Raw genomic sequence first — 144,179 nt, 5'->3', positions numbered from 1 at the left:
AAAATTCTTGCAAATCTTGCTATGCCCTTAGTGGAGGAATTACCACATAGAACTATGTGTGGTTTCAGTGCTAAAGGAACCACAGATATAATAATTCCAGCTTTTTGGCTTCAGGAAAAATGCAGGGAACAAAACAGACTTCTTTACATTGCCTTTTTTGACCTCAAAGAGGCATTTGATTCCATAACCTGTGAAGCTTTATGGAAAATTTTAGTTTTGTATGGTTTTCCACAGAAATTGATTGCATTGTTGAAACTGCTCTACACAGATATGACAGCAGCTGTCATTGGTAAAAACTCTGCTAGTGAGTCATTCTATATCAAACAAAGATGTGTGATTGTCCTCGTGTTATTTTCCTTGTTTGTTGCCACTATAATGCAGTTTGTCATAGATGATCTTCTTCCAGGAATACAGTTAACATACATCTGAACCATTTCTAACATTTTGTGGAGCATTAGTTGACTTACACGTACGTTATGCTGGTGGCAGTGCAGTTGTAGCTCAGTCTGAAGAATAACTATTGTTAATCCATAATGCCTTCTACACAGCACACAAAAAGATTGGCCTCAAACTGAACATCAGTAAAAAATAGGTGTTTCACCAACTAGCACCACAGGAAGGACAAAAAAATAGCATCACCATTGGCAGAATGACTCTTCAAGTAGTCAACATCCTTCCTTACGTTGGCAGCATCCTCTCATCAAGTGCAAATACAGATTCAGAAATTCAGTGTAGAATTAACAGTAGTGGAGCATCCTTTTCCAGGCTAAGATCTCAAGTATTTGACAGCCACTTTGTCAATGCTACATTGAAGATCCTTGTATACAGTTCAGCTGTAATTCTCACCCTACTTTATGGATATAAATCATGGATATGTTACAGATAGTATCTAAAAAAGCTGGAACAATATCATCAACAATATCTGAAGAAGATTCTGTATGTAACATGGAAGGATAGATGCATTCAAATGAAAGCATCATTGAAGAGGCAATAGAGAAACATTAGCTTTAAGACACCATTTACCATGGGCAGGGTATGTAGTCCATATGTCCAAAGGATTGTTTGAGGTAACAGTGGGCAACAATGTGTGGGGTGCCAGTGGAAATGGTTTAAGATGTAATTCAGGCTAACAATGTTAGCAGCTGGAAGTCCTCAGCTTTCGACCATGCCTTTGGGAGATCACAAGTCCACTGCGTGGTACTTCTTTTTGTAGAAAACAGCTGGCAAACAGTGACTTGTAAGAGGCAACATAGAAAAGAATACAAAACACTGAGATGAAATGGAAGAAAAGAAGCTGTTTAACCTGGGACCGTCTGTCATCACTACGGTACATCAAATTGTGTACCTCTCACACTGGACTCGCACATAATTGGAAGACACGCCTACTTGACTGCAAGTGTTTGCTATGACTCCACCAGCAACCATAAATTTTCGAAAGCAGGAGATCATAACATAAATCATTGAGACACTGAAAAGCAATAACTCTTCTCAGTATATTGGTGTTTCAACCAAAGTACTAAAATCTTGTGTGAACTTGATGCCTCCCTCCCACGCAACTATCTTTGCTGTCAGTCAATGAGTCAAAATATATTTCCTGGCTGAAATATGCAGTAACATCCTGTTCCAGAAGTAGAGATAACCAAGCGAACTACAGTTACAGATCCATCTTCCATCTCCTCATGTTATCAAAAAAATTGAGAAAGTACCTTTGTAACTGAATATTGAGCAATAGCTTTGAACAACATTTTAGTTTGACTTCCACAAAGGTTTCTCTATAGGAAAAGCAGTGTGATTCCAGAAACTCAATTCTGGGGGAACATGTTAAAAAAATCAACCTGTTGGCATTTTTTATGATCTTGCCAAGACCTTCATTTGTGTAGATCATCAAATTCTACTAGAGAATCTACAATGGTATAATATGGGGTGTTCAAAAAGTCTCACCGCAGTGCCGTATGATTGTTAGCCGTGTGCGCTGTATGCCACAGTGAATATACTGAAATGAAACTCAGTGAAATAAAAGCTATTAATTTATTGAATATTCATTTTTACTTACAAATTTTCACATTAAATGTTGACAGTGTCCCCTCTGTTGTTAAATACACAATTCAATTCATCTAATCATGTTTCCAAACACAAGCTGCAACATTTCTTCTGTAACAGAAGCAGTGAATGTGGATATTGCAGTTTTCAATTCATCAATGGATTTTGGATGGTTTTTATAGACAGTTGCTTTTGCTGCACCCCAGGAGAAAAAGTCAGGTGTTGTTAGGTCATGCGATCTTGGAGGCCAAAGTCTGTGTGAAATTATGCAATCATCAAAAACCTCAGCAAGCAGTGACATTGAAATGCGAGCTGTATGCACGGTTGCCCCATCTTGTTGAAAATAACCATTCAGTATTTCACTTAACACAAGTTCTCCTGTGAATGGGTACAGAATATCACTGCAGTATTGTTGTGCATTTATTGCTTTGTTGAGAAACCCAAGCAGGTGAACAGTAATATGGCACGCACGGCTAACAATCATACGGCAGTGCAGAGAGACTTTTTGAACCTTTGTATAAAGGAATTGCCCTAGCCTAAATTGAGCCATATCTGAACAAAAGAAAACAGAGGTTCACATTAACAAATGATGCTGCAGAAATAAAACTAAATTCAGAGTGGATATATACATCTAGATGGATACAAGTTAATATCATACTACTATAGAAGCACAAGAGGAAATGGGCACCTGCATTATATGAGAAGAAAAAGGAGGAGGAGTTAATTGGCAGGTTTATCAGGTTAATGAACATTGTGCTGAACAGCTTTTGCATGCTGTGCCACAATAGTGGATCAGAAAACACACAAGCTAGTAGTGCAAATTGTTTACCAGAATGTGCCACTGTCAGTAAGTATATTAAGTTTCATAAAATAGCTAGTGTTTAGTATGATTATAAAGGGTCAGTTGAAGAATCATTGTTTGTGAAGATTTATGCAGACTTAACTGAAGAATCATGATTAGTGGAGACTTTAATATTGGTCTCCCTTTGGACAGTACTGACAAGACACACCTATAATCATTGATGTCCAACTTTAAATTATTTGCACAGTTAAAATCCAGATGACTATTGAAGGTTATAATGCAAAAGACATTGAAAGTTTATTTTTAGAGGCAACAACATTTAGATGTAAAACCAATAGTCAATGGTTTACATAATGATGATGGTCAAATGTTAACAATAAAATATACCAAACAGTTATATCTAAAAACAAAGATGCTGTAACTTACCAAACAAAAGCATTGGTATGTTGATAGAGACAATAAAAAACATGCACACACACACACACACACACACACACACACACACACACACACACACGCACGCGCGCACACACACACACACACACACACACACACACACACACACACACACACACACACACACACACATTTCAAGGTTTTGCAACCCAAAGTTGCTTCATCAGGAAAGAGGGAAGGAGAGGTAAAGACAAAACGATTTGGGTTTTAAGGGAGAGGGTAAAGAGTCATTCCAATCCCGGGAGCGGAAAGATTTACCTCAGGGGGAAAAAAGGACAGGTATACACTCGTGTGCGCATGCACACACACATATATATATACAGACACAGGCAGTCATCAGATGTTGTTGTAAAATACTTCCTTACTTAAAAATAAGTAAATGATATTATATAATATAAAGTGCACCATATTCAAAAAATAAAACACTCCCAGAGTAAAACAGGAAGAATTTGGATTATTATTAAACAAGAAAGAAACAAAAATAACTATTTAAATTGAGTCTCCAGAAAATAACTGTGGCAATAATGATGATACATTCAAATCTATATGTGTTTTGAAAGCAATATATGAAGACTTTCCTACTGGCTTGATAGGCCTAACGCAAGAAAGGATTTTCTGTTGGGGTTGTCTCCCTTAGCCTTTGGAGTTTCTCCTCCACCACCAGGCAGTGGTTCCCTTCTCATTTAATCCCCAGAAAGGAGGGCTGCCTCATCTGCCAGCTATGCCCTTCTGAAGTCTTCCTTCTCCGCCGTCACTGCCATTAAGGTCTTCACCCGTAACCCTGGGCATGGGTTCCGTGTTATTCCCCAGGTGGCTAATAAATCCAGTGGTTAGTTAACAACAGTGGTTACTTCATCACAGTGGCAGCAACTACTGTATCCAGCAACAAACAACCAAGAATGAAAGTTAATTTAGCAGGGATGTACTGTGCCCCAGACTTGAATGAAAATATGTTTTTCGATAATTTAGACACGGTACTCTGCTATATAACAAAGTGAGAAGGTTACATAACAGTATTTGGGGGAGACAAAAATTCAAGCTTTGCTGTAACTTGTAACAAACCAGCTGTATAAAGTTACTTAATATCCTAAGGCAGCACAGTCTCCATTACAGTAATTCAAAATCCACTTGACTACAAGCATGATTAGGTAATGACTTTCTGTCCTCATGATATGTATTCCACCTATGTGAAAGAATTTATTTTCTCAGTTCACTGCATGCCAACAGTAGAGATAAAACATTTTATGAAAGTGGATGGGAACATGTCCCAACAAAAGTTAACTAAGTATAAAAATTCCTGAATAGTGACAAAGTACATTCTGAAAAAAAAAAAAAACTAGTGTATCCGGTATAAGCATAACAGACAGGGACAAATTACTTCTAAGATGTAGTTCGTATCCCCAATTCGCTTAAGAAACCTTCAACAATTATTTGATTAGTATCTTAAACGCTCATCTTGTTCTAAAGAAGAAGAAGAAGAAGAAGAAATTAATTAGGAAGAACTGGAGAATCTAAAGAATTAACTACTGCTGTTAAAAGGCCTGGATTAATAACTGTGATGGAAGAAAAAGAAACTGTACAAAGAAAGATTGGCAAAAAAAGAAAAAAAAAAAAAAAACAAGGCAAACCAGCCTGGTCAGTAATTAATAACATTAAAGTGTAGACAGAAACTCAGATTGCAGTTCCAGTACCAGCAGATATATTCAACTAATACTTTATAAACTATTCAGAAGAAATCAAAAAGTTAATAAGAAAAAAGGGGAAGGGACTACTGATGTCAGCTGCACTGGAACTTTATGCAGAATCAGCAACACCAAATGAAAATGTTTTCCAGATCGTGATTCGAACCAGCATCTCCTGCTTCATAGGCAGTTGCTTTAACCACTGCTCCACATGTTGTTCTTGTTGTGATCTTCAGTCCTGAGACTGGTTTGATGCAGCTCTCCATGCTACGCTATCTTGTGCAAGCTTCTTCATCTCCCAGTACCTCCTGCAACCTACATCCTTCTGAATCTGCTTAGTATAGTCATCTCTTGGTCTCCCTCTACAATTTTTACCCTCCACACTGCCCTCCAATACTAAATTGGTGATCACTTGATGCCTCAGAACATGTCCTACCAACCGATCCCATCTTCTGGTCAAGTTGTGCCACAAACTTCTCTTCTCCCCAATGCTATTCAATACTTCCTCACTAGTTATGTGAACTACACATCTAATCTTCAGCATTCTTCTGTAGCACCACATTTTGAAAGCTTCTATTCTCTTCTTGTCCAAACTATTTATCATCCATGTTTCACTTCCATACATGGCTACACTCCAGACAAATACTTGCAGAAATGACGTCCTGACACTTAAATCTATACTCGATGTTAACAAATTTCTCTTCTTCAGAAACGCTTTCCTTGCCATTGCCAGTCTACATTTGATATCCTCTCTACTTCAACCATCATCAGTTATTTTGCTTCCCAGATAGCAAAACTCCTTTACTGCTTTAAGTGTCTCATTTCCTAATCTAATTCCCTCAGCATGACACAACTTAATTCGACTACATTCCATTATCCTTGTTTTGCTTTTGTTGATGTTCATATTATATCCTCCTTTCAAGACACTATCCATTCCGTTCAACTGCTCTTCCAAGTCCTTTGCTGTCTCTGACAGAATTACAATGTCATCGGCGAAACTCAAAGTTTTTATTTCTTCTCCCTGGATTTTAATATCTAATCCAAATTTTTCTTTTGTTTCCTTTACTGCTTGCTCAATATAAAGATTGAATAACATCGGGCAGAGGCTACAACCCTGTCTCACTCCCTTCCCCACCACAGTTTCCCTTTCATGCCCCACGACTCTTATAACTGCCATCTGGTTTCTGTACAAATTGTAAATAGCCTTTCGTTCCCTGTATTTTACCCCTGCTACCTTCAGAACTTGAAAGAGAGTATTCCAATCAACATTGTCAAAAAGCTTTCTCTAAGTCTACAAATGCTACAAATGTAGGTTTGCCCTTCCTTAATCTAGCTTCTAAGGTAAGTCGTAGTGATAGTATTGCCTCACGTGTTCCAACATTTCTACGGAATCCAAACTGATCTACCCCGAGGTTGGCTTCTACCAGTTTTTCCATTCGTCTGTAAAGAATTCGCGTTAGTATTTTGCAGCTGTGACTTATTAAACTGATAGTTCGGTAATTTTCACATCTGTCAACACCTGCTTTCTTTGGGATTGGAATTATTATATTCTTCTTGAAGTCTGAGGGTATTTCACCTGTCTCATACATCTTGCTCACCAGATGGTTTTGTCAGGACTGGCTCTCCCAAGGCCATCAGTAGTTCCAATGGAATTTTGTCTACTCCGGGGGCCTTGTTTCGATTCAGGCCTCACAGTGCTCTGTCAAACTCTTCACGCAGTATTGTATCTCCCATTTCATCTTCATCTACATCCTCTTCCATTTCCATATATTGTCCCCAAGTACATCGCCCTTGTATAGACCCTCTCTATACTCCTTCCACCTTTCTGCTTTCCATTCTTTGCTTAGAACTGGGTTTCCATCTGAGCTCTTGATGTTCATACAAGTGGTTCTCTTATCTCCAAACGTCTCTTTAATTTTCCTGTACGCAGTATCTACCTTACCCCTAGTGAGATAAGCCTCTACATCCTTACATTTGTCCTCTAGCCATCCCTGCTTAGCCATTTTGCCCTTCCTGTCGATCTCATTTTTGAGACATCTGTATTCCTTTTTGCCTGCTTCATTTACTGCATTTTTATATTTTCTCCTTTCATCAATTATATTCAATATTTCTTCTGTTACCCAAGGATTTCTACTAGCCCTCGTCTTTTACCTACTTGATCCTCTGCTGCCTTCACTACTTCATCCCTCAAAGCTACCCATTCTTCTTCCACCGTATTTCTTTCCCCCATTCCTGTCAATTGCTCACTTATGCTCTCCCTGAAACTCTGTACAACCTCTGGTTCTTTTAGTTTATCCAGGTCCCATCTCCTTAAATTCCCACCTTTTTGCAGTTTCTTCAGTTTTAATCTACAGGTCATAACCAATAGATAGTGGTCAGAGTCCTTTCTTTTATGATTCTTGAATCAAGTTTTAGCTATGATTAAGTTGTGCTCTGTGCAAAATTCTACCAGGCGGCTTCCTCTTTCATTTCTTTGCCCCAATCCATATTCACCTACTACATTTCCTTCCCTCCCTTTTCCTACTACCGAATTCCAGTCACCCATGACTATTAAATTTTCACCTCCCTTCACTATCTGAATAATTTCTTTTATTTGGTCATACATTTCTTCAATTTCTTCGTCATCTGCAGAGCTAGTTGGCATATAAACTTGTTCTACTGTAGTAGGTGTGGGCTTCGTATCTATCTTGGCCACAATAATGCGTTCACTATGCTGTTTGTAGTAGCTTACCCGCATTCCTATTTTCCTATTCATTATTAAACCTACTCCTGCATTACCCCTATTTGATTTTGTGTTTATAACCCTGTAGTCACCTGACCAAAAGTCCTGTTCCTCCTGCCACCGAACTTCACTAATTCCCACTATATCTAATGTTAACCTATCCATTTCCCTTTTTAAATTTTTTAACCTACCTGCCCAATTAAGGGATCTGACATTCCACGCTCCGATTCGTAGAACGCCAGTTTTCTTTCTCCTGATAACGACATCCTCTTGAGTAGTTTCCACCCGGAGATCTGAATGGGGGACTATTTTACCTCCGGAATATTTTACCCAAGAGGACGCCATCATCAGTTAATCATACAATAAAGCTGCATGCCCTCGGGAAAAATTACGGCTGTAGTTTCCCCTTGCTTTCAGCCGTTCGCAGTACCAGCACAGCAAGACCGTTTTGGTTATTGTTACAAGGCCAGATAAGTCAATCATCCAGACTGTTGCCCCTGCAACTACTGAAAAGGCTGCTGCCCCTCTTCAGGAACCACATGTTTGTCTGGCCTCTCAACAGATACCCCTCCGTTGTGGTTGCACCTACGGTACAGCTATCAGTATCGCTGAGGTACGCAAGCCTCCCCACCAACGGCAAGCTTCATGGTTCATGCTCCACATGAATACAGTATTTATCCCAAAGTAGCATGCATGGTGGACATGGACAGGGTCTGTGGACAGATAGCTTGAGGTGGGAAAGTTGGTCAGCTGAGAGGCATGCCACAATAAACACTTTGTCCGAGTGTCACAATGGTTAATGCAACTGCTTAGTAAGCAGGAGATCCCAGGTTTGAATCCCACTTTGGCACACATTTTCATTCATTACCACCAATTCTGCATAAAGTCCTGATGCAGCTGATATCAATAGTCCCTTCCTTTCCCTCCATTTGCCTTTCTCCCTCTCCACCTTCAATTTGCATTGTGTTTCACAGCTACAGAATCCATATTGTATCCACTCTTTCAGAAATGTCTGAAAGAACAGACACCACACATTCAAATATATATAGATTACCTTAAAAACACGGACCTAAATCATGACCATGCTGGTCCTTCATTAAGCAACTTTAGGGAGATGAACCAAGGAGAAGTCCTTGAAACTATCAAAGACTTGAAAAATTCATATACTAGAGATATTTCTAATGTCAGATAACCTGTGGAAAGAAATAACACATTACATTGTAGTTCCATTAACATACACAATAAAATAGTGTAATGAAGATGGTTATTTCCTGATCCCCTCAAATTATCCAAGGTGACTCCAGTCTTTAGAGTGCCACAGGGATCAAAATTAGAACCTCTTCTATTCCTGGTCCAAGCAAATGACTTACTGGATAATAATAATAATAATGTAAGGATATATACATACATACACAGATGATAAGCTATTCTGTCTGTGAATTATGTGTTTGGCAACCTTGTCAAAAGAATGAATTTGATGAAAGAAAGTGCAGCATCCTGGTTAAATGCAAATGGTTTACTATTAAATATAAATAAGATACAGAATATGTGGGTCAGGCTATCAAAGACTGCAAAAATAAAAAAAAAACACAATATAAAACTTTTAGGTATTACACTTGAGAGCACACTAACAAGCAACACCCATGTAGAATAAGTAATACTTACGTTATCAAGAGTAATATATTTGCTGCAGAGACTAGTCGTGTGTTACCTTTGAATATGTAAGGACAGCACTTTTTTGTCTTTTTAAAATCTATTTTAAAATACAGATTAGTACTTTGGGGAAATAGCAAAAAAGAAAACAAAGTTCTTGTAATTCAGAGAAAAGCACCTAAAGTAATGGCAAGATGAGATAGCAGAACTCATTGCAAGCTTTTGTTCACAAAGTATAAGATTTTCACTGTAATTAATTTATATATTATAGAAAGTGTTAATTATGTACTCACTGAAATATCAGAGTTAAGCATAACAATCAGAGATGTGATTATAAAACAAGAACCAGTGCTATTCAGCTCTTACCACAAAACGGACTAGCAAAAACAAACAATAGGTCATACTTACAGGACAATCAAAAAATGTAACAAACTGTGTAAACACGCCACAAGCATGCCAATCAAATCATTTAAGCAAAAACTGCAAGGATTCTTGCCAGCAAACTAATTTTATTCTTTAGTTGATTTTTTATAAATGAAAAATACAACAATGTAAATAATTTACATATATATTTTGTAACATTAACAAGTGAATCTACTGATGAAGTCTATTGCATGTACAAATGCTGAATTACTAATAAAGAATCTGAATGAAGTACATCTGCATTGTTTGGCAGACACGTAATGCACTAACAGACATTAGTCTCAAAACTGCAACTACTAAGGACATTACAAAGTCCGATAGGTCATTAAAAAGAAATGTCGGCCATGATAGTGTTTCTAGCAGAGTATTAAAATTTTCTGCTGAAATATCTTAAGCTGTGTTTGTAATTAGTCAGTGATGAAGGGCATATATTGCGGTGGTTCCATCTGCTTTTAATTCTCTTCGTTTGTTGTCCTCGGTGTCGACATACTGGCTGAAAAATGGGTTGTGTGGATTCTGACACTGACTACTTTATATGATGTAGCCAACAGGTGCACAGTTGTATGCCACAGTACTTTAATTTCACTGTTCACAACTCCCCAATAATTCAGTTACATGGCCAGTGCACTGTTGTTTAACTTGTGATATGCTTCATTTATAGCTTGCAGGTGGAACTCCACATACTGCTACAATAGTTTCTTGTTGAACCTCTACGAGCAGTAAAAGCTAACCACAAAGTTTACAGTTCTTGAAGAATAATCAGGTACGTATGCAGCAGACACTGTCACTGTTTTTACACATGGCCTAATTGTTTAACACTTATTTCACAGTTAAATTGAAACATTGTTGTTGTTGTTGTTGTTGTTCTAACCAGCACAGGTTACTCGTCTGAAACTTGGCTGTGGGCTAACTCTCTCATGACCAAAATCGGGCCCTTATATATCATCACTATAATCGGTACTGAAACTACACATTGTTCAAAGTTTAATTTACAGAAATTACAATTAAAACTTGACTCTTTACATTAAGTTAAACATTGAAAAATTGCATCTTTTTAACAGTTTCTTCTACTATGAGGGTTAGGCCGAATTATTTGTTTGAATCATGAAATTATCAAATATAGTTACACGGACAATACTTTTGACAAAACTATTAATTACTTTGAAATTAATGAAGGCCTGATTTTGCTAACATGCTAAATAGATACTTTAATATTACTAGTACTTTGTCTTCCAAATGTTTACAATTATTACAGAATCTATACTTGTTTGTATGTCAACAGTAGAATTTAAGTTACAAAACAATCACTGATTTCACCCTATAACAAACGATACTAACTATGAATAGTCAAAATAAATTAGAAAATCAATTAAATACATAAAACTAAGCATAAAATTAGGCCTAGTACTATATTCTTTAAAACTGAGGTCTAACCTTTCTCTTATATGAAAATGCAGATTATGCTCACATATGTTTATAGTAATTTGTCAAAAGTAACAAAACAAAATTTAAGGAGGCAAATGGCAAAACAAGAGGGGAATTAAAATTATCCCAGCTTGCTTCATCACAATATCCTCAAAGATTTAAATATGCTGTACTATCACCAGTTTGTAAACAATGGAGATAAGAAAACTTTTACCAACTCAGTCAACTCCTTCCAATGTTTTCAGGAGCTTTGAGAAAATGGCCTATGGTAGAATATTGTCTCAAATTCCTTAAAGATTGCCTTTTGTAACGAATTTTCCACAGAGAAAACAACAAAAGACCTCACAAATTAAGTCCCAGAAATGTTAAATGAGGAGAACTTAAACTGTTGGCATGTTTTGTGACCATGTTAATCTTTGATTATGCAGAACACAAAAGTATATATGTCAAACTAAAATGATAGGCATTAATGGAGCCTTACTTTGTGAACAGAAACCAGTGTCACATTATAAATACAGAAGACTGAAATGAGTCTTTTTTTTAGATATTAGTTTATTCTATTAACTAATTTTTGAACATTTTCAGTTTCATCTTCAGATGTTGCACACGGAGGTTACATGTATTTTTCCATAGTGTGGTACTGAGTACCACCTTACAACATAACATATGGCTGTGCAACTGATATCCACGTGGCAGCTTCCATTGCAATTGCCAGTGTGCAACACCAGTTACACAGCACAAGATAGATGCTGCCTTATTTATCATGACTGTGGGTGTACAGTTATATTCACAGTGAATAGGGAATGGTCTGTGGCCAATCAGCAATCACAATGGAAGCTGCCAGGTAGATAGTAATTAGAAAAGCCACCCACATCTTCACAAGACAATACACATCATTGTGCAATGGAAATAAAAATGTAACTTCCATTTGCTCCATCTGAAGATGAACCTGAATAGGTTTAAAAACTAATTAATGGAATAAACAAATATTTTGAAAAAGTGGCTAATTGCAGTTTCCTGTATTTATTTGGATTACATGGTCTTGTGTTATCAAACATTCCTAATGGATAAGCCTTCAGTGTCACATTCATGCAACTAGCCTCAGAATGTGGAAATATAACATGTAGTGTCAAAAAATAATCATTACTCTTGTTCTTAACCTAACCATATGATTCTCTAATGACTTTAAAGGTTAGTTAAAAAATTGTAATGTTTGCTGGTGACACAAGCACACTAATCAAGAGTCCAACTTTACCAGACACTTCTCAATAGATATCAGAGAAAGTGTAAAACTGCTTCAAAGCAAGCAGTTTAAGTTTTTATCTGATAAAGACTCATTGTGCTGTGCACATGTGATGTCTTTGCTAGTTCTGATTTTATTTACACTAAATTTGCCTCTGGCCTATTGCTGGGAGGCTAGAGGACACAAGGCCATGAGAGTGTGTGTGCAACCTGCCATGGGTGGGATCTATGCCTATGCTCACCTTGCTGTAGAGTAGTGACTGACTTGCAGCAGTGGCATTTGGAGGTCCATGTTGACTGAGGATGTGTGAGTGCTCTGCATTGTCTAAACATTGCTGGAAGGTGGAGGCCTCACCTGTGGAGAGTTATTGGTGCTATCACACTGGTTGGGAACATGGCTAACTTCTACCTGACCATTAAAGAAAATAAGCCTGTTTGGGGAGCAGTTAGCTGCCCATATTGTGGCCTATGATGAGATCCTTTGATAACAGACTTTAATTTTGTGCATCCTGGTTCCTCTCATACCCCCTTGATTTTTGTCATTGCTCCAGTCTGGTATTGCAGGCTAATGGCACTCATCTGTATTTTATACCTGGCATATATATGCAGATTGTGGTGAATGTACATTAAAATATTTTTTGGTAAAATTGTTATCTATTCACCATGTTATTGAGTAGCATGGCTACTTTGTGGTGTGTGTGAGCGAGACACTTTCTGTTATATCCTGTTGCAGATTACTTACCCTGTTCGTTCATCTCACATTTATTAGTGTTTTAAGGTGTGTGCTAATTTGTTAAAACAGTGTTTTAGGCACTTGCTGTTAAAGTTATCTATAATTTGCCTGCCTCATATGTTATCCAGTGTCCTACATTTTATGACTTTATGTTTATTCAGTTTGTTTTGCTGGTGCTTTCAGTGCTTGTTAAACTTACAAATTGGCTGTAAATTTATACTACTTTTAGTCCTATGTGTGTGTTGCAGGACACATTAACTATTGCTTAAAGCTTTGTTATTGAGAGAGTAACCAGACAGATTTGACAATACATTTATTAAATAAGACTTTTTTTTGGTAAGATAGCTGCCCAGCCAAGTACATTAAATTTGTATTACATGCCATTTGTTATTTTTTGAACTAGTCCTCTGTCTGTTAATTATTTATCAACTGCTTATTTTGTCATGCTGCACACTGGGCATAGCTCCCTCTGTCTGTGTATTTGAGAAGCCACTGTCATCGTTTGCTGCCAGTAAGGTTAAAAATTGGTCTCACTTGGTGTCCCTTAGTATAAGTTTAGCCTACTGCTGGTTTGGCCACTGGCCACTAGGAACTTGTATAATTGCTTATGGACTTCTTGTATTTTCATTAAATTGCTGGGCAAATCCTAACACTGTTGCACCTCTACCAGTTGTAAAGCTTGCTTTAGTGGCAACCCACCATTCATTCACTACATATCTCTTTCTTAAAATATTGTTAATTCCTTACTAATGAAGCACACCATTATTGGGTTTTAATGCAATTTTGCAGTTCCTATCTTTCATTAGCCATTTGTACTGTGACTACTTGTAGCCTTACATTACATTGACTACTGATGAAACATACCTTTCATTGGGCCTTAAGCCAGTTTTGCAGTTGCTAAGTTGTGTCAAACTAGTTACTTGTCACTACTGATTAAGTGTGGTTTAACTGGCCTTAAATAATAATGCATTTGAACTACAAATGTTTAAAACCTATAGTCATTTTGGTGTCATTGTTTGACACACGTCTTTTGGCCTCAAGCCACTCTTTTAATCAGGTTGTCCTTAATCTGTTATTATTTGTTCTCTACATGTGCTACAGGTTATCTAAGTAAAAATTAAAAAAAATGCTTACTCTCATTTTCTCATTTGTGTATATTTCTCAATGTAAATATTTTATTGTTTGTAATAAACTGATTTCAAGTATGCTGTGTTTGTGGTCCCTGTACTTTTTCACTCCCCAGCCATATCCCTACTACTTCACGCATATTTTGAAATTTCAAACAAGCAGAAATCATGATTGCCCCACACTAAATGAGACACTGCTTGTGTAAAATTCCTTAGGATCCAAATGAGTACCAAGCTAAATCTGAGTAAATGTACAATAAACGAATCAAAAATCTCAGTTCAGCATTTTGGCTCATAGAAGTACTTCTACCTCCAGTATTTTGACCTAAGGGGAAGAGAATTGGCTTGTTTGGAATATTTTCATTCACTGCTGTCTTAGAGAGTTATCTTCTGGAACAGTGCATCTAAAGTAACTACATTATTTATTCAGCAAAAGCAAATAGTCTGAAAAATAGATAAGCATTCTTTTTTCATGAGGTCTCTTTAAGTATCTTGGAATTCTAAGAATCACTCATTAGTACATTTACATCTTAATGGTTTTTGTTGTTGACAATAATAACTAGTTTAAACTGAATCATGATCAACACAACACAACACATTCAGAGTGGAGTTACATACTATGATTAAAAGGTACAATTACTGTTTGACATGAAGTAAGAAACTCTCTCTCTCACGGGACACTGCTTCATCATAGCACTGTTCATGTGGGTGGGAGAGTGCATGCTCCAGTGAAGCTGTGAGCTGTATCAGTGGTAGCATAACTACTGACAGCGCCAGCCTACCCAGAAAAGTCTCAGGGAGCAGTCAGACAAAGTGTTCCTCACAGTGACCTGTCTTGCCTATTTTCCCATTTCTTACATACCCTGTATGTATCTGTTTTATAGGACATTGGGAGCTCTTGAGGTGTGGTGAAACCTGTACTCCTATGGGAGAAAACCACAAGGACAAACCTTGCTAGTCCAAGAGCAGAAAAATGGCAGCCCCATTACTAGCCTAACCATGCACAGCGTCCATAATGTGGCCAGCGGACATATATCATTACCAAAAACCTTACAAGCACGCATTGGGAAAAGGATAGAACCCTAAAAGTCAAAAACGACTAGATAGATTGGTTTATGAGTCAGCACATGGAATGTTGCAATGTTGCTGCATTACAAGAAATTGGATGGTGGGGAGATGGGATTTTACATGAAATTAAATCCGTTACCTTTTATGGGGGATGCAAAGATAATGGAAGGCATGAATATGGAAAAGGATGGTGAGTGACCATTTGGTAAGATGTGTGAAGAGCTTCAGTGCAAACAGCAAGAGGATATCATGTTTCACTATAAGGCATAAATACTGAAATGTAGCACCTGTTAATGCATATTCACCTACATAATTAAATGACAAGAAGGAGAAAAGTTAGTTTTATGAAGATCTAGAAAGAACAGTGGAAAGCACTGGTACCAGAAATATTACAATTATTTTGGAAGATTTCAGTGCCAAAGTGGGACAGGAAGACATATAGGTCACCAACTGAGAAGGAGAGCATACAGCAAAAACAAATAATAGTGGGCTACATCTCATCAGTACTCCACTAAGCCAGAACCTTGTGATGAGCTCAATGATCTTCCCCCACAAACAAATACATAAAGGAAACTGGACTTCTCATGATGGTAATACAATCCATCAATTTGATAATATGAACAATACACTGTAAAGATGATCAACTCATGTATTTTCACAGTAATTACGTAAAGTTTGTTTTGTTTACATATCGTGGCCAGGCCGAACTTTTGAGCTTTCAGATTAAATTTCATACCACAATTTTAAGTGCATTTACTGATAGTTTAGTGTGCTAAATACGTTTGTGCCCCTTTATATCTGTAGAGTTTCGTCATCTCTTAAGCAATTTCCAGTAATAAACTTCTGAACCATTGTTTACATTGTCGCGAGTAGGCCTAATTTTTCGTATACATATTTTCATTGTTTTCCGGTAACTTAATTGTCTTTCTGTCACTAAAGTCGATTTGTACCATGAGTGTAAAGTGCAAGACATGCTGTAGAATTGTTAGCTTTGGGGTCTGGTGTGATGGATGTAGTAACTTTTTTCATTGGGGCGATTGTAGTGGCGTGGGAATTGGGAAAATGTGCGAGACTCATCAGTGGTTCAGTGGTTCTGTAGGCTAGGGAATTGCTGCCCTTCAGGATGAGTTAGATGAGGCTAGGCGAGAACTGGGCAGGTTAAGGGGGGAGAAGGGTAAATAGGGGTGGGAAGTGGCAACAGGCATAGGGAACAGGCCAAGAAATTCTTCTGACAGCTTTGTTATTAATGTACAGAATAGTTTTGACCTGTTGCCTGTCAGAAACTGATGAGCCTCTCACAGAAGTAGATGCAGACAGGGCTCAACAAGCTTTCAGCAGCAAATTGAATAAGAAGGTAGGGAAGTCTGCAAAGAGAAAGAAAGTCTTGTTGCTAGGTAGTTCGCATGCTAGGGGTGTGGGCCAACTTCTGCAGGATGAATTAGGGTCAGAATACCAAGTCACAAGTTTTTTCAAACCTAGTGCTGGACTGGGGCAGGTTACAAAGGATTTAGGTTCACTATGTAGAGGCTTTACTAAGGAAGATACCGTGGTTATTGTGGGTGGGCCAGGCAACAGAATTGACAGAGATCCAGGGTACAGCATAGAGTGTGACCTGGCAAAGATTGCATCAACATCGAGTCATACCAGTGTTGGGTTTGTGTTGGTTCTGGAGTGCCACGACCAACCTCATTTGAGCTCTTCTGTCAGGAGAGTTAATTTGGAGTTGGAACGGCTACTTGGATCTGATGCAGGGTCACACATTGGTGTGGTTCCTGTTGATTCACTCTGTAGCTGAGACTATACTAGACATGGCCTACACCTCAACAAGAAAGGGAAAGGTAAACTGGCTGAGCTGATAGCAGGAAATTTAAAGGGAGGAGGAACTACATCTCATGGTGGAAACTCTTTTTTAGTGTAAGATCAGTGTCCAGTGGGTAACTCAGCCAGGCAAGTACGAAAGATGTTAAAAAAGTTCAAGATACTCACAAAAGTAAAGTGAAAAATAATGTTAGTATATTTCATCAAAATATTGGGGGATTGAAGAATAAAATTGATGAGCTTCTGCTTTGTTTAGAAGATACAGAAACTGAGAATGTAATAGATGTACTAGGCTTGTCTGAGCATCACATTGTCACTGATATGCAAAAGGTTAGCATCAATGGGTACAAATTAGCTGCACATGTAAGTAGAGATAATATGATGAGAGGAGGAGTTGCCATATATGTCAAAAGCTTCCCAGTGTAAAAAATTTAGAAACTAAAAAATTTTTTGTAGAGCAACATATGGAAGCATGTGCCACTGAACTAAAACTAAATGATGGCACTTTCATAATTGTAACACTGTATAGGTCCCCCTCAGGGAATTTCCAGCTATTTCTAGAAAACTTGGATGCTTTGTTGTGCTATCTGTCAGACAGGGGGAAGCAAATTACCATTTGTGGGGATTTCAATGTTGATTCCCTGAAAGAGTGTAATAGGAAGAATGACCTTGTAGTATTACTCAGTTTTTTCAATTTGAGCTCCATCATTGATTTTCTTACTTGGATAACAAAGGACACTGATAGATAACTTTTTTATAGACCAAGATAAGTTTAAGGACATAAATGCTTATCCTGTTGAGAATGGTTTTTCAGATCATGGTGCACAGCTAGTTACAGTACATGACATAGCTTCATGCAGTATATCAAATCAGAATATCAAAGCAGTGTGTTCAATTAACAATATAAATATTGCAAACTTTAGGGAAAGCCTAAAGCAGCTAGACTGGGATGAAGTGTATAAGGAACCCGATGCAAACTTGAAATATAAATACATTTTTAAGGGTATTTGAAAATTGTTTTCTCAAGTTAAACATAATTCCAAGAAAACATATAAAAACCTTGGCTAACTAAAGAAATAAGAATATCTTGCAACCGTAAAAGAGAACTGTATCTAACAGCAAGAGGGAGTACTGACCCCAAAATTGTTCAATATTATAAAAACTATTGTGTGATACTAAGAAAAGTTATTAAAAGTCCAGAAGCATGTGTATCATGTCTGAGATCAGTAACTCTGATAATAAAATTAAAGCAATTTGGAATATTATTGAAACGGAAACAGGGCAACCAAGACCACAGGAAGACCTTAGTGCCATAAAACTGAATGACAAGTGTACTAACAAACAATCAGAAATTGAAAATATTTTCAATAATGATTTTTTAAATGTTGTGGAGAAAATAGGATCTAGATCTTCACTAGAAGAGGCAAGGGTTCTAATTTTCAATAACCATTTTTTAAATGTTGTGGAGAAATTAGGATCTAGATCTTCACTAGAAGAGGCAAGGCTTCTAATAGAGGAGTCCATACCTGTGCAGTCTGAAATAACTATTTCCACCAACCTCTCCCTCTGAAATCAGTAAAATAATAAGCTCACTGAAAAGTAAAAGGTCTTACAGAATTGATGGAATTTCCAGCAAGATGCTTAAAGCTTGTTACCCATACATAAGTAGGATTCTCCGTCACATATGTATTAGCTCTTTGGAGCAGGGTGTTTTCCCCGATAAACTGAAATATGCCGTTGTAAAACCATTGCATAAAAAGGGGTATACATTGGATGTCAACAACTATCGCCCAATCTCTCTTCTGACAGCTCTAGCAAAAGTTTTTGAGAAAGTACTGTATTCAAGAGTAGTCTCCCATATATGTAAAAATAAAGTACAAACAAAATGTCAGTTTCGTTTTCAGAAAGACTTTTCAACAGAAAATTCTATATACGCTTTCACTGATCAGATATTAAATGCTCTGAATAACTGGACATCACCCATTGGTATTTTTTGTGATCTATCTAAGGCCTTTGATTTACACAATCATGGAATTCTTTTAGATAAGCTAAATCATTATGGTATGAGGGGGGCAGTGCACAAATGGTTTAATTCATACTTAACTGGAAGAATGCAGAAATTTGAAATAAGTGGTTCATGTAATGTTAAAACAACAGCTGATTCCTCAAACTGGGGGGCTATCAAGTACAGGGTCCCACAGGGTTCGGTCTTAGGGCATTTACTGTTCTTGATATACATTAATGACTTACCATTCCACATTGATGAAGATGCAAAGTTAGTTCTTTTTGCTGATGATACAAGTATAGTAATAACATCCAAAAACCAAGAACTAAGTGATGTAATTGTAAATGATGTTTTTCACAAAATTATTAAGTGGTTCTCAGCAAATGGATTCTCTTTAAATTTTGATAAAACACAGTATATACAGTTCCGTACAGTAATTGGCACAACTCCAATAATAAATGTAGACTTTGAACAGAAGTCTGTAGCTAAGGCAGGATTTCCAAAATTTTTAGGTGTGTCCATTGATGAGAGGTTAAACTGGAAGCAACACATTGATGGTCTGCTGAAACGTCTGAGTTCAGCTATGTAAGCTATTAGGGTTATTGCAAATTTTGGTGATAAGAATCTCAGTAAATTAGCATACTATGCCTACTTTCATTCACTGCTTTCGTATGGCATCATATTCTGGGGTAATGCATCGTTGAGTAGAAAAGTATTCATTGCTCAAAAACATGTAATCAGAATAATTGCTGGAGCCCACCCACGGTCATCCTGCAGACCTGCAGACATCTATTTAAGGATCTAGAGATGCTCACAGTAACCTCACAGTATATATATTCATTTATGAAATTTGTTGTTAATAATCCAACCCAGTTCAAAAGTAATAGCACTGTGCATAGCTACAACACCAGGAGAAAGGATGATCTTCACTATGCAGGGTAAATCTGACTTTGGCACAGAAAGGGGTAAATTATGCTGCCACAAAAGTCTTTGGTCACCTACCAAGCAGCATCCAAAGCCTCACAGATAGTCAACCAACATTTAAAAATAAATTAAAAGAATTTCTAGATGACAACTCCTTCTACTTATTGGTTGAATTTTTAGACATAAATTAAGGGAGGGGAAAAAACCTTTAACATTAGTGTCATGCAATATTTTGTGTAATGTAATATCTTGTACAAACATCTTTTATTAACCTGACACGTTCCACATCATTACGAAGTGTTGTATTCATGATCTATGGAACAAGTATTAATCTAATCTGAGTTACAGACAGCACATTCAAAGGACACTTGCACTTTAGCTTTTGGCCCAAATGTATGTGTGTGTGTGTGTGTGTGTGTGTGTGTGTGTGTGTGTGTTTTTTTTTTTTTCTGAAGAAGGTTTTGGCCAAAAGCTGATGTGTAGGTGTCATTTCATTGTGCCCATCTGCAACTCAACATGTCATCTTTATGGTGAGTAGCAATCTAACGTTTCCTTATATTGTTGATATTCCAACCAGGAGTTTCAATTGTTTGTTAGAATGATCACATGCTTATAGATGAGAGTTCAAGAAGTGTGTGACAGCTATCAGATCTTACAAATGGGCTGATGGGGACACCGAAAATTACTTAGCAATTGGCAAACTACAGTTATGATTGTGTTATAAAAGAAAAAGGAACAACATGGTCATGAGGCAGTTTGATGTTGAGAAGCTTAAGGATCCAGAACAGTGTGACCAGTATGATATTAAAATGCATAACAAATTTGAAGACCTGGAATAAAGCCACGGTAATGGAAGAAGTGTTAACAATCAATGGTCAAATACAAAGAAGACTGTAGCTGAAGCAGCAAAGGAAATTCTAGGAGAAATGAAACCAACAACCAAGAAGAAATGATTTAGTGATAAATGTGAACAAGCTATGAACACCAGGAAGAGAGGCAGGGAAACATTCGTGGTGGATAGAAATTGTGCAGAAAGTCAGGAAGAAGTCAAGAACTCACAAAGAGAAACAAACAGGATTCTGAGGACAGAGAAAAAAGTCATGACTGACATGATTAATGAAAGGGAGAGGGAAAATACGATATTTGACAGCAGCAAAATATTTCAGATGATAACTCAAAAAAAAATTAATCAACATATTGTCAATAGGTGTCAGTTAAGACAAAATTTAAAACCTGTAATACAGTTATAGTACTGGTGTTGTTAAATGTGACAGAAACCTTAAGCATTACAGAAAAAGATTAAAAGAACCTGCAAATCTTTGAATAAAAAATCATGAGAAAGATCTTTGGTCCATTCCACAAAGAGAACACCTGAAGGTGTAGAATGAACCAGGAACCATATGACCTTATGAAACAACCGATCATGATGCAGAAAATGTGATCACAGCCTGGCAATGCACAATCCTAGGAGGCAAGACACGTGCCAGGCTAAAGCTTTGCTTATGGGAAAACCAAATGGAACTCATCTGGTTGGAAGAGCTATGAAGTAATAGGAGGATGAACTGCAGGTGCACCTTCAGCTGCTGGGTATCAATGAGAACTGGATCCAAAGTGCACAAGATCACACCTTCAGTGGAACATGGTAAGGTTGGTGCACGATCTTCAGGGCCAGTGATCACGAATATGCAAGTAAGATATTGTGAGTTCCTCAGAATTCAAAATAAAAATACCTCCTAAAAATTACCTTATTATTTGGATTTAAGAACTAAGATTCCCATTAGATGCTTGAAGAGTAGAGAAGATCAGTGTAAACAAGCTTCTCTTCTTATGGTACACAGGAAACTAATGTTTTCTGATAAATATCAGGGTGGTCATGCGGTTGTGAAGCTGGCAAAAATAAGATAAAACAGTAGCTCTTTAAGAGAACTCAGGAAGTAGCTGCTTTTGTCATAGAAATGACTTTTTTCACATGTTGCATCCAGCTTCAGTAAGCATTTTAATGACATTTAATTGTCTATGCCATCAATAGCTGCTTCTAGTGCAACTCACACTTTTCTTGTACCACAACCTGAAAGCCTTGGATCAAGTTAGTCAGGTAAATGGCATAATTCATATGACTATGTAGACTTTCCTGGTGTATTAGTATATCAAATTCTTGTCGGGTTTCCAGCCGGATCAAACTGTCATCTGAGCGCAATATTTCAGCAGTCACCTGGCTGCCATCATCAAGTGAGAAAAGCTATGCTGCTCTCACCGATAACTGATTTAACTTGCAAATGACTGCACCTTTAGAAGCATCAAAAGTACAACAGCGCATATAAAGGTGCAGTCATTTGCGAGTGGAATCAGTTATCAGTGAGAGCAGCTTAGCTTTTCTCACCTGATGATGGTGGCCTGGTGGACCACTGAAATATTGTGCTCAGATGACAGTTTGATCTGGCTGGAAACCCAACTCAGTACTACAGCTATGCCTGTTATCAAAAGTATGACCATAATTACTACAATTTCTTTTGCTGTTCTTTTTGTGCAGTAGGATAATGGTAGCTGACTTCACTTTTTTTGGTTTGCTCCTTTCTCCATACTTCACTTATGAGAATGTACATTTCTTTATGAAGTGTTCAACCTCCCGCTTTATATTAAGCAAAATTGGTGACTGGAGTGATGAGTTCTTGGGGGAGGATGCACCATGTTATCTTGGATAAAGACTCATCAACAGATATAGAAGCAAATTCAAGTGGTGTTGGGTAACTTGGTTGTGTATTAATATATTATATATTAATGGCGTAGCATACAGTATTAGTAGTAACCTCTGAATTTTCACAGATGATGCAGTTATCTACAATGAATTATTATCTGGAAAAAAGCTGCACAAATATTCATTTACACCTCATAAATTTTTAAAAGTGGAGCAAAGATTGGTAACTTTCTTTAAGTGTTCAGAAATATAAAATGTCCAATTAACTAAATGGAAAAAAAGTGGTATCTTATGACTACAGTATCAGTACACCACAGTTTAAATGGGTCAACTCATACAATTGCTTGGGTGTAACACTTTTGAGGGATATGAAATGGAATGCTCACATAGGCTCAATTGTAGGTTATGTAGGTGGCAGACTGTGGTTCATCTGTGGAGTACTAGTGAAATACTGTCTATGCAGGAGACTGCTTACAAATCACACATGTTCCCCTTACTAAAGTATTGCTCAAGTGTGTGGGACCTGTTGTAAATGGGACTGATAGGTGATATTGAATGTACACAGGGAATGGCAGCACAAATAGTTATAGGTTTGTTTGGCCCAGGGGAGCAAGTCACAGAGATACTGAAGGAGCTGAAATGGCACTTTTCTGAAGATAGATGCACACTGTACAGAGAAAGCCTACATACAATATTTCGAGGAACAGCATTAGAAGATTAATCAAGGAATATACAACAACTCCCTATGTATTGCACCAGCAGGGATTGTGAGGACAAGATTACATTAATTACAGAGTACACAGAGGCATTTAAACATTTTTCAAGTGGAATGGGGAGAGGTCCTGTAACTGGTACAATTTGAAGTAACTTCTGCGATGCACTCAGATTTTTCAGTTAGTACCGGGACTCATTTCACATACCCAATGATACCCATTACGATGGTGATCACAGAACACAAATTAATTATCTAAGATTGCTGATATCGTCAGCTGTGATGATACCTTCACTGGAAGAAGTTGATAGAGTATGATTTATATTTATGTCATGGTCCTGTAAATCTTGGGCCAGAGATGTTGGAGTTGACAGCTGTGTGTGCATGAGGTGTACCTGCTTGTGTGTGACAATGTTGTGTCTCTCTATCTTTTACTGTATTTCCTATAAACAATAATGTACCCATTTTATGCTACAAAATTTTAATTAATATGTAGGATTATTATTATTATTATTATTATTATTATTAATGTTTATCAGCATTTTTCATAGATAGCCTAATTGCAATAAATATTTTTTATTGTTGTGGAGTTTGTAATGAAACTGAAACTAGGATCAGAACATAAAGAACAGATTCTAAATGTAATACACACAATTATGACCTATCCCAACACTTCATGGACCAAATTATCATTGTTTTCTCTGGTTTGAAGTTCAGGTAAAACTTCAGGCATGAAAGCTAGTAATTTTGTTAAGTCCATCTGTTTCAAGGTTGATATTTGCCTTCCACCTATGCATTTTGGGACTACATTTTGCAAGGCATCTACAGATTGTGGAGATATAACAAATTGTGATCTCCCTCAATGTAATCTGAAGAAAATGGTGGACTCCCATGACTCCAATTAAGAATATGTTACTTTAAGCAACAGTTTATAGCAACCTATTGAAATCCTCATCACTGTAAAATTTCTGAAATGTACACTGTTACCACAAACATCAACTTTTGGTTTGCTGCTTGGGTTGGTAACATTCTTAAGTTATTCTGAAATCCTCAGCATCCACTTTACAGAGTGGATTTCTGAAGCCATGGAATGTGTGATTATGGTGGGGCATCCTTTCAAGAGCTTCCAGTTTTTATAGAGGAATGGGCCTCAGTATAGCATGTGAGTACTCTTATGGCAATGAAAGATTGTGCTTTGGGCCCATATGAAAATAGATATTGAAGAAATTGGAGAGACAGCTTTTCACAAATTTTCATATATGCAGTGTAGGAGTACAGCACTGATAAACTAGTTCACCATAAGATCCAAAGATGTCAGGAGCATGTATGCACACTACAATCTAAAAATGCACAAAGGTATGCTTTGGGCTCTTATGGTTCTCAATGTCTTGATTCTTTTATCTGAAGTGCTTATGAGGATTACAACTTTGTTGCCAGATTGTCAGTAATTGATTGATTTATTCAAAATCATAATCATATCCAATTTTGGTTTAGATATTAATACCTGTTTCTATTTCAAGTAGAATGCAGCTGATTTTTCCATCTCTTCTTAGGGCATCCAACATATCTTTTTCCTTGAGGTGTATATTTGTATTTTAATTCAGATACTCATGCATGCAATATCCTTTGAATGCACTTAAGCCATTTCTTTCTGTACTGTTCCATTTTCTGAAGAATGCCTTTGAACTCCAGTTCAGTCCAATTTCACTATTCTTTACCCAATCTATGAATTTATAACCACCTAGTGATCTTAGGAGTCTCATCTGTGCTCTTCTGTTGACTGGCAGAGTCCAAGCTTCAAGCACATACATTAGACCTGTTGCTGCCATCACACTGTAAAATTTTAATACTGACTCTCTCCCATTTTTTTGAGGAAAGGGTGATTCATAATACCTCCTACCTGCTGAAATTTTTGCAGTTTGTGTTCTTCATCACTGGATGTAATATATAAGACCTTACAGGTAACAAATTATTTATTTATTGTAGCAGTTTGTCCTTGATCACTATTTTTGCTCTTAAATTCTCTTTGCAGTGGACTGCCATTATCTTATTTTACCTTTAGATATTGTCATATTATAGTCATTCACCACTCTGTGCAAGGACCAAATTGCTCTCTAATGTCAGAGTCTGCCAAGATAATTTGATCACCTACAAACAGGAGTGCATTTATAACTTTATTATGAAGCATATAATGATGTACTAATTTATTCTGATATGCATCTATGATATTGTTTATGTACATAATAAATAATGTAGGTGATACAGGACATCCTTGTATCACTCCTTAAAGAGGTGGTCCTTGCAAACAGACTTCTTTTTGCACTTTGATTTTATTGTGATGTACATACTTTGAATTAAATTTATTGGCTGCTGAGGCATACCATTTTTTTCTAAATTTTCCCACACTTTAACTCTGTTAACTGTATCACAAGCTTTTGCATGGTCAATAAAAGCTATATATGTGGGACGATTGTATCCTCTGTGGTTTTCAATTATTTAGCGGACTAAAAAAACACTGTCTAAGCAAGATCTGCCATTTGAATCCTATTTTGTTCTCCCATAAGAAACATTTCAGAGGGTGTCTTTAGTCTATTTGTTATTAGTTTCACATATATCTTGTATCAAAAACTCAAAAGATTAGTATCTCAATAATTGTGACACATTTTGTGGTTCCCCTTTTTAAATAATGGGATAACAACTGCAATTTGGGAATCTTCTGGTATGTTACTGTATTTCCAAAGACTGTACAAAGTTTAATAACTTTGAGTAATGATGTCAAAGCATATTTAAATGATTCCATATTTAGACTGTCTTCCCCTGAGGATTTTCTATTTTTAGATGACTTTAGCACAGTTTTCAGTTCTTCCATTGAGATAAGAGTGGCATATTCATCACTAACTGCAGTTTTCACATTTCCCTCCTCACCTGTCAATATACTCTGGAAATAATCCAGACATTCATTTTCTGAAATGGGGTTAGTTTGAATCATATATATATATATATATTTTACTAAGTTGGTGTAACATCTTATAGGCTTTTGCTTGTGGTCCATTTCACTCAGAACCTCTTCCAGATTTGTTGTTTTATTTTTATTGTGTCTTTTCTAACCACTGCTGTATGCTGTTTATGTCTGATATAGACCTCTTATCTCTTTGGTTGCAGATATTTCAATAGGCTTGTTTCTTACATTTTATGATATTGAATATTTCTGTGTTCCAAATTGGAAGTATCTTAAGCTTCATCAGCATCTATTTGTATTAGTCGTACAATTTTTCTTCACTCTTAATTAACATTCTGTTTTTCTTGCACATCTTTTAGTATTTCATCTAACCATTTTCTGTATAACAATCTTATGCTTAGACCTTGTAGAAAATGTATCCTGCAAAATTCTTCTAGTGGTTTTTTTATTGCTCAACAGTAGGTTACTTAGTTTTGATATTACCAGAAAATGACCAGTACTAACATCAATCCTCTGTAGAGACTAGTATCTTCTACTGATGGAGTGACGTTCTCATTTGTAAGAATATAGTCTGTTATAGATCTAGTGCCCCTAGCACTCCATGTAAATTTATTAACATCTTTATGGGACAAGAAACTATTTGTTGTTCTTCAGTTGTTGAAGGAAGAAAAATCTTTTAACTAACCCCCCCTCCCTTTAAGATAGATTTCTCTATACTTTCATTGAAATCCTCAGCAGTTATTAAATATTCTGCTTTAGATACACCATTAATTGTTGTCTGCATGCACTAGAAGGCTTGCATACATTTCCTCTCTTTTCCCCTCCCATGGAGAAGAGACAGCAATTACATTCACTAGATTTCTTAATATTGCCAGTCCTTCATTTATGAATGTGTATGATTGCAACCATTTTCTATGGCTTACATGAAATGTATTCATAGTTGCAAATATGAACAACCATCATCTGTATAAGGAAATGATGACAATGAAAAACTGTGCTGGGCTGCAACTCGAACCCAGAGTTCCCACTTTACACAAGCGGTTGCCTTAACTACTTTGGCTATCTGTGCATGAGCTATGGCCAGACCCAAACTTCACATTTTCTATGGGCACTTTTTATCATAAGAGTAACTCCAGCTCTTGTCCATTCAGTTGTACTTACTCCACTGTATATAATAGTGCAAGGTATTCCAGAAGGTACATTACAGCTTAATTGTCATAAAACTCAACTTGGAGAAATAAAAGGTAATGTCTGTTGATACACCAATTCAAGAAGTTTTTTATGTACAGCAATGAGTAAATGTTTGCCTTTCCAAGTGACAAGAGCAACATAATAGGAAACAGTTTTTTTCTTTCTTGTTTTTGGGTGGTAGGAGCACCATAAATGAATTGAAGACTGGAATCTGCAGAGAAAAAGGCACAGCATGTGGCTTGGTTTATTGAAATGAAGTGAGTTCACATAAATTCCAGAAAGTCATACAGTAAACCACCAACCTCACAGCCATCATCAGAAAATGGCATAGGAACAGGGAGTGTGGATTTTGAACACCACACAGGAGGGCCAAGGAGAAATGATGAAGATACAGAGAGAGTTTGACAGGTTCACACCTGTTGTAAGGCATCAAAAGAATTGTGAACGCCTTGCGTGATAGTGCTTGGAGTACTCCAAAAGCATCTTCAACTCTTTCCGTACCACTTACAACTGTTATAGGAAATCAAACTGGGTACCAGCATGTACCAGGACATTACTGCATGTGTAGATAGGGATGAATAAATTCTGAGGCAAAATTTGTTTTCAGATGATGACTCAACCAAGCTGGTATATCGTTTAGACAGTGTACTTACCACAAGGGGAATGCATAGAGAACATGACTAAAAAACCTGAAAAAAATCCTTTTTTCTCTAAGTTAATTACAAGTTGAGTTCTATAACACTTAAATTGTAAAATGCTCTTTGGAATGCCCTGTCATAACCATTAATTTCTTTAGAGCCTAGTAGATTCTTCTTTGTTTCTGATGTTACAGCTATATCAATTTCTGTAGTGTTTAATTCCTTCATAGTAGTTGTTCTTCAGTGCTCATTCCTCTAACATTCAATGTGACTATTTTCAAAATTTTCTCAGTCCTTTTATTCTTGACCACTTTTCTACTTGCTTTCTGTAATGTTATAATTACCCTGTTAGAAGATACTGACGTGTGGCTGGTGTAGCTGTAGTAGAGTCGGTGAAAGAAGATCCCAGGCTGTTGGCAATGGTGTTACCAGATTTCAGCAGCAAAGTGCACACAGGTACAGGGAAAAATAACAGTCAGCTATAGTGTCATGACAACATTGAGCCATTGCCATAGAAATGTATACTATGTTGCATTATGTGACTGGATGAGGTAGACCTGTGAAAGTCAGGCTGCCAGGAATCACCTTTTGTTGACCGTACTATAGGTGATGGCGTACTACAGGTGATGGGTTGCCACCTAAGATTCTGTTAGTAAGTAACCTGAAAGTATTTTATAAAATAGTTTGAAAGTCTGATAATACAGAAACTTGTAATTCACATGGTTTCCTTGTTTATTAAGTACTTTCACATTGGATTTTTTTTTAGCGAGATTGGAATGATTCCAGTATAGAAGGACAAAGTTATATGATATATAACTGATTCAAGATTATATCTGCACATCTGTGTAAACTGATCTCGCCCAGGGTTGGCTTCTATCAGCTTTTCCTTTCTTCTATAAAGAATTCGTGTAAATATTTTGCAACCATGTCTTATTAAACTGATAGTTCAGTAGTTTTCACAGATGTCAACAACTGCTTTTTTTGGAATTGGAATTATTACAGTATTCTTAAAGTCTCAGGGTATTTTGCCTGTCTCATACATGGTAGTTCTGATGGAATATCATTTACTCTCAGGGCCTTGTTTTCACTTTGATCTTTCAGAGCTCTGTTAAAATTCTTATCGCAGTATATTAAATCCCATCCCATCTTCGTCTATGTCCATTTCCCTTTCTATAATATTGCCTTCAAGTTTATCTCCCTTGTATAGACACGCTACATATTCCTTTTAACTTTCTCTTCTTTTGTTAGTAGCTACTTGTTTACCATTTGAGCTCTTCATATTCATACAGCGGCTTCTCTTTTCCTCCAAGGACTCTCTAATTTTCTTGTAGGTGGTATCTATCTTTCCCCTAGTGACATAAGCTTCTAAATCCTTACAATTGTCCTGTAGCTTCTCCTTTTTAGCCATTTCACACCTCCTGTCAATCTCACTTTTTAGCTGTTTGTATTCCATTTCACTGCTTCATTTGGTGCATGTTTTCATTTTCTCCTTTCATCAGTTAAATTCAATATCTCTTGTGTCATCCAAGGATATCCACATGCCTTGTCTTTTTACCTATTTATCCTCTGCTGCCTTCACTATTTCATCTCTTAAAGCTACCCATTCTCTTCGACTGTATTCCATCCCCCTGTCCAAGTCAAACATTGTCCAATGCTTCCTCTGAAACTCTTAGTAACCTAAGATTCTTTCAACTTATTCAGGTCTCATGTATTTAATTTCCTACCTCTTTCCAAATTCTTCAATTGGAATCTACAGTTTGTAACCAGTAAGTTGTGGTCAGAGTCCACATTTGTCCATGGAAATGTCTTACAATTTAAAATTTTGTTCAGAAACATATCTTACCATGATATAACCAGTCTGAAACCTTCCAGTGTTTACAGGTCTCTTCCATGCATACAACCTTATTTTATGATTCTTAAACCAAGTGTTAGCAATGATTAAATTATACTCTGAGCAAAATTCTACCAGACACCTCCCAATTTCATTCCTTTCCCTGAATCCATTTTTACCAACTTTTCCTTCTTTTCCTTTCCCTACTGTCAAATTTGAATTGCCCTCACAATTAAATATCCATCTCCTTTAACTATTTGAATAATTTCTTTTATCTCACCATACATGTCTTGAATCTCTTCATAATTTGTGGAGCTAGTAGGCACATAAGCTTGTGTTATTGTGGTAGACATGGGCTTGACACCCATCTTAGCTACAGTAATGTGTTCACTATGCTGTTTGTAGTAGCTTACCTGCACTACTATATTCTTAGTCATTATAAAGGCCTCATCTGTATTACCCCTATTTGATTTTGTATTTAAAAGTCCGTATTAACCTGACCAGAAGTCCTGTTCATCCTTCCACCAAACTTCATTAGTTCCCACTATATCTAACTCCAACTTATCCATTTCCCTTCTAACAGTTTCTAACCTACCTGCCCAATTAAGTGATCTAACATTCCACACTCTGATCTGTAGAACACCAGTTTTGTTTCTCCTGATGAGACCTTCCTCCTGAGGAGTCCCTGCCTGGAGATCTGAATGGGGAACTATTTTACCACTTGAATTTTTACCCAATAGCACACCTTCATCATTTAACCACACAGTAAAGCTGCACACCCTCGGGAAAAAATACAGTTGTTTCGACTTGCTTTCAGCTGTTTGCAGTACCAGCGCAGCAAGGCCGTTTTGGGTGATGTTACATGGCTAGTTCAGTCAGTCATCCAGATTGCTGCACCTGCAACAACTGAAAAGGCTGCTGTCCCCCTTCAGGAAAGACAGGAACAAATGGAAAGCAATGAATATAGTATTGCGAGGGAGAGTGACCTGTAAATATATGAGTATGTTTTTGAGAGTGTATTAGCACTATATTGTAGTTTAAATGTAGTGCTTGTAATATGCTTGTATTTCAGAATAATGACAAATTATGAAAAGGTTAGACTGTTGCTCACTATAGACAGCAGATGATGTGTTGCAGACAGGCACAGAGGGACAGTGTGTGTGTGTGTGTGTGTGTGTGTGTGTGTGTGTGTGTGTGTGATAAAACACTTTTCCTTTCAGTTATGTCTATAACACTATTTTAAATTTATTTTCATGTATGTCCCTTGTACTATAAGGCATGCTGTTGCAAAACATTTTGGTAGCACATAAAATATTATTTTCATGTTACTTACTCAAGTCCAACGAATGTCAAGTAAGTTCCTATTTATGGTACAATGTAAGTGCACATCCAACTTACTTTAATACGCCTGGTCATTCTGTTTGGCAGGCACAAGTACTTTGAGTATGTAGATTTTGAAGACTATAAGTATCTTTATGTTCTACAGAGTATAGTTTACAAGAAGTTAATTTGTTTGAGCCAGATATACATCTGATGGCTATTTTCTGCCAGATAAGGACCTCTTTTGCCCTGGCAAACTTCTGTCAAAGAAGTATCCAATAATGTAAGTGCATGTTGTAAAAAGGTGTAGTAGGCCATAAGCAAAAGCTCTTGACTTATACGATCATTCAGTTTCCTTGAGATATATAAAACTCTTGTCAATTTACTGCAGAGATTTTCTGTGTAGGTGTCTCAAGGTAAATATCTAACAACTTTATTGAGTGATTCTGTCTGCTATTAATATTTCTGACAGAAAAGAGTATATTGTTCAGTTTCACTATTTTTTAATGTCAGCCCATTTTTCTGGAAGCACTGAGCAGCCTTTTCCATCTCGGAGTTGCTCACTTGTTTGACATCATTCACATAATTATGTAATGTGATTAAAGTTGTGTCATCAACATACGTCAAAAGGTTTACAGGGTAGTAAGTTGGGGAGATCATTCACATAGACAATGAATAAGAGAGATCCTCACAGAATCCCATTTTTTACTTTCAGAAGATCAGATTTATTATTTCAATTTATAACAGCCATCTGGTTTCCATTTGCCAGATCTGATTTCAGTAATGTTAGTTCTGTTTCAGTTATTCCATATGTTTCATGTTTCTTAATCAAAATGCTATGTGAGACAGTGTGAGATACAATAATGAGATCTACTAGAGTAGCATAGGTGTGCTGCCTATTTTCAAACCCATACAGTGCTGATAATTGAAATTTTTGTTCTGCCTTAATAGTTAATAGCCCAACTAGGAACCCTTGTTGTTGAGTAGATTGTTATACTCAAAAAAACATTTCATTGGTCTTTCATTGATGTTTCAACAATTTTCAAAATTACTGACACTACTACTATAGGTCTGTAATTTTGGGGTGAATTTTTTTGTCTTTTTTTTTTTTTTGTACATGGGCAAGTTAACAGAAGTCTACAAATGCCCCCTCTATAAACATCCTTTTTACGAGTAGAGACGGTTTAGTACAGATAGCATCTGTTATTCTTTTTGTGATAAAATAAGACATTTTGGGAAAAAGAGGCCTTTATCTGACAGAAGAAAGCCTTCAGATGTATATCTGGCACAACCAAATTAACTTCTTGTAAACAATACTTTTTGGAACATAAAGATACTTACAGTCTTCAAAATCTACATACTCAAGGTACTTGTGCCTGCTAAACAGAATGACCAGGAGTATGAAAGTAGGTAGGATGTGCACTTACATTGTACCATAAATAGGAACTTACTAGACATTCCTTAGACTCAAGTAAGTAACGTAAAAATAATATTTTATATACTACAAAAATATTTTTCAACAGTGTACCTTATAGCAAAAGAGAATTACATGAAAATAAATTTAAAATAGTGTTAGAGACATAACTGAACAGAAAAGTGTTTTATAATAGATCTGAATTTATATACACTGAAAAAGAATGATGAACTTTCAATAATCTGTTCGTGAATGAAACCTTATACAAGTGCATGCGTGCGCGAGCGCGCACGCGCGCCCACACACGCACACACACACACACACACACACACACACGAGTAACAATCTAACCTTTTCATAATATTGTCATTATTCTGAAATACAAGCATATTACAAACACAATTACACTACATTTAAACTACAATATAGTGCTAATACACCCTCAAAAACATACTCATATATTTACAGGTCACCCTCCCTCACAATACTATATTCATTGTTTTTCACTCATTCCTGTCTTTCCTGAAGGGGGACAGCAGCCTTTTCAGTAGTTGTAGGTGCAGTAATCTGGATGACTGACTGAACTGGCCATGTAACATCACCCAAAACGGCCTTGCTGTGCTGGTACTGCAAAACAGCTGAAAGCAAGTGGAAACTACAACTGTAATTTTTCCCGAGGGTGCGCAGCTTCACTGTGTGGTTAAATAATGAAGGTGTGCTCTTGGGTAAAAATTCAAGAAGTAAAATAGTTCCCCATTCAGATCTTCAGGTAGAGACTCCCCAGGAGGAAGGTCTCGTCAGGAGAAACAAAACTGGTGTTCTACAGATCAGAGTGTGGAATGTTAGATCACTTAATCGGGCAGGTAAGTTAGAAACTGTTAGAAGGGAAATGGATAAGTTGAAGTTAGATATAGTGGTAATTAATGAAGTTTGGTGGAAGGAGGTACAGGACTTCCGGTCAGGTGAATATGGGGTTATAAATGTTGTTGTTGTTGTTGTGGTCCTAAGTCCAAAGACTAGTTTGATGCAGCTCTCCGTGCTACTCTATCCCGAGCAACCTGCTTCATCTCCCAGTACCTACTGCAACCTACATCCTTAGTGTATTCATCTCTTGGTCTCCCTCTATGATTTTTACCTTCCATGGTGCCCTACATTACTAAATTGATGATCCCTTGATGCCTCAGAATATGTCCTACCAAGCAATCCCTCCTAGTCAAGTTGTGCCACAAATTTTCTTCTCCCCCATTCTATTCACTACCTCTCCATTAGTTCTGTGATCTACCCATCTAATGTTCAGCATTCTTCTATAGCACCACATTTTGAAAGCTTCTATTCTATTCTTGTCTAAACTATTTATTGTCCACATTTCATTTCCATACATGGCTACACTCCATACAAATACTTTCAGAAACGACTTCATGATACGTGAATATATACTCGATGTTAACAAATTTCTCTTCTTCAGAAATGCTCTTCTTGCCATTGCCAGTCTACATTTTATATCATCTCTTCTTCGACCATAATGAGTTATTTTGCTCCCCAAATATCAAAACTCATCTACTACTTTATGTGTCTAATTTCCTAATCTAATTCCCTCAGCATCACCCGATTTAATTCAATTACATTCCATTATCCTCATTTTGCTTTTATTGATGTTCATCTGATATCCTCCTTTCAAGACACTGTCCATTCCGTTCAGCTGCTCTTCAAGGTCCTTTGCTGTCTCTGACAGAATTACAATGTCATCGGTGAACCTCATAGTTTTTATTTCTTCTCCATGGATTTTAATCCCTACTCCGAATTTTTCTTTTGTCTCCTTTACTGCTTGCTCAATATACAGATTGAATAACATCAGGGATAGGCTACAACCCTGTCTTACTCCCTTCCAAACCACTGCTTCCCTTTCATGCCCCTCGACTCTTATAACTGCCTTCTGGTTTCTGTACAAATTATAAATAGCCTTTTGCTCCCTGTATTTTACCCCTGCTACCTTCAGAATTTGAAAGAGAGTATTCCAGTCAACATTGTCAACAGCTTTCTCTAGGTCTACAAATGCTAAAAACATAGGTTTGCCTTTCCTTAATCTATTTTCTAAATAAGTCATAAGGTCAGTATTGCCTCACGTGTTCCAACATTTCTACAGAATCCAAACGGACCTTCCCCAAGGTCGGCTTCTACCAGTTGTTCCATTCATCTGCAAAGAATTTGTATTAGTATTTTGCAGCCGTGACTTATTAAACTGATAGTTCGATGATTTTCACATCTGTCAACGCCTGCTTTCTTTGGGATTGGAATTATTATATTCTTCTTGAAGTCTGAGGTTATTTCACTTGTCTCATACATCTTGCTCACAAGATGGTAGAGTTTTGTCAGGGCTCCCTCTCCCAAGGCTATCAGTAGTTCTAATCGAATGCTCTCTACTCCCGGGGCCTTGTTTCGACTTCGGTCTTCCAGTGCTTAGTCAAACTCTTCATGCAGTATCATATCTCCTATTTCCATTTCCATAATATTGTCCTCAACAACATCGCCATTGTATAGACCCTCTGTATACTCCTTCCACGTTTCTGCTTTCCCTTCTTTGCTTAGAACTAGGTTTCCACCTGAACACTTGGTATTCATGCAAGTCATTCTCTTTTCTCCAAAGGTTTCTTTAATTTTCCTGTAGGCAGTATCTGTCTTACCCCTAGTGATATATGCCTCTGCATCTTTACATTTCTACTCTAGCCATTCCTGCTTAGCCATTTTGCACTTCCTGTCGATCTCATTTTGGAGATGTCTGTATATCTTTTTGTCTGCTTCATTTACTGCATTTATGTATTTTCTCCTTTCATCAATGAAATTCAATATTTCTTCTGTTACCCATGGGTTTCTATTAGCACTCGTCTTTTTACCTACTTGATCCTCTGCTGCCTTCACTATTTCTTGTTGACACAAGTCGATGGCAGTCCCATAGCTACCAAATATGCTGTCGCACTGTGCCGGCTCGGGAGCTGTTATGGACTCATGTGCCTAGGTGTTGTGGTGTGGTTACAGCCGTGTGCTTGATGGTAACGCTATGCTATTGGGCGCCTGATTTCCTTATTGCATTGGTCTGCCATCATTAGCCTCTCGCAACTCAGTCAGTGACATGTTACAAGTTTAAAGTCGCATACCTACCCTAAAATAATTCTAAAAACCCGCTAAAAAATCTCATTTCTTTAAAATTATCTTGTGCATTTAGAATATTGCTTTGTTTCTTTTCATGGATAGCTATCTCGAATTCCTCTAGTAAATAAAGTTTCCTCCCTTTCTTTTCTACATGCAATATTTCTACGTTGTCTTCTATGCTATTAAGGGGATGGCCTGTTTCATATATATGGTTCGCAACAGCTGATTTATCATAATTTCCTAACCTGAACGCATCTTTATGTTCTTTATACCAGATCGCGAATGATCTTCCTGTCTGTCCTATATATTTTGCATCACAAGTTCTGCACTGAATCTTATAAACTCTTGATCTTTCAAACTTATTTCTCTTCTCGCCAGTATCATGCTTAAGGCTATACCTCACTAGGTTACTAGTCTGAAAAGCTATTTTAACATTGTATGGCTTAAAAATATTTGCTATCTTTTGTGAGACTGTTCCGTAGTATGGCATCGTGATAATTTTCACTTTCTCTCCATCAGGTTTATTCTTTTTGCGCTTATTACTTTTCCGTAACAGTTTTTTAACCATCTATTCTGTAACCATTATTCATTGCTATTCTCTTAACGGTATTAATTTCAGCCTCCCTATCTTTTTCGCTCATAGGTATATTGACTGCCCTATGCATGAGACTACGGAAAGCAGCTTCTTTATAAGCCTGCGGATGGCATGAATCATTCGGGATCACGGCATCAGTCATAGTTTGTTTTCTATAAATGGAGAACGCATGTTTGTTGCTCTGATTTTTTATATTCAGGCCCAGGAACTGTAAACAATTGTCAGTTTCATACTCCACGGTAAATTATATTTTATTATAAGCATCGTTATACTTTTTTACTACTTCCTCAATATCCTCACGGGAACCATCGACAAGTAACAGTGTGTCGTCTACGTAACGTTTGTAATAAACAATTTTATCCATAATGTTATCGTCAGAATTTAGAACTTTATCTTCAAGGTCATTAATAAAAATGTCTGCCATAGTTCCTGAAATACTGGACCCCATGGCTAACCCATCGTCCTGAATATAAAATTTGTTATTAAACGTAAAATAATTAAAACTTGTAAAGAGCTGTAGGAGTTCAATAATTTCAATTGTCTCTTGCATTGAAATTTTACTGTATTTAAGGAAATTTCTCTTAATGATTTCTATAGTTTCGTTAACCGGAACACTGCAGTATAAGTTCTTAACATCCAACGAAACCAACCGGGAAGTGTCACTGACTGGCGTATCTTTAATTTCGCCTATCATGGTCATACTACCAGGCACCAAATACTTATTTTTATACACGTAAGTCTTTTGCAGAATTTGGTCCAACAATTTCGTTATTTTACACTCCTGGAAATGGAAAAAAGAACACATTGACACCGGTGTGTCAGACCCACCATACTTGCTCCGGACACTGCGAGAGGGCTGTACAAGCAATGATCACACGCACGGCACAGCGGACACACCAGGAACCGCGGTGTTGGTCGTCGAATGGCGCTAGCTGCCCAGCATTTGTGCACCGCTGCCGTCAGTGTCAGCCAGTTTGCCGTGGCATACGGAGCTCCATCGCAGTCTTTAACACTGGTAGCATGCCGCGACAGCGTGGACGTGAACCGTATGTGCAGTTGACGGACTTTGAGCGAGGGCGTATAGTGGGCATGCGGGAGGCCGGGTGGACGTACCGCCGAATTGCTCAACACGTGGGGCGTGAGGTCTCCACAGTACATCGATGTTGTCGCCAGTGGTCGGCAGAAGGTGCACGTGCCCGTCGACCTGGGACCAGACCGCAGCGACGCACGGATGCACGCCAAGACCGTAGGATCCTACGCAGTGCCGTAGGGGACCGCACCGCCACTTCCCAGCAAATTAGGGACACTGTTGCTCCTGGGGTATCGGCGAGGACCATTCGCAACCGTCTCCATGAAGCTGGGCTACGGTCCCGCACACCGTTAGGCCATCTTCCGCTCACGCCCCAACATCGTGCAGCCCGCCTCCAGTGGTGTCGCGACAGGCGTGAATGGAGAGGCGAATGGAGACGTGTCGTCTTCACCGACGAGAGTCGCTTCTGCGTTGGTGCCAATGCTGGTCGTATGCATGTTTGGCGCCGTGCAGGTGAGCGCCACAATCAGGACTGCATACGACCGAGGCACACAGGGCCAACACCCGGCATCATGGTGTGGGGAGCGATCTCCTACACTGGCCGTACACCTCTGGTGATCGTCGAGGGGACACTGAATAGTGCACGGTACATCCAAACCGTCATCGAACCCATCGTTCTACCATTCCTAGACCAGCAACGGAACTTGCTGTTCCAACAGGACATTGCACGTCCGCATGTATCCCGTGCCACCCAACGTACTCTAGAAGGTGTAAGTCAACTACCCTGGCCAGCAAGATCTCCGGATCTGTCCCCCATTGAGCATGTTTGGGACTGGATGAAGCGTCGTCTCACGCGGTCTGCACGTCCAGCACGAAAGCTGGTCCAACTGAGGTGCCAGGTGGAAATGGCATGGCAAGCCGTTCCACAGGACTACATCCAGCATCTCTACGATCGTCTCCATGGGATAATAGCAGCCTGCATTGCTGCGAAAGGTGGATATACACTGTACTAGTGCCGACATTGTGCAGGCTCTGTTGCCTGTGTCTATGTGCCTGTGGTTCTGTCAGTGTGATCATGTGATGTATCTGACCCCAGGAATGTGTCAATAAAGTTTCCCCTTCCTGGGACAATGAATTCACGGTGTTCTTATTTCAATTTCCAGGAATGTATATGCTGGACTATTTCGACAGTTAACAATCGGACGAACCGGATGCAGATCTTTATGTATCTTCACCTGTGATCTTAATTTGAGGGCCGCATTCCTATTTTTTATTCATTATTAAACCTACTCCTGCATTATCCCAAATTGAATTTATATTTGTAATCCTGTATTCATCTGACCAGAAGTCTCGATCCTCCTGCCAACGAACTTCACTAATTCCCACAATATCTAAATTTAACCCATCCATTTCTCTTTTCAAATTTTCTAACCTACCTGCCCAATTAAGGGATCTAACATTCCACGCTCTAATCCGAAGAAGGCCAGTTTTCTTTCTCCTGATAATGACGTCCTCCTGAGTAGTACCCGCCCGGAGATCCAAATGGGGGGACTATTTTACCTCTAGAATACTTTACCCAATAGGACACCATCATCATTTAACCAGGTTATAAATACAAAATCAAATACGGGTAATGCAGGTGAGGACTTTATAATGAATAACAAAATAGTAGTGGGGGTAAGCTACTACAAACAGCATCAAGAAAAATTTATTGTAGCCAAGATAGGCGTCAAGCCCATGTCTACCGCAATAATACAAGCTTATATGCCAACTAGCTCCACAAATTATGAAGAGATTGAAGAAATGTATGGTGAGATAAAAGAAATTGTTCAAATAGTTAAAGGAGATGGAAATTTAATTGTGAGGCCAATTCAAATTTGACCATAGGAAAAGGAAAAGAAGGAAAAATAGTTGATAAATATGGAGTCAGGGAAAGGAATGAAAGTGGGAGCTGTCTGGTAGAATTTTGCACAGAGTATAATTTAATCATTGCTAACATTTGGTTTAAGAATCATAAAATAAGTTTGTATACATGGAAGAGACCTGTAAACACTGAAAGGTTTCAGATTGATTATATCATGGTAAGATATGTTTCTGAACAAGATTTTAAATTGTAAGACATTTACAGGGACAAATGTGGACTATGACCACAACTTACTGGTTATGAACTGTAGATGCCAACTGAAGAATTTGGAAAGAGGTAGGAAATTAAAGACATGAGATCTGAATAAGTTGAAAGAATCTTAGGTTACTAAGAGTTTCAGAGGAAGCATTGGACAATGTTTGACTTGGTAGGGGGATGGAATACAGTCGAAGAGAATGGGTAGCTTTAAGAGATGAAATAGTGAAGGTAGCAGAGGATAAATAGGTAAAAAGACAAGGCATGTAGATGTCCTTGGATGACACAAGAGATATTGAATTTAATTGATGGAAGGAGAAAATTAAAACATGCACCAAATGAAGCAGTGAAATGGAATACAAACAGCTAAAAAGTGAGATTGACAGGAGGTGTGAAATGGCTAAAAAGTAGAAGCTACAGGACAATTGTAAGGATTTAGAAGCTTATGTCACTAGGGGAAAGATAGATACCACCTACAAGAAAATTAGAGAGTCCTTTGAGGAAAAGAGAAGCTGCTGTATGAATATGAAGAGCTCAAATGGTAAACAAGTAGCTACTAACAAAAGAAGAGAAAGTTAAAAGGAATATATAGTGTGTCTATACAAGGGAGATAAACTTGAAAGCAATATTATAGAAAGGGAAGTGGACATAGACGAAGATGGGATGGGAGGTAATATACTGCGATAAGAATTTTAACAGAGCTCTGAAAGATCTAAGGAAAACAAGGCCCTGAGAGTAAATGATATTCCATAAGAACTACTGACGGCCTTGGGAGAGCCAGCCGTAACAGACCTTTTCCATCCAGTGTGATTCATTAATGAGACAGGCAAAATACCCGAGACTTTAAGAAAAATGTAATAATTCCAATTCCAAAAAAAGCAGTTGCTGACATGTGTGCTAACTATCGAACAATCATTTTACTAAGTTATGGTTGCAAAATATTAACACGAATTCTTTACAGAGGAAAGGAAAAACTAATAGAAGCTAACCTCGGGCGAGATCAGTATGGATTCCGGGGAAATGTAGATACACAAGGCAATACTGACCCTACAAATTAATTTAGAAGATAGGTTAGGGAAAAGCAAACCTACATTTATAGCATCTGTACACTTATAGAAGGGTTTTGGGAATGTTGACTGGAATATTCTCTTTGAACTTCTGAAAGTATCAGGGGTAAAATACAGGGAGTGAAAGGCTATTTACAACTTGTACAGAAACCAGATGGCAGTTAGAAGTATTGAGGTGCCTGAAAGGAAAGCAGTGGTTGAGAAGGGAGTGAGACGGGGTTGTAGCATATTCCTAATGTTATTCAATGCAGTGAACAAGCAGTAAGGGAACCAAGGAAAAATTTGGAGTAGAGATTAAATTTGAGGGAAAAGAAATTAAAGCTTTGAGGTTTGCTGGTGACACTGTAATTCTGTCAGAGACAGCAAATTACTTGGAAGAGCATTGGAAAGAATGAACATTGTCCTGAAAGGAGGATTTAGATGACCATCAACAAAGCCAAACAAGAATAATGGAATGTAGTCAAATTAAATCAGATGATGCTAAGAGAAACAGATTAGGAAATGAAACACTTAAAACAGTAGATAAGTTTTGCTATTTGGGCTGCCAAATAACTGATGATGGCCAAAGCAGAGAGGGGTACAAAATGTAGCTGGAAAAGGCATGAAAAGAATTACTGAAAAATAGATAAATTTGCCAACATCATTATAGATTTAAGTGTTAGAAAGTCTTTTCTGAAAGAATTTGTCTGGTGTGTAGCCATGAATGGAAGTGAAACGTAGACAGTAAACAGTTTAGTCAGAAAGAGAACAGAAGTTTTCGACATGTCGTGCTACAGAAGTGTGTTGAAGATGAGATGCGTAGATCATCTAACTAATGAGGAGGTACTGAACAGGGCTGGGGTGACAAGAAATCTGTGGCACAAATTTATCAAAAGAAGGGGTCGGTTGATAGGACACATTCGGAGACATCAAGGAATAACCAATTAGTGCCGGAGGGAAGTGTGAGGCTTAAAAATTGTGGAAGGAGACCAAGAATGAATACAATAAGCAGATTCAGAAGCATGTAGTCTGCAATGTTATTAGGAGGTGAAAAGGCTTGCACAGGATAGAGTAGAATGGAGAGCTGCATCAAACCAGTCTTTGGACTGAAGGCGGCAGCAACATCAACACAGTACACATTTTGCCTCCAGGTGTATTTTAAGTACCAGGAACAGTCTCTCTCGTAATAACTAGATTTCAAAAATTGTTGTGCACAAATAGGCCTAGTGTCCGAGATTTAGTAGCTGTAATTTATTTTTGTATCTGCCTGCATTTTCTGTGCCTTTTATTGTACATGGTACTTTGTTGTGCAATGTCCATAAAGATGCAGAGCCCAAAAATTGTGACATCTTTTGGTGTATAAAGCTGTTCTTTCTGTCCTGGTAAATGTTTATTTGATAATATGATGTAGGATCAGAATTTGTTTCTGCAGATACTAAAATGTACTAAAATTCTCACTAGTACAAAAAATTTATTTTTATTTATGGTACTGTGTGTTTATTCACGTAGTGATAATATTAATTATATGGATTTTCCTCAGCATTTTTTTTTCCTTAGACAGTTGATACACTTTCTCAAAACAAATTACTATTTACTTGGTTAACGTAATGGGGATACCTTTTCGAGTTGTACAACATTCATATTTACTTCTCCTAATCTGTAGAACCACTAATTATTTCAAACAAACATCAATATTGAATTCGTTTATCAGGAACCTTAAATTACAATACCTAAATCAGACGAAATGACTGTTGTTGAGCACAAGCGACGCCGAATTGTAATACCGTTTCTTTCCGTAAGAGAAGTTGCCCCAAATACCTTTTCATACATAATCGAACGATGTTCTCGAGTATCGGTATTTCTATCCGTGTTGTCAAGTAACTGCTGTCGGTACGATGTGTTACGGGTTACTTCCCTAGGTAATGAATGTGGTTTGCCACCAAACAACGTGCATGAAGGTACCGGAATGTGAAAACAAGCGTTTCCGCCAAAAATATTTCTTCCTTTTAGCCAACCTAAGTTATTTACTCGACACCACTTCGCTACTAAACTCACATACTTCGTGTTGTGTAGCTATTACGTAGAACGAGTACTAGCATTTTCGTGCAATCTATTTAGCGCAATGTGACCTATGCGCAGCGTTAACACACGTGTGACGTCACCGTGCCAGGTGACTGATGCGTTTCTCCCATGTTAACAGATGCCAGACGAAGTTTGCCGGAGACGCACGATCTACAACGTAGCCCTGAAGGTAAGATTTTCGCATGAAACCCATGTGCGTTTCTTACACAAGAAAGAGGCACGGCCGCACAGTGCTATGTGTAAATAGCGTGCCAAACCAGTGCGTGGAATACTGTCTTAAGGAGAGAAAATAAGTTCCACATCGATTGACGACATGTATTTGGCGTTGAAATACAAATGATCTTAACCTGTAACGCGATAACGCACTCTGTTTTCGCAAATTGTGTGTTCTACTAGAAACAACCAGATTTTGCATTCTGTTAACTAACCTTATGGTTAAAACCTTGGGTTGGTTTGCAAAAATACCGTCGTTATTGGAATTAAATTTTGGCCAGATACTGTGGATTATCGTTTACGGTAACTGTACTTCTCCATTTTGTTCATTTCCATTCTGGCGTGCAAATTGTAACTATAGAAACGATATTTTTGGAATGATAATTTCAACAAGATCGAAAATGTGGCACAAAGACCATTGGGATGGTTGTGTGTTCTACAGCACCTGTATAACAAAAATGATACTGAGCTACACAGGAGAAAGTAAACATCAGGGGATATAATATACACTCGAGAAAGTTGGTGTGAACTTGTTTATCCTATAAGTTTATAAAAGTTCCAGTTGTTAATGAATGAAAGCAATATAATTTACAGTATACCGGTAAGATATCGGTGTCATGCTACGGCAAGTACTTCAACGATGCCAGTATTTGCAGTAAAAAGCTATTTCGTTGTTTTTAGTTAAAAATGTACTTACTTTTCGTTGTAGTCCCCGTTCTAGCTAAACTCAACCAGATTTCTTCCAGTGGAAGAAAATATCCGTCAGCGGCTATCATAACTTCACCGCATTACGGACCTACCCTGAAATAACATCTCGAGATACGGGAACAAGTGGGAGGCAGAAGGTGCCCAAACTGGTGAATTGCACAGATCTAAAAAATTGTTCTTCCTTGTACCAAACAGCTTATTTACAGGCTATTTGATTGTACTCAGCCATGCGCCACTGTGGGCGGGGCACTTTATTCCATTGAATGACCCTTTTTTCAGTTCAGGCTTTTTGTCGCGCATTCATTCCTCAATTAATCCAGAAAACTTAGTGCAGTATTTGCCAGCCATTCTTCTTGTGTTTAAAAACCACACGTCACAAGCTTTTTCGATAGATGAAAGTCTTCCCCTTTTTCTGCAGAGCCACTGGCTACCATCCGCCGCTTTGATTTCCTTAATGTGGTTAAGTGTTGGAACCATGTGCCATCCGCAAAAAGGAAAGAAGGAAGGAATATAGTCAGTGATTTAACGCCCTGTCAAGTGTCGACGACGTATTTAGAGTCGGCAGTGTCTTTTCTTAAGGAACCTTCCTCATATTTTAGCGAAAAGGATAAACCAAATCAGAATGGCGTTAGAGGTAAAAAAATCGCTCTCGTCTTGAAAGCGAGTTCATTGTTTTCTGCACCGTATTACCTTGAGTCGGAGTCTCATCCGCAATAAGAAATCTGTACAGAAAATCTACTTTTCTCCTTTCTAGCGCTCTAAATATTTGATAGCTTTGTTTTGTAGTGTGACTTTGGTCTGCATTCAACAAATACAAAATAGAATTCTCACCGTAAATCCATTACCGGTATGTAAAATTGACTGGAATCTTTCGTCTGATTTTCCTATGGTGTCAGCTATCTGCTACAAATTTAATTATCTATCGCTTAACACCATCTTGTGCGCTTTGACGTTAATCTCATTTGGGTTTACAGTTCAGGGACATACTACATGTAGATCACGTTCAAGAGACGTACAGCCATGTTTGGATTCACCTGCCCATTTACTGAGCTGCTGATTCGGGAAAGTTTTTAAGTAAAAAAAAGCTAGATGTTAGAGGTGAGCAAAAAAACTCTGAGCTAGTTAAAAAGACGTTTTATCGAAAAGTTGAATGACAAGAGTTTTAAGAACAACTGTTAGGTTTACTTAAACTAGTTATGCCGAAGGGGAATACAATATCCGCCTAGCAAACAAATTTTATTTTTTCAGACTGGGATGACTAACAATGTTCGGCGCTCGAGAGGCTGAAGAAATCAAATGTCAATAGTGGTGTCCAAAGAATTTGCCCACTTCACAATCATGATTTTCTTCCATGTTTCAAGCCATTGAATTTGAGTATCCTTATGAAAAAAAAATTATGTTCCGTTCCAAGAGAGATTACTTATTTCAAAAATGTTTGTGTCCAGGTGCTTGTCGCATCATGAAAATCCTTAGGCGTCATGGCGACAACACAGAATGATTATAATTATGTAGTTTGCGTCTCTTATCAAATCCGCAACTTCTTGAAGCGCCATTGTTTTACACATCATTTTCCTTTTATTGATAGCGCCAGAATCTGTCACAAGACATACAGTAAACGTGCGCAGACACTGGAAGTTTCAGATCAGTTGTTTCGAAATAGTTACTAGCTACAACGTAGACAGGTACCATACGGGCAGTGTGATACCTCTTTTGTATTGGGTAGTTATCACATGGAATCTGCGGGACTTATTTTGTGAGTAAATGAAGGTGATTTAACAATGGTTTTGACCATGATGACAGCTCTGCATGCGATTTCGTTCCTAGATGTAAAAAAGTGATCACGTAAAATACATGCAAGATGAATGCAAGATGATTTTTAAATTGTAGAGCTTCTGTGAGATGCAAATTTCACAAATTTATTACATAAAACTTTTCAATAGGAACAACATAAACATAAGGCAGGCAATAAAAGAATCTTATTGCTCTAAAAGAGGAATATAAAAAACTGCAAATAATTAAAGGCCACAGAACGCATATTTTGTTGCTACGGGACAACCATGATATACAAATCTCACAAACTAAGTATGTAAGAATCTTGGATAAAAACATGTAAACATGAAAGTAATTTATGCTGTTAAACAGGTACATAAAAAAATAAAAGTTAACATCAGAAGTATAAAAAGACAAAAGCTACTGAGATACTCGTCCCTAGCGTTTCTTTGCAACTTGGATCTATGTGTGGACAAACTCTTGATGGGCACGCTCTAGCCCCCATCAAGGAGGTACGTGCAGTCTCGTCTTACAGTGTATTCTACAACACACAGAATCCAGACTCGCTGAAGTAGGACGTTGATATGTGCAGTACAACATATCTTGCTTTTTTTCACGATATGCGGATATTCATTTTTGATTGTGATCCAAAAATCGGGAGCATTTTCTTTAAATTTGGACAAGTTGGCCTTTTTGGGAGCTGTTTAGTTCTATTCTGGATACGTTTCCCTCGTCAGGTGCAGTCAATCACTCCTAGCCAGTAGACAGTGTCGAGTGAAAGTATTTGGATATCTCATCCTGCAACTCAGATAGCTGCCCTTTAGTGTGTCCGTATATCTGATATTTCTTCAGTATTCAGCTCACTTGATGTGGTAGTCCTTAACTGGAAAAGCATTTAGATCGTTCTCTGCTATGACCGAGATCCAAAGGGCGAGGTTTTTCTTACGAAAATGCACTGAGTGTATCAGTTTGTGATGTGATTGTTTCGTGCTGTCCCCACACACTTCATTTCAAGGCATTAAGTTTGTTGAAAATATCGGAGAGGTACGCCAGTTCAGCACACCAAACGGGGTTTTTAAGATATTCACAGTAATCAAACTTGTTATCATTCATTTACACAAAAATGCAAGTTGTTCATCTTTAAATTCTAGGACTCTATTCAGGGGCGCCCGTGAGCGCTGGCCAGTGGGGAGGGTGTTGGCTGGATCTCAGGAAAAGGAAACATAATATTGCTGAGTCAGGTGTTTTTCTTTCAAGAAAATGATTGAATAGTCGGTGTTACGAAGGTTTTTAACAGAATCGGAACTGAAATTCTTTTCATGGCTTCTTTTAAAGTCGCCATTCGTCTTTAAAAAGATTAAAAATACTCCATCCATCATGTCTTGCCACTAACTCTCATTATTGGCGCCGTTGACTCTAGTAAGTATTTTTGCTTTGGAAAGCCAACGCCTTATGCTGCGGAATAACGATAAGTTATGATCTGCACTCATTTCACTCACGACTTTACATCACGAGGTACTACATGCCTAATAACTGAAACAACCGTCTGGATGGCGTCACCGAAACGACTTCACTATTGAAGTCGCTCTATGTAAAAAGAAATCAGTTTTTATCACTCTTGGACTTTTATTCCTCACAAAACTTAGAAACCCCTTTATTTTTCTTGTCACTGCAGCAATGCCATAAGTGCATATGGCAATGCAATCCTTCCACTTGAGACCGTTATCTACAAACTCTCAACAGCAGCAAATACATCGGCTCCAGTGGTGGTTGTTTCCAGTTCTCGACAAAACAGGCACTGCTCAAAAATGTGTGATCCGTAATCAAATTTCACAAAAAATAATAATTTAGCTGTACCAGGAACGTCAGTGCTTTCATCTAAGTGAAGAACAAATTGCATTTTTGTTAAGTTTTCCACAACGTTACTCTGAATATCAACTGAAATAATGCGCCTATGAACTGTATCATTTCACAGAGGTTCTTTTGAAATCTGTTCAACTGATTCAGGTCTCAACATAGTAACAAAATGCCAGTAAAATACCCTCTTCGTCGATGTTAACGGCTTCTATTTCTTGCCAATCATTTCAGGAATTTTGCATGATACCATAAGGGCTATATCTGAGAGCCTTACTCGTTTTCCATCATGACAGAAGATCGTGAATGGATGCTTGACGGGTACAAAGCTGAAAATACTCTCGCGGTTTCGTTCCAAATGCCTTTTCGGCTTGCTATGTACCACAGACTCACTTGACAACACTATGCCGCACACGGAACATTTCGGTGTAGGCTTGCCCTCCTCGCATTTGCACATAAACCCGAAATCCATATATTATTCTTCATAGTTTCGGTGATGTTGGACCTTGACTGACCCTGACTTTGTTTTCCTGGTTAACAGATGACGGATGTGTGGCGTCCCCGCACTCCAACCGCGTGCTGATATTGTCGACGCCGTAGAGCTGCTACTGCCACAGCTCTCGCAGTGGAGTTGAGGCACGATGCGTGATGACGTAGGTTCCCGTTGGTGTCCGGGAGACAGAAATGCGAACTCGTTCGATGGATGCTTCTTCTGATTTAAGACTGAATGATTCATTGCCTGGATACGCAGTAGTTGTTAAATCTTATCTCATCCGCATCGTACACACCACCAATTGCGAGGAAACATTGTAGTTATGTCTTCTCGTACGTTCTTGGTTCGTTGCTATGGAGTTGTTGAACCTGTATGAAGAGAGATCCACACATACTCTTTGATCACGTCTGAATGAACCTACGCCATAATGTAAAAAAAATAATAAAAAATAAAAGAAATGTTCAAAAGTTCAGGTTAAATTGTCCCTGCTGAACAGTCGTTGGTTAACTATCATTGATTAAATCACTTAATAATAGAGTCCACGCTTGATATTTCACTTGGAACGAACAGTTTATTGTTCATTGGCCACTAAATACTTTGACTTTCGCACTGCACGTACACGCAGTTGGTTGGTAAAGTCAGTTCTATTAAAATTAAGTTTCTTGACAATTACCACAACTTGACTCTTCAGCGTAATTGTATTATCTTCGTGAAGTCGTGTAATTGTGTCCTACTCGAGACTAATTGAGTGTAGTTCTTTGATATACTATCCACTCTTCTTTTACTTCCCACTATTTGAAAGTCAAGTCCAATATTCACTAGTTTCGTCAATAAAGTTCAATTAACCCGTTATGCACGGTTTAACGCGTCTATCAGTTCCTGCCTCTGCTTAGAAAATCAGTTTCCGAAGTTCGTGAATCAGGTCACGCAAGAAACACTTCTGACGCAAAACAATCTCGTCGCGTTACGTACTCTCAATAACTAAGACAAGAATTGTTCTCGCACGTCTTTACAGAACGAGAGCCAGCAAGCGACTTCTGTGAAAGAGTACTGTAGGCGCGTTGAATTTCTTCGTTGCGCTTACAACTCTCTTCCACATAAAAGTTATCTGTGACTAACATCATTTTGGACTTAGCTTTCAAGATATTAATTGCAATTATCATTTGGACATTGGTCCATTAATTAAATCTGAGGTTTCTTCCTTCTCTTTTCATAACAAAAACTCTCACTGATGTATAATGTTGTTGTTATCAAAACTTCTTGGTGTTAGCTTATCGGCAAAGATGTCGTATTTGCCAAGATAACTCTTCCCTACTTCATATTATGATATTCTGGCTTAATTGACTTTAAGGGGGTCGTTGAGGTTTTATACGGAGACGGCACATTTCCGCTCTCTTTCGAATGTTACTATGTCCATCTCCACTCTCCTCATATGTAAAAGAGGTGTTGACGCCTAAAGCATTCTTTTTCCTTATCACAATTCCGTCCATGATTACAAGAGTGCGCTAGCAACTAGCAAACGCATGTAACTACTGAAAATAGTATAAAACTGTACCGCGCAGCAAAACAAGACACGCGACGACTGATTACGAAAATATGATACGACTGAGAAGTTGATGTCGGTCCTCTTACACATACAGATAAGTGGAAGAGAAATAATCTAGAATTTCTAGAAATCTACTTTGAGCGTCCATCGACATGTTTTACTGACACAGCCGACAATGCCGACAGAGAGTCAAAGATAATGGCAAACGCGCCGACAAAGGATCAAAGGATGTCACGAGCCACAAAACATGGCACTTATTCAAGGAATGAGGGATCGTTCGTTTTAGAGTTGAATGGAGGGCAAATCACTTAGAACTTGCACCACAAACATTGCGGAAATGGAAAGTGCCGTTCATGAGCGGTTTTTACAGGATGGATTGGTAGTCAGTGGTTCATATTGTTAGCGAATCAAAAGATTGTAATAATATATTGAAAATGTATTTTTTTCCAAATATTCAGTTTTTAAATCGAACAATGCCAATTGACATTAACAGACTAAAAGTAAGTTAACTTAGAATGTCAGTGATGTTTGTTGCAGGATTCTAGTGCTAGTCGTTTACGAGGTATCGTATTTTGAAAAGTTTCCACATCGAAACTGGCTTGTGCCATTCCACCTTTGTAGTTGCTAGGTAAGGTGTTGTCATGTTTGATTACAGTGTGTTTGTGTGTTCCTCGAGTGCACTGCGACTTGATAGTGAGTGTGTGACTGTTCAAGCAGTAGGTCGTGAGTGGACGATGGGATTTACCAATGCAGAAAAAGCCGACATTCTCAGGATGTATGGAGAGTGTAGGAAGAATGCAGTTCGTTCTTGTACGGTGAATGCGGCAAGATATCCCGGTAGATGTCAACCGTCGCGGCCATTATTTATCAACCTCTTCAACCAGTTACGTGAAAGTAGTAGTGTAAATCTAGACAACGTAACAGAGGTGACGACAGAAGAGGGGGAAATTAATGTCCTCGGTGCTGTTGCAGTTGATCCGTACGTTAGGTTCCGCGCAATTGCACAAGTGTCCTACGCATTTTTCATCGACATAGGTTCCATCACTATCACCTCTCTCTCCATCAGCAGCTGCATGGAAACGATTATGAGAATCGTGTTAACTTGTATACATGCGCGTTAAGGCAGGATATTCCATACATGATATGTACCTTGTTCAATGATGAAGCCACATTTACCAATCAGGACAGGTCAACCGCCGAAACATGCACTATTGGCCTGTTAACAATCTCTGCTGGCTTCATCAGGTGGAACATCAGCGTCTATGGAGTGTAAACGTGTAGCGTGGGACAGTGAACCATCATGTTATAGGCGTACAAGTATCACAGCCTCCTACCGGACTATTTTCCACAGATACTAGATGACACTCCTCTGCAGACAGGGAAGAATCTGTGGTAACAAATTGATGGCTGTCCTACCCATAGTGCACGATGTACTTGCAGCATGTCTTCACGAATTGTTTCCATATCGTCGGATTTGACGCAGAGGACCTGTATCTTGGCCTACACATTCCCCAAATTTGACGCTTGTATACTTTTTTTCTGTGGGGGAAGCTAAAAGAGGATGTCTGCAAGGACATACCATATATTTTAATGACCAACAACTCTACAAAACTTCTCTTCCTATCAACATTAATGATACGATCATGTCAACCGATGGTACGCAACGACGTGTTACTGCATCTCCGTTGAAATGCTACAGTGCGGTTTGCGCATGTCGAGGCACGGACGGGGATTGCGTTGGCACAGTCATGGACTGTGCAGCTGGTCTCGGCGGAGGTTCGAGTCCTCCCTCGGGCATGGGTGTGTTTATTTGTCCTTAGGATAATAGTAGTGTGTAAGCTTAGGGACTGATGACCTTAGCAGTTAAGTCCAATAAGATTTCACAGACAGTTGAACATTTTTTGGACTGCATTGTTGACTATTCCAAGTGACAGTTGTGGTAAGCGCATGCGCATTCTTTCGACATGAATAAAGTGTATATTCTGCAAATTATGTGTCTCGCTTGCTTATACAGAATTTATCGTTTACCACCACAATCAGCGATGACATTTCGCAACAAATGGAATCGAAATTCACTGAACAACTCTCTACGATAACGTTTAATGCTCGCATTAGGTACGGAATTCAAAGCAGAGCCCTCAGAACGTACTGAAGGCTCATTGGCTGTCGGAGAATACATGACGTAGGTGCGCAGAACAAGCCTAAACTCGACCGCCATCGTTCTTGTCTGCAACTATAGCATGTGTGCAGCAGTCGTTCCATACCAGACTGGAAGCGTGTATTGCCACTGCCGATGGTCATTTTGAACACAATTTGTGATGGCCAGTTGTCTTGTTACTGGCCATAATCCACATAACTAGTGTATGCACTTCAGTTGTTCTTCAGTGTGTGCTAACACATGTATTGTGGAAGCGTGAGTGTGGGAATTTTTCATAATACGGAATCTCGTAAACGACCCGCACTAAAATCTTGTAGCAAACACTACTGACGTTAAAATTTACCCTACTTTAATTTGTTAATGTCAATAGGCATTGCTCCATTTAAAAAAGGATATTTTTGCACAAAAACACACTTCTTAAGTATTATTACAATCCGTTGACCATCAACCCATTCTGTGAAAACCGCACATGAATAGCACTTTCCATTTCTGCAGAATTTGCGGTGCAAGTTTTGGGTGATTCACCCTGTGTGATTATTACAATATGATACAAGTTTAAATGCGTGTAGTCACATACAATGATGGGCATTTTCTTGGTAATTGGGCTACAGCAAGAAACGTTTTGGCGATAAATTTTTGTGTGTTCTAGATAATTATCTGCGTAAGATTAGAAGACATTAAACATATCGTTACACCTCTGACACGTATTCTCGACATACCAATGTGTCGAAAGACGACGGTTGAGAAACACTGTACTAGACAATTAGGCATGGTCCTACGGGTGCTATTTTAGCGCCTTCCTCCGACCATGTACCAGCTAATGTTAGGGAGGCGTACAATTTGGTGTAAAATTCGAACCACGGTGCAACAGGACATTTTTTACAGTAACAGAAATTGCAAGGAGTGAAACAACTGAAAAGCGTCAGGTAAATCTTAGAACTGTCCATGGAGCAGACCCTACATCATTGGATTCTTTGTCTGGAACTTCACCACGTACGACAAAAAATGATATGCTGTAAATAAGCTTAGTATTTAAAATGTAAAAAAAAGCATTTTCTTTGAAAAATGCCATTGTAATCAAGTATATGATAAACTGGCATTCACGTTTACACAGCAGCTATGTGCTGTAGTAAAACTGAGGAGGCGGCATTTTTTTCCCGAAGGAGTAGCTTCCATACTAATATAATTGATGAAATTTGGGTTATCTTACCATGAACAGCATGCAGCAGCACAGTGATAGTTAATTTTTAATACAGAATACGGATTAAATTTCCGTAATGTCTTTGTCTTACGTTAATGTATACATTGACTCGTTCCACTTCCGTAAAGTTCCCCTTCGTGATGGAATTTTGGGAACACGATCAACGAATGAACGAATAAGCCAACTGGAAAGACACGACTTCGTTCCCACCACGTCCTCGTGCCACAACTACATGGATCTTTGCCACTATCACCTATGTCCAGGCAAAGATTGTAATCTGGCAACTGTCTGCTGTTAAACACGTTAGAGGGTATCAACATTGGGATGAGTATCTTGTTGTGTGTCCATACAAAATATGCAGGAGGTATTTAAAGGCATTTGAGAATTTCTGCTGTCAAATCTGAATTATTTCGTGCCTTTCTCTGTTTCTCAGAGCCGCACGTGAGAGCTTTGTGGTCACACACCTGCCTTCTCTTTGATCGCTAGTAGATCAGAACTCGCGGAAGTATCTGAAAGGGGGCGGTGAATAAAAGGTTCAAGTGTTTTCTGATAGCTCGTCAATAGACCTGCTGGTCAATATTCGTTGTGGGATGAGCTTTATGAAATGTACGGTGCATCGCGCATAAGTTTGAATCAGACCATAACAATAGCTTTGTTGACTTTCGTTGTGAGTTATGAGTTCGTTCTCTCGTGTATGAGGTAATGTGAGTTTAAATAACTCCGTGTGTTTCAAATTGTGGGGCTGAGTCCAAGGGCCCATTCCTCGGTTTGATAAATGATGTTTTCACATCACTATTGCCAAAGATACCCAAAATATTTTTAAATACCGGCTGCATACCGGAACGTTATCATGAGATGTTGCCGCCTGTCTTACAGATGCGGAGTCCTCACCACTTGAGGGAGTCCTTTTCACCACCACAGTGTGCACCAGACCAAGCAGAGAATGTTTGTTTCCTAAACTCACTGCGTATTCTCCCACCCTGTCAAGTTCTTTAGTCGTAACACCTGCAAGTGATCTAACAAAAGATTCTAAATTACTCGATTTACCCATTAAATCTTCTTCTCCACCACATTTCAAAAGCTTAGTGTTCACGTGTCACTTCTATAGACGGATGAATTCCACGCGAAAACTTCCAGAAGAGAAGTCGTACCACTTACATTTACACTTGACCTTAGCGTATGTTCCCTTTTCCGATAAGTCTTTCTTGCTGCTGCCGGTCTGCATTTTATCTGAATTTTATACCTTTAGTTCGGCTATCATCAGGTATTTTGCTTTCAAAACTGCAAAACTCTTCTACTTCTAACATCTCATTTGCTGGCATATTTCTCTGAGCATCACGTGATTAAATTTGATTACACTCTGCAATTTTTGTTTTGCCCTGTGACAAAAGTGCGCTGTTGCGCGTTAAAATTTCAACACCAGAAAGGATAGCAAAGAACTAATCTTTTACTGTAAGATACCGGTACATTGTAGTCAGGGCCGGCTGAAGGGGGATGGGGGCCGCACCGTGCCACCGCCCAGGGCGGCGGGTTTCTGGGGCGGCAAACAGTTAAATTTTAATATGGTGCCAAAAGAACGAATTAAACAAGACAATGAAAGATTTGTGTAAATGAAGGGAAATGAGAATAAACTGCAAATACAAACCATTCATAAAATCTAGTGTCTTGCTGGTAATTGTCAGCGTTATTGTGAAAGGATGACAAAGGAAGCTCTATAGTTGGTCACCTTGGTTGCGTTTTTCAAAACAGCAAACTGGCAGTGTAGGGAACTCTGTTTATAGCATTCATCTAAAACTACATTTGAAATGTACCTACGTCAAATTACAAGCTCCTAACATCAGTACCATTTACACATTTCCTCTCCTCCTCCTCCTCCTCCTCCTCCTCCTCATGGCCCTCTAAATGAATTTTGTTTCTTGTCTGTAACTTCTTTCAAATTTTCCCTTATTTTCTTTTTTCCCTCGGTTTTGAAGCCATAATCAGTAGACATTCATATTTAAGTTAACATGAAAAAAAGTGTCAAATCTTAATTTGGAGCTGAAGCAACTCAAATATTCGAACTTTTTTGTCCGATTTCGTCGTATTTCACACTGCCTTCAAACAACGTTACGCAGCGAATAACTGTTACTTGTCACAACAATAAATAGAAGTACTTTCAAAGTCTCTTGTTTTGCGCTATAAATCATGGCGTGGCATGTCGGAAAGCACACCTCCTCGGTATTCGATCTTAGACGTTTTAAAACTTCATGTACTATAGACACCCTAAATAGGTACTGGCGATTTATTCACTTTTTTCAACAAGTACAGCATTTATATGTAAGTTATTCATTGGCTGCGACCTACTACTTTGTACAGCAGAAGCGACGACGATACCGTCGTAATGCTGTAGTCAGCTGTCCTAGTTGCCGCAGGTCTCGCACTGCACGCTCCCCTCTGCTTTGGGAACGAGAAAAATATATACTCCACTAATCACGTAAATCCACCAGAATAGCAATAGCCGAGAGCACTAATGCGCTGCTTCCTGGACTCGGGTAGGCACGCCAGCCCCGGATCGAATCCGCCCAGCGGATTAACGACGTGGGCCGGTATGCTGGCCAGCCTGGATGTGGTTTTCATGGCGGTTTTCCACATCCCACTAGGTGAATATCGGGCTGGTCCCCATGTTCCGCCTCAGTTACACGATCCGCAGGCATTTGAAAAACGTTCACACTACCCCACTAGATGCAGACTGCTGGGGTAAACTAATTCCGTCTCGGGTGGGGGGGTTTCGGGATGGCGGCAGGATGGGCATCCAGCCACTCTCTGCAACTAACATTGCCAAATCAATAGTAACAAGGACGACCCCGCACTGCAGCGGGAATAAGGCCTCAAGAAAATGATGACTCTTTGAATGACTTTGGTTGCATAATTAATTATAGAGTTATAACTCAAAGTCTATTACACTCTAAAGGTTTCTCATCTGTTTCACTGATAGGTGCCACATACGTGGCTCTGATCTTATTGACGTAATCACGTCAAAAAGACGCACGAATAAGGGTATTATGAGAAAATAAGACGTCATGGGTGAATGACATTGACGGTTAACTACGTCTGAAAATGCAAGGAGGGGGCAGGCCCGGTGCAAAGGAAGCAGCCCTTGAAAGTTCCGCATAGGGCGGTAAAATCATTAGAACCAGCCCTCATTGTAGTAGGGAGAATACATGTCTAAGGAGAGTACAAGACTAAATTTTTACGTGTTTTATGGGTGCATAGGGTGCGATATTCAGTACAGGAGCTGTCACCTCTGGCAGGATATATTCGAACTGAGATTGGATGACAGATTCAAGTAGCCTATGTCATTCCATGCGGGTTGAACTCTACGCAAGGACTCGTCAATCGTAGTGGCTGGCGAGTGGTGGCGCGTCGCTCTGTCAGCAGCCCATGACCAGATGTTTCCGGTGGGTGAGAGATTTGGAGAACATTCTGGCCACGGTAACAGTCAGGCAATCAGTGTATCAATGTAAGTCAGGACGGCACGTAGTACACGCAGTCTGGCATTACGTTGCTGGAAGATTACGCCACGGAGACTTCGAAGAGAGGGCACAGTCAGTGACCCTGATGCGTCTGATACACTCCTGGAAATGGAAAAAAGAACACATTGACACCGGTGTGTCAGACCCACCATACTTGCTCCGGACACTGCGAGAGGGCTGTACAAGCAATGATCACACGCACGGCACAGCGGACACGTCAGGAACCGCGGTGATGGCCGTCGAATGGCGCTAGCTGCGCAGCATTTGTGCACCGCCGCCGTCAGTGTCAGCCAGTTTGCCGTGGCATACGGAGCTCCATCGCAGTCTTTAACACAGGTAGCATGCCGCGACACCGTGGACGTGAACCGTATGTGCAGTTGACGGACTTTGAGCGAGGGCGTATAGTGGGCATCCGGGAGGCCGGGTGGACGTACCGCCGAATTGCTCAACACGTGGGGCGTGAGGTCTCCACAGTACATCGATGTTGTCGCCAGTGGTCGGCGGAAGGTGCACGTGCCCGTCGACCTGGGACCGGACCGCATCAACGCACGGATGCACGCCAAGACCGTAGGATCCTACACAGTGCCGTAGGGGACCGCACCGCCACTTCCCAGCAAATTAGGGACACTGTTGCTTCTGGGGTATCGGCGAGGACCATTCCCAACCGTCTCCATGAAGCTGGGCTACGGTCCCGCGCACCGTTAGGCCGTCTTCCGCTCACGCCCCAACATCGTGCAGCCCGCCTCCAGTGGTGTCGCGACAGGCGTGAATGGAGGGACGAATGGAGACGTGTCGTCTTCAGCGATGAGAGTCGCTTCTGCCTTGGTGCCAATGACGGTCGTATGCGTGTTTGGCGCTGTGCAGGTGAGCGCCACAATCAGGACTGCATACGACCGAGGCACACAGGGCCAACACCCGGCATCATGGTGTGGGGAGCGATCTCCTACACTGGCCGTACACCTCTGGTGATCGTCGAGGGGACACTGAATAGTGCACGGTACATCCAAACCGTCATCGAACCCATCGTTCTACCATTCCTAGAGCGGCAAGGGAACTTGCTGTTCCAACAGGACAATGCACGTCCGCATGTATCCCGTGCCACCCAACGTGCTCTAGAAGGTGTAAGTCAACTACCCTGGTCAGCAAGATCTCCGGATCTGTCCCCCATTGAGCATGTTTGGGACTGGATGAATCGTCGTCTCACACGGTATGCACGTCCAGCACGAACGCTGGTCCACCTGAGGCGCCAGGTGGAAATGGCATGGCAAGCCGTTCCACAGGACTACATCCAGCATCTCTACGATCGTCTCCATGGGAGAATAGCAGCCTGCATTGCTGCGAAAGGTGGATATACACTGTACTAGTGCCGACATTGTGTATGCTCTGTTGCCTGTGTCTATGTGCCTGTGGTTCTGTCAGTGTGATCATGTGATGTATCTGACCCCAGGAATGTGTCAATAATGTTTCCCCTTCCTGGGACAATGAATTCACGGTGTTCTTATTTCAATTTCCAGGAGTGTACGTAACGGCTGCTGTCCAAATTACCGACTAGAGATGACACTGTTGTCTGTACCCAGTGGCACCCCCTACACGCCAGGTGTGCTGCGCCTGCATGACGATGGCGAATGCAATCTGGTAATTTAGTTCTCCTCAGAGACTCCATACGCCGGTTAAGTCCATTGAGAGACTGTATGTAGAACTTATGGTCGCCATATCGACAATCTGTGGTGCGCCAGACATCTTTGGATTGTTCGTGTGGATATTTGTCCTGGCCGGCCGCGTGGCCGAGCGGTTCTAGGCGCTTCAGTCCGGAACTGCGCGTCTGCTACGGTCGCAGGTTCGAATCCTGCCTCGGGCATGGATGTTAGTGATATCCTTAGGTTAGTTAGGTTTAAGTAGTTCTAAGTTCTAGGGAACTGATGACCTCAGAAGTTAAGTTCCATAGTGCTTAGAGCCTTTTGAACTATTTTTGATATTTGATCTGCTACAGACAAGCTTGTTTCCTGACTCAAAATATACGGTCCTACATGGTCGAGCAAACAATATATCTCCTCTCTCAAGCGCTATTCGCATAGAGCCATTGAGTTCCTTCGTAGAGCTGATTGTTTGCCTCCTAAATCCATCGTTTTCATATTCACACGAAGTCGTGCGATGCTCACAAACGGAAGTAACAATATCGTGGAACGATAACTGCATGCTCGATGGGCCAATTCCGAAAGTTCTGGTAGACACTTTACCGTACACGAGGCATAACACAATCTTATCATAAACAAACCACATTCAGATGCAGTTTCTTAATGAGATGGACTTCGCCTTACTTTTCCTTATATACTGATCGTAGATTGCATTACTTTTGTCTACTTTGTGCGGTTGCACTGAAATGCTAATAATTTGCATATTCAGTGTTTTAATCAACTTCGTGAAGATTAAACTTTCGTACAAGCCGTCTCCATGGTCTTGTAATTAAAAAATAACCTTTAACTTTTATGTAGTCTCCCTGAGCTTCAATTCCTGTTCCAGATTTCTTCCTAGTTTCATTTGTTTTCTCAATGCATGGATTTTGCAAAAGATAAAAAAAAACTTTCATGATGAGCGTAGCCGCAGAGTCATGTTTACCCTAAATGACAATAAGTGTCTACTTAAAAGTTTTGCAAGGAATTCTTATCTACTCCCTGCTTTCAACAGCAACACCGGAATATGAAATTGCTATTGAGAGCGTGACAACAACGAGAAAGTGAACGTTGCTATTGGCCAGACTGTTGTCCTGTGAGATGCACTTATTGCTTTCACTGTGCGAAAGCCCTCCTACTAAGAGCTTTGGAGAGCTGCAGAAGCAAACTATTTCATCCAGCGATTTATTAGCTTTTGAATGCCACTGACATGGGGCCTTACTATCTTATGAGCAAAAACCAGGTTATCCATTTTTTTGTGACTTCCATGCTTTTCCGTGTTAGCACGCCAGTTCCTGAAATTGAAGTAGATATGTTATAAATCTGGATCGGTTGATAAACTGTTCAAAAATATGCAGGCGTATTATCTCAGTTTATCTGTTCGAGAGAAATATTCACAAGCGTACTTTTAGATGCAGTTTAAGCTAAGCCACTTTCAGATCGTCTGCCCTTCGTGTACGTTATTGCGCAACCTGTAGCGTACAGCCTGATATATATAAAAAACAAGTTGTGATTGATATAAACGCCACGTCTGTGCAAGACCGACCGATTTTTACCTTATCTTCTTAGATGGCCTCAAGCGATAAGCCATAAATTTGTAACAAACGTGCCCACAAAAAATAATTAAAGAGTATTATTGACAATGATTCCAATACTTACCTAGCGACCACAGCCAAATCATGATAGTGTTATACGAATTACCATCATTTGGCACAATAGTTGTGAAGTTTTAAACATCACAAGACAACATAGGGCGATTGTTCAAATTTACTGTGCAGATTTGCTAAACGACCAAGGAAATGAATACAAATTTCTTATCAACAGATTTTAATAATTTATGAGTAGCCTCTTAAGTGAAGAGTGATAAAACGTCGCTGCTACAATTCAATAATTTTGACCAGGTGTGATGTACAAATGAAGCAAATTTGTTTTGAAAGTGACAATACTTGCAGGTTTTAAAAACTAGCTCCTAGTCAGGAAGGATGCAAAAGGAAAGTTTTCTGCCCCAATTAGAAATTTTGTCACTACAAAATCTATTGACGAGTTTGAGTGCCACTTGGAGTAAAAACACTCAATAAAATGACCTGAGAGTTATAGAAGTTTGAACAATTTTAACTGCTCAACCACGTTGACAGATTTTGCAGCTTTGGCAAAATTATTCGTTGAAATACAACACTTCACAACAAACAGAAACTTTCGAAAAGTCGTCACGACAATTTTTTACCCTTCACTTACGTAGCTCCTACTTACAAGTCTTCCGGTCCAGACTAAATACCAATTAGGTTCCTTTCAGAGTATGTTGATGCAATGGTTCCATATTTAACAATCATATGCAACCGTTCCCTTGAAAGATCCGTACTCAGAGACTGGAAAATTGCACGGGTCACACCATTATTCAAGGGAGGTAGAAGGAGTAATCCACGAAATTACAGACCCACATCATTAACGTCGATATACAGCACGATTTTGGAACATATATTGTGTTCGAACGTTATGAATTACTTCGAAGAGGACGGTCTGTTGACACACAATCAACAAGGATTTAGAGAACATCGTTCTTGCAAAACACAACTAGCTCTTTACTCACACGAAGAGTTCAAAGCTGTTGACAAGGGATTTCAAATTGATTCCATATTTATAGATTTTCAGAAGGCTTTTGACACTGTACCACACAAGCGGCTTGTAGTGAAACTGCGTGCTTATGGAATATCGTCTCAGTTATGGACTGGATTCGTGATTTCCTGTCAAAGAGGTCACAGTTCTTAATAACTGACGGAAAGTCATCGAGTAAATCAGAAGTGATTTCTGGCGTTCCCCAATGTAGTGATATAGGCCCTCTGCTGTTCCTTAGCTATATAAACGATTTAGGAGACAATCTGAACAGCTGTATCAGGATGTTTGCAGATGCTGCTGTTTTTTACTGTCTAGTAAAGTCATCAGAAGATTAAAATAAATTGCAAAACGATTTAGAAAAGATATCTGTGTGGTGCCTCAATTGAGAATTGACCCTAAATAATGAAAAGCGTCAGGTCATCCACATGAGTGCTAAAAGCAATCCGTTAAACTTAGGTTACTCGATAAATCAGTCAAATCTAAAGGCCGAAAATTCAACTGAATGCCTAGAAGTTACAATTACGAAGAACTTAAATTGGGAAGAACACATGGAAAATGTTGTGAGGAAGGCAAACCAAAAATTCCATTTTGCTGGCAGAACAGTTACATATACTGAAAGGACTGGCTTACACTGCTCTTGTGCGTCCTCTTTTGGAGTATTGCTGCATCGTCTGGGATCCTTACCAGGTAGGATTAACTGAGTACATTGAGAAAGTTCAAAGAAGAGCAGCACGTTTTGTATTATCGGGAAACAGAGAAGAAGTTGTTGCTGACATGATACAGGATTTGGGGTTGACATAATTAAAACAAAGGTGTTTCACGTTGCGGCAGAATCTTCTCACGAAATTTCAATCACCAGCTTTAGCCTCCAAGTACGAAAATATTTTGTTGACGCCGACCTACATTGGAAGAAACGATCATAACAATAAAATAAGGGAAATCAGAGCTCACACAGAAAGATATGTGTTCGTTCTTTTCAGCGTGCTCTTCAACACTGGAATAATAGAGATTTATTGCGGAGGTGGTACGTTCAACCGTCTGGCAGGCACTCAAGCGTGATTTGCGGAGTATCCATGTAAATGTAGATTTTTTTGTTTGGCCGTTTACCAAAAGTCACACAAATTACCGACCAACCATATTAGAGGCGGGTTTGTTAGACGACAAACTAGGGAACCAATGGTACTCGCCGTTCTTCAGAAAAGGCAAGCTCATTCCTCGTTACATTTGTCCAGGCTCTATCACGGTAAAATACAGCTGATGGAGTTACATGAAGTGGAAAAGGCTCTCGGGCCTCAGTGACGTTGCGCCTGATGTTCAGACTGGCTACATCACAAAAGAATTGGAATCTCACATTGCGTCTAATAGCACACAGAAATATCACAGGTGACATTTATGCCCTGAGGGTACCTCAAACTACACCGAAACAATTTTAGAGCTTGTTCAGTGATATTTTCAGAATGTCTGGGATAAGGGACCCATAGTCTCCAGTGTCTCGTTAAAGGTTAACCATGGGCTTTGGTTTTTCTATGAAAATACCTTCGTAACAGTGGAAATGTGTGGAATATGCAATTACCAACACTTACAACAAAAAATACTCAGCAGTGCAACAACCACCAGATGATACAAGTGTACCGCGATGTGTTTGCAATTTCTGCGGATACTGCTGAGTATAAAGTAGTGCCGCTCTTTCATTGCATGCAGTAAACGCAGTATAAGGTGCATATCAGCCAACAATAAAATAAGTAAACCTATTAGTATTGCTGTGTATCACTGTTAATGTACAGTTTACACTGCCGGAAAAACAAACTTGTGACAGAACGTAGCAGTATTGAATACAAACATGAAGGTGTCTGTAGATCAAAGAGATCATTGCTGTTGTCATCAGCAAGCACCATGAGTGAGAAGAGTTTGTTTCCAAAAAGAGATGCAGTGTATATAGTAGATATTTACTCTGTTGTGCAGATATAAGAGACGATCAAAAAGTTTCCGTTTGAGGGTGTTGCTGCAGCGTTTTGTAACATACCGAGACTAATTGTCAGATTTGGGAATAGAAATACTTACATGTAGGGAGGGGTTTCGTATGGTATTCGTGTCTATCTGACATATGTGTGGTAAATGCGGAAATGTGAATCGTGACGACGTTACTACCGAATGCCTCCAAACAGGACCCAAAATGCTGTTATTCTTTCCTTGCCAGCCGAGGAACATACGCCAATAGACGTCCATCGGATAACGAAGAATGTGTATGGGGCAGCATGTCTGTCGAAAACTACTGTTGTGGTATGGTGTGCCAAGTTTCGTGCCGATCACAGTTAGACACAAGACAATGGTCGATCTAGGAGGGCAACCTCATCCATTATGGGAAGTGGCAGGACACTAGAGTACCCACCCAACAGTCCGATCTCTCCCCACGCAACTATCACACCTTCGATCACTTAAAAAGTTGTTGAAGGGTCTACGGTCATGTCGGACGAGGATGTGCACTAGGCAGTTAGACTTCTTCATGGTGTTTTACCAAATGGATATCTTCAGCCTGGTGTATCGGTGGCTGACTCAATGCTCACGGCGATTTTGCCTGATTGGCATACCAAACATGGACAGTACAGCCCTCAAACGGAAACTTTTTGATCGCCCCTCATATTAGGTTGCTGCGTAGTTTCGTAGCGGCTTTGTTTTGCATGTTGGTACTCTGGGTGCTTGAATTTATATGTTGTGAATTTGTTATTTGGAGATAATGGGTGGCGTTGTAGACGCTAGAAAATGGAGTGCCAAGCGGAGAAATCGGAACATTTTCAACATACTCTTCTGTTTGAGTTCAGTGGAGGGGTGACAGCAGCAGAGGCAGCCAGACACATTTTCGCTCTGTATGGGGATAATGCCGTTGGACAGAGCACGTCAGTAAAATGGTTTTCTCGTTTTAAGGTGGATCTTTTTGACATCAGAGACTCCACTTTCAGGACGAACTTAAGGTTTTCATGAAGATCGTTTAAAACGCATTAGACCACAATGATACACGTCAGTGATGTCAAGAACTGGTAAATGTCATGAACTGTGATATTCCACCACCTTGCGACGTTTACATTCAATGGGGAAGGTTCAAAAATCGTGTGTATGGTACCGCACGCTCTACGTCGAAATCAGAAAACTTTGCGCATTTCTGCTTGCCCTTCATCGTTTGGCTCACGAACATCACCCATTTCCCATTTCTGTCTTGTGTCGTTGCTGATAACAAGGAATGGTGCCATTATGCCAACATATATTGAGATGACAAAAGTCATGGAATATATCCTAATGTCGTGTCGGACCTCCTTTCGCCGTTCATAATGCAGGAACTCGATGTGGCATGGACCCAAGTGGTTGCGTAGAATACTGAGCTACGCTCTTTCTATAGCTGTCCATAATAGCAAAAGTGTTGCTGGTGCAGGATTTTGTGTACGAACTGACCTCTCGGTTATGTCCCTTAGATGGCTGATGGAATTCATGTCAGGCGATCTGGGTGGCCAAATTATTCGCTCAAACTGTCCAGAATGTTCTCAGACGAGCAGCTAACAGTTATGGCCCGGTCACATAGGGCATTGTCATCCATAGAAATTCCATTGTTGTTTGAGAACATGACGTCCATGAATGGCTGCAAATGGTCTCCAAGTAGCCGAACATAACCATTTACAGTCAGTGATCGGTTCATCTGAACCGGAGGATCCAGTCCATTCCATGTAAACACGGCCCAAGCCGTTATGTAGCCACTACCAGCTTGCGCAGTGGCTTGTTGACAATTTGGGTCCCTGGCTTCGTGGGATTTGCCCCTCACTAATCCTAGCACCAGCTCTTACCACTAAGATCGGGACTCATCTGATCAGGCCACGGTATTCCAGTCGTCTACTGCCCAACTGATACGGTCACGAGCCAAGGAGAGGCTTTGCGGGTGATACCGTGCTGGCAACAAAGGCACTAACGTCGGTTGTCTGCTATTATAGCCCATCAACGTCAAATTTCGCCGCACTGTCCTAACGGACACGTTCGTCGCGCGTCCCACATTTCTGCGTTTATTTGAACCAGTGCTGCTTGTGTGTTAGCACTGACAACTGCAGGCAAACGGCGCTGCTCGAAAATGCTTCAAAATGGCTCTGAGCACTATACGACTTAACTTCTGAGGTTATCAGTCGCCTAGAACTTAGAAATAATTCAACCTAACTAACCTAAGTACATCACACACATCCATGCCCGAGGCAGGATTCGAACCTGCTACCGTAGCGGTCGCTCGGCTCCAGATTGTAGCGCCTGGAACCGCACGGCCACTCCGGCCGGCACACGGCGCTGCTTTCGGTTGTCAAAGGCCATCGACCACAGCGTTGCCCGTGATGAAAGGTACGGCGTGAAGTTTGGTATCCTCGGCACACTACCGACACTGTGGCTCTCGGAATATTGAATTCCGTAACGATTTCCGAATTGGAATGTCCCATGCGTCTAGCTCCAACTACCATTGTACGTTAAAAGTCTGTTAATTCCCATCGAGTGGCCATAATCACGTTGGAAACCTTTTGACATGAATTACCTGAGTACAAATGAAAGCTCCGCCTGTTCACTACCTTTTATATCTCCTTTACGCTATACTACCGCTATCTTTATAGGTGTATATCATCATTTGATGACTTTGTCGCCTCAATGTAATCAAAAGAAAGGAATGGTTGAGCCCAGATAAAGCAGCAACTTCCTGTACAAATACCTCCGCGCATCCACACAAGATACTGTTATGCATCTAGTGGAAGGGCGACGGTGTAATGTACTACGAATTGCTTATCCGATGTGTAACCATCATTGCTGACATCCGTTGTCAGCAGTTGAGACATCTTGCAAACGCATTTTGAAAACAGCGACGAGTAAGAGTGCGTTAAGTGATGCTACATCGTAATTACAACCTGTCCGCATTCTGACAGAGTGATAAAATACACTATACAGAAGTTAGATTGGAAAGTCATTTCGCATCCACTTTGTTCACCTGATCTTGTGCCCTCTAATAATCACCCTTTCCCCTCTCTCTCGAACAAACTTCAAGGAACTTCTTTCCAGATGAAAATGCGCTCCGACCATGGCATGAAGAGTTTTTCGCCTCAAAACCACGTGATTCCTATAGTTGCGGAATCGAAAAGTTACCCCAGCGTTGACAGACTTGTAATTAGAGAAGGAGAATATTACTGAGTACTACAGTATCTGTTGGGTGTATCTGTTATGTATATTAAACGCATGGAAGAATGCTACGAACTTATGCATAGATCTTGCATCAAACATTTAGAAAATATTCCAGAATAACCTACGAAATTTTTTCTGTATAGTTAGAGTTGACCCTACATTTCCTTGCTTGTAGCAGCATCCTTACTCGCAAACCTCCGCTTGCTCACTTGATTAAGAATATTACACTGTCCATTGACACACAGTATCCTCCTCCGGCCAGATGATCAACCAGTATGTAAAGTGTGTATGACACATATTTTAATTACATATGTTTCATGCGCTGAAATAAAGCAGTCCTCAGCTTGGCTGGTTACCTGTGCACTATCCCACCATGCCAGCCGACAACCACAGTAATGTAACACAAATTCAAAATGTGATGTGTCGGGCCTGTTAGCTAAATTGTTGGGGCTGAGACGGCTCTCCTATGATTTTGTCAAGTGATCAGCCATCCACATTATTCATCTGATTGTCGTTCCATTAAGTAGCATCTCAAGTAAGGAACCGTACAGTTTTATCCATTTACAAAGAGTAGACACACTTTTTGCGCTATCCTCCATTTTTATAGAAAGATAAGCAACCTTGTAAGAACTTTGGCTCAATTTTCAAGAACAATTATATGGACGCAAATAATATGGCTGTTATATACACTAAACGCACCACTATTTGATCATCCACTGTGGAAGCATGAGCTGAATATTTTTAGTGTCATAGTATAATGCGTTGTAAGGACTTTTTTCCCAAAACGATTTATGGAATTTAATAGAGGGCAAGGTAACTGATAAACTGAGTTTATCAGTGACGAACCACATACTTGTGCCGACATAGCCACACATTTTGAAGAAAACTGCTGATGTGTGTTCCTGGGAAATCTTCGTATCAAATTTGCTTACCATAATAGGCATCTTTCAAAACACGTGATGTCTATATTAATATCCAGTTTGGTCATTGATGAACATGCTATGGAACATCCTAAATCCATTATCAATAGTGGCAGCAAGTTATTCCAAATATATCACCGTGAACAGTTAAGAAGGAACGACAGGGTGACGTCGGAAAAAATCGAATTGTTTTATTGCGGAATTCGAGAGTGTATACATTTGCAGAATTATTCCCCAAAATATCCAAACAGTAATTATTCTACGTAGACTTTTCTCATTTGGAGATGCACTCCAAAAATAACACCCAGCCGAAGCGAAACTGTCAACATTGCTTCAAATTTGGCCGTATGTCTATTCAATGTAGGCCATACTGCATTAATGCCCGTGGCAAATGCACTTCAAATCAAAATCGGTGATGAAATGCGCCGATTCTTTGAAGATACAGACTGCAGCGGCGATGCGCTCAGCGACGAAAAGAGCTTTGAGAGCGAAAATGAGACTTGTCAGGTGAAAGTAACAGAAATCGGCGATCCATTAGCCGGGGCGACAGTTATTATGGACCAGGCATAGATGATATTCCGTAAGTTTCAAGCTTTGTCCGTTTTTTATGTGATAAATACTTGTCAATCTTTAAAAGCGTTTTTCTCAAAGCCATGGTTGTCGTCCCCTTCGCTACAATTCTCATCCGATTTTAATGACTTTGACCTTCCTTGAATCAAACTGATTTGTCTTGTTCATCGTAGCCGATTTTTTTTATGTTGATATTTAGCATTTTTTCGGCCAAGAAAGAGGGTCCAAAAATGGAATTTTTTTCAAATATCTATAATTTCAGCTACCTATAATTTCGCCATTTTTTTCAAATCCCTACGGCGAACTAAAATTACATCTGTAAGGATCAGGGTGATGTATTAATTTCATGTTTCACATAAATACAACCGGAGTTAGCGACAACCGTCGATCTACCTCCTTTCAGAGCTACCTCTGGAAAATCCCATTTACGCAATGAAGATACTAATATTTTTCAATAAAACACACCATTAAAAGTTTCAATGAATGCCTTATTCGCTGCAGCAAGCCCCATTTGTCTACTACATTCCAGTAGGGAGAGAAAAAATCCTGAATTTGAGCAATATTTTCGTCCTGTCGTTCCCCCTTAACGTATCGATTACTCTGTCCGTTGGAGCTAGAGTGATATTTCACCAGACGTGGCAAAAAGGGAGCGGAAGAAATGGTTCAAATGGCTCTGAGCACTATGGGACTTAACTTCTGAGGTCATCAGTCCCCTAGAACTTAGACCTACTTAAACCTAACTAACCTAAGGACATCACACACATCCACGCCCGAGGCAGGATTCGAACCTGCGACCGTAGCAGTCGCGCGGTTCCACACTGTAGTGCATAGAACCGCTCGGCCACTTCGGCATGCGGAGCGGAAGAATGCAAGTATCGGAATAAACTCTCTTCTCAAATTTAGGTTACGATTTTTGTTGTTGTTGCCTTCACCTCAGTGCGGGGCGGATCGCTAGTTTGTGTGTTGTTGTAGAGGCATGCGAGTAAGGGTCACCGCACCGCCTGCTAATACAGTGTAGGGCTTATTGATCAGTGTGCCTCATCGTTAAATGGAGTTGCACGTCCTTGATATTAACAATATTTCTTCGGGAAATTTATGGTGTAAGGTGTGAAATGTGGACCTTCCCAGCGAAAGAAAATGTCTATTTATATGGTGCTCGTAGTGAAGAAAAACCTGAAGAGGAGGCTCCTCAGAGACCGATTTGTTGTGATATGCTATGTTAATATTGGCATATGTCATCAGAATTGTACGCCCTTCCGAAAGCTGGGTAATAGATCAAAGCCAAATATAGATGGTGGTGAACCACTACCTAAATGAAGGAGAGTACTCTTTTATACGGAAAATGGAATTTTTCATTGAAAAAAATAAATTAGAGAAAAAATCGGGGCAATGAAGAAAAAAAGGGACAAAAATATTGTATTGACTAAATTTAATACGCATACATGTTTACCTTTACAACGTGCACTCAAATGATCCCAAATCACATTTTATAATTATTCTGCCACAATGTCACTGTACTTTTCACTTTTATGTACTTTATCGAGAAGTGCGTTTTCGTTTGAAATTGTATCATAAAAGTCAGTACACGATACATCATTAAAGTGTGTTTTGACAGTGATCAAGGCCCTCACTGTTTCAACTTTCATTCTGTTTTCTTCATCTGACCACAAAAAGTTCGCTAACGAAAACACACGTTCCACAGCAGCATTTGACCCAGGAATTGCCAGACAAAACTTCACCAAATGAATCATGTTTTTCAGGTTAATGTTTTTGCTTTTGAAATAAGCAAATATTTTACACGACGTTGCACTAACACTTTCTTTGTCTACCTCTTCACTTTTTATGAAGTTCTGTGCACACGAAAATTAATCGAACAGTTCGTCTTCATCAACAGGAAAACTTGATACAATACTTTTAACAAAAACACAACAGTCCTGAATATCCTTCCACTGCAGCTGCTCGTTTTCAGTATTAACCCAGTCAAATGCTTTAAAAGGTGTGAGAAATGGTAAACACCATTCTTTAATATACTCAATGCAAGAGTCGTGGAAGATGTAAGCATAAATATGAAATTGTTCTACAGTAATGTCTCCCTCTTCTTCCAGCTTTCTTAGAGTCTCATGTACAAAGGATGTGAGAAATCTTTCAGATTTTCTACATTGTAATTTGCCCAATAATTTATTTCTTGATAAACTTCCGCTATTGTGATTTCTCGTTTCTCAATACATCTAAATGTTGTGGAGAAAGGTTTTAGCTGGCTAATAAGAAAATGTAGAAGAACAATAGACACAGGGTTATCAAAGAACTGTTTAAGGATTACAGAACACTTATCAAGAGAAATGAAATATCATTTCCAAGCAGGAAATATCTATACAATTCTTTCCAATGCTGGTAGCATTGCTGTTCCCAAGTACAGTGTTGTATTCAGTGTCAGTAAACTTACAGAATGACTTCAGAGATTCAATCCTTGCTGTATATATGTGGAAATGCTGGTAGATTTTGTTTACAATTAATTGGCAGTCGATGGGTAGGCATTCAGAGCCAGTTTGTAAGGAATTGTGCACCACATGTGCTGGACAGCCAACACCTACTATATTAATCACTGTGTTCTGTTGCAGCTTACAGAACAAATTGTTTTTTCCTTTCCTGTGCTTACCATCAAAATTGGTGTTAGTGTCGTCTGCAGAAAATGCAATCACGTTTCCCTCAAGATAATATTTCTTTAAAACCTCCAGCACATAATTCTGAAATAAATCTGAAGTTTCTCCAGCTAAATTAACCAATTCGAGCTCTTTCACCGTGATGACATTTTCAGGGAGACAATACCTGATAAGGAGAGGAGCCAACTTCAAATTCAGATGATTCCATGTATCAATGAGTACAGAAAAGAATCTAGCACTTCTCAGTTCATTTAAAACCTGCTGAGCTGCATACGGTGCAATAACATTCGAAATAATTGCATTACAATTTGTGTGTCCGCATGTGAATTTAGGACTGAAAAGTTTTTTAACAACTGCTGTAGTACAGTCCATTGACTTAAAGCTATGGTTATGAATTGCACTGTGGTATGTAAACGTAACTTCTTGTGCTGCCAACTGCCTATCCATTTCTGTTACTGATTTTAAGTTAACATAGTTGTCACTCACGCATTTATTTGCTCTTTGCGTTTGATCACTCATGCCAAGTTTTTTCGTCTTCATGTGATTCACAATGTCAGACCTTCCACCATGACCTATAGAAAATTTTGATCTGCACAACGTACATTCTACAGTTTCTCCACAACCAGTGATAAAAGGAAACTTTCCTTATGGCTTAGTAAAACAGTGATTGCACAGTGCAAAACATTAAAATGTGGTGACGAAAGCCAGAGAGCAAGAATCAGTGGTGTAGAGTATCTCTGGACCGAAAGTACGGCTTCAGTGCATCGATTTAGAACAATCTTCGTTGTTATTCGTTTAAAGTTACTTGCGATTTTTGACAGTTTGGTACATGTTTGGGGGTATGCTGAAAGTCATCAAACGCTTCCTAACGTAAATAATTGCACAGTTAATAGCAAGTCAAACAACCAGTAGCGTAAAATACTCTAGCCAAGAGGAATCATAAAAAATGGGACATTTGAGCGTCCCCCAAAAAACTTTCGGGACAGCGGGACAATTTGGTAAAAAAAACGGGACTGTCCCGGGAAAAACGGGACGAATGGACACCCTAAATTACACAGAATAATCCAACATTTTGCTAACAAGAATATCGAGAAATTTTTCATACATCAAGAATGTTGACATACAAGTTTTGCAAACAGGCGGTAGCCGAATATGGAAACTACGAATCACAAATAGCCGACTCTGTCCGCAACACAATGCTGGACCTCGAGTTACACTACATCCATTCCTGAGGAAAAATTATTCCGCTATTCAGAGACATTTTCAAAAGCGAGTTAACACTTATGGCTGTCGGATAAAGTAAAAAGTCTGTGCTGTAATGGCGCGTGGGTATCTTGGTGTTACAATCGTGTAGCCGCATCACGTGATGTACGGTAGAGCCTATTCAGAGGTAGCCCCCTCGCCGAAATTTCGTGCTCACCGATTTGGGTTTCGGATCCATTTGACGCAAAGTTCTCATTGCCTATCTGCTCACGGGTTTTATACAGAGGACTTTGACGACGTCCGTGCGCTATCGCATGCTCGAGGTAGGCTCGGAAAGCTCGGTTCCGTAAGGTGACGCCCGACAAGCGGCGTAAGATTAGATAAGAACCATCGTATCGCTTTAGTAATAAGCATGATGGTGCGACTTCCTGCCGTAACAGTTCACATTTAGTCGTCAGGTGTAATTACTGGTTGGTGTTTGCCGTCACAGCACTATTTACCTTTATCATGCAGCCGGCCCTTGTGGCCGAGCGGTTCTAGGCGCTTCAGTCTGGAACTGCGCTGCTCCTACGGCCGCAGGTTCGAATCCTGCTTCGGGCATGGCTGTGTGTCATGTCCTTAGGTTAGTTAGGTTTAAGTAGTTCTAAGTGTAGGGGACTGATGACCTCAGATGTTAAGTTCCATAGTGCTTAGAGCCATTGGAACAATTTTTATCATGAGCTTCAAGCTCCATAATCAGAGCTTCTCCAAATTTAATAAGCTGTTTTTTGCCGTCCATACTACCAGTGGAATGAAATGGGGAAAATTTATCTGTTGTAGCATCGACTTCATGACTGTGGAGCTTGAAGATAGACATGAAGCCTTTAGCCTCTTCGCTCCATTCTGTGCGGATGACAAGATAGTATCATATCTCAGTCTGAAGTCTGCGTACACGGAGAGCATTTTATTACATACTTTTCAACATGAATCTTTAAAGGCAGAGCAGGCTGCCATTGGAGAGTGAGGGTCTTTTCTGCCAAATAATCTGGCGAGCTGATAGTGGGGCACAGGAATCCCACATGCCAGTTCTTAGGAGGAGATTTCCAGTTCTGGCATTTGCATCACAACCAAGGGAAACCTCCGGAAACTGTGACGATCCGGGTATGATAACTAATTTGTAATGAAATCGTAGAACAATGTTCCAGACATAAAATGTTAAAGGCTACTGTATGTGTAAGTGTAACTGTTAAGTTGTACACAAAGTGAAAAATGATGACATTGCTCGAAATGTCCAATGTTACATGTGGCTATAGTTAAAGTGTAGCTACTCACGGAGGTGAACTGTAATTATCATACGGTAGCGAAACTTGGTAGATGTGCTAGTGCGTTAATGCAGAACGGATTAACACTGGAAAACAATGTAGTTCCAGTTGTGACCACGAGATGCACATGTGGTGTTGTACATTGTATTACAGTATAACATCCACGCTGTCATTTGACAAGCCATAACGTGAGTGAACAGTATGGCTATTGATAAGAGAGACTGTGCAGTGTTAGTGAAACTGTTTTATGTGGACGGCAACAATCACAGTGCTGCATTGAGAGAGTATCACCGACTGAAAACTCTGAGGAGAGCCCACTGGAATGAAATGGTTTAAAGAAGATAACGAAATTCGAAAACTTGGGTGAGCTTGATGTGGCACCTGGAAGAGGAACGCATCTCTGTGGACGTTATTGCTGAGTTTGCTGCTGTAACTGACCATGCAGCACATGGCCCAGGTAGTGCTAGTGATCGTGCAGTGTCGTGAGAATAGTCCACCCCTGTACAGAAAGTTTTGCAGTGTACGAGCATTTTACACTAGAGGGTGCAGCGAATACACATAACTGCCAAATTTGGGGTACTGTTAAACCTCTTGTTGTGCACAAAGAGCCATGACACTTACTGTGACTCTGTGGTGTGGGTTCAGAAGCATCTTCATTTACGGCCTGTCACGCCTACTTTGATGTCTACACTTTATTGGACCTCCTTGTGATTTCTGCTTTGGAAAAGCACAATGTGAGTTTTCATGCAAGATGGGGTGACACCTCATGTCGCTCTCCCAGTGAAAGATCTGCTTAATGCATCCTTACACGAACGTGTTATCTCCTGAGGTTTTCTAGATGCCTGGTCTGACGGATTATCTACTCTCAATTATTGTGACTTTTAGCTATTGGGATATCGAAAAGAATGCATTTCCATGGACACTTCTGGCCTCTACCCGCCCAGAAGGCCAGTGTACAGTAGCACGTTGCTCAGATTCCAGCGTTACTGCTGCGAGCAATTGTTGATGACGTCATTTTATGAATGCAGCATCTTGTAGACGTCTCTGCTACACACATTGGACAAACTGTGTAAACGGCAGTCAATAATAAAATCAACATTATGCCTTTCTCACTTGTTTGACGCTGAGCGAGGTGTCGCAGTGGTTATTACAAGTGGTTATTACATTGGACTCACATTCGGGAGGACGACGGTTTAATCCCGTTTCGCCCATGCTGATTTAGGTTTTCCGTGGTTTCCCTAAATCGCTTTAGGCAAATGCTGAAATGGTTCCTTTGAAAGGGCATGGCAGACTTCTTTCTCCATCCTTCCCTAATCCGATGGGTCTGAAGACCTTGCTGTTTGGTTCTCTCCCCCAAATCAACCGATTGGCTTGTTCGACCTTTTCTGCCCATGTCCCATTCCTAATTCATTTCATGTGGAAGCATTTCTGTATGTCTGTCTTGCTTTCACGGCGCCACATTTGCACCTGGTGGTTGGAATTGGTACTAATTTTTCCCAGCATAAATTTGTTCCACATATTCTCATTAGAATATCTACGAAGTTTCTGTGTCATACTACAATTACAGCCCACACTGGATCTCTGTGAGTAGCTGCACTTTCGTTACAACCAACCAATATATACATCATGAGCGAGTGGCAGAGAGCATGTTTTCTAACGCTCACTTATAACATTGCGTGATACCATTTGTCTGTGGGTGGTAAGCAGTCGTCATCGTAAAGGTAATATCTTCAGAGTTAGGCCATGTCACATTTCTCCTATTCGATCGGCGTTTCGACTCCTCCACTGGTACTTTCTTCAGGATCTTGTAGTTACCACGCTTGACTGAACACTGTCAAAGACCAATGTCACGTAACAGAAGAAATATGACATGGCCTAACAACCCAGATTATTTTATGTTCAATGAGAACGGGCACAAAAGCCTATAGGCTTATGCACACTGTTACTCTTTTATCATCATTTGTCGACTGGCGAACGTTCATAAGAAATAAGTTCGTGTGTGGTGGCATACGCTATTTTAGGCGGAATTGGCACTAAATAGGCTGGTTCTCACAAGTGATTCCATCGTCGACATTCTTCACAGTAGCGTAAGTAATATCTGAAGGATGATTGTAGACATAAAGAAATAAAACTCTTTACCTCAAGCATGTAGACATATGTCTGATTCTGTTAGCACTCCGTCTTCAGGCCACAAGTGGCCCATCAGGACCATCCGACCGCCGTGTCATCCTCAGTTGAGCATGCGGCTAGGAGGGGCATGTGGTCAGCACACCACTCTCCCGGTCGTTATGATGGCTTTCTCAGACCGGAGCCGCTACTATTCGTTCGAGTACCTCCTCACTTGACATCACGAGGCTGAGTGCATCCCGAAAAATGGTAACAGCGCATGCAGAATAAACAGTACCTAATTTACTGGTGAATATAGCAGCATGAAGGCTGCGAAGGAGCATTTACAATCAGGACGACACAAAGCAGATATTATCGCAAAAAAGAAAAATCAGTCTCATCTTAGCTTCTTGCCAAAGCAATATTTTGCAGAAGACTGGAATGCAGTGGAATTAACTTTCATTTATCGCGGTGTAAAATACCACCGTCCTTACATTACTGAAGATTGTGGTGCGGTAGCGTTCTCGCTTCCCACGCCCGGGTTCCCGGGTTCGATTCCCGGCGGGGTCAGGGATTTTCTCTGCCTCGTGATGGCTGGGTGTTGTGTGCTGTGCTTAGGTTAGTTAGGTTCAAGTAGTTCTAAGTTCTAGGGGACTGATGACCATAGATGTTAAGTCCCATAGTGCATAGAGCCATTTTGAAGATTGTGGTGATAAGTTACATCCACATGTTTTCAGTGACACCTGTGTCGCAACGAAAGTAAGATGTAGCTGAACTGAAAGTGAGGCATTAGTAAAAAATTGGCTTCTATTTTATGCTAAAGAGAAGGTAATAAGCAAATTAAAGCAAAATTTTCCATCTCCATTAGGTTCAGAAGAAATACTACCGAATAGTTATAACGCACTTTTCCAAAGATAATGGAAAATGAAAATAAGTTCTTGATTTCTATGAAAATGTGAACGAATCTGCAGAAGCCATACCAAATAAACGAAAACCATTGCAGATAAGTTTAAATTTATTTTATTGGAAAATGATGTAACACTAAACAGTGTTTCTTATTCAGCAAACGCAATCTCAGTTAATTTTGGCAAACATTATTCTGCCTTTGGTAGATTAAAAAAATAAAACTCAAACTTATACAACTTCAATTGTTGTTGTCATATATTACATAATTATGCTAAATTTGAATTCTGGCTTTTGAAATGTGACGTAGAAAGTCTAGTTCTTAAAATCTCTTCGGACCTTTCAATATCATCAAAAAATTCCAAAGAACCACAAACATTTTGCGAGTTTGCTCAACTTGAAATGTTGCGACACATGATTACCTTTGCAGTCAGCTGTGGAGCATCCTGTTAACAGGTGGCTAGTTTTAAAGATGTAGTACGTAGCATGGGACTAAGAAAAAGCACCCCTACCCCCAATTTGTGAATGTATTAGCTCTCAACAAGACTAAATAAACATTTACTCATGAACGCTATCAGAGTGATTTTTAAAAGCAGCTTTACCTTTTTCTGGACCAATTAGACTTTTGGAAAAAGAGGACACACTTTCCATAGATGTTCATGAGGTTATGTTGGAAGTGAAGAAGCAAATAAGAGGGTTATAAGGAGGATAAGTTTTATGAATTTGAAGTTAATATGTCTTCAGGACACTTTGCAGAAGAAGAAAAAAAATCCTATTAAACGAGTGCACAATTGTCCATGACAGATTATTAAAAATCTTTATGAATGGTACAGCTTTAGTGAGAATGGAAATTTTATAAGATTGTGTCCATACTAGATTTATGTGAACCAAAACTGTTTTTAATTTAGTGACCTGACAAAAGTGGGACAGAAATGAAAATTAGTTTCGATGGAAACAAACTGTATCAACAGTTTCCTGTTTTGTAATTTGTGGTATCAAATTTTGATAGGTGGGATATAATTGTAAAGTATGGAGTGAGTTTTTCGAAAAAGTAGATGCACCAAATTTGTTCAAAATGTGCAGCATGTCCTCAGAAGCATGTTGAACGAGTGTTTAGTGTAATGAATATGTAATGGACAGATGCTAGAGACAGAATGTCTGTTGAACTTGTGAACGTCAAGACTTTTGTTCAGATGAATTTGAAAATGACATGTGAAGATTTGTACAGTGTGGTTCTTAAAAACAAAAATCTTCCGAATGCAGCGAAATCCTCGTCAAAATTTGAATAATAAGGTATGCGTTTATAACAGTGAATTTATACTATTGTTATTTTGACTTGGCTTGGATTGGTGTAGTTTCAGTTAGTGGTTATGACAGCATTTGCAAGTGATTAGTAGTAGGAGCAGCAGCAATAGTAATAGTAATAGTAGTAGTAGTAGTAGTAGTAGTAGTAAGTGTATTTGTTGTAGTTAATTTTTTACGTTAGGAAAAACTGTGTCCTTAATAATACATAAGTCTATTTAACAAATTCTGTCACTATTTACACAAATGTCTGTGGCTTGTTGGTTGATCTCCAGGTGTGTCTGAAGTTCAGTCTGGGAACCCCAGATAGATCCAGTATACACATACCAAGATAAACAGGTTGTGTGAAATGTGTTGCAACCATTTCCATCTCCAGGGCCACAAAGTCTCCGTGGAAGATCTTAGTTCATTTAAAATTTGGGTTGACGATACATTATCTGCCGTCTAACATTCATCCCAATGTCTGATTAATTTAATGCCGCTAAATTTTCGAATATTCTCAACTGCTTTGCAAAAATCGCGTTGCACTTTAATTTACATAAATATGTCTCAAATCCACACATCATGGATGATATGTTACCGGTGTTTAGACTTCAACTAGGGTTTCTGGATGCATTGGATAACAAAGGTGAGACTCTAGTCAGTTCTATACTCAAATTGAGGCATTGCTGGAGAGTCTTATAAGGTATAGCATATCTCATTTTATCTCCCAAATTTATCATAAGATTGAGGAGGGAACAATGTTGCAGAAGCTCGTGCTCCGGAAATGGCAGCAAATAACTGTGCTCATCATCCAAACTGTTAGGATACGCGAAATCTAATACGCCACATCAGAATTATCTGGACGGTTGAAAAATTCATTCTATCGGTTTTAGCATGCTTCAGCCAAAAAACGGTCCGATAGGTAGTAATTGTTATGGCAAACCCATATAAATTGTTAACATCCAAGTACAGGATGCAACTTGAATCGATGGTGCTGTAGTACAATTTATCCATTTGTGAGTTATTTGTCTCAGAATCTCTATTAATGCATTGGCAAAGGCTTCCATGAAAAATAACTGATGATGGTCGAAGTAGAGAGGAAATGAAATGTAGACTGGCAATGGCAAGGGAAGCGTTTCTGAAGAAGATAAATTTGTTAACTTCGAGTGTCGATTTAAAGTGTCAGGAAGTCGTTTCGGAAAATATTTGTATGGTGTGTAGCCATGTATGGAAATGAAACATGGACGATAAATAGTTTGGGACAAGAAGAGAATAGAAGCTTTTGAAATAAGGCGCTGCAGAATACTGCTGAAGATTATATCACATAACTAATGAGGAGGTATTGAATAGGACTGGAGAGAAGAGAAGGTTGTGGCACAACTCGACTAGAAGAAGGGATTGGTTGGTAGGACATGTTCTGAGGCATCATGGGATCACCAATTTAGTGTTGGAAGGCAGCGTGGAGGGTAAAAATCGTAGAGGGAGACCAAGCGATGAATACACTAAGCGGATTCAGAAGGATCTAGGTTGCAGTAGCTACTGGGAGATGAAGAAGCTTGTAAAGGATAACGCAGCATGGAGAGCTGCATCAAACCAGTCTCAGGACTGAAGACCACAACAACAACAACAACATGCCAACATCAGTTAAAAACTCGAGTTTGACACATGTGGTTTTGAGCATTGTGTCCCCCCAACAGCCCAGGTGCTGTGTATTAGTGGACGTGACTCAGACTGTACATTCTCAGACACACACTTCAGAACTGCTTTAATATATCTGCAAGGAGTAGTATATCTTTTTCCACGTAAAGCCTTGCATATCCCTAAATTAGATATATTAAATTCTTGTCAAAACATGTTCTGTGCTCATATTCTGTATCAATTACGACATTGTTTGTAAGTTTACTTCAGAGTGCACAGTCTACAGACTCTTCCCACTCAGTCCAGGTATTCATATAGGAAATGCCATTTCTTAGCAACGAGCTGGCATATAACATCATTGGTATCTGCTGCTCATGGGAGGAGCACATCCTTATGATGCAGTGTTTCACCGAGTTTCTGAAGTGCCATCTGCAAAAATGTTAACAAATCCAGGAAGCACAGCATTAAATGTTGGTTACCCCCTCCAAAAACGAAATGTATTCAGGACACTAACCGAGCCATTGTTCAGACCAAAACAGATCAAATTTGCAATAATTAAGGGAACCCAATGCAATTGTGGCAGATAAGGGGTATAATGCAGGAGCTTGTCATTCAGATTGCGTTCATTGTTTATTAATGGCAGCACACAAATGTGACAATTAAAACAGATTTATTAGACTTCAATTGAACTTTCTGTGTAGTAGTAAGAAATGATGGTATTATAGATTGCATATTTCCTCGACTTCCTCTGCAAGATTTCAGCCTCACAGAGTAACCATTTCACACGATTTTTCCCTATTATAGGATTTAAAACAGGTACAGTTGGAGTCATATGAACATACAACCGGTATGTTGCTTTTTAGAACTGTATGTGAAGCAGTGGGGTCACCCCCCAGATACTGCCAAAGGAACAAGATGGTGTTTACAGACTGCATATATCACAAATGGTACTCGTGCCATGTGTGTAGAATTCTTAAATTTAAGAACTTTTACATGTCGGTAGTCATTCTACAGAAACGTCATGCTTTCTCTGCGCAATAACAAAGCAGATTTCTAAACACTCCCTTCCGAAACGGTTTCACAAAAGAAGACGAAGTAAATATTCCAGAATTCGAACCGAGAACAGCTGCCAACATGAGTAACGTAGAAGTAAATATCCTCGGAGTAGTGAAGCAACTCAAATCACTAAATAAAAGCAAGTCTCCTGGTCCAGACTGTATACCAATTAGGTTCCTTTCGGAGTATGCTGAAGCATTAGCTCCATACTTAACAATCATATACAACCGTTCGCTCGACGAAAGATCAGCACACAAAGAATGGAAAGTTGCACAGGTCACACCAATATTCAAGAAAGGTAGTAGGAGTAATCCACTGCCGGCCGGTGTGACCGTGCTGTTCTAGGCGCTTCAGTCTGGAACCGTGAGACCGCTACGGTCGCAGGTTCGAATCCTGCCTCGGACATGGATGTGTGTGATGTCCGTAGGTTAATTAGGTTTAAGTAGTTCTAAGTTCTAGGGGACTGATGACCTCAGATGTTAAGTCCCATAGTGCTCAGATCCATTTGAACCATTTGAAGTAATCAACTAAATTACATGCCGATATCGTTAACGTCGATATGCAGCAGGGTTTTAGAACGTATGTTGTGTTCGAACATTATGAATTACCTCGAAGGAAACAGTCTATCGACACACAGTCAACATGTGTTTAGAAAAAATCGTTCCTATGAAACACAACTAGCTCTTTATTCACATGAAGTGCTGAGTGCTATTGACAAGGGATTTCAGATCGATTCCGTATTCCTGGATTTCCGGAAGGCTTTTGACACTGTACCACACAAGCGGCTTGTAATAAAATTGCGTGCTTGTGGAATATCGTCTGTTATGTGACTGGATTTGCGATTTCCTGTCAGAGAGGTTACAGTTCGTAGTAATTGACGGAAAGTCATCGAGTAATACAGAAGTGATTTCAGGCGTTCCCCAAGGTAGTGTTATAGGCCCTTTTCTGTTTCTTATGTATATAAAAGATTTGGGAGACAATCTGAGCAGCAGTCTTCGGTTGTTTGCAGATGACGTTGTCGTTTATCGACTAATAAAGTCATCAGAAGATAAAAACAATCTGCAAAACGATTTAGAAAAAATATCGGAATGGTGCGAAAAGTGGCAGTTGACCATAAATAACGAAAAGTGTGAGGTCATCCACATGAATGCTAAATAGTCTAATATAAAAGCCGCAAATTCAACTAAATGCCTAGGTATTACAATTACGAACAACTTAAATTGGGCTCGCCGGAGTGGCCGAGCGGTTCTAGGCGCTACAGTCTGGAACCGCGCGACCGCTAAGGTCGCAGGTTCGAATCCTACCTCGGGTATGGGTGTGTGTGATGTCCTTAGGTTAGTTAGGTTTAAATAGTTCTACGTTCTAGGGGTTGATGACCTCAGAAGTTAATCCCATAGTGCTCAGAGCCATCTGAACCGTTTGAACCAACTTAAATTGTAAAGAACACGTAGAAAATGTGGGGAAGGCTAACCAAAGGCTGCGTTTTATTGGCAGGAGATTTAGAAAATGTGACAGACCTACTAAGAAGACCACACTACGCTTGTCCGTCCTCTTTTAAAACACTGCTGCGCGGTGTGGGATCCTTAACAGGAAGGACTGTCGAAGTACATCGAAAAAGTTCAAAGAAAGGCAGTACGTTTTGTATTATCGCGAAATATGAGAAAGAGTGTCACATAAATGATACAGGATTTGGGCTGGAAATCATTTTAAAAAAAGGCGTTTTTCGTTGCAACGGAATCTTCTCACGAAATTCCAATCACCAACTTTCTCCTCCGAATGCGAAAATATTTTGTTGACACCGACCTACATAGGGCGGAACAATCACCACGATAAAATAAGGGAAATCAGAGCTCGTACGGGAAGGTATAGGTGCTCATTCTTTCCGCGCGCTGTACGAGATTGGAATAATAGAGAATTATGAAGGTGTTTCGATGAATCCTCTGCCAGGCACTTAAATGTGATTTGCGGAGTATCCATGTAGATGTAGATGATACTGGGTAGAGCAAGTCAGCAGCCGTTCTACACATAAAAGTCGTCAGGCAATTTTTGCTTCAGTAGTAATGTTGCTTAGTGTCATCAGAGATCAGCAATAAATCAGCATGATTCCTGTGAATGGGAAATAGTGGAGGCTTCCAGCAACCTTATGCTTGATCTCTTCCTCTTCCTCCCCCTCCTCCTTCTCCTCCTCCTTCTCCTTCTTCTCCTTCTTCTTCTTCTTCTTCTTCTTCTTCTTCTTGTGCTGTACATCATGCTTATCAGGCATATCTTGCTTCTCCAGGCCATATACGGTAACTGAAATCACAAGATTCTGTCTTACATATTTTGCAATGTCCTGAAATTTGAAACGTCACTTGGAGAGGGGGGATAGTTGAATTTCCATTTCTGCAATAAGCCAATAACAGTGTTCATAAATTTTCCCAATACTAACATATATGAATTTTGTGACACATGTGAAAACGTATATGTAATTATTTCATTAAGCATGTTTGTAAGTAACAGGAGCATATGTTTTGAGCCATAGTCAAGTACAACACATATGTTTAACTGTTCATCACCAAGTCAAATATTTCAAAATTAAGGAAGTAATTAAAATTAAAAGGGGATCAAATGATCCAAATGACACTGTATATTTCTGTGGTTATATCTATTAAATATGTAATGTGTAATAAAATGTTCCAGAAATTGTGAAATTTTTTAAAAAGTGATTCCACATTAAACTTTATTATTGAGTACTTAGTTATAATTTTTCTCGTTGTAATAGTGCAGATAGTTCTATTAAAAATATTTTATTTAAAGATGTGATAAAATTGTCATCCATGCAAAACATGTATTACTTAAAATTTGTACTCAAGTGAAAATTATTTATGTTAGTCTCAACAGACCTGAATCAGAAGTGCCTTTTCTCCATGTTCAAAAGAACAATTTTCCAAAAATGATTTATTTGGCTACTTACTGATGACAAAAACTTACACATCCTACAAAATTCTTTTCTGAAGTTGAATAAGATTTGAGTAGCAAATACTAGGAGTATATTCTTGTAACCTTAATGCTCAGGTTTCAGAAATGTATACTTTTGTCAAAAATATGCGAATTATTATAAAATTATTGTAATTAAAAAGTTTCTGTTTCATTAAAATTATCGCAGGGAAATGTAGGACTATAACCATTGTGCACCAAATATGAGAATGTGTGTTTCGCTTTTGATCTGAAAGATGCTGTACCACTCATTTGAAGATGATTGTCATCTCTCTGATTTGTCTGTAGAATTTGTCATGAACAGCTGATCTGGTGTTAATAAATAACGAAAAAGGCAAAGAAATGTGTTTGTCATCACATAACAAACCCTGCCTTAAACATTGTGCGAGAAGAAAGAAAGAAATTTAAGTAAAGCATATTGTGAGTGTAATTATTTCTTCCCAATGATAATTACACAGTACAAGAATTGTTACTGTTTATACCTAAAATGTGTTTACTCTGATGTTTAACTTTGTTGCTCACTCATTGGGATGGGATACGAAAAGTTTGTCGTGTGTTTCACCAGCATGTTTATGAATCTATAAATATCATACATATATTATGTACTTACACACTGCACTTATTTCTTAAAATTTTTCTTGCAAGCTAGAAGAGACTGACCAAAGAAAACAGTAAGAATTTTTCATGTTAGTAATCGCGCTCTGATCAGCCAAATCTCTCAGAAGAGGGAGATAGGTAGAACCTCCATATAATGGATCATAAACAAATGTGTAAAACCTGTCTCTAATGGCCTTGATGTCGACAGGACTTTAAAACCAAGCTTCCTTCCGTCTTTTAAAGGACAGAAGTCGAATCACGGAACCCTGTTTAACGCTTCTCTCCAGTCTCCTCCTTCAAATTCAGAGAATCTAGTCTCTAAATTGTCTTTAACGGATTTTTCATACCACTCAGGAAGTGGTGTGCATTGTGATATCTCACCAACCTGTCCCCAAATACGTAGGTATGCTGTAAAAAAAAAAGTCACCATTCTTTGTAACCGTATAGTCGCGACATTGTGTAGCATTTTGCTTTATGGCAGGATATCGCAATAATCAAGGATCTAGGAAACTTCGACTCCCAAACACACTGATATACGTTGAGAAACAGCACTCGGTCTTGATAAACAGCCAGAATTCTCAATTTGGCAGGTTGAATCCTATTATAAATGTGTGTGGAACACTGTAAAAGGTAACTCTGTAGCATCACATACCTGGTACATCTAGTTGTTCGGATGGGCACAGTAGCTGCTGCTGGCTGATAGAGGTGTTTTAGTGTCATCATAATAATAAACTCCTCTGTAGGAGCTGGGCTGCTATTTTTAAGGTAAAGATAGGCTAGGTATGGGCTATGGCGCCTGCTGTGAGCTCTGGGGAGCTGTTAATGAAGTCCACAACAGCTAATCATAATCCAATGCTCCTGAAAAAAAGAAATCAGCGTTGTGTGAGTGTAATTTTTGAATTAGCAACAACAGTAAAAAAAGAGCAGTTGTGTAGAATACAAACTGATACAGAATACTTCATCAGGTGTCTGTAATATTCGCTCTGCAGCCCTCATCCAGCCCCCTGATGGCGTGAGGTGTGGTGGACCTGCATCATCATCTTCCATCAACTCATCTCATAACCACAAAAAGTGTTATTAAATATATTTACGTTTTGAATTATTAATGTATGTAGTGGGGAAGTAATAATGGGTGCTTAATCACTAAAGAGACCTGTGATTTATGGCAGGCATATGGAATTCCTACCGACTGTGTTGAGAACATCCTATGTGTGGGCATCCAAGTATGCCTCAAGTGTGAAGGCCTACCAGTAGTGCCACTCTGCTCGAGCTGCATGCAGTGTCAGATGAAAGAGGAGTCAATCGTCAGAGAACCAGCAAGCTAGGAAATAAGCAGGAACTGTGGTTATGGTTGTTCAACAGCAAGGACTGAGCTGCAAGGTGCATGACCAGTCTGGTATGGTAGCTTGGCCTGAACAAGCAGCTAGCAACAACTTGTTGTCAACATGCTGACATTGGTTCCTGTGCTGAGTGGGCAAACAGTGCCTGGTGTTGTGGTTCCTGTAAAGACTGGACCCACTTCCCTTCTCCCCTCCCCCCTTCCACACCTGGAGTGTTCTCTGTTATAACTGAACTGCATTTGAGAGCAGTATTATGTCATTGCTTAATTGGTATTATGTGGTGTGATCCCTTGTACCTAATCTGAGTGGCAGGGGCAGTGAGACATGCATGCCAACTGTTTCTGCAGCCAACTTCTGCTTCCTGATTACTGCCACAGCTCTTCTGATTTATCATGGAAACTATGGATGAACAAGATTTGAAACTTCTATTATATATAATTGTGTGTGTGTGTGTGTGTGTGTGTGTGTGTGTGTGTGTGTGTGTGTGTAACTGTCAAGGGTGTGATGGGGAATAAGAATTTAACAGTCACATTGGAGGTGGCTCTGAGAGTGGTAGTGCACATGCTGGGCTCATGCATAATGTTGCAGGGTGCAATAAGACATCGTTTCCTATGAAAAATAAAATCATTTGTCATCAGCTTAAAGTGTGAATAGCTTTCACTATCATTCTTCTTCTTATTCCCCAGAAGGTGGAGTGAAAGACACCCATAGTCCTCAAATTCTGTATTTCAGCATCTTTGTAAGTAATACATACCCATGAAGCTTTCTCATGGAATGTTAGGTGTGCAGTTCTACCCATAATTGAAGATCCCTGTTGTCGTCGTCATATCACTATATGGTATCCTGATATTGTTCCATTGTATTTTGTAGTAATTAAATGTCAACCATAATGCTGCTTGCTACGCCTTGTTGCATTCCACATCTCTGGTTTCTGTGCAGCGTTTGTGGAGACTGCAATAAGAACACAACACACAATATATCCTTCTGTATGATTTGTCCACATTCATTGTAGTAAACTTGAGTATCAGTAACGATATTTGGACTACCATTTGGAATACCATTATGAAATATTTTGGAGGAGGTGCTGCTACAGCCACACATTTATGGAAGTATGTGTACATCTTTTATGAGTTGTGTGTAATCTACTTCAGTCATGCATAATTAACCCATATGCTGCTGTGTTTGATGGGCAGTTTTCTGAAGCTTCGAATACTACACAGACATAGATTTTTTTTATGGATTCATTCTGTTTCAGGTAGTCTAACAGTGGGTGTTCACTACTTAAATTCCCATGGACTGAGTATGCATCCTAATGCTTTTTTAGTACATTATAGTAAGAAGAGCAAAACCTTATGTACATATCGAAGAGCAAGCAGTAGTCGTTATCAAATCCTGTTTTAAATGATCAAGAACTCTGACTTAAACTAAACTTCAATGTTAATTAGTTGGCAAGTTTCGAATTTCTTAGAATCAGTTTTGGATTCGGCATCCTGTCGGTATGTGGTGTGAGCATGACAAATTGAGGCATTTCTAATTGAAATTGTGTTTTAATACCCAATGTTTTCCCGAAGTGGTCGGTAATACAGAGTACAGAAACATTTTCCAGGAATGGAAAATTAAAAGCAATAGAACTCTTACACCTAACATCTGTTACAGCTTTAACTGCTTGTTATCGGTTACTTCTGTAGAAGTTTATTAATCACAACTTAATTCTCTTCAGGGGCAGCCATTCCTTGATTTTAAGTCACCCATCAAGTAAAGTCATTTTATTGTTTCAGCCTAATGATTTAATGAAGTTGTAGTTCTTCAGTATTAATACATTGTGGTTCTGCTGCATAATGCTACACTGGTAGTTTCATGTATTTGTTTTATACTGTATCCTAATAATGTTTCAAGTATATCAGGATTACTTCACGGTGAAACATGAAATGTTCCTCTTGGTCTACAATATTCAACTTGCCATTGTCTAATGTCTGAACAGCCACTGGAGGGTACCTGGCATTGGCTGGTACCTCAACGATGTTATAGCCAAAACCAACTGTATGTAAGAATCTATGGACTGTGTGAATAAATTTGTCACTGAGATATGAATTCATTGTAATATTGCACCTGACACGAATTGTGTCAATTGACAGTATGTGTACTGGTTGAGTTGATTTATCAAATTCATCAAGATATAATTTTGAACGTTGTTTCTTTGAGACACCTAAAAGGAGTCCTGAAGAATCTTGCTATTCAAAGTCTACTCTCCTTTACTGATCTTGATTCAGTGTTAGACATATTGACATCTGCAGTGACTGCAATACTTTTAATTAACTGTTTCAAACATGTGTTTAGATTATCAATAATGTATGCAAAATACAGTATTTGTACAACTTTACCACGTTGATGACATACTTTACACTTTGATGATGTTATATTGTCAAAGCTTTTGTAGGTTTCCAAACCAATAAATGCAACAAGCCAATATCCTTGGCTTAAATTAATTAGTGGAAATCATTTAGCACAGATAACTAAAGATAGTCCTTTTAAAGTCAGAGTGTATGCATCCTAAAGCTCAAACAGTGAATGGAGGTGTAATGATAGATTTTTTGGTATGTAATTCTTTTCTGCTTATTTGTAAATGTCATAGGTAATGCGAGACACGATGTCGACACATGCACTTAGTTTTTGGTAGTGTCAGCAATTTTCTACACATGTACTGAGTTTTTGGTAGTATCAATTGTAAGAAACAAGATTGTTCGTAAAGTAGTAACAAAATTCTTTAGCTGCATATAGGTCACCAAATAATTCTAAGCAGTAGATGATATTTCAGTTTTTTTAATGTATACTACTGAGTGAGTTTGCAGGTCCTCCCACAACATCTAAATTTACAATTCCATGTTCTTTCGTTTTCCACGTAACCTTAGGCAATCTATTTCAAATAAACACTCCAAAAAATTTTAGGAACCAGCACTTTTTGACGTATTTAAGCAGTTTGGTATTTAACATTCTGTTGGGTAGTGTAGTTAGAGATTTTTATTGTTGTGCATTGCTAATGAAAAACCCCAGTCTGTTCATGTATGGTTTTAAATATAGTCTTTTTCCAGTAGCCACAGATTCCATCATCCTGTTGTGTCGTTTTTCCTCTTCAAGCTAATTGTGAGCATGTTTTCACTGTTCGGATGTTGCCTGCTGTTCCTCCAGCTAATGACACAGCATCTGAAAGTCCTGCCAGTGTACGAACTATTTATGGAAGTGTTCCACATGCTGTCGGAGATATTGGTAGAACCTATGGCATTTTAACCAGTCTTCTTTTCTACTTCACAGCATGTTGAGTTGCTCACAATGGTGACTGAATGCATGTTTTTAAATTCTCTTGGGTTTACTTTAGAAAACAAAGACTTTATTGACATGAGCAATTTCAGTTATGTTTTATCGCTGGAAGATGGAAAATGCAGCAATATGTTGTCCTATAACAGTCTCTCTTCTTGCGTGTATTCACTTCGCTTTATCAGTTAAAATTCGATCTACAACCTGTATTGTAATTGATATTTCCTTGGGCAATGTCATGTCCTCAGCAAGATTTTTACGCAACAGGTTAATTCCTCTATCACTATGTGCTAGCCATTTCCCCAGAACTGCTCCCAGTCCACAATAGTTATGTGTTGGAATGTGCAATTCTTCAGGCAGAGTGTCAGGAATACTATACTACTACATATGATATGCTTCTTACCATGCATACTGTATGATTTGAAGGTTTGTGGACCTTTTTGTATACTATTTCTTTGACATAAACCCAGCTGTTGTGTGATGTAGGAAAATCTAGTCTACATCTACATTTACATACATACTCCGCAATCCACCATACGGTGCGTGGCGGAGGGTACCTCGTACCACAACTAGCATCTTCTCTCCCTGTTACACTCCCAAACAGAACGACGGAAAAATGACTGCCTATATGCCTCTGTACGAGCCCTAATCTCTCTTATCCTATCTTTGTGGTCTTTCCGCGAAATATAAGTTGGCGGCAGTAAAATTGTACTGCAGTCAGCGTCAGATGCTGGTTCTCTAAATTTCCTCAGTAGCGATTCACGAAAAGAACGCCTCCTTTACTCTAGAGACTCCCACCCGAATTCCTGAAGCATTTCCGTAACACTCGCGTGGTGATCAGACCTACCAGTAACAAATGTAGCAGCCAGCCTCTGAATTGCTTCTATGTCCTCCCTCAATGCGACCTGATAGGTATCGCAAACATTCGACCAGTACTCAAGAAGAGGTCGTATTAGTCTCCTTTACATATGAACCACATCTTCCCAAAATTCTACCAATGAACCGAAGACGACTATCCGCCTTCCTCACAACTGCCGTTACATGCTTGTCCCACTTCATATCGCTCTGCAATGTTACGCCCAAATATTTAATCGACCAGACTGTGTCAAGCGCTACTCTACTAATGGAGTATTCAAACATTATGTGATTCTTTTTCCTATTCATCTGCATTAATTTACATTTATCTATATTTAGAGTTAGCTGCCATTCTTTACACCAATCACAAATCCTGTCCAAGTCATCTTGTATCCTCCTACAGTCACTCAACGACGACACTGTCCCGTACACCACAGCATCATCAGCAAACAGCCGCACATTCCTATCAACCCTATCCAAAAGATCATTTATGTAGATAGGAAACAACAGCGGACCTACTACGCTTCCATGGGGCACTCCAGATGATTCCCTCACCTCCGAGGAACACTCACCATCGAGGACAACGTACTGGGTTCTATTACTTACAAAGTTTTCGAGCCACTCACATACTTGAGAACCAATCCCATATGCTCGTACCTTAGTTAGGAGTCTGCAGTGGGGCACCGAGTCAAAGGCTTTCCGGAAGTCAAGGAATATGGCATCCGTCTGATAGCCTTCATCCATGGTTCGCAAGATATCATGTGAGAAAAGGGCGATTTGCGTTTCACAGGAGCGATGCTTTCTATAGCCGTGCTGATGCATGGACAGCAACTTCTCTGTCTCAAGGAAATTCATTTTATTCGAACTGAGAATATGTTCGAGAATCCTGCAACAGACCGATGTTGAGGATATTGGTCTGTAATTTTGCGGCTCCGTCCTTCTACCCTTCTTATATACAGGCGTCACCTGCGCTTTCTTCCAGTCGCTCGGGACTTTACGTTGGGCAAGAGATTCGCGATAAATGCAAGCTAAGTAAGGAGCCAATGCAGTAGAGTACGCTCTGTAAAACCGAACTGGAATCCCATTAGGGCCTGAAGATTTATTTATTTTCAACCCCAATCAGCTGCTTCACTACCCCAGGGATGTCTATCACTATGTCCTCCATACGGGAATCTGTATGAGACTTAAACGGCTGTATGTTTGTACGATCCTCCTGCGTGAAAGATTTCTCAAATGCTAAATTTAAAATTTCAGCTTTCGTTTTGCTGTCTTCCGGTGCCAGGCCAAACTGATCAGTGAGTGACTGAATGGAAGCTTCGACACGCTTAACGATTTTACGTAAGACCAGAATTTCCTTGGGTTTTCAGCAAGATCTTTTGCTAAGTTATGACGGTGGTAGTGGTCGAATGCTTCGCGCATCGCTCTTTTTACAGCAGCACAAATCTCTACTAACTTTTGCCTGTCCTCATTCTCCCGATCTTTCTTGTACCGCGAGTGCAACTGCCTTTGCTTCCCGAGCATTCTCCGAATTGCGCTGTTAAACCACGGTGGGTCTTTTCCGTCCGTAACCCACTTTTTCGGCACATACTTGTCCAATGCGTGATTTACAATGTGTTTGAAAGTTGCTCATAATTCTTCCACGTCCCTCGTACCGGAAGTAAATGAAGTCGATTCATTTACAAAGTTGGATGCTAACAACTGCTTATCTGCTATTTCTAGTAAGAATACTCTCCTAGCCTTCTTGACCGACTTTTTAACTTTCGTAACCATAGTCGTAATTACAACATTATGATCACTAATCCCTGTTCAACACTGACACAATCGATGAGGTCTGGTCTTTCGTGGCTACCAGAACTAAAATATTTCCATTACGCGTTGGCTGTCGATTTAGCTGCTCAAGGCAGTTTTCGGATAATGTGTTCAAAAGTAATTCACACGACGGCCTGTCTGTACCACTTGTAATGAATCCATAGACACCCCACTCTATACTAGGTAGGTTGAAGTCACCTCCGACTAATATAGCATGATCCGGGCACTTCTGCAATACAGAATGTAGACTCCCTTTGAATGATTGTAGAACTGTCACAGTGGAACCTGGTGGCCGGTAATAACATCCCACAATTAACTTTATTTCCCCTAGCCCTGTTAAACGTGTCCAGATAACTTCACAATCACAGTTTACTTAGACCTCAGTAGACACAATATTTTTGTCAACTGCAATGAAGACACAACCTCCTACGGTGTCTAATCTGTCTTTCCGATACACGTTCCAACCCTCACTAAATATTTCAGAACTTCCTATCTCAGGGTTCAGCCAGGTCTCAGTCCCGAGAATAATTTGCGCGCCACACGGTTCCTGGAGGGCAGTAAATCCAGGAACTTTATTCCGAACACTCTGAAAATTTACTGCTAATATCTTGATAGCTGAAGTGTCTTTACACTGAGCGCGTCCTGATTTCCCTGTCTGCACGTCGACTGGTGAGTGTTCATCAGGACACCTCACACTACTGCCTAGCCTAAAGAACCCCCATCTGGACGCCACAAGTACTCTGCTACCCGAGTAGCCTCTTCCTTTGTGTAGTGCACCCCTGACCTAACTAGGGGCGTCCTACAATTCCCCACCCAATAGCGCAAGTCTAGAAATCTGCAGCCAAGACCGCCACAGAGTCGACGAAGCCTCTGGTTGAGACGATCCACTCGGCTCCAAACCAAAGGATCCCGATCTACTCTGGGAACGATGCTGCAGATAGAGAGCACTGCTTGCACCCCGCATGCGAGGCCAGCGGTCTTCACCAAATCCGCCAGCCGCCTGTACGAACTGAGGATGGCCTCAGAACCCAAGGGACAGGCATCATTGGTACCGACGTGAGCAACTGCTTGCAAACGACTGCACCCTGTACGCTCGATAACCGCAGGCAAGGTCGCCTCCACATCTTGGATGAGGCCCCCCGGCAGACAAACCGAGTACTCGTTGGATTTCTTTCCAGCCCTGTACGCTATTTCCCTAAGGGGCTCCATCACCGGCCTGACGTTGGAGCTCCCAATAATCAGCAAGCCTCTGCCCCCATGTGCCTGCTCGGGCCTTGCTGAAGGAGCGGCCACCTGCCCACTAACAGGATGAACGGGCGAGGCCACCCGGCCAGCCTCCACATTGGGCCTCTGCCTCGAGCGACACGAGCGCGTTGCAGTCGACCACTCACCCTGAGGTAAGGGCGCCCGAACGCGCCGGGTACACTAGAAGGTGCGTCGGCGGCTGAGTCAGCGGACGCACCAAGCGACACCTGGGGTATCTCAAGTGACGCGCCAGACCCTCCGCCTTCGCTGCACCTCTAGGCAGCAGCCTGAAGGCGGCTGACCGTGGCTAACAGGACGCTCAGCTGCTCGCGAACCGCGGACAGTTCCCCCTGCGTCCGCTCACAGCACGCACACACCCTATCCATCCTACTGTTAGTATCTAACGTCTCCACGAATTTATACTCTACGGCTATCAATAAGCAATATTACTCCTCTCAATACGAGAATACCCAAGGATTTTATGTAATTAAATATGCAAGCGCACAAACACTCGGAAAGAAGTTAATCAAACTACAAAACAAATATGAAAGCTAAATATGCGACTCGCTACTGCACTGCTGCTGCACTGCATCTAACCAACATCTCATTCCGTCGATGTCTCATGCACACTCTACGAGAAACACATCCACTTCAATGCTTTTCTGTTTCTTCAGTGTAGAAACTTACTGGTATTTCGTTACCTCTGCTGTCCTGTAAAATGTAAGTCCGTGGGCTAGCCTGCTGCATCTTAGATACTGTAAATAAGTGTTGATCAGTTATGTACATACAGTATGATTTCTCAAATGTAGTCTTGTATTTTTAAATATATCCCAACTCACACACATTAAATTTGTGTTTACGTGAATCCAGCATTTTAATATGATGGAATGCAATATTTAGAAGCTCATTACAACTAATGTAACTTGTCATTTATCCTCTTTACTGGCTACTGAGCTCCATGGTTGTGGATTGTATTATTTTAATAAGTACAGCATCCAGCCACTTTGCTATGTAACTTTATTTAAGCAGACACTTGTTTCAGGATTTCACCTATCTTCAGTTAGCGTAATACATATTTTAATCTTCATTCAGTACATGGTTACAACACTGACAGAAAATTGGTTGCTACAGCTGCCTTTCTCCTCTGTTTGTTATTGTTCCGATTTTTACTTTTATGAATGTGGGACAAACAGTTTTTTACTTGAATTTTGCTGAAAAACAGCCCAGTGTCTGCCATGTTGGCAATTGCCAGAATTTCAATTAATTTGTATGACCTGTGAGATTGAAGCACATCCACACATGGATTTTTATCATGCTGTTCAAACATTATGCATTACTTGCTTTCATATAGGAGTATGTTGCATGGTGTTATGTACCAAATTGCTCCAGTACTGCTTTGAAATATCCATTGTAACGTTTAGAAACTTTTATTCTGTTGTGAGTATTGTTTCCTATGTGCAAGATACACCTGCCGTTAAGTCATCCAAGTCTTGTATAATAATTTACCTATATGAGAGTGTTTTGAATGGGTGTTTGGGGTTTCTTCACTGTCTCCATATCTATTTGATAATATGTCTTTTTCTAAGCTCTGAAATGCTTGAAGAGGTTCGTTCATATGAGGAGTATTTCCTGCAGTGGCCGACAATGCAAGTAGTCTTAATGGATCTACTAACATTTTGGGATCATCTTCATATGTATACTGCAAAGATCAGGTGTTCATTTTTTCTGCTGAACCTAAATACAAGTGTATCACTATGTTCCTGATACGCTGGTTTAATGATTTTTTGTGTTTCTAAATGTGTGGGCTTGTTACTCGCCCTATTGGGGAATTGTTTTTCCTTCGTATATTAGTCATACACACTATTTCTGCTTACATTTTTAAATCTTTCATTAAATAGTCGACATGTTTAAAAGTTTTTAAGAATATCGTATTTGGTAGACAAGATGTTCTTTCAAATTCTCTAGCCCCAACCACTACTTTGTGCTTGGTAACACAAGTAATACATCCAGCATATGTAGTTCTTCCCTGTGACTCCATATGTTTCATGTGTAATGAATTCACTGGGACATTTAATGAAATTGTGAACTGCAGCTTCTTAATTATTTGTACTGGTCATGAGCGTTGTGACTCAATGAGAAGTTAAATTAAGATGATTAAACGTTTCTCTGAGAGACAGTCCTCTCTCTAACTGCCATGCTCTTAGCAATCGTAATTCCTGTAGAATCGACTTAAGTGCCTCACTGGTTCGCGTTATGTCGTTGTGGTCGACATTTCGTTGTGCACTAATCAGACTTCGAAACAGTATGTAACTTATATGCTCTCAGACTAGTTGTTTTTTTCCTTCCCTTGAACAGTTTGCATGTTACCAGTTCCCACAACCCTTGCAGCTAATATATTGATCGCATTCCAGAATTTCTTGAATGTTGTGTTAATCTGTTGAATGTTCCTCTCGAATTCTGAGTTAACTTACTAGTGTGAATTTCTGCTTGGGCGTTTATATCCTCGAGACTTTCGCTGATTGTTTTAATTTTTGTGTCTAGGCATCAATATATGTTCTGTTTGGGTGCTCCCAGACTGATTATGTGACACACGTGCATATTTGTCCACCTTGTAATCCTACCTGCTCTTAAGTGGACATGAGTTTCACGCTTCGGCACTCGGTCTGTTAGCATATTAAGTTATTGTGCAGCGCCCCAGTGCTTTGTATCTGAATATTTACGCTTACTTAAAGATCGTAATGCCTCATCCACTCGCTTATGACCAAATTTGGCCATGGTGTACTATGCAGTGACGCAATTACGATGTATTAAAAAAAAACACTAGATAAATTCAGTAAAGTTTCGTATGTACAATCTGTTAGTGAGCTGTCATGTCTTATTGACAACCAAAAGCCCGTACATGCATAGTTGCACCAAACTCCATATATAGTTCTTAATTCACTTAATATTGTGTCAGTTTCTACATGTGCTTGATATGTTTTAGAAATTCATATTATCTTACTTGAAAGCAACAATGAGGTTCGCGTTAATCCTTACCTATTATTTTGGGATCCTGGAATATGTTTAACAGAAATAAAAAGCGGTTACGCCATGTGACGAGCAAAACAGAAATATTTTTGTATATGATCATGGTTTTCCGTAACAACAGAGTCAAATATAAATATAGTATTCGATATTGGAGAATGGGGGAAAGAAATACAGTAGAAGAAGAATGGGTGGCTTTGAGGCATGAAGTAGTGAAGGCAGCAGAGGATCAAGTAGGTAAAAAGAGGGCAAGTAGAAATCCTTGGGTAACAGAAGAAATACTCAATTTAATTGGTGAAAGGAGAAAATATAAAAATCCAGTAAATGAAACAGGTAAAAAGAATACAAACTATCAAAAATGAGATCGATAGGAAAAAATAGCTAAGCAGGGATGGCTGGAGGACAAATGTAAGGATGTAGAGGCTTATCTTACTAGGGGCAAGATAGATACTGCCTACAGGAAAATTAAAGAGACCTTTGGAGAAAAGAGAGCCACTTGTATGAATATCAAGAGCTCAGATGGAGACCCTGTTCTAAGCAAAGAAGGGAAAGCAGAAAGGTGGAAGGAGTATATAGAGGGTGTATACAAGGGTGATGTACTTGAGGACAATATTATAGAAATGGAAGGGGATGTAGATGAAGATGAAATGGGAGAAATGATACTGCGTGAAGAGTTTGACAGAGCACTGAAAGACCTGAGTCGAAACAAGGCCCCCGGAGTAGACAACATTCCATTAGAACTACTGGCGGCGTTTGGAGAGCCAGTCCTGACAAAACTCTACCATCTGGTGAGCAAAATGTATGAGACAGACTTCAAGAATAATATAGGAATTCCAATCCCAAAGAAAGCAGGTGTTGACAGATGTGAAAATTACCGAACTATCAGTTTAATAAGTCACAGCTGCAAAATACTAACGCCAATTCTTTACAGACGAATGGAAAAACTGGTAGAAGCCGACCTCGGGGAAGATCAGTTTGAATTCCGTAGAAATGTTGGAACACGTGAGGCAATACTGACCTTACGAGTTATCTTAGAATCTAGATTAAGGAAAGGCAAACCTACGTTTCTAGCATTTGTAGACTTAGAGAAAGCTTTTGACAATGTTGACTGGAATACTCTCTTTCAAATTCTAAAGGTGGCAGGGGTACAATACAGGGAGCGAAAGGCTATTTACAATTTGTACAGAAACCAGATGGCAGTTATAAGAGTCGAGGGACATGAAAGGGAAGCAGTGGTTGGGAAGGGAGTGAGACAGGGTTGTAGCCTCTCCTCGATGTTATTCAATCTGTATATTGAGCAAGCAGTAAAGGAAACAAAAGAAAAATTCGGAGTAGGTATTAAAATCCATGTTGTTGTTCTGGTCTTCAGTCCTGAGACTGGTTTGATGCAGCTCTCCATGCTACTCTATCCTGTGCGAGCTTCTTCATCTCCCAGTACCTACTGCAACCTACATCCTTCTGAATCTGCTTAGTGTACTCATCTCTCGGTCTCCCTCTACGATTTTTACCCTCCACACTGCCCTCCAATGCTAAATTTGTGATCCCTTGATGCCTCAAAACATGTCCTACCAACCGATCCCTTCTTCTAGTCAAGTTGTGCCACAAACTTCTCTTCTCCCCAATCCTATTCAATACCTCCTCATTAGTTACGTGATCTATCCACCTTATCTTCAGTATTCTTCTGTAGCACCACATTTCGAAAGCTTCTATTCTCTTCTTGTCCAAACTAGTTATCGTCCATGTTTCACTTCCATACATGGCTACACTCCAAACAAATATTTTCAGAAATGACTTCCTGACACTTAAATCTATATTCGATGTTAACAAATTTCTCTTCTTCAGAAACGCTTTCCTTGCCATTGCCAGTCTACATTTTATATCCTCTCTACTTCGACCATCATCAGTTATTTTACTTCCTAAATAGCAAAACTCCTTTACTACTTTAAGTGTCTCATTTCCTAATCTAATTCCCTCAGCATCACCCGATTTAATTGGACTACATTCCATTATCCTCGTTTTGCTTTTGTTGATGTTCATCTTATATCCTCCTTTCAAGACACTGTCCATTCCGTTCAACTGCTCTTCCAAGTCCTTTGCCGTCTCTGACAGAATTACAATGTCATCGGCGAACCTCAAAGTTTTTACTTCGTCTCCATGAATTTTAATACCTACTCCAAATTTTTCTTTTGTTTCCTTTACTGCTTGTTCAATATACAGATTGAATAACATCGGGGAGAGGCTACAACCCTGTCTCACTCCTTTCCCAACCACTGCTTCACTTTCATGCCCCTCGCCTCTTATGACTGCCATCTGGTTTCTGTACAAATTGTAAATAGCCTTTCGCTCCCTGTATTTTACCCCTGCCACCTTTAGAATTTGAAAAAGAGTATTCCAGTCAACATTGTCAAAAGCTTTCTCTAAGTCCACAAATGCCAGAAACGTAGGTTTCCCTTTTCTTAATCTTTCTTCTAAGATAAGTCGTAAGGTCAGTATTGCCTCACGTGTTCCAACATTTCGACGGAATCCAAACTGATCCTCCCCAAGGTCCGCATCTACCAGTTTTTCCATTCGTCTGTAAAGAATTCGCGTTAGTATTTTGCAGCTGTGACTTACTAAACTTATTGTTCGGTAATTTTCACATCTGTCAGCACCTGCTTTCTTTGGGATTGGAATTATTATATTCTTCTTGAAGTCTGAGGGTATTTCGCCTGTCTCATACATCTTGCTCACCAGCTGGTAGAGTTTTGTCATGGCTGGCTCTCCTAAGGCCGTCAGTAGTTCTAATGGAATGTTGTCTACTCCGGGGGCCTTGTTTCGATTCAGGTCTTTCAGTGCTCTGTCAAACTCTTCACGCAGTATCGTATCTCCCATTTCGTCTTCATCTACATCCTCTTCCATTTCCATAATATTGTCCTCAAATACATCACCCTTGTATAAACCTTCTATATACTCCTTCCACCTTTCTGCCTTCCCTTCTTTGCTTAGAACTGGGTTGCCATCTGAGCTCTTGATATTCATACACGTGGTTCTCTTCTCTCCAAAGGTCTCTTTAATTTTCCTGTAGGCTGTATCTATCTTACCCCTAGTGAGATAAGCCTCTACATCCTTACATTTGTCCTCTAGCCATCCCTGTTTAGCCATTTTGCACTTCCTGTCGATCTCATTTTTGAGACGTTTGTATTCCTTTTTGCCTGCTTCATTTACTGCATTTTTATATTTTCTCCTTTCATCAATTAAATTCAATATTTCTTCTGTTACCCAAGGATTTCTAGCAGCCCTCGTCTTTTTACCTACTTTATCCTCTGCTGCCTTCACTACTTCATCCCTCAGAGCTACCCATTCTTCTTCTACTGTATTTCTTTCCCCTATTCCTGTCAATTGTTCCCTTATGCTCTCCCTGAAACTCTGTACAACCTCTGGTTCTTTCAGTTTATCCAGGTCCCATCTCCTTAATTTCCCACATTTTTGCAGTTTCTTCAGTTTTAATCTACAGGTCATAACCAATAGATTGTGGTCAGAGTCCACATCTGCCCCTGGAAATGTCTTACAACTTAAAACCTGGTTCCTAAATCTCTGTCTTACCATTATATAATCTATCTGATACCTTTTAGTATCTCCAGTGTTCTTCCACGTATACAACCTTCTTTCATGATTCTTAAACCAAGTGTTACCTATGACTAAGTTGTGCTCTGTACAAAATTCTACTAGGCGGCTTCCTCTTTCATTTCTTAGCCCCAATCCATATTCACCTACTATGTTTCCTTCTCTCCCTTTTCCTACACTCGAATTCCAGTCACCCGTTACTATTAAATTTTCGTCTCCCTTCACTATCTGGATAATTTCTTTTATTTCATCGTACATTTCTTCAATTTCTTCGTCATCTGCAGAGCTAGTTGGCATATAAACTTGTACTACTGTAGTAGGTATGGGCTTCGTATCTATCTTGGCCACAATAATGCGTTCACTATGCTGTTTGTAGTAGCTTACCCGCATTCCTATTTTCCTATTCATTATTAAACCTACTCCTGCATTACCCCTATTTGATTTTGTGTTTATAACCCTGTAATCACCTGACCAGAAGTCTTGTTCCTCCTGCCACCGAACTTCACTAATTCCCACTATATCTAATTTTAACCTATCCATTTCCCTTTTTAAATTTTCTAACCTACCTGCCCGATTAAGGGATCTGACATTCCACGCTCCGATCCGTAGAACGCCAGTTTTCTTTCTCCTGATAACGACATCCTCCTGAGTAGTCCCCGCCCGGAGATCCGAATGGGGGACTATTTTACCTCCGGAATATTTTACCCAAGAGGATGCCATCATCATTTGATCATACAGTAAAGCTGCATGTCCTCGGGAAAAATTACGGCTGTAGTTTCCCCTTGCTTTCAGCCGTTCGCAGTACCAGCACAGCAACGCCGTTTTGGTTAATGTTGCAAGGCCAGATCAGTCAATCATCCAGACTGTTGCCCCTGCAACTACTGAAAAGGCTGCTGCCCCTCTTCAGGAACCACACGTTTGTCTGGCCTCTCAACAGATACCCCTCCGTTGTGGTTGCACCTACGGTACGGCCATCTGTATCGCTGAGGCACGCAAGCCTCCCTACCAACGGCAAGGTCCATGGTTCATGGTCCATGGTCCATGGAGAAGAAATAAAAACACTGAGGTTCGCCGATGACATCTTAATTCTGTCTGAGACAGCAAAGGACTTTGAAGAGCAGTTGAATGGAATGGACAGTGTCTTGAAAGGAGGGTATAAGATGAACAACAACAGCAAACCGAGGATAATGGAATGTAATTGAATTAAGTCGGGTGATGCTGAGGGAATTAGATTAGGAAATGACACACTTAAAGCAGTAAAGGAGTTTTGCTATTTGGGGAGCAAAATTACTGATGATGGTCGAAGTAGAGAGGATATAAAATGTAGACTGGCAATGGCAAGGATAGCGTTTCTGAAGAAGAGAAATTTGTTAACATCGAGTGTAGATTTAAGTGTCAGGAAGACGTTTCTGAAAGTATTTGTATGGTGTGTAGCCATGTATGGAAGTGAAGCATGGACGGTAAATAGTTTGGACAAGAAGAGAATAGAAGCTTTTGAAATGGGGTGCTACAGGAGAATGCTGACGATTAGATTGATGGATCACATAACTAATGAGGAGGTATTGAATAGAGTCGGGGAGAAGAGGAGTATGTGGCACAATTTGACTAAAAGAAGGGACCGGTTTGTAGGACATGTTCTGAGGCTTCAGGGGATCACAAATTTAGCATTGGAGGGCAGTGTGGAGGGTAAAAATCGTAGAGGGAGACAAAGAGATGAATACACTAAGCAGATTCAGAAGGATGTAGGTTGCAGTAGGTACTGGGAGATGAAGAAGCTTGCACAGGATAGAGTAGCATTGGGAGCTGCATCAAACCAGTCTCAGGACTGAAGATCTCAGCAACAACAATAACATTCGGCATTATCCATTATTGTGATGGAACAGTATTACTTTCGCAAAAACATGTTGCCTGCTACATCACCAGTGCCGGAGAATATCTCTTGTGATGGTTAGAACTTGAACTGAACCAAAACCTAATCTGCCCCACAGGTGCCTTGGAACCTGGTCTCCTGAACACTATGGACAAGTTAAAAGCAATACAATAAGGACCTGTCAGTGGGGAGCAAACACTTTAGTACGTGCAGCGTTCATATGTACTCTGCATTTGAGTTTTCCTTATTTTAATTCAGCGCGACCCAAAGTGATATTTGGATTATTACTTAATTAAGAATTACTTATTAATGGTGGCTCATTTGCATGATATTCGGTGTACTGGGAGTTCAGGTGAGTGGTCAGTTTTCTGCCTTTGACGTATATAGGATTCACAGACGAGAGTCAAAACGAAGACTGAACCTAAGGTCGAAAAGTTATTGCCATGACTCAATACTGGTGATCACTGTAATATTGCGGCACGTACTGAAGTGTTTGCTCCGCACCGATACTTGCTTTTTTGTATTGTTTTTAACTTGTCCAGAGTGTTAAGGAGACCAGGTTCCAAGGCATCCGTGGGTCAGTTTAGGTTTTGGGTTGCGAGAGTGTCTAAATTTGTCAGGCCAGTACAACTAATAATGTTATATTTATAATTGTAGCTCCTATTCTGGTGAGTGGAAGATGAACAGTTGGTGTTGGGATGTCACAATTTGTGCCTTTTATTAATATGTCACTGCCTCGCAGCTCCAACCATTCTACACTCCTGGAAATGGAAAAAAGAACACATTGACACCGGTGTGTCAGACCCACCATACTTGCTCCGGGCACTGCGAGAGGGCTGTACAAGCAATAATCACACGCACGGCACAGCGGACACACCAGGAACCGCGGTGTTGGCCGTCGAATGGCGCAAGCTGCGCAGCATTTGTGCACCGCCGCCGTCAGTGTCAGCCAGTTTGCCGTGGCATACGGAGCTCCATCGCAGTCTTTAACACTGGTAGCATGCCACGACAGCGTGGACGTGAACCGTATGTGCAGTTGACGGACTTTGAGCGAGGGCGTATAGTGGGCATGCGGGAGGCCGGGTGGACGTACCGCTGAATTGCTCAACACGTGGGGCGTGAGGTCTCCACAGTACATCGATGTTGTCGCCAGTGGTCGGCGGAAGGTGCACGTGCCCGTCGACCTGGGACCGGACCGCAGCGATGCACGGATGCACGCCAAGACCCTAGGATCCTACGCAGTGCCGTAGGGGACCGCACCGCCACTTCCCAGCAAATTAGGGACACTGTTGCTCCTGGGGTATCGGCGAGGACCATTCGCAACCGTCTCCATGAAGCTGGGCTATGGTCCCGCACACCGTTAGGCCGTCTTCCGCTCACGCCCCAACACCGTGCAGCCCGCCTCCAGTGGTTTCGCGACAGGCGTGAATGGTGGGACGAATGGAGACGTGTCGTCTTCAGCGATGAGAGTCGCTTCTGCCTTGGTGCCAATGATGGTCATATGCGTGTTTGGCGCCGTGCAGGTGAGCGCCACAATCAGGACTGCACACGACCGAGGCACACAGGGCCAACACCTGGCATCATGGTGTGGGGAGCGATCTGCTACACTGGCCATACACCTCTGGTGATCGTCGAGGGGACACTGAATAGTGCACGGTACATCTAAACCGTCATCGAACCCATCATTCTACCATTCCTAGACCGGCAAGGGAACTTGCTGTTCCAACAGGACAATGCACGTGGATATACACTGTACTAGTGCCGACATTGTGCATGCTCTGTTGCCTGTGTCTATGTGCCTGTGGTTCTGTCAGTGTGATCATGTGATGTATCTGACCCCAGGATTGTGTCAATAAAGTTTCCCCTTCCCGGGACAATGAATTCACGGTGCTCTTATTTCAATTTCCAGGAGTGTATATTTGTAGGTCGGCCCTGCTTAGAACAACTCGCTATAACCACTGGCGGTTAGTACATGGAATGCACGGCCGGAAAAGCAATGCAACACCCTCAAGAGGCAGGCCATTTGATTGGCAAATGGAGTGAAAGGTAGCTCATCATTGTAGGAGTATAAAATAGCAAATTCAGACTAAATGAAACACACATATCATAGTAAAGGGTGCAGAAATAGTCACATCAATGCGCAGTCTATCCCCCTCTGGTTGCAATGGGAGCACGTATTCTCGCATGCAAACGACCACATAAGATTCGAATGGCGTCCTGCGATAGAGTGATCCAAGCACTTTGCGCCCTTTATTCCAATTTGGCAGTGGTTCTTGCAAGCCGTGGAGAACGAGTAAGTTCCCGCTTCATCACGTTTCAAACGTGCTCAATTGGCGAGAAATCTGGTGATATTGCTGGCCAGGGCAGTTGTTGTAAACCACGAAGAGCATGTTGTATCGCAACAGCAGAATGTTGATACGCATGGTCCTGCTTAAGAAGCACAGCTTATTCTTGTCGAAAAATGACAGTATCATGGTAATAATAGTATGTGTAGTGTAGTGGACACTGATTACGTTACCCTGCTGAAACACTAAATGTGTTCCCGAGTTTTAACTGACGTTTCACCACACCATGGAGCTTTGGCTGGGAGCAGCGTGTCGTGGGCGAGTGCACTCTGATGTAGGCAACAAACCAGATCTACGCCACGGATGTATATCTACCCTTTAACCAACTCACTCGCAATACATGGCGGAGTTTGTGATGTTAGTGTTAGCGTTGCCACAGGTACATGCGATCTAAATCCTGTTGCAAGCACGGTTCCCAGTGGTCCCTAATGACACAAAAAGTGCATAATGTGCCCAAATTTCGTCCGTGGATGACGTTCTGTCGGCCATCACTTCTCGCACAGTGCCTCGATCTTGACGTGCGTCAATATTATGTAGACGACCAGAACCTGGTCTGCTGGTGTGGGAATGTTCCACAGACCAACACTGAAGGCAGCGGCACACCACCAATGCAGTGTGCTCAACATATGCAGCAATCTGTTGATACACCCAACCGGCTTCTCTCGGGCCCACAGAGGGTGACCCTATTCAAATGGCTGAATCAGTTCAACAGGAATACATTCTTGTCAGCGGGACATGGTTGTACCCTAAAATGAATGGTGAAAACACAATTTCCCTCTAAACTCAGCACAGTTACTGTCCGCAGAGTCAAAACAGAGAGAGCACAAGTGGGCCTTCTGATCGCTGGAGACTGTGTCACTAACTCTACAGCCCCTACGTAGGCACATATTGTACCTTGGTGCCGCTGAACGAAGTCGTTGTGTGTGCTGAATTTTTTTCTGGCAGTGGTTATCCAGAGCATCCTTGCTACCTGAGGATAAGGTTGTGTTGCTAAGATATTCCATGGGCATTCTTGGCTTCTGTACTCAGGTGCTCCTGCAGCAGTCTGGATTACTTGGGCTGGGCCTCTGGTGACCTACTCCCACCGACAGCGATGGAGTTCGTCTGTTGACACTAACACATAGTTTTTCCTCCTTCATACTGATTTTTGTGTATTTCATTTCTCAGATTAATGTTCCACGAGCATAATTAAAACATTTGGGGTAAATCTGTAGTTAATAAAGTAATGGTAACATCAACACATTGTTCAAGCAAAACAAATTCACTTTTAACTGCAAATATTATTATCACACAGCAGTGAACTGATATGCATTTTCGGACATTTCAAATTTGTAAGAGTGCAAGTCTCACTCCTGGGGGTTTTATATTCTTATGCAACACCATCAGTATACTCTCAAATTTTACTTACATTCACATGGAAACCATGTTAAATTTGCTTCCTTTCATTCTATAATGCACTATAATAAAAGTTATAGGGTTAGTCAGAAGAAAGGGGGAAGTGACATTGGAGCAAAAATACCTCCGCTACACACTGCAAGATGGCTTGCAGATTAAATCTAGATGTACATGTAGAAGGAACCATCTGAACAGTTCTTAACTGGTGTTACCTATAAGTCTAAAAAATCATCTCAATGACTTTTTTATGTTAGAATTATTTTCACTTCAGTGTCAATACGAGCATGTCTTTGTAATGGAAGACAGACTTGTTGAGAGAGAATCGCTCCATAAGAAACCTAAGAAGAGTGTTTAGTTGCAATAACGTGAGTAATCTACGATTACAACCGCACACCACATGGTGCACAGTCACACTCTTGCTACCGAGCGAGGTGGCGCAGTGGTTAGACACTGGACTCGCATTCGGGAGGACGACGGTTCAATCCCGCGTCCGGCCATCCTGATTTAGGTTTTCCGTGATTTCCTTAAATCACTCCAGGCAAATTCCGGGATGGTTCCTCTGAAAGGGCACGGCCGACTTCCTTCCCCACCCTTCCCTATTCCGATGAGACCGATGACCTCGCTGTCTGGTCTCCTTCCCCAAAAACAACAACACTCTTGCTGCCTCAACAATCTCCCCATCATCATCCGTGTTCTGCTTCCACAGGGTGGATCCTTCTTTGGGCCAAACAGATGTTCCTTCATTGCTCTTTATGATCTTCTGTTTGGCGGCGAGGAACCCAGCAGGTACTCTGGTGGATGAGTGTGTCACCACTGTCTACAGAGACGTTCAGGTGAGCAGCAAGGTGTTTGATTGTGAAGCAAAACGCTTTTGCAATAAGTTTTCACTGTTCAACAGTGTACACCGGGGTAGTCACATTGAGCAACATCATTGTGTGGTGTCAAGATGATGATGTAAGGATCTTTAGATTCTCCCATGTTGGCATGTTGTTTTTTCTGCTGTGAAGTTATACACTGATGGTTTCATGTGTTGGTTGTATACTATAGCCCCAAGTCACTGCAAATGTAAATTCATTGTGTTTTATTCACCTTGAAAGTCGATCAGACGTCCATCTTGGTCTACAACATTCAACCTGAGATTGCTTAACGTCTGAACAATTACTGGAAAGTATATGACACTGGTCTGTATCTCAGTGATTTTATAGCCTGGACCAACTGTAAGGAAAAATCCATAGATTATGGAATCAAGTTGTCATTCAGATAATAATTTGTATCAATATTGCACTCAGTGAGAATATTGTGATGGGGATATTTCTACTGGTTGAGCTGACTCATCAAATTTATCAGGATTTGCTTTCAAATGTTGCCCCATTGAGAAACCTAATAGGGAGCCTATACATGCTTCCTGTTCAAAGTCTGTTGTGTGTTTTATTGGTCTAATTGCAGTTTTCAGCAAACTGAAATTTACACATGTCTTGATACCTTGTACAAGCTGTTTTAAATGCACATTCATCTCAAGATTATAAACACAATACAATACTTGCACAATTTTAATGATGTGATATTTGGAATGCTGTTTTAGGTTTCTAAACCAGTCATTGTGGCACTCTAGTATTCTTTGCCCAAATTAGCTGGTGGAAACCAATTTGAAAGTAGAACTGAAGATAAAGTTTTCAGAGTTAGTGTGCATCATCACACCTAAAACTCAGCTGGTGAACTGAAGTATAATGTTTCATTTTTTATACATAATTCTTCGTCTTCTTCTTTGCAAGTGTCAGGAGTAACACAGTGCACAAATATCCAAGTGTACATACTGGCACAGAATGTTTGGTGGTTTCGAAAATTGTAGAACACATGAGAGCTGGTAAGGTAGTAATTTAATACTTCTGGCAGGCATAGGTTTACAAATGAATCAGGTTAGCAATTTCTATTTCGGTTTTTAACGCCTGGCACTCACTTTGTTCTTGGTCCTCCTACAGCATCTAAATTTTAATTCCATATTCTGATACCGACATAGTCTTAGATGACATATTTCACATAAACACCATGTGAAATCTTGCAACGTCGAAGATTTAGACACATTTACACACATAAGTAATGCAACAGTTTGATGGGTAGGATAACTGACTTTTTTTACTCATCACTAATGAACAATCCTTGTCCATGTCAGTATGGCTTTAGAAATAATTCCTGTACAATTGCCTTATTAAGCCGTTTGTAAGGAGCATTTACATTTTTCACTGTTCGGACAATGGCTAATGACCCAACAGCTGAAAGTCCTGCCAGTGTGGGAATCTTGGCTGGAAGAATTCCAACTGGTATCCGAGGTCTTAGTGGAGTTGGTGGCATTATAAATAGTCTCCTTCATGTTGTTTTCTCCTTTAGGGTATGTTTAACTGCTGACAATGGAGACTGTATGTCTTTAAACCCTCTTGGATCTTCTGTAATGGACGGCAAGCGGCATACATAACTTGAAAAAATGTATCCCAACACCCAGTTAAAGTTTGTCGGAATTATTTCATCAGTGGCAAATGCAACAATACATCGTGTGATTCCAGTATCTCCTCCTGCATGTATTTCAACCTGCAACTTGTTGTTCTGCTTGAACTTGTGGTACATGAAATATCGTGTTTTCTGCAAGTTTTGTATAAGATTAATTCTTCTGTCATCAGACACTAACCTTTTTCCCTGATTAGCTCTCAGCCTGCAATTGCTATATGTTAGAATGAGTAATTCTACAGGTAACTCATCAAGAATGCTGCCACCACCATGCCTGATGCACTCCCTGCCATAGATGCTATGCTATTGTATAATTTGATCGATTTATGGACCTTGTTACACAGAATGTCAGTGACATACATTGAACTGTTGTCAGATGAAGGGAATCCCAGCCTTCAAACAAATTCCTTGTTCACTTGATGCCTTGTAACACTCACTACAAGAAACACTTCCCTGTAAGTCCTTAGTGTAAAACTTCCTGCTATTTCGTCACCTCTGCAATCGTTCAAAATTATGTTCAGTACTGAATATAAGTATGTTGACCAGTTTGATTGATATGATCTTTCAAATGTAGTTTTGTAGTTTGATATATGAACCAAATCACCTGCATTACATTTATACTTGTATGGATTCAACATTTTAGTATGACTGTATACAGTATTTAGAAGCCCATTATAATATCATTTGGTTTCGTGTTTATTATTGAATGTATGGTTCAGTTATACTGCTCAGTTATTTGTGAATTAATGTTAAATCTATTTGTATGACCTGTGAGATGGAAAAACACAAACATACAGGTTTTATCATTCTGTTCAAACATACTACAGTACTTGCTTTCATCTGAGAGACAGTAAATAGTAGTGTATAAGTTACTGCTCCTGTGCTGCCTTGAAAATATGTACACACATAAAGTAGCATGTATGTATGCATGTGTAAGATCTGCTCCCAAACCCCTGGGTTAATTTCAGCCAAATTCAGCACACAAACAGCAAACTTCACGAATAAACTCCTGGAAATTGAAATAAGAACACCGTGAATTCATTGTCCCAGGAGGGGGAAACTTTATTGACACATTCCTGGGGTCAGATACATCACATGATCACACTGACAGAACCACAGGCACATAGACACAGGCAACAGAGCATGCACAATGTCGGCACTAGTACAGTGCATATCCACCTTTCGCAGCAATGCAGGCTGCTATTTTCCCATGGAGACGATCGTAGAGATGCTGGATGTAGTCCTGTGGAACGGCTTGCCATGCCATTTCCACCTGGCGCCTCAGTTGGACCAGCGTTCGTGCTGGACGTGCAGACCGCGTGAGACGACACGTCATCCAGTCCCAAACATGCTCAATGGGGGACAGATCCGGAGATCTTGCTGGCCAGGGTAGTTGACTTACACCTTCTAGAGCACGTTGGGTGGCACGGGATACATGCGGACGTGCATTGTCCTGTTGGAACAGCAAGTTCCCTTGCCGGTCTAGGAATGGTAGAACGATGGGTTCGATGACGGTTTGGATGTACCGTGCACTATTCAGTGTCCCCTCGACGATCACCAGAGGTGTATGGCCAGTGTAGGAGATCGCTCCCCACACCATGATGCCGGGTGTTGGCCCTGTGTGCCTCGGTCATATGCAGTCCTGATTGTGGCGCTCACCTGCACGGCGACAAACACGCATACGGCCATCATTGGCACCAAGGCAGAAGCGACTCTCATCGCTGAAGACGACACGTCTCCATTCGTCCCTCCATTCACGCCTGTCGCGACACCACTGGAGGCGGGCTGCACGATGTTGGGGCGTGAGCGGAAGATGGCCTAACGGTGTGCGGGACCGTAGCCCAGCTTCATGGAGACGGTTGCGAATGGTCCTCGCCGATACCCCAGGAGCAACAGTGTCCCTAATTTGCTGGGAAGTGGCGGTGCGGTCCCCTACGGCACTGCGTAGGATCCTAGGGTCTTGGCGAGCATCCGTGCATCGCTGCGGTCCGGTCCCAGGTTGACGGGCACGTGCACCTTCCGCCGACCACTGGCGACAACATCAATGTACTGTGGAGACCTCACGCCCCACGTGTTGAGCAATTCGGTGGTACGTCCACCCGGCCTCCCGCATGCCCACTATACGCCCTCGCTCAAAGTCCGTCAACTGCACATACGGTTCACGTCCACGCTGTCGTGGCATGCTACCAGTGTTAAAGACTGCGATGGAGCTCCGTATGCCACGGCAAACTGGCTGACACTGACGGCGGCGGTGCACAAATGCTGCGCAGCTAGCGCCATTCGACGGCCAACACCGGGGTTCCTGGTGTGTCCGCTGTGCCGTGTGTGTGATGATTGCTTGTACAGCCCTCTCGCAGTGTCCGGAGCAAGTATGGTGGGTCTGACACACCGGTGTCAATGTGTTCTTTTTTCTATTTCCAGGAGTGTATTAGCGCTGTGGGATTTACAACCTTTTAACTCCAATAGGAGTGTAGAGAAGGGGAAAAACGTTTTTCAGCCCCAGATATGTTGGTTGCCCTGCATCACAAGCATGTTTTGTGGTAGTAGTATTGGCTTGCTTTATCAGTTTCGTTTGCAGGCAGACTACATGTCAGGGCAAGAAATGGTTTTTCTAGCCCCCAGAATATATGCTGCCCAGTTCAACAGGTGTGTTGTGGGAATAGCACCAACCTGCCGTATCAGTCCCTTTTGCAAGAGCTACACATGTGGATGGACTTGGATGGGAGAAGGCTGTAATGGGTAGCGAAGGGGATGTACAGAGAGAGTGGGCAAGAGGGAATGTTTGGGGAGAGAAGGGGGCAGGAAAGAATGAGTGGAGAGAGAGGTAAGATGAGATGGACAAAGGGAGAGAAAGTGTAGAAAAGAACATTGAAAGTGAAGGGAGAACAAGATGGGTAGAGAGAGGGAGTAGGAGATGGGCAAGAGAGGGGAAGAGATGAACAGAAACAGGGGCGGGAGTTGGTCAGTGAGAGGATTGAGGAGATGAGCTGGAGGCGATAGCAAAGAATGGGCTAAGGAAGAGAATGGCAGATGGGGGGTGAGATGGTATTGGAACAGAATGGAGACAGAGATGGACGAAAAAGAGGGGAAGAAAAGGTGTGTGCATTATATATGAGATACGTGTATGTGTCGCTATTCATCCCCATCTGCTGCAATTGGGTAATCATCTACTTGACTGTGTTCCCTGTGTTTGTTTTCGTGAATAAGGCCAAAGTGAATTTGAAATATGGATCAATTGCCATTAAAATATATTTGATATCGTTATTCTTCTGTGGACATTGCGCCATTATGTACAAGGGCCACTTACCATAAGCCACCTAAGCCTCATATTAACACACACCTATGCAGGAATGTTTTACATGCTTGTTCGTTGCGTTCTCAAATTACTGTCTCCATCGTTATTCGATAATGTGCCTTACTCTGAGCTGTGAAATGATTGATATGATTTTATTAATATGAACAGTATTTCCTGCAGTATTGAACATTCAAGCAATCTTCAAATTCAACTAATGGTTATCGTAATATGTAATCTACAGGGAGGAAACGACCATCTTTTTATGCTCTGCTGAATGTCAGTACAACAACCACCACCACAACCACCACCACCACGTTTGTCTAACGTTGATGTGATAATATCCACATTTTTTATTGTGTGGATTTTTTACTCGATCTGTTGGGGAATTTTGTTTTACAGAATAATTCTGTGTACATTTTTAATACTTTTGCCACATATTTGTCATATTTCGAACTATTTACGTATATTAGTTTCAGTAAGCAGGCGTTCTTTCAAACTCTCTGTTCCCAACTTGTATTGTGTGCTTTGTTACACTCCAGGTAATTTACCTGGCATATGTGGTTTTTCCCTGTTCACTCCACATGTGCTGTCTATCTCGAAATTACTGTGGCAGTTGATGGAATTGTGAATCACATGTTCATCATTTATATTGTTCGCTTGCTTTTGTAATGGGAAGCACACACGAGTTTTAACAAGAGATTTAAATCTTTTATTGGAGGCTGGTTTCTCTCCAGCCGCATTTCTCTTACCAATCGTAATTTCTACAGAATCAGCTTACTTACCTCAGTGAATTGGCGTTTCGTCATTGTGGTCGACATGTTGCTGTGCACTAAACAGGCTTTGAGACAGTACGTAACTGATATCTATCACATTACTCGACTTTTTTTAACTTTCCCTCATCCCTGTTAACATGTTTTTAGTTGTCACAACCCTTGCACTAATGTATTGATTATACTTCAGAGTTTCTCGAGTTTTGTGTTAGTTTGTTGAATGTGCCTATCAAATTTTGCGTTAACGATCTTTGTGTGGGGTGGTTCTTGGGCATTTTCATCCCTGAAACTCAGCTAATTGTTTAAAATTTTGCACCAAGATATAATTGTATGTTCTATTTGTGCATCCTCTCATACTGAATGTGTGACACAGCTGCAAAGTTTTTGATAGTGTAATGTTTAAAGGTACAATCATCTCTTTACACTTTGCGTAGCAGACTCTATCTACAATTAAATAAATAAGAGTTTCATAGGCCATCACCTGATCTGTTAGCATACTAAATTATTCTATAGCTTTTTGGTTTTTGTGTGTATACTAAATGTAAAGGGTATAGGTGCAGGTATTTTTGTGTGTGGTAACTTAATATGTACCCACATCAGTGTGTTGGTTGTTTCTCTCTACATCGAACAGTCATCCTACAAACATCTCACAGACTTTATGATCTGATGTTTTCTGCACGGCTGTAACTGTACCGCTAAGTGGACAACGCCTGTCAGTATAGACTAGCTATTTTGCGTACGCGCCGCCCGCACTTCAACACCTGACCTGATGGCTTGCTCTTTCCATAAGTTTTTGGAAGCACTAACAAACCTACAAACATACGACTTGTAATAGTTGTAACTGTTAATGTACAAATGACTTAAATACTGTGATTCGACAAGCTCTGCCAGCGGATGTATTGTAAATAGTCTTCACGGGTTTGCCGCCGGATCACGTTGTGTAAATTCCACAATATTTCCCCGGAGCAATTGTTCGACATCCTCAGGTGTCGTACCTCGAACCCAGCCACGAGCAAGGTTGAACCACCTGAAGATGTCGGACAGTTGCTACAAGGAAATGTTATGGAATTTGCACAGCGTGATCCGGCGGCAAAGCCGTAAAGAATATTTACGACATAAATTCTGATGTAGTGCTGTTCAGTACACCGTCCGCAGTCACAAACAGAAATATCTGCGCTGATGCCCATTACGCCCTGTACATTTAACCATTATGTAAAGATCTGAGGGCTACATAAATTCGCTTACTATCAGATTTTACCATGGTATACTCTGTAGCAATACAATTACAGTGCTCTTTTTATCCTTTTTTTAAACTGGGGAAACTTACTAAAGTTTCTTTTATATCATCCACAATTCAGTTGTATTTTATCAATAACCAAAACCTTGTACTGTATATCGTCCCAGCAGTCTCCACTCAAATTCACTGAACGTTATAGCAGTTCCTACATGTACTTGATGGTTAAGTTTTAAATCCATATTATCTTGTTTTAAAGCTATAATAAGGTTTGTGTTGTTCCTTGAAAAATTTTTTTAGGGTCAATGGAAACGTTTATCTCCAATAAAACAACCACACATCTAGCTCAATGTGACGACAAAGATGAAAATATTTTGGTATCTGCTTCTGGATTACCACAGCAGAAGCATGAAATCTAAGCAAAGTATTCGGTTTTAGCCTTTCCAGTGATAGATCAGCTTTGCTCTTGTGGTAGTTGGTTCGTGGGCTGAAATAATAATTTTGGAAATAAATGCAAACGTTCAAAGCGAGCTCTCCCAGAACGTATGAGCAATGAAATGAAAATGTTCATGATGGCGGACTCTAATGTGCCCACAGTTACTGATGGTATTACAAAAGGCAAAATTGGCCCATTCTTCTTTTTTGTGTACTACTGCACAACCAGTCCGTTACTACAAAGTCACTGTGAAGCGAGTGATTCAGCCATCCAGCCAGGATAATTACAATGCGACTTCATTAACAGTTGAATGATTTTATAGAGGAAAAAAAACGTGATTTACCAATTTTCTACTGACTGCACATAGATACATTTCAAGCTTTTGCATGTCGCTGAATGTAGAAACATGCTTAAATATGGTTTTAGTGCTGCGCCTACATGTACTTTGGTAGAGTCCTATATATGTTTACATATTGATGTACAGCACGAATCAAAATGGGGGTCAAAAGCCTCTTCCGCCAGCTGTATATTCTGATATGCAAGCGCCATCAAGTTCTTCGATAATTTCTCATAGAAAGCACTTACAAATGGCTGGGAGAAGATACATTCTTTAGCATCAAGAAGGATTGGATAGTTCGCGTGCATTTAATTCATACATATATGTTCTTGTAAATGCATAGACTGAGCGTCATCTAGTATAATATTGTAGATTTTCGCCGTTCATGGGAAGTAGCCATGGATATTGTTTCTTACTGCTGTAGTCCGAGTATTTGTGCTAAACGTGGCTCCAGTGAGCAAAAAATTCTCTCATAGTTGGAGACACTCTTTGCCACATAACGTCACTTGTTTGCCGCAATATCGAGGAATTTATAAGATTCACGACTGTATAAACAGATATCTTGATCCCATTCCAACAAGAACTTGTTTACTGTCATTCAAACTGCATGTTGTATAAAAGAGGGACACCTTCACCCTGAAGGTTCAGATCGTGGTTCGTTAGAAGAAACTCAGTGAAGTCATCTGCAACAGCGGGACTTATAACATACACACACACACACACACACACACACACACACACGAGTGCTTTCTTTCCCTTTCTTTCTGCTGCTGTGTTATAACAGATGGAAAAGCCACGACATGATTCGCGTTACCATGTGGTTAATCATACGTTAAGTGAAAACTTAACTGTTGTAGTGCATGTACGTATCGTAACTTTAGAAAATAGTTAGACCTGTTTATTCTTGCGTATCAATTCATAAACTTAAAGAAAGACTACTGTGGCAAATGTGTATCATAATGGCGTTCTCAATTGTTACTACGTCTTACAACGCATAAGAAAACCAATCGATGTTTCTCTCCGCACAAATAATGAATTTTTTTTTTCTTACAGCTTCCTGCTGAACACGTATGTTGGTGATAGTTTCTGGGCATTCTTGGGAAAAGTGTCAGTTGTGTTTCTTCGCTTGCAGCCCTGGAGAGTTGCAGATAGTGTTTTCCACCCAGGGAGAGGCATTTCATCCAGCTCAGAGATCAGTATACAAACATGTAATTGTTTCACATGAAAGGGTGGAATAAGCAGCAAGTTATAAGAAAACCACCTGGCGTCCAAACGACTTCATAAATTTTTCTGTGCCTAATTAACATATTCGACCCCAACGAATATATAGTCCGTTCTATGAGTCTTAGACAATAAGAAAACACTGTAAGCAAGCTAATCTCTAGGTGCAAACACTAAAATCGTATACAGTTCTCAAGAGCAGTATCACACGTAATGTGAATATTTATGTTAACAAATATACATCGGAATATTTTTAGTTACAGTACTTTTTGTTTCTTCCTATAGATAGCTCTGGACTTTTTTAATTTGTTTCTGCTATTATTCTAATTACAAGCATATCCTCATCTTTTAGTAAGGACACCAGAACCTAAGCAAACACTCCTGGAGATAAAAGTTGATTCAGTACGTTTTCAGGACAAAATGTCCTCACAGCTCCTGACACTTTGACCTTTTTAATAGTAAACATTGAGACTTTCGTTACCTTTTATAAACAGTTCGACTATTATAAGCTGCTTTATTATTGTTGTGCTTTTTATTATTCACAAATGGAGACTCACTTTTGTTTTTTCAAATTTGTTTATAATACCGGTTAGCATTATGTGTACGGCTGCCTGATTCGGCAATGTGTTTTGTATTTTTGATTTGTGATCAGCTTTTTAGGACGTTGTTTTCATTTTTACAGATGAACTGCGTCATCGTATTTCTGCTCATAATGCTGGTGGCTGGAACGTCGGATGCAGCAAGAATCTTAGGCCTGTTCAATTACCCAGGGAAGAGCCACTTCATAATGTTTGAAGCAGTGATGAAGACGCTCGCAGCACGCGGTCACCAAGTCACTGTATACAGTCACTTCCCACAACCAGCGCCCGTACCTAATTATAAAGATGTCAGTTTGGTTGGTTCCTTACCTATCCTGACTGATGCAATTCCCCTCGAAGCATATGTTAACAGTGACATCTACTCGTCGCTAGATCTTTTCATGAAGCTATCATCTGACGAGTGTGACAAAGTACTGCAATTCCCCGCAATGCAAGAGCTGATGAGGTCGAATGAAACTTTTGATTTGATTTTCACTGAGGTATTCGTTACTGATTGTATGCTGCCATTTGTGCACAAATTTCAGGCTCCAAATATTGCCATGCGTTCTTCTGCTATCATGCCATGGACGTCTGATCGTTTTGGCTTACCCGATAACCCTTCTTACCTACCAATTGAGTTTGGATTAAGTAGTGATCACATGGGATTCTTTGAGCGCCTTAGTAATGCGTGGTATTTGGTCTACAGTAATTGGTTCCATAGTAGATATATTGAAGTATCTACGGATGCTGTTGTCATGAAGCACTTTGGCGATTCAGTTCCTCCATTGGCAGATATAGCAAAAAATACTAGCATGCTCTTTATGAATACCAACCCGGCATTGACTCCTCCAAGACCCCTCGTACCAGCTGTTGTGGAGATTGGGGGCATACATTTGAAGCCCGCAGGTCAACTTCCAAAGGTAAGTCTACGATGTTTGCATGTAGATATTAGCTAAACTTTTTCAATTTTATACAGCTGACAATAGTTTATCTTTAAATAAGAATACGATATTTAGTTTCTGGTGCACTGCAAGACGAATAAAGCAATTTTTACTATACCGTAGTTGCGTAGTTGACACAATTATCGACTCTTCTTACCAGTTCAGTAGTACGTTCTCTTCACAGAGTTTTGTTAGATAGTAAAAGGTTAGTGCCTATTTTCGTCATGCAAGGACTGTGTTTTTACGCTGGCATAAGTAAATAAAAGGTATGCAATTCATTTCTTCTCATGCTATTCGTTCATGAATTACCAGAAAGCTAGTAAGTGTGGAACTTTACTTATTTAGAGAATTCACCTACAACGCACTTAATTTCTAGTAATTGTGAGGAACAAAGTAAGGTTGCGAACTATGAGACGTGGAACAGCCATTGAAAAAATGAATAGCGAGGTTACACCATGATGACCACATTCACGCACTTTTTTAAACGTTTATATTTTCGTGTCCATAAACAGATTTAACGTAATCCATAAAGCAGACTCTCACCATGAAAATGTATGTATTACATCGTAGAATTGTACTTATTGTTTCATCACAAGCAAGGATAAACCTAGGGAACAGTGTATAAAATAGCCCACGACACTTCCAAATAAAGAGTAAGAAGAAATCTTTATAAACGAATACAATACTGAATAAACAAACGAATTAAAATATTTGCAATACCCAAAAAGGAGGTGTGGAAATGGTGCTTCTTAGCTTTAGATGCTTCGAGATAGTATATGACGAATAATAGTATACACCATTCGCGAGGAAAGTTTGATTAAGTAGTAAGGGCGACTGTGAGCCTCCTTAAAAGCATACGAAAGGAGAGCTCTGAAAAACCGAGATAAATTAGGCATATGCCATAAGATTTTTCCTTTGTGTAGCGCTGTGTTCATTGACACTAAAGAATTATTGTAGAAGTTAAACAATAAAAGTAGACCTTCAGAAAGATCCAACAAAAATTGTAGTAAAATCGGGAGGTTATGTTCGACGCGTGATAGACACCAGAACAGCAAAAGCTGTTTTGATTATAAGCACAAGAGAAAATTGAATTTGTAGTTACCCTAAAAAAAGAAAGAAACACAGTGCAAACAATTTGGAGACGTCACACTGGCGTTGGCCTTGATGTCGATTACGCTCGTGGCAGAGAGTGAATTCATTTAGTGCTGAACACAGATCGGGCACAAAAACAGGAAGAAGATGCACTGAACTGTGGAAAAAGAAGCAAAATGGAATCAGTGGACGGTCCAAGCTCAAGATATCCAAAATGAAGCGACAGTCAATAGCCGCGGTGTCATGGTTATGTGGGACTGGTGTTGGATTGCGAAAAGGAAGATCCGTGTTCAAATCTCCTTCGTGCCCCAATTTTTTTATTCACAAGATTATGAACGGATCGTCTGGTCATTGATGCGTGTGTTCCCTGTATTGGAACTTGTATTTGTCTCATGTTATAACGTCCGTTCGCAACATCGAGGTGTAAGGAAGGGACGTCCAGACGTACGTACCTCCACTTTGGTCTACACAAGTACGACATGTTGTGACTCTTACGTTCCGTCTTATAAATTTTGACTCTTGAATTGCTCTGTTATAACAGAGTTCACACCCGCTTTTTTTTTTAATTTTATTTCTGTGAGCATCTCGCCTGCTCTAACTGTTCATCGTATGCAACCACGACGCCGCGCTTCTCGCAATTCGCTCGAGGTTGCACATCTTGAGCTTGGACTGTTCACTGTTTCTATCGTGATTTTTTTCACAGTTCAGTACAGTTATTTCCTGTTTTCACGCTTGATCTGTGAGCAGTTTATGGCCGGCTGTCCACTGGGCCATTTTATTACTAAATCTGAGGGGGGAGGGATGCAATGGGGAGTTTCCTTTGTCAGTGTCCGGCTCAGGCCGATGTCTCGTGTAATAAATCATCCCACTAAGCTGTGTCATCCCACTACTGTTTAAGTTAAACCCACGGAAGAAAGAGAAACGAATGTCTTTTTCATGACCTAACCACTTTCACGCACCCTACAAGGAAAGTTAGTTCTCTGCCTTCAACTCTACGGATAATTCTGACACAGTACATCCATGGTAGCACTAAAAATACTCTTATTAGGGCAGACATAATGTCTATAAAGAAACACAGTAACCTATGGAAAATTGTAACTGGTTATTTACTTCAGTCACAGCTGCGATTTAATATAGACAGTTACAAATTACAGCATGTATCAACCTTATTAATGTCTATAAAAATGGAATAAAAATGACAGGTGAACAGAAAGAGTCAAGCGATCTTGTTATTTGTTGAAATGTATATAGCCGTTGGAAAGGTATACACTGCCTAACAAAAAGCTGAAGCACACAGAAGATGGGGAGGAAACGAAATGAAACTTGATAGGTCTAGAAGGTATGTGATGTTATTTCTGTGCTAATAAAATCGAATCACATTAAAACCAGCTTATCAATATAACGTTGCACCCTTCCTGGGCTCGGTGAGGAGCCTGTGCTGTTGGGAAGGGTCTCATAAGGCCGTTGTGTACTTTCCTAAGGCAAGCTGGTCCACAACGGTTGTAAGTGGTCCGTGACATCTTGGATGCAGGCACTGGGACGCAATTTATGTCCGAGCTGGTCCCATACACGTTGCATCAAGGACAAATCTTGGAAATTTGCAGGGCACGGGAGTACATCAACGTCACGCAGACAGCACATAGAGACACGTGCCATGTATTGGCGAGCATTTTCCTGCTGGAGAAAGACACTATGATCCTTTCGGATCAGAGGTAACACATGACGGTGCAGGATGTCTGTGACGTACTGTTCGGCCGTCAGAGTTCCCTCAGTCACTCCTAGCCGTGACATGAAGTAAGAAAGTGATTTCTTCCGAAGTCGCCGCCATACTCACCGACGATGGTCATCTGGGACAGTGCAGAACCACGCTCCATCGCTGAACACAGTGCGACACAATTCATCAGGTACGGTCACCACTCCAAACGCAGCCGTTTGTGTTGTGTTGTTAACACCATCCTATGCACGGGATGATGATTCCATACTTCAAATGTTGCTAGCTCTGGCCAGTGGTGTGAGATGACACAGAAGGTTTGGGGAGTCCGTTTCTAAACCCGAACTACAAGAATGCACTCTGGCCGTTGTTCTGCCTCTCACAGAAAACCGCAGCTGTAATCATTAATATAACCCGTCTGTTGTGTGTACGTGTACGAGTTACACGGACATAGGACCATGTCTTCCGGGTGCTTCGTTTTTTTGGACAGTCTATATTGCCCAGAGGGGCGAAGTGATTATCTGGGCAGATTGGCAGTATCGCCGTTTCTACGTGCGAGATCAGGGAGGAGCGGCACTACAGCGTACTCTCGAGAGGTTGGACAAAAATACGGAAATACCAGAAACACAACAGATTACCATGTCTAATACGATGTGGGAAAGCCGTTGTCATTCAAAAATGGTTCAAATGGCTCTGAGCACTATAGGACTTAACAGTTGAGGTCATCAGTCCCCTAGAACTTAGAACTACTTAAACCTAACTAACCTAAGGACATCACACACATCCATGCCCGAGGCAGGATTCGAACCTGCGACCGTAACGGTCCCTCGGTTCCAGACAGACGCGCCTAGAACCGCACGGCCACACCGGCTGGCTCGTTGTCATTCAAAACAGGATTCACTCGCTTCGGAACGCGTAAATACAGGCCCCGTACAGTTGTCAAGGGCATATTACAGCGTTCTCCTTGCAAAATAATGACAAGTTCTTGTAAAGATGATGTAGATGGATACCCTTCTCTCCAAAGTAGAACAGAAATGATCAATAACACTGAGTTGTGGTGACTGTAGTGGCCGGGATAGAGGCGACGTTTCATCCTCGTGCTCACAAAACCTGTCCTGAACGATGAGAACTCAATGAACAGGGACTTTGTTGTCTTGGAACACAACATCACCACTGGGGAACACAGAATAAACCATGTGTTGGACCTGAACAGCGGGAAGGGACGCATAATGCTTGGAAGTAATGCGACCTTGGAAACCATGTAACTCGTGGAATGTCACTATATGGCTGCCCGAGTTCCACTCTTGGCACGTAAACTCGGTCACAAGTTGGAATTAGTGTGAAACAAAATTCGTCCGACCAAATGACTTTTTTCCATTGCTCCATAGTGCAGGTTTTAGGACTTCGGCTCCATATTTTCTTTTTAGATGCATTTGTATCACTGGTGAGTGGCTTTGGAATTCCAGCTTACACTGAAATTCCCTGCTTATGGAGCAATTGTGTTGTTTCGCTGCTGACAGGGTTCGCGAGTGTGATATTCACTTGTGCAGTGACTTTTGCAGCTGTCGTTCTTGTTTTCGTCACAATCGTATTCAGTCACAGACCTTCACGATCACTGAACACACTTTCGTCGGCGTTATTACTTAACGAATGAAGATTTTCAGCTTTTCCTGTAAGCGTATGAATCTTCGATACGATGCGTCTTGAAACACCGAATGCTCCGGCTGCCTTTGTCATGAAAGCACCCACCATATGAGCAACAACAATTTTCTTATATTTGAATTCACTCACAAGGGCAGGGCCTCAGATACGGCCAACCTATTGGACTCAATTTGGCAGGTCGCTTGTGTACAGCCTAAAACGAAAGACTAAAATACACTCCTGGAAATGGAAAAAAGAACACATTGACACCGGTGTGTCAGACCCACCATATTTGCTCCGGACACTGCGAGAGGGCTGTACAAGAAATGATCACACGCACGGCACAGCGGACACACCAGGAACCGCGGTGTTGGCCGTCGAATGGCGCTAGCTGCGCAGCATTTGTGCACCGCCGCCGTCAGTGTCAGCCAGTTTGCCGTGGCATACGGAGCTCCATCGCAGTCTTTAACACTGGTAGCATGCCGCGACAGCGTGGACGTGAACCGTATGTGCAGTTGACGGACTTTGAGCGAGGGCGTATAGTGGCCATGCGGGAGGCCAGGTGGACGTACCGCCGAATTGCTCAACACGTGGGGCGTGAGGTCTCCACAGTACATCGATGTTGTCGCCAGTGGTCGGCGGAAGGTGCACGTGCCCGTCGACCTGGGACCGGACCGCAGCGACGCACGGATGCTCGCCAAGACCGTAGGATCCTACGCAGTGCCGTAGGGGACCGCACCGCCATTTTCCAGCAAATTAGGGACACTGTTGCTCCTGGGGTATCGGCGAGGACCATTCGCAACCGTCTCCATGAAGCTGGGCTACGGTCCCGCACACCGTTAGGCCGTCTTCCGCTCACGCCCCAACATCGTGCAGCCCGCCTCAAGTGGTGTGGCGACAGGCGTGAATGGAGGGACGAATGGAGACGTGTCGTCTTCAGCGATGAGAGTCGCTTCTGCCTTGGTGCCAATGATGGTCGTATGCGTATTTGGCGCCGTGCAGGTGAGCGCCACAATCTGGACTGCATACGACCGAGGCACACAGGGCCAACACCCGGCATCATGGTGTGGGGAGCGATCTCCTACACTGGCCGTACACCTCTGGTGATCGTCGAGGGGACACTGAATAGTGCACGGTACATCCAAACCGCCATCGAACCCATCGTTCTACCATTCCTAGACCGGCAAGGGAACTTGCTGTTCCAACAGGACAATGCACGTCCGCATGTATCCCGTGCCACCCAACGTGCTCTAGAAGGTGTAAGTCAACTACCCTGGTCAGCAAGATCTCCGGATTTGTCCCCCATTGAGCATGTTTGGGACTGGATGAAGCGTCGTCTCACGCAGTCTGCACGTCCAGCTCGAACGCTGGTCCAACTGAGGCGCCAGGTGGAAATGGCATGGCAAGCCGTTCCACAGGACTACATCCAGCATCTGTACGATCGTCTCCATGTTCTGACCGCGATTGACACTTGCAATGCATTGAGGTGCCGTTCGTCACGAAATAGAACAGCGTAACCTGCAGATTTGGCTTTCATCTGCGTTCACGTACAGGCGTGTATTTCTCATGTGGTTTTCATGTTTTTTCTTTTCTTTTTTCTTTTTCATTCCCCTACAAGTAGAGCACTGTCAACATGCACACGCGCCCTGCATAACATAACGACGACACATTGACTGACACTTTTGTTCGATTGTACTTCATGCTCACTATCACGATGGCAACGTTATTTGCTGTTTAATATGTAAGAACTCATGCTTCCTCTGAATTAAACCACTGACTGCTTCAGTTCTGAAGTTTTCTTTTTTCATACAGTGTGCCTTTTTTCAATCAATGTCGTCTCATTCTCATACCTGATGATTCGTTTAGTGTGGCACCTCTGAAAACTGAATGGAGAAGACAAAACAATTTTTCCGGTTTCCTACATACTTTAAGCCCAGGTCCGTGAGTAACAAGCTGTGAAGTTTTCGCAAAGTTTATATTTGGTTGCATTGTTCATAACTTCGCAGAAGGTGTTACCTAATAACACATTTATCCACAACGTCAGTGAGATATTTATTGGGTGCTCTTTTCTTCTTCTTCTCCTTCCGAGTAGATTCTCGCATGAACGCCACTCCTTTCAGTATAATTCCACTCCTGCCAGAATTTGCACACAATCGACTTCACCGACTTAGCATTTAACTACTACGCTCCGTCACCTACTCCTCCAGTACTGTCACTCTTTTCTTCTTCTTATTGTCAATAAATTTAAGGACTTTAACAGCAAGACACCACGGGGTCAGGGATTTTCTCTGCCTCGTGATGACTGGGTGTTGTGTGATGTCCTTAGGTTAGTTAGGTTTAAGTAGTTCTAAGTTCTAGGGGACTGATGACCATAGATGTTAAGTCCCATAGTGCTCAGAGCCATTTTTTTAGCAAGACGCCATGGTTGCCTGCGAGGGCAACTGTAATGTGGCACCAGTCTGTACTTAGGCAAGTGTGCCAGTTAGTTCCCATTACGGTCTGTTCTCTTCGTCGAGTAATATGCAGGGAATAAAGCAACTACGTGTATAAAACTTAAGAGTAGCTAGAGAAGGTAAAAGAAACTTTTGTGTGACAAATGTCAGAGATCCACTAGGATCCATGAAGATTTTGAAGCTAGTGGTTTTCAGAGACAGTGTTCAAACTGCTGTATGACTAATATTGTTTTAGAGGTCTTGCTGAAACTGTCTGTTTTCATTTATGCGCATCTGGCATCTGCACGCTGATAATTCTCTAACAAATGTGGATAGATGATCCAATTCTATGATACTGTGAGTCCTGAATGTCATTTGCATAACAGACAGACAAATTACAAACCAGAGGTCGGATTCAGAGATCAAGTCTTGGCGAACTGCAATACACCAAAATTCCTACACGCAACACTAAACACAACTCTAACTTAAAGGTAGGATCTTTCAAAGGCAGCTAGTGAGGTCAAAACAAGAAGTAACATTCTTGAAAAACTTGCCGGTACCTTATGGGGAGCTAATGCTCATGTATTAAAATCCACAGTCTTTGACCTATCATATTCTGTTGTTGAATACTGCTATTCCATATGGATCAACAGTGCTCGCACTAAGAAGAAAGACATGCAGCTTAGACAGGCAACGTGAATAATTACAGGATGTAATAGGAGTACAAACACCCTATGGTTTCCTGTTCTCATCATTATCCCAACTCCAGCTCTAAGGAGATCAGAAGCTCTCCAGAAACAACTTTCAGAAGGATCTTCAGCTACCCATTCATTGAGATATTGTACAAACAGAACAACAAAGCTTGAAATCAAGGAAACTGTCATGGCGCATAGCAAACAATCTTCTCGGATAGTCTTTGTCAACCATTCATGGGAAATCCAGTGGAAGCAGTCATCTTATGTCGACAAACAGCTAGTAGAGAACCCTTCCATGCGGTTACAAGGATTTTCTCTAGACTTTAATCGAGGGTTGCGAACCGGATTCGAAGCGCACAAGACAGATGTGGCTACCTAATGCAATAGTGGCGATGGGCTAAGGCTAGCTCTGCAAACTGTGACTGTGATACCTCCTTATAGTCAATCTACCACGCCGTTGCTGATAGTCCTCATCGAACGTACAAAGGAAAGATAATGGACATTGACCGTGAATCAAATGTAGCGATCGAATGGATCAGGGATCTAGATCTGTAGATTGTAAGGTTATACAAGCTTCTGATTGTGCATATTTGTGTACAAATGTTTTATTTATATATATTCATTATACGACAAATAAAAATTGTCTAACACACTCAGAATGGTCAGGTGTTTTACCAATAACGGCTGGAACTTCAGCCAAACGAGCAACTAGCTCTTCTGGGATGTTTATGGATGTCTTGTACATCAAGCGCATCATGTGCGTCCACAACAGGAAATCCATAGGAGTGAAATCAGCAGGACGTGGTTGCCACGATACTTCCCAGCCATTCCAAATCCAATACTTGGGAAAAAAATTATCTAAATTTTCTCCGACATCGCGGAAATGTGTGGTGGGGCCCCGTCATTCTTGAACCACAGTATGGAGTGTTTCCAATTTACACCGACAAGAGGGAGGATATTACCAAATCACGTTTCGGACGAAGTTTCCTATCCTCATTTTGTTCCTCAAGGTAACTTTTACATCCTCTCAAAGTTTGCAGATGTAATTACGAAAAATCCTGTAGTTGTCTCAGTGCTAGTGGGTCATTCTCCAACATTTCCGGTAATAATTCGCGGAGAAAAATATGATGATTTCCTCCATTGGCCGTGTAAAGCAGAAGATACGACCTAACCAGATGGTTGTAAACGATACTATCCTGCTCATTTATGATAAATCTCTGTTGATGATGAAACACACGATGTGCCTTAGGTTTTTCCATCTCCATCATGCGGATGTTGAATATTTCTTCTCTTGCGAAGGCAGCCTTGTTAGTAAACAAAATACATGTTGCAAGTCAGGGATGTTTACAGTTTAAAGTAAATAACACAGGCAGAATACCATGTGCTGGAGAAAGTCGTCAGCAAATAGGTCTTGCAGCTTTTGATACTAGAATGGCTGCTTGCCCGTCTCAGACGAGACATTCCATACAGCCTTGGCTATGGACCGTGTGCAGAAACTAAGGTTGTTCTCATTTCGCTGTAACACAGCTTGCTTAAACTGAACGGTTTGCAGACTGTGAGGTCTACCTATTTCCCATTCTTCTGTTCTGAGGCATCATCATTCACGAAGACGGCCATCAAATCTTTGAAGCGAGATGTAATTTGCGTGCTTGATGTTGCATCATGGGTCCCCGTAAATGCGATGCATGGCAACTATCCCTGTTAGAGTGTAAACAATCACCAAGAATCCATAAACATCAGTAAGTACTTTCATTTAAATAAAGCATGAAGAATGAGAATATAATTGTTTATCGACGTACGTGGACACTGCTAGAAGTAATAAAAACTTGCTCTTCCTAGCAGTATGACGTAACTGTATTGAAAATCAGATTCCATTGTCAACGCGTTGCATACAAGGTAGTCAAAACAGCTGTGAACATTGTTCTCAAGGTAGTCCAGTATCAAAATCTTCAATGAACCCTAGTTAGTAAACAGTGCGCCTGTGTAATTTACGTCACATAATATGTTTATATAAAGATGGTTAATAATGGCCGAAACGAGTGATCGTCTGTATTGAATCGCAACCGCGACTGAAATAAATAATGAGTTAATAATTTAAGCTCCAGTGACAAAGTGATTGTGGTGTAACAGACTCGTGTCAACATCTCATTTCAACTATTTCTCTTCAGGAGGGTATCTGACGACTTAGAGGTCGTAAGTGCATTCACATGAGCACATACTACTTACTCGTGAATTCACATATATAACATTTTATTCCGGTACAGGACATTCAGAAATTCATGGACGAGGCTGAACACGGAGTAATTTACTTCACATTTGGCTCAACAGTGAAAACACAAGACTTACCAGAACCAAAACGGAAGGCACTAATGGAAGCCTTCGCAGAGCTCCCCCAGCGTGTCGTGTGGAAATGGGAGACGGACACGCTACCTGGACAGCCGCCCAATGTTTTAATACGCAAGTGGCTGCCACAGTACGAGATATTAAGTAAGTAAACGGTGCACGTACTTTTCAGACAGTGTACCGTTATTTAAAGTAATTTAAGTGGATTTTTTGACTGGAATATATTATTGACGGTGCCGTTGCAGAACAACAATTATGTGACCTTTTATGAATTACTATACCTGTTCAAGCCAAAAGAGGGAAAATATTTGTCAACTTATTCTCTTTTTTGTTAATAGGCCATCCCAAAATGCGACTCTTCATTACACATGGAGGTCTAATGGGTGCAGTAGAAGCAATTACCAACGGTGTGCCACTGCTGGGAATACCTCTGTTTGGGGACCAACCGGTTAATGTTCAAATGTTTGTAAGGAGGGGCATTGGATTACACCTCGCTTACAAAGAAATATCGAAGAAATCCGTCCTGGAAGCCGTGAGCACCATACTAAATGACCCTGGGTGAGTCAGATACACATCACACGATATCAAATGTTTCTTCGGTAGCTCTGTGCATTAATAGTAGCGACTGCTATTAAATACCAGTTAAGGCTGTTGGAAAAGGACACTACGAGCTTTTTGGAGCACACAATGGATTGAATTTTCGCGTAAAGGCATGATTCTGGAATACCCTATTCGTACTACGTTTCTTCATTTGAATTTTATCAATTATCGTTCTGTTATCGAACTTGATTTGAGTTGTGATGAACTGTTTTAAACTCAGACGAAGTTGCTCATGAATAACAGATAGTACGATTTCAGAGAGATTTAGCACATTAAATATGTGTGAAATTTCTGGAAACGATCAGGGAATTTAGACTGGAATCGCAGTCGACAATAGACGTCCTTTTCAGGAAATGCTGACGAGCAAATTTAAACAACTGTATTTCAGATGAGCTGAAAAATACCGTTCCTGTTATGATTCCGCTGTTTTACTTTGTTGTTATAATTCTTAGTCCTTAATTACGAGTGAATCACTTTACCTTTGCGTAGGTTACTATGTAATACGTCTTCTTCAATCAGTGGGTTATAATCTATTCTATATCTGCTTCTGTGGTTGTTTTTCTACATCGCTCTCTTCAGTGTAAAATTAACTACTTCATAATCCCATAGACAAAACTTCAAAAACTTTTTCTTCTTCTGCTAACTTAGTCCTGTAGACATACGGGTTTTTCTGTATTTTATTTCATACGGTTATTCAGTTGATAATGTCCTATTGAAACAATAAAGTGTAGTATGTTACCATTTTCTTCTTCTATGGCCCCTATAGTATCAAAAAAATTATTGTACAAAGATATAGATTCAGAAACTTATTTCTTAATTACCTAATGAGGCAACACTACTATGGAGACAAGCAATTTGAACTATGTATAGAACTGTTAACCAACTTTTATTTCTCTTCGAAGAGGTTACTGCTTTCTCAGTCTTTTATTAGTTCTCAGTCAACTACATGTGCTAGGGGCAAAGCTACCTTAATTCTTTCATCTAATTCTCTTTGTTACGTTCCAAATAGCATTGTGACTTGTGGGAGTGGCTGTCTGGACTAATTCACATACATGGGTCTCATTTCAAACTTCTTGATTACATGAATCTTGGAATAAGTTGAATTTATTGACAAAAATCTGATTAAATGATTTGAAATACCGAGGCTTTTTCACAGTGTATCCACTTAACAACAAGACTTTGGTACTGATTTATTACGATAAGAGATCACATATTTTTCAAATGACCAAATCTGTTGACATGTAAAATCACTGCTTACAAACTATGCTTAATCGAAACATACCTGATAGAACGTCTTCACAATACCTACAGTGGATTCCATTCACGTAGCTTGATGCTAGAAACTAGAGCTGGTACAACGTGAAAACAAATTTAGTTCCTCACACAAGTGCACTGTGTTACATCATGTTATTCAACTACCTACACACAAGTAGCATGGTGTTATATGAATTGTTATCATAAAAGTTGTGAGGTGTTAGTTGAACAGCTTAGATTACCCATGAGATTCTAGAGCCTCCATCCCCAGTGACTTACAATGATAGATAACTCTCCATAAGATCATGCGATTTAAAGAAAACAAGGTCGTGCAACAGAAAATGGCTTACTGAATTAAATTACCAGGGTTGGCCTAATTAAGCATGAAAATACAGTGTTCGCATCTCACAGGAATGTATTGATAACAGGATTCATCAAATTATGAAAAGAAACTAAAGGCAGCTATAAAAGTTTGATGTATTGCTAAAAGACATCAAAAATTTTTATCCATTAAATCGAGAATACAATCAATTATGGAGGGAACAAGGGATTAAAATCATGGACGATAGTCTTGGCGCAAACGGTTGAATACATGATAGAAACCATGTAAATTTGTGTTTGTGAATATGACCAATGATTGCAGAAAAGATTAATGAATTAATAAAGTCCTGGAAAAGCATGAAAAAAAATACCAGTACTCTTGCTTTATAGCATAGTGGGTGCAGCTAACTGGCTTTGGAAAGTAGATCACCAAAACGAAACTTTGATGCGACATAAATGACTTCACACTTGCCTCATCTAAGTACTTCGAATATGGCCTATGCTAACCACTGGGATGATGTATGAGAGCATAGTATGATTGCGTTAGTGGCTGAAAATTCTAAGTTCAATCCGGCATCTGAGTTCTGCTGTAAGTTGGAGACATATCACTCAGTAGCTCTAAGACCAAGTTTAATGTTTCAAGCCCTGCGATGACGTGTCTTGTACAATGACTCTGGGACTAGTGCCGTTCTTACTCTCCTCAATAAAATTTAGCCGCTTCTCCCAGCATCGGAATGTTGTCAGTCAACTGCAGCAGACCTTGCAAGTTCCAGCCAATGATAATTTCATAAACATGCTAACAAATTCCCTGCTCTTAAGACTGTACAGTGGTTAACCAGTGAAGTACATTTCTCCCTTGGAGTGAGGTAAGAGGCAGAAAATCTCCCCTTATATGCAACAAATTTTTGTTTAAGGTCATGACAAGGCGTGCACATACGCAAATGTGTGATCTCACCTCTGCTACCAAAATAATTCGTATGAGGCAACCAGAGAACTCATTACTCGTTTGTTACCATACAAATAAATTTTTAAAAAACTTTTTTTATTTTAAATTCAGTGCATTAGTATTTGTAAAAAGATCCTTTCATATAGTGTCGCCTCTGCTACCAAAATAATTCGTATGAGGCAATCAGAGAACTCATTACTCGTTTGTTACCTTATAAATAAATTTTTAAAAAACTTTTTTTTATTTTAAATTCAGTGCATTAGTATTTGTAAAAAGATTCTTTCATATAGTGTTCATTAAAAAATGACCTGTGGAATGGTACATTAGCTTATTTGTTTGAGTTTTAAATATTTGTCATGTATTGTTGTTTTTCTGACATATTCTACATCCTGGAGGACCTCCTCACTACGGATCAATTGGAAAGAAAGTGAATCTAATCTAATCTATTTCTAACATATGAACAAAAATTCCACCTGGCCTTCCTCGGGGCGAACAGCTGGCCCCACACTAGCAGCATCAAGTTTTTTCCTGAATTTCGAATCTTTATCTCTGCTAAAAGAGCGAAGCTGTCGTTTGCAAATTCCGGTGATTCATTTGAAAAGCTTTCTGAAGCGATTATGGCCGCGCGACGGGAATTAACAGACTCTGAACGCGGAATGGTAGTTGGAGAAAGACGCATGAGACATTCCATTTCGAAAATCTTTCGGGAATTCAATATTACGAGATGCACGGTGTCAGGACTGTATCTAGAATATCAAATTTCAGGCATTACCTCTCGCCGCGGACAACGTACTAGCCGACGGCCTTCACTTAACGAGTGCTAACAGCCAAGAAATTCTGTGTGAAGTAACCGCAGAAATCAACGTGGGACATACAGCGAACGTATCCGTTAGGATAGTGCTGCGAAATTTGGCGTCATTGGGCTATGGCAGCGGACGACCGACGTGCGTGATTTTGCTAACAGCACGACATCGCTTACAGCACCTTGTCGTCTGGACCCTAAACGGCTGGTCAGGTGAGAGCCGATTTCTGCTGATAAAAGTTGATTGTAGTGTTAGAGTGTGGCGCAGACCCCACGAAGCCTTGGACTCAGGTTGTCAATAAGATACGTGCTAGCTGGTGATGGCTTCATAATTACGTGGCCTGTGTTTACATGGAATGGGCTGTGTCATTGCCTGGAAATCGTCATGTTCGGCTACGAGGAACAAGACTTCTGGTCAGGTGACTACAGGGTTATAAACACAAAATCAAATAGGGGTAATGCAGGAGTAGGTTTAATAATGAATAGCAAAATAGGAATGCGGGTAAGCTACTACAAACAGCATAGTGAACGCATTATTGTGGTAAAGATAGATACGAAGCCCACACCTACTACAGTAGTACAAGTTTATATGCCAACTAGCTCTGCAGATGACGAAGAAATTGAAGAAATGTATGATCAAATAAAAGAAATTATTCAGATAGTGAACGGTGACGAAAATTTAATAGTCATGGGTGACTGGAATTAGGTAGTAGGGAAAGGGAGAGAAGGAAACGTAGTAGGTGAATATGGACTGGGGCAAAGAAATGAAAGAGGAAGCCGCCTGGTAGAATTTTGCACAGAGCACAACTTAATCATAGCTAACACTTGGTTCAAGAATCATAAAAGAAGGCTGTATACATGGAAGAACCCTGGAGATACTAAAAGGTATCAGATAGATTATATAATGGTAAGACTGAGATTTAGGAACCAGGTTTTATATTGTAAGACATTTCCAGGGGCAGATGTGGACTCTGACCACTATCTATTGGTTATGACCTGTAGATTAAAACTGAAGAAACTGCAAAAAGGTGGGAATTTAAGGAGATGGGACCTGGATAAACTGAAAGAACCAGAGGTTGTAGAGAGTTTCAGGGAGAGCATAAGGGAGCAATTGACAGGAATGGGGGAAAGAAATACAGTAGAAGAAGAATGGGTGGCTTTGAGGGATGAAGTAGGTAAAAAGACGAGGGCTAGTAGAAATCCTTGGGTGACAGAAGAAATATTGAATTTAATTGATGAAAGGAGAAAATATAAAAATGCAGTAAATGAAGCAGGCAAAAAGGAATACAGACGTCTCAAAAATGAGATCGACAGGAAGTGCAAAATGGCTAAGCAGGGATGGCTAGAGGACAAATGTAAGGATGTAGAGGCTTATCTCACTAGGGGTAAGGTAGATACTGCCTACAGGAAAATTAAAGAGACCTTTGGAGATAAGAGAACCACTTGTATGAACATCAAGAGCTCAGATGGAAACCCAGTTCTAAGCAAAGAAGGGAAGGCAGAAAGGTGGAAGGAGTATTTAGAGGGTCTATACAAGGGCGATGTACTTGAGGACAATATTATGGAATTGGAAGAGGATGTAGATGAAGATGAAATGGGCGATACGATACTGCGTGTAGAGTTTGACAGAGCACTGAAAGACCTGAGTCGAAACAAGGCCCCCGGAGTAGACAACATTCCATTGGAACTACTGACGGCCTTGGGAGAGCCAGTCCTGACAAAACTCTACCATCTGGTGAGCAAGATGTATGAGACAGGCGAAATACCCTCAGACTTCAAGAAGAATATAATAATTCCAATCCCAAAGAAAGCAGGTGTTGACAGATGTGAAAATTACCGAACAATCAGTTCAATAAGTCACAGCTGCAAAATACTAACACGAATTCTTTACAGACGAATGGAAAAACTAGTAGAAGCCTACCTTGGGGAAGATCAGTTTGGATTCCGTAGAAATGTTGGAACACGTGAGGCAATACTGACCCTACGGCTTATCTTAGAAGAAAGATTAAGGAAAGGCAAACCTACGTTTCTAGCATTTGTAGACTTACAGAAAGCTTTTGACAATGTTGACTGGAATACTCTCTTTCCAATTCTAAAGTTGGCGGGGGTAAAATACAGGGAGCGAAAGGCTATTTACAATTTGTACAGAAACCAGATGGCAGTTATTAGAGTCGAGGGGCATGAAAGGGAAGCAGTGGTTGGGAAGGGAGTGAGACAGGGTTGTAGCCTCTGCCAGATGTTATTCAATCTGTATATTGAGCAAGCAGTAAAGGAAACAAAAGAAAAATTTGGAGTAGGTATTAAAATCTTTGGAGAAGAAATAAAAACTTTGAGGTTCGCCGATGACATCGTAATTCTGTCAGAGACAGCAAAGGACTTGGAAGAGCAGTTAAACGGAATTGATGGTGTCTTGAAAGGAGGATATAAAATGAACATCAACAAAAGCAAAACAAGGATAATGGAATGTAGTCGAATTAAGTCGGGTGATGCTGAGGGAATTAGATTAGGAAATGAGATACTTAAAGTAGTAAAGTAGTTTTGCTATTTGGGGAGTAAAATAACTGATGATGGTCGAAGTAGAGAGGATATAAAATGTAGACTGGCAATGGCAAGGAAAGTGTTTCTGAAGAAGAGAAATTTGTTAACATCGAGTGTAGATTTAAGTGTCAGGAAGTCATTTCTGAAAGTATTTGTATGGAGTGTAGCCATGTATGGAAGTGAAACATGGACGATAAATAGTTTGGACAAGAAGAGAATAGAAGCTTTCGAAATGTGGTGCTACAGAAGAATTCTGAAGATTAAATGGGTAGATCATATAACTAATGAGGAAGTATTGAATAGGACTGGGGAGGAGAGAATTTTGTGGCACAACTTGACCAGAAGAAGGGATCGGTTGGTAGGACATGTTCTGAGGCATCAAGGGATCACCAATTTAGTATTGGAGGGCACCGTGGAGGGTAAAAATCGTAGAGGGAGACGAAGAGGTGCGTACAGTAATCAGATTCAGAAGGATGTAGGTTGCAGTAGGTACTGGGAGATGAAGAAGCTTGCACAGGATAGAGTAGCATGGAGAGCTGCATAAAACCAGTCACAGGACTGAAAAGCACAACAACAACAATATTTCTGCTGGGGCCTTCCAACGACTTATTGAGTCCATTCCAGGTCTAGTTTCTTTCTGCACTGTGCCGGGCAAAAGGATGTCCTGACTCATGTCAGGTATAAGGCGGTACAGCTGTAGGCCTGCTGATGTGCTTGAGGACTCGAGTGCGGACGTAGGGCGTTGGCCCAAAACGCATCTCGCCGACCTTTTCTAAAATCGGCTCTGAGCACTATGCGACTTAACTTCTGAGGTCATCAGTCGCCTAGAGCTTAGAACTAATTAAACCTAACTAACCTAAGGACATCACACACATCCATGCCCGAGGCAGGATTCGAACCTGCGACCGTAGCGGCCGCTCGGCTCCAGACTGTAGCGCCTAGAACCGCTCGACCTTTTCTAGATACAAAGCTAAGTGACATGGCGTATGTCAGCCGCGACAAGTTGCAAAGAAATAGACCAACTGTCTTTTCATGTTACCAGCAGTATCATCATCGGAACAGGCGCTTTCCTCTTCTACACTCCTTGTTGTGAATATGTACAGTGGAGAACTTGCAATCGAAGGTTTAAAATTAGTCGTATTTGTATATTTACTGTACGTGGACGAGCTTACATGTTTCTCGTTTTCGTAACACCAGCTGTGTCCGAGATACGTCGTTACACTGACTAGGAACCAGAGTGAGAACACACTACGGTTGGTTCTATTCATATTTTCAGTATACCGCAGTAAAACACCAAGGTCTGGATTTGGGAGCCAGTGACAAGAACAGCACCAGCTTCCTAGCGTAAACTGTGTAGCCATTGCCAAATAGTCTTGGAGCAAACACTTATGCCTGACTTACTACAAAGATATGACACAGTTTGTGAGCATGCATTACAGCCCTCGTTTTCATTATTTGGTCTATATAGTAATCTGTTCATCTTAGTAACCCCTTCCAACGTAGCTGCAGTGTACGTGCACAATATTTTGTCCCATATGAGCAGGTCTGAGATCAAACGGTATTTGGTATCATCATCGCACTCTTATTATTGGCAACATTTCAACCTTCGTCAGATTGACATACTATCTTTCACGACCGTTGTTGGTTATAGGACTCCTTGTTAAGTTTTTTAGAATAATAATCTGCTACACTTGCCAATAATTTCTTAATTTATTGTACGACCGGTTTGGAGACCTAAAGTTGCATCTTCAGGTGACACCAAATAGTTATGAAAACACAAACGTGTGATGGTCGGGCCAGTTAGTCATGGAGTATATCGCCCCTGTTAAACGAACTCATACACCAACTTCAGAGCCCGCCTGTACAGCAAGACTCGGAATTGCAATAAATTAAGAAATTGCTGACAACTGAAGCAGATTCTTTATTCCATAAATATGTTCTTTAGTTGCGGATGTTCCCCTTATCAAATATTTCCTCCAATGAGGTTGTTCTCAGACCTCAACGTCATTAATCTACAGATGATTGGTACTCCTTTTGCTGGTCTCGAGGACGTCGGACTGATTGGGACTGGGATCAACTAAATGGATTTCTAGAACAACATGTTATTTGCACACAATGAAACACACAACAGTTTCAGAAATTGCTCGAACGTATAAGAATCACTCCAGAAGGAATACCACACGAACTGAAGTATACGAACAAATGGAAAACATCATACACAAAATTAGAGCTGCTGAACCTAAGTAGCGACAGACCTTACAACGCAGCTAATAATCATCAGTTTGAAAGAAGGGAATGGTAAAAATATTCATTCATTATTGGGCGTATCTAGAATGCCCTGCAACGTGCTGTTCAAAAGAGATCACCACTCCTCGTACTCTTACGGATTTATGGACAGCCCTGCAGGATTCATGGTATCAGTTCTCTCCACCACCACAGACATTAGTCGAGTCCATGTCACGTCGTGTTGTGGAATTTCTGCATGCTCGCGGGGGCCCTACACGATATTAGGCAGGTGTACCAGTTTCTTTGGCTCTTCAATGTAAGTGTTTGTACGGTGGAGTGTCGATGCTACAACAAATTTAAAACTTCCTGATAGTTTAACCTCAACAACTGTTTCTTAACAACCAAATAGAGAGGACTGGGGATATGAATTTGGGTAAAGAATCTTTTCTTACATTTAACTGTTTATAGTTTCCTTCCTTTTAGATACGAATTTTTGAGAGTGCTTTGATTACTAATTTGATTCTATCAACTGCAGTAACATTGCCGACACGTTGCCAACTTCAACTTAGTGCAGAAGTCGTGGCCGGTGTGTTTTTTTTTTTTTTTTTTTCTTCGAGAAAGCCTGTGCTCAGTCAGCGTTCGTAGACTGAAAGTGCTTCGGTTCGGACATCATTTACAAGTCAATGACAGAAGATGATCGTTTTCTGATCAGCCAATTGGTATTCTTAAATGCTGGTAGAAAGTTGGAAGATGGCTGTAGTGTGTCTAATTGTGATTTGCGCCCCATAGACCTAATGGTCTCTCCTTATAGCCAGGAACATTCGTGAAAATACACATTCCGAATACATTCCAATAAATAATCAGTGATGTCGTACAATTTATGTTGATTACTGTTTTTTAGCCAGCCGGGGTGACCGAGCGGTTCTAGGCGCTACAGTCTGGAACCACGCGACCGTTACGGTCGCAGGTTCGAATCTTGCCTCGGGCATGGATGTGTGTGATGTCCTTAGGTTAGTTAGGTTTAAGTAGTTCTAAGTTCTAGGGGACTGATGACCTCCGATGTTAAGTCCCATAGTTCTCGGAGCCATTTGATTACTGTTTTACATTTGAGTTAATACAAATGTAATATTTTTTATTTGTGTGCAGGTACATGATTACAGCAGATTTGTATAATTAATGTTATGCACTTATTTTTAAATTTGTATGTTTATCTCGCCATTAATCAGCGTCACGTATGGGTACGGTGGAATTACAGGTATACGTCAAAAACAGAACAAATCTCTGCATCTTTTCGTTCTTCATAGTTTGACAGCCTATGTGTAAACAAACGTGTGTATTTTTTCATGTAGTTATGATTATGAAGCCTGTTTTGGTCAGGTGCAGTATGCTGAACGTTCTGCATGTGTGTTTCATGGTTTTGGCGTTGTACAGAACTTTTGCATATAATTCATTCATAATATTTCCCTAGAGACTGGCCACGCGGTTGAAATCGACTAGTTGCGCAAGTGACGTTATGCACAACCAAAAGCTGTAAATTTTCGTACGTGAAAATAAATCTGGCATAAACTCCCAATTGGTTTTACCACTTCCGTTCTTCCTTATTATGAGGCCATGTCTTGTTGGCGGTGGTATCTGTATTGTAGCACATATCTACTGAGCCATCGAACTGCGTATTTGTATATAAAGGGCATAAAAATGCAATATCATGAGGACGATAAGCAACATACTTCAAAATGGTATGAAGTATACCGCATACTTCGATGTTCTATTTATTAGCTTTTCAGCACAACCACACAAAGTTCATAGGAGAAACGCTGCTTACATTCTGTATGTAAGGTAAGATTATGTAATGGGTTTCTCGTTCAGTAATCAGCTTTGATATTCGTTGTTTGTGAAAAGATACCTCGTGTAAGAAGGAAAACGTCTTCCACAACTTTTTGGGATTCGACAGCGGCAAGGTAATGGCCTATATAGACGATGTTGCTGCCTGCGTTGGTCGTGACCCGCGCGGGATTAGCCGAGCGGTCTGTGGCGCTGCAGTCATGGGCTGTGCGGCTGGTCGCGGCGGAGGGTCGAGCCCTCCCTCGGCCGTGTGTGTGTGTGTGTGTGTCCTTAGGATAATTTAGGTTAAGTAGTGTGTAAACTTAGGGACTGATGACCTTAGCAGTTAAGTCCCATAAGATTTCACACACGTTTGAACATTTTGGTCGTGACCCAATGATTGCCACTTGAATATGCAGACGATTGGTTCAGGAAGACCATAATCAGCGCCATAGAGAATATAAGTGGCCCCAAAGGAGCAGCAACCGAGACGACAGAGATGATTGCTGGGCAGTGCAGAATCATACAACCATGCCGCGCTCCTTGGGTCGGAAAATGGGCTAACTGCAATAATACAAGTATCAAGCACCCTCTGCTGCCAAAATATAGGATGGCTGGGGGCAATCACAAAGCCCCACTTGCACCTGGAACCACTTTGCCACAAGACGCTATGCAGACACCATCTAGTCGTGGTTCCACCACCATCATTCATGCTTTTGTACAGAGTCACTCTTCGTTGTTGACCCTGTGATAGCTTGACTCTAATCCTTTTTGCATCATTTGTTTGGAGAAATGCAAGTTAAGTAAATCTCATGTTTGATGTGTTACTAGTTCACTAATCATTTCTGCTCCCATCTTCCTTTCCTATGACAACAGTTGCTGCGCCATTCTGTAGCCCACCTCTCGTTACCATTGTGTGTGAAGTCATACCCAACGAACACATTCACATCTGATTTGCATAGCGTTCTCGCTTCCCCCGCCCGGGTTCCCGGGTTCGATTCCCGGCGGGGTCAGGGATTTTCTCTGCCTCGTAATGACTGGGTGTTGTGTGATGTCCTTAGGTTAGTTCGGTTTAAGTAGTTCTAAGTTCTAGGGGACTTACGACCATAGATGTTGAGTCCCATAGTGCTCAGAGCCAATCTGATTCGCCGTCCTGACCTATCTCAACACAAAGAATGCACAGCTGTTGTTCTGGCCAGCGCTTTCTGCAAATATCTCACCCATATCCGGCCGTGGGTTGCCAAGAGACTGGTATGTCACTAGCCACTAGCCTTACGATCTCGGCTCATCTTCAGTTCAAAATGGTTCAAATGGCTCTTAGCAATATGGGATGGAACATCTTAGGTCATCAGTCCCCTAGAGCTTAGAACTACTTAAACCTAACTAACCTAAGGACATCACACACACCCATGCCCGAGGCAGGATTCGAACCTGCGACCGTAGCTGTCGCGCTGTTCCAGACTGAAGCGTCTAGAAGCGCTGGGCCACAGCGGCCGGCTCATCTTGAGTTCTAGCTTGGTTATAGCCATTGTTGATGCTAGAAGTAGCAGCTGTGTGGACTAATTTTCGCATCATATGTATCTCCAAATCACTCCCAGAGTTAATAGTGTAATCTCCCCTACATTCAGTGTGGATGCACAATTACATTCGATCTCCTGTGGCAGTCCCCAAGGAGTGAGTATGGAGGACATGGATGGGGACTTGCAGACTTTGAGATAGGTGGCTGCCCAGTGGGAGTACGGGTTGGGCGGAAGCATGCTGAGATAGTCTGTGCAATTGTGATGAGCACTGTGTCCAGATATCATACGTTTGGCTCCTCATACAGCACATATTTCACTCTTTGCTGTTGATTCCGCCTAATGCCCCAAAGCAGCTGACACCCATAATTCCTTCTCTTCCCTTTCCATTCCATTCCTTTCTCCCCTCCCCCCTTTTAACATTAAGTAAGGTTTCCATGCTTGCTATCTACCATAGCCATGAAATTTTTATGGTCAGCAGAGTACTTTTATGCTGCAACAGTATTCAGTTTCACATCTTCACGACACATGTAAAAATAATGTATAAAATGTATAATGACGCTGATAATTCAGAATACTGAATGCACAATGATGATGCAAGAGTGAGTCAAGCGGTCTGTATTGTTTGCAGGTACAAGAAGAGAACTGAGAAACTGGGCATGGCGTTTAAAGACACGCCAATGACGCCACAGGAGACCGTTGTGTACTGGTCCGAGTATGTTATCCGCCACAGAGGGGCGCCACACCTGCGCTCAGCTGCCGTGGACTTGCAGTGGTACCAATTGCTGCTCCTCGATGTCATAGCCACCCTCCTTGTGGCATTTCTCGCTGTTGCCGCTGCTTTTGTGTTCTTACTACGAATGATCTTACGACAGCTTGGCTTCCTCAAGGTGTCGTCTGACTCCACGTCATTAGGCAATAAGAGCAAGAAGACTAAGCAGCAGTAACGAGTTGAACACTATTAATGTCACAGTATTTATGCTGAATGAAGTTTTCTCGTTAACTAGTCCCGACATTTCTGATGCTCTTGGGTGAAACTCGTAAGGGTCTTCAGGCATATTTTATTTGGTGTTTTGGTCGTACGTTATGAATTTGGTTGTTGCAATGTTTGTATGGAGTCAGCCCAAACATATACTGCTCATCATGTGAATCAATGAATGCCCTGTGTCGATTGACGACTTTGGTTTGTTACTTGTAACGATCCACGAAGACCTGAAATCCGTTATACAAAAGTAATCAGAAAACATCCCTGAACAACCTCCATAATAGGTATTTGAACATTTCCTCTTACACCTGAGCAGAGTTTAACGTTTCTCCAATTTTTGGACTGTTAGTGTATATTCTGTAATAACCACGCTGTTGCCGTTGTTCCTCCACATCTCATCCTGAGGAACCTATACTGGAGTTTTTCGTAGAGTTCTGAAACATTCTGCAATGTTCATACTAGTCAGCTATTGAAGCATTAGGGATGCAAACAGTGGGAGATGTATAAAGGTGTGGTTCTACATCCGAAATTAAATACTTTAAAGAAGGCTAACAAGTTGACGATAAAATCCGCCTTTAAAAACGAAGACGTCGATATTTATTCAGTTCCTGAATTTTTTTATCAGCATTTCTCTGTGTAAGTGCTCTTGAAATACACAGCGTGACAAAAAAGGTCATGTGGTGAAGGAATAAACGAACTGAACTTCACTGGTTGAGAAGGTGTGTGATGTTATTTTAGTTCTCTCCAAAGTAAGTCAAATTTTCACACTTGGGACTATGATCTCACTTATCTGTAAGACGATGCACCCCATCTGGCTTGGATAAATGCGCTGATTCAATTGTGAAAGGTGCCAATGGGCGCTGTATCCTGTATGGGGAAAGCTGGCCCACAACTGTTTTAGCTGGCCCCAGATACCCTGGGGGCACAATTGACGTCCGAGCTGGAACCACACATGTTATATCGGGGACAGACTGGGTGTCCTGTTGGGCATGAGAGTACCTCAACATCACACAGGCAGTTCATGTACGCATTTGCTGTGCCGACCAGCATTGTCCTGCAGAAAAATGGCACCACGACACTGTTGCTTGAGAGGTCACACTTATCGACGCATAGTGTCTGTGAATACAACTGTCCCGTCCGAGTTCCCTCTGTCACTACCACGAAGCTATAGCCAATGGCGCTCCACAGAACCGCGCCAGGTGTGGCACCGCTGTGCCTTTTCAGAACGTTGGAAGAACGGGACCTATCCACAGGTCGCCGCCATGCACGCTCACGATGGTCATATGGGTTACTACATAACTGCAATTCAACAATGAACACAATGCGACGCCATTCATCAGCAGTCTATGTTTTCTGATCATGGTAGCACTGGCAACGCAGCCGTTTGTATTGTGGTGTTAGCGTCAGCCGACCGAGCGAGGTGGCGCCACTACTGGACTCGCATTCGGGAGGACGACGGTTCAATCCCGCCTCCGGCCATCCTGATTTAGGTTTTCAGTGATTTCCCTAAATCACTCCAGGCAAATGCCGGGATGGTTCCTCTGAAAGGGCACGACCGACGTCCTTCCCCATCCTTTCCTAATCCGATGACACCGATGACTTCGCTGTCTGGTCTCCTTCGCCAAAGAACCCAACCCAACCCTTAGCGTCAGCCTATGCCTAAGATGGTAATTTCCTACTCCGACTGTCGCTAGTCTCTGACCAGTGGTGCAGAATTACGTAGAATGTTGCAAGGAGCTCATCACGTGGTCCGAATGCCAGGCGCAGCTATGATGTGCTTCGTGCACAATACAGTGATCCTGCCTTGTATTGATCAGGCATCGTTTACCTGAACTTTAACGACGATTACATCTGTCTAACATCAGGCCACTGTAACATCATAATGCCCCACAACTGTCAATATTGCACGATTCGATTTTGGTGAAAACGGAGACACACAATGATATACGTTTCAGAGTCTGTTAGATGCTGATAACGTTGTATCACACGAATACCCGGTATCTCCGAGTCCTTCCCATTATCATTTATCATCTGATACTGTTCAGTCTCCTTATGTCCTCTACTAGGGCTGGTAGCAACATTAAACATGAACTACACTAATGTACTCTCGTAGCCATTCTGCCTGTCATATACCCAACGATGCTGTGTATGTGTAAAAAGTGTACGACATCCGACTTGCTGCAGCTTTTTTGTCAGGCTGTGTAATGTCACTTAGTTGTAATGTAATTGCCCGCATCTCGTGGTCGTGCGGTAGCGTTCTCGCTTCCCACGCCCGGGGATCCCGGGTTCTATTCCCGGCGGGGTTAGGGATTTTCTCTGCCTCGTGATGGCTGGGTGTTGTGTGATGTCCTTAGGTTGGTTAGGTTTAAGTAGTTCTAAGTTCTAGGGGACTGATGACCATAGATGTTAAGTCCTATAGTGCTCAGAGCCATTTGAACCATTTTTTTGTAATGTAATTTTTAAGTGGTGTGGAATACATAAATAAATAACAGCAGTTGTAGATAATTTTGTTATGAGACTTCTGTCTGTGGCAATTTAGTGAAAACCTGCTTGCTTTTGTTCATTTACTTTGAAACTAAGTTACATTTTGAAGAGAGCCTTCTTATTTTATGAATGTGTAAAAACATTACGAAGAAAGTTTGATGTTGGAGAAAGAACACTGGCTCGTTCGAGACAATTATGGAAGTAGAGACTGTGACACTGTTGCATAGATCATACCAGTGATTTATATAAACCTCTAACTAGATTCAGGGTGTTAACATGGTGTTAGAGGCTACTTCTCCCAGCTGTTGCAGTGTCCAATAATTCGATATTATGAAGCAAAAATCAACTAACAATGAAATAACTCTTGGATATTCGGCAAATGTTTTAAGCATCATCATTACCAATTCGATACAGATTGCTGGACAAAGACGTCCTTTAGACTACTACAGCGTTAGCTGTGTCCATCCATGTTGCTCCTACTTTTCGTCTAATATCTACCAACCATCAGTTAAATGCTTATCCCGGTCTTGTACACTTTCCCCTCTAGTCTATTCCCTGATCCATTTGCTTCTCTTCCTGCTTCTCCTAGTAATTTCCAATATAAATCTCTCCATTTCATGATAAGTAACCTACAATTTCTCCATTTTCTTCGCATTTGTTCCACACTGCCAAAGTCAAAACTGGAATTGGACCCTAAATATAAGCCTCAAGGTTTACTAAATGTTGTACAAAATATGTACTAAATAACAAGCAGTAGGGTTAAGATTATAGCACATTCCTTTACTGGAATAACAATGCGGGTTAAGGAAAGAGAGATTTTTCAAAGATAATATATTTAGCTTAAAACAGATATTGGGCAAGGGAAGAGAATTTAACTTAGAAACCCATATCACTTTCTCCGATTATGAAAAAGCGCTTGATAAGGTAGATATGGAACTTTATGGAACATAATGAAAAACAATTGCTACGTCAGAGACTTTGCTCAAATTTTTCAAGATACATATACAAAGACAAAATTGTTTTTTTGTTGTGGAGTATACATTAACGGAAGAAATTCGAATGAATCAATTCACAATACTATTAGGAACTGGAAAGAACATGTGCACCCTTGTTCAATAGCAGTATGTACGTAAATAAAGGACTATGAAGATGATTTTCAGAAATAATATGTATGCTATGTATCTTTTGCAAAAGTTATAATTTTCAGTTGTCAAAGTAAAAAAAAACAAAAGTTATGGCATAGTAAAGAAAATACCAATTAGAGGAAAGTTAATGATTGACAAGCAACCAGTAGAACAAGTTTCACGCTTCATGTGCCTTGCTTGTGGTTGTCTTTTAACAATGACAACAAAGTGGAGAAAAAACTTCATCGATTTCAACATATTTGTGTGGAACAATTCAGTGAACATCAAATGGTTAGATGTGAAGAAATTCAACTTTTAAAACACTAAGGTTGTTCGTGTATGGGTTGGACTCATGAGTGAATACAACAAATAATCGAAACAAAATATAATCATCTTGAATCCGATTCTTCAGATCTCCCTAAAAGACAAAAGATTCAATCAAGAGATTATGCAGCAAGGAAAGTCAAACAGCGTTCAGAGTAAAGACACTTCGTCTGTCACAATTTTGTCAGTAAACTGTCGAAGTATTCGTAATAAAGTTCCCGAATTTACTGCCCTCCAGGAAAATTCTCCCTTTCAAATTATTCTTGCGACCAAGAGCTGGCTGAAACCCGAAGTGGAAAGCTCTGAGATGTTCCATCATCTTTCGGGCGTGCACTCGGGACAGCGACAGTTCTTCTTGCGATATTTCGGCTAGAAACCTTCCAGCCATCTTCAAGGCGAATCACAGACTGAGTTCATAGCGTTTTTTTGTTTCCCTTTATTGTGATTTCATTCCTCTGCCCCATATGGGCAGGGGTGGGCTGTCAGTGGCACAACCCGCTGCTCTTCAGCCGAGTGACACAACAACTAAAACAAGAATAAAATGATACATACATTAGGAGATAAAAAAGGGGAACATAAAACAGAGTAAGGGGAGAAAATGGAGGTAAAAATACACGGAGACGTTCATGGGGGACAGTTAAAAAAAGTCACCAGAAAGTTAAAAAACACAGTTGGCGAGTCTTAAAACACAGAGAAGACACTGAATGCGCACGCACAGGTTAAAAGTCGGCCACAGTATTAAAAACACTTTGGAACAACACACTTAAAACCCACTTGGAGCAAACACAACGAAGAATAAAGCTGCCAGGTGGGATCTGCCGAGGGAAAGGTCAGAGAGGATGGAAAAGGAGGGGAGAGCATGGGGCAGCTGGGGATGTGGCGGGATGAAGAGAAGAGGGGCATCAGTGGGTTCACGAAGAGGCAGGAGACACGTGGGGCGGGAGAGGAAGAGGGAAGACAGGGCAGGAGGGAGCGCAGAGACACTGGAAGGAGGCACAAGAGATGGAGTGGGAGTAGGAGGGGGAAGTTCATAGCGTTTGCGCGTGCCTATTTATACGGAGAGTCATGTGATACAAAGCTGCTGAGGATTGAAAGCGCATGCGTCAAAGATATCAAAGTCGCCACTACTGCGCTAGTCATAGATGAGATGTATATAGCAAAGATAAACATATAACCGCAGAGTGCAAACAACATAATGCTGCTGCGAATCCATCGTGCTTGTAAATAAATAATTAATCTTTAAAAGTGGTAACATCTGTCGGAAGTGAAGATGCAGAAATTCTTTCGAACGAAGGTGTGAAATTAACAGTTTCCAAGCATTGTCAAGATGAAATCCTTCGTCACGGTTTAGCAGGTTGTCGGCTAGTTGTATTTCTACAGATTCCTTAACAACTGAGTCCCAGAAAGATGAAGCAGTAGTTGAAATCTTAACATCTTTATAATCCATGAAATGGCCAGTAGAAATGCAATGTTCGGCAACTGCTGATTTGTTGGACTGAAGAAGACGTGTGTACCACTGGTGTTCGACGCATCGTTCCTGTACAGTGCGCGTGGTTTGCCCTATGTAACATTTGTCACACTCATAAGGGATTTCATGAACTCCCGCCTTTCGCAAGAGCAGATCATCCTTAACGGATCCCAACAAGGCTGCAGTTTTAGCTGGTGGGCGGAATATCACATCCACTATATGTTTCTTCAAGATTCTAGCGATTTTAGAAGAAACATTACCCACGTATGGGAGAAAGGCTGTAGATTTCACTTCACTTCCCTTTCCACTTCCTCATCCTTTTCCTGTGATTTTTCTGCAGTTTTTATTTGCAGGGCTTTCTTAATCTGCTGTTGCAAATAGCCATTTCTCCTAAAAACTGCCTCCAGGTGTACAAGCTCATCCTGCAGGCTGTCAAAATCACACTACATAAGCCCTGTGGACCCAAGTTTTCAGAACACTCATAATTTGCGACGGATGGTAGCAGCTAGACGCCTGCAAATACAGGTCTGTGTGTGTGTGGGCTTACGGTATACGCAGTGACCTAGGGATCCATCTTCTTTCCGGCGAACCAGCACATCCAGAAACGGTAAACAGCCATTCTTGATGTTTCCGTGAATGGATTTGAGATGTTCCAAAAACTCTTATCAGTTTATCCCCTCTGTGGGGCCACACTATAAAAGTGTCATC

The 144,179-nt window shown here is 40.6% G+C and overlaps 1 protein-coding gene across 1 annotated transcript; it reads left to right on the top strand.

Annotated features, from left to right (window-relative positions):
* The first annotated feature begins 42,722 nt into the window (after positions 1-42,722).
* Positions 42,723-140,650, top strand: LOC126267112 (UDP-glucosyltransferase 2-like). Its single transcript, XM_049972022.1, has 5 exons — positions 42,723-43,068; positions 114,311-115,126; positions 124,983-125,205; positions 125,400-125,619; positions 137,718-140,650. The coding sequence occupies exons 1-5, from the start codon at positions 43,018-43,020 to the stop codon at positions 138,031-138,033; spliced, it is 1,626 nt and encodes a 541-aa protein (XP_049827979.1). The 5' UTR covers positions 42,723-43,017; the 3' UTR covers positions 138,034-140,650.
* The last annotated feature ends 3,529 nt before the right edge of the window (positions 140,651-144,179 follow it).

Source organism: Schistocerca gregaria, chromosome 4, assembly GCF_023897955.1.
Source record: "Schistocerca gregaria isolate iqSchGreg1 chromosome 4, iqSchGreg1.2, whole genome shotgun sequence".
NCBI classification, from domain to species: domain Eukaryota; kingdom Metazoa; phylum Arthropoda; class Insecta; order Orthoptera; family Acrididae; genus Schistocerca; species Schistocerca gregaria.
The sequence above is the reverse complement of the archived record's forward strand: the minus strand, read 5'-3'. Positions and strand labels throughout refer to the sequence as shown.

What these genes read in the sequence shown, in the direction of transcription:
- LOC126267112 (XM_049972022.1), top strand. Translation starts at nt 43,018, where the DNA reads ATGCCAGACGAAGTTTGCCGGAGACGCACGATCTACAACGTAGCCCTG. An exon ending in TCTACAACGTAGCCCTGAAG is followed by an intron (nt 43,069 to 114,310) that starts GTAAGATTTTCG and finishes TCATTTTTACAG; the next exon opens with ATGAACTGCGTCATCGTATT. An exon ending in ACCATACTAAATGACCCTGG is followed by an intron (nt 125,620 to 137,717) that starts GTGAGTCAGATA and finishes TATTGTTTGCAG; the next exon opens with GTACAAGAAGAGAACTGAGA.